Source organism: Bos javanicus, chromosome 16 (assembly GCF_032452875.1).
Source record: "Bos javanicus breed banteng chromosome 16, ARS-OSU_banteng_1.0, whole genome shotgun sequence".
Classification (NCBI taxonomy): Eukaryota; Metazoa; Chordata; class Mammalia; order Artiodactyla; family Bovidae; genus Bos; species Bos javanicus.
The window spans coordinates 64,104,654-64,248,832 of record NC_083883.1 but is presented as its reverse complement, the minus strand read 5'-3'; the positions used below and the strand labels follow the sequence as shown (position 1 = coordinate 64,248,832).

The 144,179-nt window shown below is 43.9% G+C and overlaps 2 protein-coding genes and 1 long non-coding RNA gene across 7 annotated transcripts; all 3 read left to right on the top strand.

Annotated features, from left to right (window-relative positions):
* The first annotated feature begins 25,233 nt into the window (after positions 1–25,233).
* On the top strand, positions 25,234–27,432 carry TEDDM1 (transmembrane epididymal protein 1). The gene has a single exon (XM_061383402.1). The coding sequence runs from the start codon at positions 25,969–25,971 to the stop codon at positions 26,869–26,871; it is 903 nt and encodes a 300-aa protein (XP_061239386.1). The 5' UTR covers positions 25,234–25,968; the 3' UTR covers positions 26,872–27,432.
* A 6,500-nt stretch (positions 27,433–33,932) lies between these two features.
* On the top strand, positions 33,933–44,752 carry GLUL (glutamate-ammonia ligase). Of its 3 annotated transcripts, XM_061383399.1 has the most exons (8): positions 33,966–34,086; positions 35,151–35,267; positions 36,772–36,950; positions 38,248–38,409; positions 41,213–41,359; positions 41,764–41,891; positions 42,090–42,289; positions 42,804–44,752. In XM_061383399.1, exons 3-8 carry the CDS (start codon positions 36,785–36,787, stop codon positions 43,120–43,122), a joined length of 1,122 nt encoding a protein of 373 aa, XP_061239383.1. In that variant the 5' UTR covers positions 33,966–34,086; positions 35,151–35,267; positions 36,772–36,784; the 3' UTR covers positions 43,123–44,752. The 3 variants fall into 3 exon arrangements, with proteins under 3 accessions (XP_061239382.1, XP_061239383.1, XP_061239384.1); XM_061383398.1 differs by lacking the exon at positions 35,151–35,267 and having other exon boundaries at positions 33,933–34,086; XM_061383400.1 differs by lacking the exon at positions 35,151–35,267 and having other exon boundaries at positions 33,966–35,096.
* Positions 44,753–62,063: 17,311 nt separating this feature from the next.
* Positions 62,064–103,719, top strand: LOC133228067 (uncharacterized). Of its 3 annotated transcripts, none has more exons than XR_009730047.1 (6): positions 62,064–62,703; positions 91,364–91,518; positions 92,865–93,777; positions 96,510–96,612; positions 96,852–97,043; positions 102,461–103,719. It is a non-coding gene; the product is annotated as an uncharacterized LOC133228067 (long non-coding RNA). The 3 variants fall into 3 exon arrangements; XR_009730046.1 differs by lacking the exon at positions 62,064–62,703 and adding an exon at positions 90,314–90,979; XR_009730048.1 differs by lacking the exons at positions 62,064–62,703; positions 102,461–103,719 and adding exons at positions 90,314–90,979; positions 99,382–99,487.
* The last annotated feature ends 40,460 nt before the right edge of the window (positions 103,720–144,179 follow it).

Genomic DNA, 144,179 nt, shown 5'->3' with positions numbered 1-144,179 from the left:
TACTTTGGTCACCTGATGTGAAGAGCTGACTCATTTGAAAAGACCCTGATACTGGGAAAGATTGAAGGTGGGAGGAGAAGGGGATGACAGAGGAGGAGATGGTTGGATGGCATCACTGACTCAATGAACATGAGTTTGAGTAAACTCTGGGAGTTGGTGATTGACAGGGAGGCCTGGTGTGCTGCAGTCCATGGGGTTGCAAAGAGTTGGACACGACTGAGCGACTGAACTGAACCAGGTTTCTGAAGGATTCACTAGCTCACATCACTTCTTTTACATCTCTGCTCAAATGTCACCATTATCACATAAGTCTTCACTAATTACCCTAATTAAAACAACCACCTCTCACAGGCCTGGTGAATCCTGTTCCCTTTCTCTGCTTTATTTCTCTCTCTAGACTTTACCAGCATTCAATATATACATACATTGCTTGCTTATCTTTTATTATCTATCTCCTCCCATTAAAATGTAATTATGTGTTGAATGAGTGAATCAATGCAATCTTCAAAACACACCACTATAATTGCAGAAGTAGAATTTGAAATAGTTGCTAGAACTGAACTACTCATACCATGTGTGGAGGGAGAGGATAAAATGCCATGAAACAACTAACAAATAAAACCTGAAACCAGGAAGCCTCGGGTTAGATCCTAGTTATATCGTCAACTAGTCCTGAACTACTGGGTAAGAGAATAACATTGACCAACAGTTATTTCATTTGTTAAACAAGTACATTCCCTGCCTATCCCACGGGTTCTAGTAAGATATCCCCAAAAGCTCTGCAAACCATAAAGAATTTGTTTTCTGGTTTTTATCTTTAAAATATACCACATTTTTCATTTATTCCCACTGACACAGTTACAGCCTTAATGATCTTGACCTCCAAGCATTCCTGTGCTTTCTTGTATACCTGTCTTGTCTCAAGCAGTCCTGTGTGTATTAAATGCCTTTGCTTCACCTGTGCCACTTGCCCTGGTTCAGATCCCCTACTACAAAAGCTCCAGATTGTAAGAGAATCTCCTTCCCATTTCCCTACATGACACTGGAATATCACTGTCAGGCTTTTCAGGGTGTGCATGTTATTAAAGGTGTTACTGTTCCCTAGCAGCTCCCAGGTTACAGGTATTGGGCCAATTCACCTTTGCGACTTCCACAGCTCCTAACACAGCATGGTGATAGCACAGTCTCTAGTTGGCTGAGTGAGCTCAACATGTCAGGGAGCAAGCTAGAAGGACTTTATACTTTCTCACTGATATTCTCTGCAAAGAAATCCCCACTTTCCAATCTCTCACCAGTCTTAACTTCTTACGTGGGTTACAGCTGCGTGATGGGCAAAAGGCAGCAGTGTGACTCCAAATCTTCCCTTTGAAAGTCTTGCATAGAGGTCCCTGCACCTCCCCTTGGAAGGACAATGGGATTTCCCAACATGGTTGTATTACTGGCCTTTGAAGTCTCTGTTGAAGCTTACAGAGGCAAAAGTGTGAGCTACAGCTAAGATCTTATTTCAAGTGTTTGTTGAATTGAATACCAAAAATGGAAAATGACACGACAGAGCTCCAAATGAGGTCTATTGCTCTTGAGACAAGTCCAGATGACCAACTCTGCTAGGAACACAACGGCTGATGGATTCTTAAGCTCCTTTCTGGAAAAGTCTTTAACAAGAAGACTGGGGAAACAGTGAAGAGAATGTCTTTGAAAGAAGTGATGATGTAGATGTGATGATACACTTGGAAAAGATACTCATGATATCCTGGAGTTTGTAACAAGATGGGAACAGTTCAAACCTGGACACGAGGGTCCTTTGATGAAAGGAGGGAACTGCCTTTGCTGGGGACTGCCTGTGGCAATCCTACACCTCCTTATTTAAAATCAGTATATACCTGCAGATCCCTCCCTCTCTTGCCCTCAAAATCCCATGTCCCAGTAGAAATTCCTGGGAATCTGTTTTTCACCAGCTTAGGGCCTGGAATGAAGGGGAGAAACAGAAATAGGCATGAGGGACACAAATTACCATTATTCAAGCATATACAATGATTTACACACTTGCCTATTACAGGCCATTTAATCTATTTTTTAAAACAATATTTATTGACTTATTTAGCTACACTGGGACTTAGTTGTAGCATGTGGGATCTTTAGTTGTAGCATGTGGGACCTAATTCCCCTGCATTGGGAGCACAGAGTCTTAGCCACTGGACTACCAGGGAATTCCCACAAGCCCTCTAATCTTTACAGTTATTTTGAGAAATATACAGAACTAGCCCCATGGGGAAACTGAGGTCAAATTATTCAGATTTCCCCATGAAAACATAGCTAGAAGAAACAGGGTAGGTACAACTTGGCGTTCCCAGAACACTCCCTGGACTGCCCTGTCAGTGCTCATCCTGTGCACGCCACCGGGAAGACCACTGCTCATTCCTACTGGTCCAGACCCCACTAGTCTTAAAAGGATAGCTCCCATCTAACAACCTGCTCACAGCAGTTCTTGGTTCCTTCCAAAGTGGAAATAGTTGCTTCTTCCTCAATCAGATGGAACTTTGTACCTCTTTTCTGGCATGTCACAATCCCCCTGTAACATGGCCATTTGTGTACATCTTATTTCCTCTGCTAGAACAAAAGAATCCTTGTGGGCTGTGACAGTGTCTTATTCACCTTGGTACTACTTACAACATGTAGTAAAAGCATTAGAGCAAATTTCTTGCTCGTAGTAGGTTTTCAACACATGTTTGTTGAATGAGGAACACAGAGGCATTGCAAAAGGTGAAATCTCAGGTGTGCTGGTACCAGAACTCCTTGTATTCAGCTCAAATGAACAAGATCTGAGGGTTCGCTGTCATCAAAAGCAAACGCTGGCCCATTTCCAGAGGGCATCTACCCCTTCCTGGCTTCTGCTTCAAAGTTTCCCCTAAGTCCCAGTCGCAGCCCTCTTGATCTTTCCGTGTTTGCTCATTAATGTTAATTTGGGACATGAAAAGATCCAGGACTGAATATTTCATTCAGGCTAGGTCTTCTTCATCCAGCAACTGCAGACAAAACGTACAGAGAGGGCAGAGGTTATCAGGATGAGGCCAGTGCATGTAGCATTTGTTTAAACCCTGGCCCCTCTGTTCATGGATATACATCTTCAGTCAGCTTTGGGATGCTAAGAAGATCAGGAGAAGCAGATTATATCTCTTCATAGAGATGCCATGAGTCTTCAAGAAGTTCCACAGCTCTCCTTCAGGGAGGGAGTCAGAAAATACCAATTTGTGTGAAAATAGCTTTGTTTTGAGTCCTGGCTGCTGCTGCTAAGCTGCTAAGTCACTTCAATCATGTCCGACTCTGTGTGACCCCATAGACGGCAGCCCACCAGGCTCCCCCATCCCTGGGATTCTCCAGGCAAGAACACTGGAGTGGGCTGCTGTTTCCTTCTCCAAAGGCTATGGACTAAGACCACTCTTAAGAATATCCGTTATTGGGACTTACCTGGCGGTCCAGCAGTTAAGACTCCCAGCTTCCATTGCAGGGGGTACAGGTTTGATCCCTATCCAGGGAACTAAGATCCCACATGCTGCATAGTGAGGCTAAAAATATATATATATCATTTATCATTATCTGAGTTCTTACTATATGCTAAGTATTGTGCTGAATGTTTTCACATGGATTACCTCTTTTAATCCTCACAGTAATCCTCAGGGAGATACTATAATTGACATTATTTCGTATGATGAAAGCTAGAGAAGTTAACTTACTGGACTGATATAACTACTGGACAACAGAGAAGGTAACAAAGCTGAGATTCCAGCCATGGCAGAGCAGGCCCAGGGTCTGGACTACTAACCACCTAATCTTATTGTTTCTTAGGATGTCTCAAAATGTTTTCTTAGCAGACAAAAAAGATACTAACCAATAACGGCTACCTTAGATGCTACTGCTCTGAATGAAGTACCGGTGGGGTAAGGCCCTGGTTTTTATTAAATTCGATATATAAAAATTCATTTATTTGAGGAATGAAAGAACAGAAGTTGTCACATAAACAATTAGTGCCATGAGAAAGCAAGGACAACTCTGCCTATCTGACATGCCTGTATGTCAATCATGTCCAGGTTCCAAGATTCAGCAGGATGGTTTGCAAAGTTTTACAGAGCTGGAGCCAGAGGGGTGAGCAAGGTTAGAGAATGTAGAAGCACAGTAAAGTGTTGCCAATAACAACACTTATTGTTAATAAATGTGTTTAATAACAACAAATAGTGTTGTTCTAATAAATGTAAGTTACTCAGTCCTATGGAAATCTTCTTAAAGGAGGAACAGAAGCTAGGACGAAAATAAGAAATAACACAAACATAAGATAAAATTCTAAAAATAAGTCCAATTACATCAGTGATCACAATAAATGTATCTTAAATTCCTCTGTCAAAGTAACAGATTTTCAGAACATGTTAAAATACAAAGTCAAGCAATATGGTGATTACAAGACATATGCTTAAAAAACTGGGCACAAAGGTTGAAAACATAGGCATTAAAGTAGATTAGAAAAATAATCAAAGAAAGTAGATGTTATAATACTAACATCAGACAAAATAAAACTAAAGATGAAAATCACTAACAATTAAAAGGGACAAATATATTTTCTCTTTTCTATTCAATTCACAAAGAAGATAAAATAATTATCAATTTTAATGTATGAATATTAACACTGTGGCATCTGTATGCATAAAATAAAAACTGAAAGAAATAAAAAGAAAAATGAACAAATCTGGAGTCATAGTCAAAGAATAGTCAAAGAATACAACATGCTCATCTCAGAAATCATCATATATATATCATATAAAAATTCACAGGAATATAGAATATTTCAATACTTCCCGTGGAACATTTATGAAGGAAAAACAACATATTTTTAAGAAGCAGAATAACATCAACATAAAAAAGATAACAAAAGAAAAAAGAAACAATTTCTTTGGAAATTAAAATATGGTCTTCTAGATAACTTTTAGGTTCAAGAAAAAATATAATTAAATTAAAATGTAAATGAAAAATTATCCAGAAGTGAAAGACAATGAAAGCACTCCATGATTCAAAGCCCATGGGATGCAACCAGAATGGATTCAGATAAAGAAGGAAGTCTTGAGAATTCCCTGGCAGTCCAGTGATTAGGGCTCAGTGCTTTCACTGTTGAGGACCTGGGTTCAATCCCTGGCTGGGGAACTAAGATCCCACAACCCGTGCAGTGTGGCCAAAAAGAAAAAAAAAGTCTCTTTGACATTTTCTGAGCTTTCAGTCTCTTTACACTAGAGCTGCACCATGTCCACTATCCAATCTGACTAGTTGGATTTAGACTCATTACAATTAAAAATTCAGTTTCCAAGGTTCCTTGGTGGCTCAGTTGTAAAGAATCTGCCTGCCAATGCAGGAGATATGGGTTCAATCCCTGATCCAGGAAGACCTTACATGCCATAGAGCAACTCGGCCCATGTGCCACAACTATTGAGCCTGTACTCTAGAGCCTGGAACCGCAACTACTGAGCCCATGTGCCACAACTACGGAAGCCCATGTGCTCTAGAGCCCGTGCTCCAAAACAAGGGAGACCACCACAGTGAGATGCCCATGCACGCCAACTAGAGAGTAGCCCCTGCTGCTAAGTCACTTCAGTCACGTCCAACTCTGTGCGACCCCATAGACGGCAGCCCACCAGACTCCCCTGTCCCTGGGATTCTCCAGGCAAGAACACTGGAGTGGGTTGCCATTTCCTTCTCCAATGCATGAAAGTGAAAAGTGAAAGTGAAGTCGCTCAGTCCTATCTTAGACTCTTAGAGACTCCATGGACTGCAGCCTACCAGGCTCCTCCATCCATGGGATTTTCCAGGCAAGAGTACTAGAGTGGGGTGCCATTACCTTCTCCCCAGATCACCGCAACTAGACAAAAGCCCACACAGCAACGAAGACCCAGAACAGCCAAAAAGAAATAAAAAATTAATTTAAAATTTTAAAAATTCAGTTCCCTAGTTGTACTGGCCACATTTCAAGTACTCAATAGCCATAAGTGGCTAGAAGTTATCATACTGGACAGCACAGATTATGGAAAATTCCCATCTTAACAGAATGTTCTACTGGGCACTACTTCTTTAGAGTTTGCCAGGGCAGTTCCAATATACCAACTTAGCTTGACTATAGGCCACCATTGGCCCAGGTTTCAACTGGCCAACCCGGCCAACTATTTATACCATTCCCAGATGCTCAAGGCACATATTGAGCCTAGAATCTCAGGAAGGTAAACACATATTGATAAATGTGGCCCTATCGACTCTTCAGTTTCACTTTACATGTCAAACACCTTTAGAATTCATCCACGTTCACATTTCCCACACTCTGGCCAGGGCTGATTGGTGAGCTTTTATGATTCTTTTGGTGTCTTGATTTCCTCTCTCACCCCAGACCAGGTCTTGTACATTCTTGCCTGGCCTGTATTAGGATCTATTCTTGTTATGGACACAAAGGTAGTAAGAGTGGTGGGAGTAGGTCCTACGAAGACTGGCATCCATTGATGATGGATCCCTCCTGGATATAGCCATTGAAAGTTATCTGTGCAGGGGAAGACCTTTTCTCTCAGGTGGGAATAGGTCTTTCCTCCATCAGAAAGAGAGGTCCTATGGAATTTGGGAGTTCAAATTTCTCAGCTTCACTTATTTCCCCCATCCCAAATCTCAGGGTCCCATTCCTTCCCCCATAGGTGAGCTAATCTTATCATTAGAGACTGGTGGTGCTCAGTCACTCAGTCATGTCTGACTCTTTGTGGCCCCATGGACTGTAGCCCACCAGGCTCCTCTGTCCATGGATACTCCTCTGTCCATGGATTCTTTTCCAGGCAAGAATACTGGAGTAGGTTGCCATTTCCTACTCCAGGGGATCTTCCTGATCTGGGGGGTCAAACCTGGGTCTCCTGTATTGGCAGGTAGATTCTTTATACTGAGCCACCTGGGGAAACCCCCAGAGACTGGTAGGCCAGGCATTTAATTGGCCCTGCTCTTCTATGACCCAGCCAGTACAGCACTGGGTTCTTAGCCATATTGGCCCTGCAACGATAAAAAATGAAGAATTCTTCTAAAGTTGGTATAAAGACTTTTGAAAGAACTTGACACTAAAACCTTCCCCGAGCTTCTGATAGTTTTCTAAGACTACTGACCAGTGACTCTGACTAACCTTGACCTTTCCCCAGGAACACTCCTGTCATGTCAATGAACTATTCTAACCTGCACTCTATGCATCACTCAGCATAACATTGTCTAAGTAATGTATAAGTTGTGTATTTCCTGTGCATGTCTGAGTGTACTATATTTTTAACTATATCGGAAGCTTTCTGAGGTCAAGATTTAGTAAATTCATATTTACTGAATTTCTGAAGGCATTGTGGCTCATTCAGGTATTTCATGCCAGACAAATGGCAGTGGCTGTGCTTGGGGCCCCTTGAGAACATGGGGTGGGGGCTGGGGGAGGCAGGTCTGAGGCTGAATCTCACCATGGAACAGCCAGACCATGAAGGACTTCCGTGGGCTCCTGTGGTCAACCTGAATTTTCCTCATGAAACTTCTTCCAGGTACTCAGTGTCCACAGACCCTGGAGCTGTCTGCCAGCTCTGCTAATAATTCACTACCTCTGACTTCCTTCTTGGCTACTCGTGGGCCCTGTCTGGTTTGGGGTGGGCGATTCCTATCTTCAAAGTCTTGATCAGGATGTCTGTGTTTTAATGAACATCATGCAGCTTTGGTGCCTGGCCAAGGTGGGGGCCTGAGAAACCTGGACGGGACCTGAAGTGGGGCTCCTTGTCCTCATACGTGCCACTTTCAACCTCACATTGCTGCTGGGTCAGTGTAACTGGTTCTCTCTCATCCTCTGGCCACTGACACAGTTTCCAGAAATGGCCAAGAGGTGGAGATAAATATGGTGGTCAGGAGATGAGTGGTATCTGCTTGTCCCTCAATGTCCACTATGTCACTTAGACCTACAGCTCTGATGTGCTGGAGATCTCATTATGAGTGATCTAAAAAAGGGTTTTTTTGACATCTGCCATCCCAACTAGGTAGAATGGGACTACTCAGAAAAGTACACTGGCTCTTTGCTAATAAATACTTGGTGGAGCAATGGCCTTTGCTGCACAGAAGGCCACTTCTGCTCCAAGCAGCTCAACTCCCTAGAGCAAAGGCAAGAACCAAAGAGGGTACCGGAGATTTCTCCCCCCTTTTTCGCTCATCACAGTGTCACGTGCATGTCACTGTACCCCCTCTGCCCTGAGAGTTCAGCTCTTCGAAGTTGTCTGAGTGTTTTGATCATGAGCTAAAAAGGAAAAATTGTGGGGTGACAAAATCACTCCCTTCTAGGCTACAACTGCATGTTTCCCTCCCTCTTTCTCTCTCTTTCCCTCCCTTTTCTCTTCCATTTCCATCCCTACACTTCCCTTCCCTGCATCCTTCCTCCCTTCCTTAAATAACACAGAGGACAAAGGTCTTTCCTTTTTCTAAAGAGAAACTAAAGCTCTGGTATTTAGGAGGAAAATAAGACTGGATTCCTGATTTACTTCCAGTCATTTCCGCCCCCACCCACCAATTCACCATACTGCCTTCTTAAAAGCTAGTATTCTATAGTAAAATATAAATTAACAGTGGCTATCATTAGGTTTGGAATTGCTTATTTTTTCTCTCATCTTTGCTTATTGATTTTTTTACAATTTTCCTATAAAGACTACATATAAGTTTTGCATTAGTTCAGGTAAACTAGCTGCTATAACAAACAATGTGAAAATTTTCCATTTCTTAATCAAAAAAAGGTTTATTCCTTGACCACATATAGTCTAAAATGAGTATTCCTGAACAATGTACAGGCTTGCTAAAAGGAGTATCCCAGGAAACCTGTTCCTTTCATCGTGTGGCTCCTCCAACCTCAACACCATAAGACTTTCAAATAAGCTGTGATATTCTGTATAAATCCAGAGGAAAGGAAAATAGCATGGAAGAGTATGTGAAAAAGGATTTTATGGATGTGACCAGAAAGTAATATATGTCATTTCCATTCAAACTCCACTGGCCCAACTGCAAGGCTGCATCCACCTTTAAGACAGGTGGAAAATGTAGTTTATCAGCAAAGAAAACGGAAATGAATGTGGTGAATTGTTAGCCAATGTATGCCACACTTGCATAAGAAAAAGAAAACAGTTTGAAGTTAAAATGGAACAAGGCAGGCAAGCACTTCGTAAAGCAATCTTAAACTCTCCCGCAGCATTTTCACACTCACTATCCCCTACAAGACGACTCTTACCTTGAACACAATTCTATGTGATTTCACACTCAAATCACACTCAAAGTGGGATTTGTGTGTGAATTTCTTAACTCTCCCTCAGTTAAGAAATGACCTTCATCCTCAAGGGCATGGACAGATTGGATTCTCTGATATTAAAGAGATGCAGGAAAGGGAGAAGCTGAAAGATAAGACTGAAGGCTCTCAGGCAGTGCTGTGACCTGGGTGTAAAATCTCCTCTCCACTAGGAGTGCTATCGGATATGAGTGCTGCCTCTCTGCGCACAGCATTGCTTACACAGTAAGGAGAGAGAATCGATTATGCAGAAGACTGTTTGATGTCACCATCATTCACATTGAATGATGGACTTCTCCTCTCAGAGCACCTACCCCTCCCAGAGAAACTCCTATTCCACGTACCTCTTACAACAAACCTAGAAACTTTGGTGTGCCCAGGGCATGCCTCACATTCCCTGTACCTTGATCTTCACTATCCCCCTTATAAGAAGATTCTTACCTCGAACACAATTCTACAAATGCAGATGAATTCACCTAGTGCCGAGAACTCTTTCTACCTATATATGTATAAGACACACAGCAGATGAGAATAAGGTTGATGAGCTAATTCATATTAAATATAAGTTGTTCAATGAATCTACTTGTCTCAACACATTTGCATGTTAATAAGAAATAACTCATATCCAAAATTAATCTCAAAAGGTAGTTTTTCTATTCATCTATTGTCCAGTGGAGATTTAGGGGCAAGTGAAGGGCTTTTTTGGTGGTCCCGTAAATCTGTCTTTTACAGAAAAATGAAGAGGCTGGACAGATACTCAATATGTATAATGTGAGCACACTCCCAAATGTTTATAAAGTTTTATGCTTTCAATATGATCAGAGAATAAGTAAGGGATCTTAAATGATGTGCAAATGTTTTAGTATAACCCAGGGCTTTTCTGGATAGTCTCTGTGTTCATGTACCTGTCCACTGCTCCTCTAAGTACTGGACAGCAGCAGAAGAAAGCAAGCCATGAGAGAGAAAGACAAGCACAACCAGAAACATCTCAAAGACCCAAACAGACCTCATGAGAGCATATATTCTCACAGGTGCATACTGGGAAATATTCAGCTTCTTCCTTTGGCAGAAGTCAATTAGTTCTCAGTGTACGAGAGTGGAATGGAACAGTGAGAACCAGCTCACTAAAAGTATAGACTCCTGTCAAGAACTTTCCATTCTGTCAGGGAGCAGTGACCAGAAGGAGATGATAAAAGTAGGTAGAAGTTAGTTAGCTATATATATATATCCCAAAACTTGAAGATCACTCAAGCAAGAGGGCAGAAGGAGAGGGCATCAGAGGATGAGTTGGCTGGATGGCATCACTGATGCAATGGACATGACCTTGGGCAAACTTCAGGGGATGGTGAGGGACAGGGAGGCCTGGTGTGCTGCAGTCCATGGGGTTGCAAAGAGTTGGACACAACCGGGTGACTGAACAACAAGAGCAAGAGAGAGGAGAGTAGACAGCCTGAGTTTTGCTCTTCTCTCCTTTGTTACAGATACATTGTGCTTTGTCCTATGTCTCTGGTGAGGCAGTTTTGCCTCAACAACTAAAAGGAATTATCATATAATGTAGGTAGAAATATGAATTGGTCCACATTTTCTTAAAGTCACTTTGACAGACATTTGGTGTGCCAGAATTTAAAATGCATTGATCTTTCAAGCAAACAATTCCACTTCCTGCTACCTGCAGTGGACATTTGTCATGTGAACCTAACAACATCTTTGAAATAGCCTCCTAACATTTTGATTATTTCCATTTTTTCAGGACTGCCTTCCTGATAGATATCTGCTTTTAACCCCTCACCTCCTTTGTAGTCAGCTAGGGTCCAGGTTTTAGAAAAGCCAGTGGAACCAGAGATCAAATTGCCAACATCCATTGGATCATCAAAAAAGCAAGAGAGTTCCAGAAAAAACATCTATTTCTGCTTTATTGACTATGCCAAAGCCTTTGACTGTGTGTATTACAATAAACTGTGGAAAATTCTGAAAGAGATGGGAATACCAGACCACCTAACCTGCCTCTTGAGAAATCTGTATGCAGGTCAAGAAGCAACAGTTAGAACTGGACATGGCACAACAGACTGGTTCCAAATAGGAAAAAGAGTATGTCAAGGCTGTATATTGTCACCCTGCTTATTTAACTTATATGCAGACTACATCATGAGAAATGCTGGGCTGGATGAAGCACAAGCTGAAATCCAGATTGACAGGAGAAATATCAATAACTTCAGATATGCAGATGACACCACTGTTATGGCAGAAAGTGAAGAACTAAAGAGCCTCTTAATGAAAGTGAAAGAGGAGAGTGAAAAAGATGACTTAAAACTCAATTTAAAACTCAAAATTCAGAAAACTAAGATCACGGCATCTGGTCCCATTGCTTCATGGCAAATAGATGGGGAAACAGTGGCAGACTTTACTGTTTTGAGCTCCAAAATCACTGCAGATGATGACTGCATCCATGGAATTAAAAGACACTTACTCCTTGGAAGGAAAGTTATGACCAACCTACACAGCATATTAAAAAGCAAAGACATTGCCAAGAAAAGTCCATCTAGTCAAGGCTATGGTTTTCCAGTAGTCATGTATGGATGTGAGAGTTGGACTCTCACATATAAAGAAAGCTGAGCACCAAAGAATTGATGCTTTTGAACTGTGGTGTTGGAGAAGACTCTTGAGAGTCCCTTGGACTGCAAGGAGATCCAACCAGTCAATCCTAAAGGAGATCAGTCCTGAGTGTTCATTGGAAGGACTGATGTTGAAGCTGAAACTCCAGTGCTTTGGCCACCTGAAGCAAAGAGTTGACTCATTTGAAAAGACCCTGATGCTGGGAAAGATTGAGGCGGGAGGCGAAGGGGATGACAATGGATGAGATGGTTGGATGGCATCACCGACTCAATGGACATGAGTTTGAGTAAACTATGGGAGTTGGTGATAGACAGGGAGGCCTGGCGTGCTGCAGTCCATGGGGTTACAAAGAGTCAGACACGACTGAGTGACTGAACCGACCTGAACTGAGGGTCCAGGTATATGACCAATTAGACACACCCACTTAATACTTCAACTCAGAATTGAGCAATGTAAGGAAACTGAATCCATATGAGGTCTCTGTTCGGTAACAAGAGTACTGGCAAAGATGGAAACCTCTGTCCATCACCAAACTGATTTGCCCTGTAGTTCTGAGGTCAGTGCCAGAAGCAACAACTTAAGCCTGTCTAACAGTGAAATTCTGGGCATTAGTCCTTCAAACTTAACCTGGAGTCTTTTTCCAGCCTTCCTAATGATTCTATAATGAATTCCTTTCCTTTAAACTAGCCAGAATGGATTCTTGTTGTCTGTAGCTAAGAACTCTGATACAGTGTATATTCTAGAAATACTCACACATCTACACAAAAAGCATGTACAAGAACAGGTACTGAAGCACTGTGTCCATAGATAACTTTAAATAATAAATGTTGACCAATAGAGGGATGGGTAAATAAATTATGGGGTACAATGTAGAAGTTAAAAGGAATAGGGGAGACCTGTGTCCTGACATGAAAAGATCTCCAAGATGAAGTGAAAAAAGTTAAATGCAAGAAATACATGGCATATGATGCAGGTTTTGGAGACAGATGTATTCTTGTTAACTTCAGAAAGTCTTAAAAGTTCTTACAGCTGTCAAGAATGGTTAGGACCATAGGGTAGTCAAGAGAAAAAACATATTGATAGGTGTGACTTGCTTAACATATATACACTACAGCTGATTTTATCTCCATTTGAATAATGAACCAATTGGATTTTAACCTATAATTAGTGTGACTATATAATTTATCACTCAACCTTGGACGCTTGAGGAGAAAAAATACAAAACTAATTTTTCCACTGAAACAACAGGTAAAAATCAAACTACTCCAGACAAATCAGAATCTATGGTTAGTCTGCTGCTGCTGCTAAGTCGCTTCAGTCATGTCCGACTCTGTGTGAACCCAGAGACGACAGCCCACCAGGCTCCCCCGTCCCTGGGATTCTCCAGGCAAGAACACTGGAGTGGGCTGCCGTTTCCTTCTCCAATGCATGAAAGTGAAAAAAGAGGTGTGCCATATACTTTTAATTTGCCCCTTCAAATTCATTTTTCTCCTCTATCCTGCTTCCTCTCCCAGGAGACTGGCTTTGTATATTACACATCACTGAGCTCACTTATCCTCTGGCTTTTGGCCAATGACTAGCCCCAGTAGGAGGATGGAAATAAGAGTGAGATTGGGGTATTATTCTCCTAGCTTCTACCTCTGGGGTCACTTCAGGGTGGCCGTACCCCTCCACCACAACACAATCAGTATTAGTTTCCTAAGCTGCCATAACAAGTGACCACACACTTGGTGGCTTAAAACAACATGAATTTATGCTCTCACAGTTATGGTTGCCAGAAGTCCAACATCAAGGTGCAGTCAGCGCTGCTCCTGTCTGGAGGCTCTCAGAGAACGTCTGTCCCATGCTTCTGTCCTAACTTCTGATGGCTGCTGGAAATCCTTGGTGTTCCTTAGCTTATAGATACATCACTCCACTGTCTGCCTCCACCTTCACGTTGCTCCTCTGTGTGCCTCTGTGTTTCAAACCTCCCTCTGCCTTTCTCTTATAAGCTCATCTGTCATTGGTTTAGAACACACTCTAAATCTAGGATAATCTTACCTCAAGATCTTTAATTATGTCTGCAAACAGCCCTTTGCCAAATAAGGTCACGTTCACAGGTTCTGGGGTTAAAACTTGAAAATATCTTCTTGGAGGCCATCATTCAACCCATGATGCTGTCCTTGCACACACCGAGGAACTTCTCTCATTTCATGTCCCTTGGGCCCGAGAGGTTGTAATAGCTCCAGTGGTTACTCAGCTATCCTTTTTGGGCTTCCCTGGTGGCTCAGATGGTAAAGAATCTGCCTGCAATGCCAGAGATAGGAATTTGATCCCTGGGTTGGGAAGATCCCCTGGAGAAGGGAATGGCTACCCACTCCAGTATTCTTGCCTGGGGAATTCCATGGACAGAGGAAACCAGTGAGCTACAGTCCGTGGGGTCGCAAAGAGTCAGACATGACTGATCCGACTTTCACTTCACTTCACATACCCTATCCACATCTATAAGAGAAGTACCTTTATTGAATCTTCCTTTGGGATTTTCCTGGTGATCCACTAGTTAAGAGGCTGTGCTTCCACTGCAGTGGGTGCAGGTTCCATCCCTACTCAGGGAGCTAAGATCCCTCAGGCCACACAATTCAGAAAAAATAAAAATTAAAGCCTTCCTTGAACTATCCCTGCTTGGGTTGCCATCTATTTCCTGCTGGCACTCTATCTGAAACACCAGTGAAGTAATTGCACTGGAGGCCAAAAGCCTTAAACAGAATTTACTCCCAGATATTTGAAACAATGAAAAGAGAAACATTTTTACAAATGAATTTCACAAAAGTAAACATACAATGCAGGAGATTAATTTTGTAATCTTGCAGGTAACACATTAAGCGGGTCATCCAAATTCAATCAAGACCAAAGGATTAATTAATTCAATGAAAAAATCCTAAACGAGTTGCTATATTCCAGGTACTAAAAGGCTCAGATGGTAAAGTACCTGCCTGCAATGCAGGAGACTCAAGTTCAGTTGCTGGGTCGAGAAAATTCCCTGGTTGGACACGATTGAGTGACTAACACTACTACTACTATGAAGGTATTAGCAATATAATAATATAATAATGAGAATGACACAAAGATATGCAATTATATTGCAACTTATAATAATGAACAAAAAGTAGGATTGGATGGTGTGGTAAGCAGAATTCTAGATGGCTCCCAAGATTCCTGCCCCAGGTATACATGTTCTGTATAATCTCCTCCCCTTGAGTGTGAGTGGGACTACAGAATATAATGGAATATCACTTCCATTATACTAATCAGTTGAATTGTAAGTTACTGAAAAGGAAGAGTGTCCTGAATAGGTCTGACTTAGTCAGGTGAGGTCATTACAAGGTGAATCATCAAGGAGATACACTCCTGTTGGCCTGGACAAAAGCAAGCTGTGAACTTCCAATGAGGGTCACATGGCAAGGAAGTGTGGGCAAACCTTTAGCCACTTACAGCCAGCAAGATAGAACAGCAAGAAGCTGAATTCTGCCAACAGCCAGTGAGCTTGCAAGAGGATCCTGAGCCAGCTAACACCTTAATTTCAGCTTGATGAGATTTTGAGCAAAGGACTCAACTAACCCATATTAGATTCCTGACCCATGGAAAATGTGAGATAATAAATTCATGTTGGTTAAACTCCTAATTATACGCTAATTTGTGGCACAGCAATAAAAAACTAATTACTGGTAGCATTAGTTTCAGGTAAAGTGAGTTTTTGCTTGTTTGTTTTAAAAATATTTATTTATTTGCCTGTGCTGGGTTGGCACTGGGGATCTTCGATCTTCATTGTAGTATGCAACAAACAAACTCTTAATTGTGGGACCTAGTTTCCTGCATACATGCATGTTAAGCCACTTCAATCATGTCTGACTCTTGGCGACTCTAAGCCCACAAGGCTCCTCTGTCCATGGGATTCTCCAGGTATGACTACTGGAGTGGGTTGCTATGCCCTCCTCCAGGGGATCTTCCTGACCCAGGGATTGAACCTAGGTCTCTTACATCTCTTGCATTGGCAGGGGGGTCCTTTACCACTAGCACCACTGGGGAAGCCCCTAGTTCCCTGACCATGAATCCAGGCCCCCTGCATTGGCAGCACAGAGTCTCAGTCATTGGACCACCAGGGAAGTCCTTGGGGTGAAGGTTTATCCAACACTGGTCAATGATGAGAAACACTGTACTTCATTAAGATGTGTGGCCCTATTATTGGAAGATTGTGTCCAAAATGAAGCAAAGGGCATAATGAGAATGAGAAGCTTTGGGACCATCAAGTTCTTGTGCTCTCTATCCATAGTTCCAAGGCAACTTTGAGAATTCACTTTCCTGGCCTCAGAAACTGTGGCATGGACAGGGTACATGAGAATTCTAGACTTCGGGATACTGAAGGCCAGGAGGGAGTTGGGTGGGAGCAACCAACTTCACCCTTCAGGTAGTCTGCACATCAAAGTTGATGGCCAAGAGATACATTTATATCAACTCCCAGTGGGCCTGTTGGAGGCTTGGTAGACAATGTAGATTAATTGATTTAAAACAGATAAACCCTTAAATCACATCAGCTTACCACTACAGAAGGTTATTTCTCCCACACTCATAAAACTAAATGCCAGCATTTCTAGTTAGTAGATCAACTTCCCAGATGGCATTAGAGGTAAAGAACCCATCTGCCAATGCAGGAGATAAGAGACCTGGGTTCGAGTCCTGGGTTGGAAAGATCCCCTGGAAGGAAATACAACCCACTTCAGTATTCCTGCCTGGAGAGCCCCATGGACAGAGGACCCTGGCGGGCTACCGTCCATGGGGTCACAAAGAGTCGGACACGACTGAGTGACTAAGCACACAGTAGCACAGGCAGCCTTTCACCTAGCCTCTCAGAAGTAAGACTCTTCCTATCTTGTGACTCTGTCCTTCTCTAGTGCCTCACAATCTTCTGTATTCAGCCAGCAGATATGGAAAAAGAAAGGATGAAAAATAGGAGAGAGGTTTCTATGTGCCATGTCTTGAAGCGGTGTATATCAATTTCATACACATCCCACTGGCCCGGACTCAGTCACAGAATTGTCGAATAACATGGTCCCTGGCTGGGTGGCAACTTCCCCAGCAACACCCTATATTGTGGGAGGAGAACAAGAATATTCAGTGGTGAGACAGACGCATCTCTCACAGGGAATTTTGAAGTTTACAGTGGGGTTCCCAAATTGCAGAATTAAGAATCCTTCACAAGATAGCACAAAGGTTAACTCTTAATTTGGGGATGCATATTCTGGGGTGGAAAAGGATTGATCTATGGAGGAACAGACTCAGGGTCCTTGAGTTCTGTCCTCAGCCATAGGTGAGAGTTAATACCATAGTCGTAAAGGAAGAAATAGGTATAACAGAGATAACGTAAGTACGTGGTCCCACCTTGCCAAAAGTTTTCAGAAAAAAAAAGCAGCTGTTGAAATGTGATCACCCTGAAATCTATTATCAGTGCAGTTCAGTTCAGTTCAGTTGCTCAGTCGTGTCTGACTCTTTGCGACCCCATGAATCGCAGCACACCAGGCCTCCCTGTCCATCACCAACTCCCGGAGTTCACCCAGACTCACATCCATCGAGTCAGTGATGCCATCCAGCCATCTCATCCTCTGTCGTCCTCTTCTCCTCCTGCCCTCAATCCCTCCCAGCATCAGAGTCTTTTCCAATGAGTCAACTCTTCGCGTGAGGTGGCCAAAGTACTGGAGTTTCAGCTTTAGCATCATTCCTTCCAAAGAAATCCCAGGGCTGATCTCCTTCAGAATGGACTGGTTGGATCTCCTTGCAGTCCAAGGGACTCTCAAGAGTCTTCTCCGACACCACAGTTCAAAAGCATCAATTCTTTGGCACTCAGCCTTCTTCACAGTCCAACTCTCACATCCATACATGACTACTGGAAAAACCATAGCCTTGACTAGACGAACCTTTGTTGGCAAAGTAATGTTTCTGCTTTTGAATATGCTATCTAGGTTGGTCATAACTTTCCTTCCAAGGAGTAAGCGTCTTTTAATTTCATGGCTGCAGTCACCATCTGCAGTGATTTTGGAGCCCAAAAAATAAAGTCTGACACTGTTTCCACTGTTTCCCCATCTATTTCCCATGAAGTGATGGGACCGGATGCCATGATCTTCATTTTCTGAATGTTGAGCTTTAAGCCACCTTTTTCACTCTCCACTTTCACTTTCATCAAGAGGCTTTTTAGTTCCTCTTCACTTTCTGCCATAAGGGTGGTGTCATCTGCATATCTGAGGTTATTGATATCTCCCCCGGCAATGTTGATTCCAGCTTGTGCTTCTTCCAGTCCAGCGTTTCTCATGATGTACTCTGCATAAAAGTCAAATAAGTTACAGCCTTGATGTATTCCTTTTCCTATTTGGAACCAGTCTGTTATTCCATGTTCAGTTCTAACTGTTGCTTCCTGACCTGCATACAAATTGTCTGGGGAGGCCTTACAAATAGCTGTGAAAAGAAGAGAAGCGAAAAGCAAAGGAGAAAAGGAAAGATACAAGCATCTGAATGCAGAGTCCAAAGAATAGCAAGAAGAGATAAGAAAGCCTTCTTCAGCGATCAATGCAAAGAAATAGAGGAAAACAACAGAATGAGAAAGACTAGAGATCTCTTCAAGAAAATTAGAGATACCAAGGGAACATTTCATGCAAAGATGAGCTCGATAAAGGACAGAAATGGTATGGACCTAACAGAAGCAGAAGATATTAAGAAGAGATGGCAAGAATACACAGAAGAATTGTACAAAAATGATGTTCATGACCCAGATAATCATGATGGTGTGATCACTGACCTAGAGCCAGACATCCTGGAATGTGAAGTCAAGTGGGCCTTAGAAAGCATCACTACGAACAAAGCTAGTGGAGGTGATGGAATTCCAGTTGAGCTCTTTCAAATCCTAAAAGATGATGCTGTGAAAGTGCTGCACTCAATATGCCAGCAAATTTGGAAAACTCAGCAGTGGCCACAGGACTGGAAAAGGTCAGTTTTCATCCCAATCCCAAAGAAAGGCAATGACAAAGAATGCTCAAACTACCACACAATTGCACTCATCTCACATGCTAGTAAAGTAATGCTCAAAATTCTTCAACCAGGCTTCAGCAATATGTGAACTGTGAACTTCCTGATGTTCAAGCTGGTTTTAGAAAAGGCAGAAGAACCAGAGATCAAATTGCCAACATCTGCTGGATCATGGAAAAAGCAAGAGAGTTCCAGAAATCTATTATACCAACTGTGAAACCTAAGCCATGGTTATGCAATGAGGTATAAAGCTCCTATTATAGGAAATTTCAAAGACGAGAATTATGAATTGGTGTGCCAGGATAAATAAACCAAATATGTCCTTTCAAACTAAGAAATAAGAATGTTGTTTCCATCTCTCATGGCTTTGTTTTGGTAAGTTAGTGACAAACCCCAAGGCTTAGTAATGCTTATTTGAAATTAAGATGAAAATCTGGCACATAAACAGATGGGCTCTGACCTTATTCTGATTTCCACAGACCCACTCCCGGTGTGGTTTTGTTCAAGGCCCCACCTCTGGCTTGCTCTCCTCCTGCGGTGGGTTTCTGCCTAGCAGCAAGGTGAGTTGTAGTCATTTTTTGATGCTGATGATAATGATAGTGCCCCTTGCAAACAGAAAGTAAACCAGAAGATGTTCAGCACCATACTAAAATCCTACGACCATTGAGTTTATAGTGTAGCTGTCTAGATACCATTTCTGAACAAACTTCTACCCCCACCAGGAACTGTTCTTTTCACTAAAACTTTAAAATTCACTCAACTTGTCATTCTATACTGTCTGAATCTACATAATACAATATGGTGGGCACCAACCACGTGTAGCTATTGAGCATGTAACACAGCTTGTCTGAAATGAAATGTGCTGTTATGTGTAAAATATAACATGAGTTTGTACACTTAGTATGAGATATGGAATCAAATACTTCATTTATTAAAAATAATTTTTATAACTTTTATATTACATGTTGAAATGATATTGTGGACATATTGAGTTAAATATATCTTACTAAAACTAATTTCATCTTTTTAATGTTGCTGTTAGAAGATTTTTTTTACTTCTAAATTTTTTATGGAAGTATAGTTGATTTACAAAGTTGTGTCAGTTTCTGGTGTATAGTAAAGTGCTTCAGTTATATATATATATCATATAATGTATATGCATTATATGTGTTACATAATATGTATGTCTTTTTTCATGTTCTTTCCCATTATGGTGTATTATAGGATATTGAATCTAGTTCCAGGAGTTATGTGGGAATTTGTTGTTTATCTGTTTTATATATGGCAGTGTGTATCTGCTAATCCCAAACTCCTAATTTATCCCTCTTCCACCCCTTCTCCCCTTTGGTAGCCATAAGTTTGTTTTCCATGTCTCTGAGTCTGTTTCTGCTTTGTAAATAAGTTCATTTTTATCATATTTCAGATTCCATTTATAAAGGGTATCATATGGTATTTGTTTTACCAACTTACTTCACTTAGTATGATAGTCTTGAGTTAAATCCATGTTGCTGCAAATGGCAATAATTCTTCTTTATGGCTGAGTAGTATTCCATTGTATATATATATCACATCTTCTTTATCCATTCATCTATCAATGGACATTTAAGTGGCTTCCATATCTTGACTATTGTAAATAGTGCTGCTATGAACACTGGGTTACAAGTATGCTTTCAAATTATAGCTCTCTCCAAATATATGCCCAGGAGTGGGGTTGCTGGATCATATGGCAACTCTATTTTTAGCTTTTAAAAGAGCCTCTGTACTCCAGCTGCACAAATTTACATTCCCACCAACAGTGTAGGAGGGTTGCCTTTTCTCCACACCCTCTCCAGCATTTGTTAAGTGTAGACTTTTTAATAATGGTCATTCTGATTGGTGTGAGGTGAAATCTTGTAATTCTGATTGCATTCCTCTAATAATTAGTGATGTTGAGCATCTTTTCATATGCCTACTGGTTATTTGTATGTCTTCTTTTGGAGAAATGCCCTTTTTAAAAAAAAAAAATAGACTGTTTAATTCTTTTGTTACTGACTTGTATGAGCTGTTTGTATATTCTGAAAAACTAAGCCCTTGTTGGTCATATTATTTGCAAATATTTTCCCCCAGTCCATAGGTTGTCTTTTTGCTTTGTTTATGGTTTCCTTTGCTGTGCAAAAGCTTTTAAGTTTAATTAGGTCTCATTCGTTTATTTTTGGTTTTATTTCTATTGCTGTGGGAGACCTAAGAAAACATTACTAATAATATTTGGCCTATGTTCTCTTCTAGGAGTTTTATTGTGTCATGTCTTATATTTGAGTCTTTAAGCCATTTTATTTTTGTGTATGGTGTGAGGGAGTGTTCTAACTTCATAGATTTACATGCAGTTGTCCAGACTTTCCCAGCTTGCTAAGAGACTGTCTTTTCTCCATTGTATATTATTGCTTCCTTTGTGGAAGGTTAATTGATCATGGGTGTTTTGGGCCGTCTATCTTGTCCATTAACCCATACGTCTGTTTTTCTGCCAAGACCACAGTGTTTTGGTTATTATAGCTTTGTAGTCTTGTCTGAAGTCTGGGAGGGTTATGCCTCCAGGTTTGTTCTTTTTCCTCAGGATTTCTTCGGTAATTCTGGGTCTTTTGTGGTTTGATATAAATTTTAGGATTATTTGTTCTAGTTCTGTGAAAAAAGTCATGGGTAATTTGATAAAGATCACATTAAATATGTAGATTAATTTACACAGTATGGCCATTTTAACAATATGAATTCTTCCAAGAGCATGGGACATTTTTCCATTTTTTGGTATCATCTTCAGTTTCCTTTGGAGAAGGCAACAGAAACCCACTCCAGTACTCTTGCCTAGAAAATCCCATGGATGGAGGAACCTGGTAGGCTGCAGTCCATGGGGCTGCTAAGTCAGGCACGACTGAGCGATTTCACTTTCACTTTCACTTTCATGCATTGGAGAAGGAAATGGCAACCCATTCCAGTGTTCTTGCCTGGAGAATCCAGGGACAGAGGAGCCTAGTGGGCTGCCGTCTATGGGGTCACACAGAGTTGGACGTGACTGAAGTGACTTAGCAGCAGCAGCAGTTTCCTTTATCAATGTTTTATATTTCTCAGCATATAGGTCTTTCACCTCCTTGGTCAGGTTTATTTCTAAGTTTTTTTGAAGTGATTTTAAAAGGGATTTTTTTTTTATTCTCCCTTTCTGATATTTCATTGTTAGTGCAAAGAAATGCAACAGATTTCTGCATGTTAATCTTTATCCTATACTGTTACCTTGCTGAATTCATTTATCAGTTCTAGTAATTTTGGAGTCTTTATGGTTTTCTATTTATAGTATCATGTCATCTGCATATAGTGACAATTTTGCCTATTCCCTTCTACTTTGCGTAACTTTTCTTTTTCTTACCTGATTACTGTGACTAGGACCTCCAACACTATGTTAAATAGAAGTGGTGAGAGTGGGCATCTTTATTTTGTTCTAGATTTTAGCAGAAAAGCTTTCAGCTTTTCACTGTTGAGTAATATGTAAGCTGTGGGTTTGTCATAAATACCTTATATTATGTTGAGATATGTTCCCTTCTGTACCCACTTTGGTAAGAGTTTATCATCAATGTGTTGAATTTTATCAAATGCTTTAGAAAATTTAAAATTACCTATGTGACATTTGATTATTATAGAACCAAGGTAGTCTAAATACTTCCCTAATGTTTTGTTTGAGAGTATGTGTGTGTGTGTGTGTAGAGATGTGTGCCTTCAAATGGTAAGCCCTTTGAGGATAACTAACATCATATACTTTTTTATATGCCTGCTGTACTCAGTAGAATCCACAGCAGTTAGTAAATTCATATTTACTGAATTTCTGAAGGCATTCTGGCTTATTCTGGTATTTCATGCCAGACAAATGGCAGTGGCTGTGCCTAGGGGCCTTCAATTACATGGGGTGGTGGCTGGGGGGCGCAGATCTAAGGGAAGTCTCACCATGGAGCAACCTGGCTGAGAAGGACTTCTATGGGTTCCTGTGGTCAACCTGAGTTTTCCTCATGAAACTCTCTTCAGACACTCAGTGTCCACAGATCCTGGAACTGTCTGCCAGCTCTGCTAATCATTCACTACCTTTGGCTTCCTTCTCGGCTACTCATTGGCAGTGTCTGGTTTGGGGTGGGCGATTCTTATCTTCAAAGTCTTGATCAGGATGTTCATGTTGTAATGAACAACATGGAGATTTGGTGCCTGAGCAACCCGGATGGGACCTGAAGTGGGGCTTCTTGTCCTCATATGTGCCACTTTCAACCTCACATTGCTATTGGGTCAGTGCTGCTGTTTTCTCTCCTCCTCTGGCCTCTGGCTCACAGTTGCCAGGAACAACTGTCAAGGAGAGTGATGGAGCTGGAGGAAGCTCTGCTGCTCCCAACTCACTAGGATCACAGCCTCAAAGTAGTAGAAGCAACAGTAAGAATGAGCAAATGTGGCTCCCCTTGAGGCCTACAGACCACGTACTTCCTGTCCCAGCCCTGCTGATATGCAGAAGAGCAATACATCTTGTGCTTCTCCCAGATCAAATCCCAAAACCCAAGACAATCCCTGGGGTTCTTGCCTCCTGACTTGCTTCAGAAGTGTCACTCAGATTTTCCCCTTGAATCTCCTTCTTCTGATCATTGAGCCCTATGGTGCTCTCACAGGGTTTAGATAATTCACCAATAGGGAAACGGAGACAGGAGACAAATATTCTCCCTTCTGTGCAACAATATTCATGGCATTTATTTTCACTTTAATAGAAGGTTAAGTTCAACACAATTTTTCTTTTCAGGTGAAAGGTATGACAGGCAGCAAGTCAAAGGAGAACTCAGATTTCTGACTTCCAGTTTATGGATTTTTCACTTCTTCATGCTGCCTTCTTAGAACGGTGTTTCCATATCTCAAAGAAAACAGTTGTCACTTCCAGATTATGGAATTACAGATGACTTGTAGTGCTTTTTGTGAATGTGTATTACCTCATTTTTCTACAATGACTACACATTGAATAAAAAATACCTAATGTTAAAAATTTAAAAGACCAAACTCCCTCAGAAAGCTGAATTAAGCTCTTCCTAATTTACTTTCACACTCAAATCCCTAGCCCCACCAAATCTCTCAATAGCAAGAAGAAATCTGAATTGCTGTCATCCTCAAGGGCAGAAAGATTTAACTTTTTTTCTGGTATTGATTAGACTTGAGAATGTACAGATAGTTGGGTAGGAGTGAGGTCTCAGAGACAGTGCTGTGAGCTGCATGTAAATTCTCCTCCTCTTCACTAGGGGCACTGTCAGCATCCAGGTGCCGCCTTTCTGCCCCACAGCATTGTTTGTACCTTAAAGAAGGATGGTTATGCAGACTGTGAGGTCAGTACTGTTCATGTTGAGGGGTGAACTTCCTCTTCCCTCAGCATAATTATCACCCCCAGAGAAACTCCTATTGCTTGTACCTCCTACAATAAACCCAAAGCCATCGTAGGCGTCACATTCCCTGTACTTTGTTCTTCATCATTCTCTCTTCCTTATACTCAGCTGGCTGTTACCCAATACCTAGGACTCTGTCTTCTGAGATGCATTAGACACTAGAGGAGTCATAGATAAATGAAACTGATGGGCTAATCCATGTTAAAATCCGAATGGCCAACATCAGCTCACTGGAGTCACTCCTCTCGACAGAACCAGCACTTTAGGGATTACACCTTAATTCCTTGTATCAGTTAGAGATGGATCATGGGAATATGAATTTCTCAAGGACATTAGACTTTACACATTTGGAGTGAAGAAGTCTATGGAAGGCTTTTGGCTCTCTTCTGTGTGGTGGGCTGGCAGTCCTTTCATCCCTGTGTGGCAACAGTCAGGAAGAAGTATATTACCAAAAAAAAACCTGGGAAAGAGCAAGGACAAATTGCAGCCTGTGAAGACAGGCTATAGCTTGTCTTCCTCTTGTCACCTCACAGTTCAGTGGCAGGTGGCTTGCAGAAGCTTGTGTCCTTTACACAAAGAGAAGCTGAGGGAGCGATAGGCCTGGCTGCCCATACCAAGGTGAGCAGACCAATAACTGAATGTGTGAGCTGTAGGGGCACCTGGTACCCTACACCTTCAGAGTTTATTAGGTTGCTGCTTTACTTTCATCTTCAGATTCTTATGTAAACTTCTCTTGCAGTCAACTCAATCTCAAACCATATAGGAAAGGTAACTCTGGGAAACATGGCTCAGGCTTAGTCAGGTTGACATAGTACAAAATCCTCCAGTCCCTAAAATCAGTATAAAAAGGTAGCTTTTCAGATCCATTTACTGGCTATTAGAGATGCTGATGTGGGGAGATAAATGTGGGAATGTAAAGAGATAAGGGGTGGAGAGGAAGTGAGCTTTCTTGGTGATCCTCAGAGCAAGTCTATAAAAGATCAATAGAAAACCCAGATAGGTGCGAAATATGATCATGTATCCAAATGTTTTTAAATATATGTGTCCAGAAAGAAAACCCTGTGATTGGGCCAGAGTTATGTCTGAGGGGTGCCGAAGGACACCCAAGGATTTGTAAGTGCTCAGGCTTCCTCTCGAGACCATGGCAACCCCTAATCCCATTCCATCCTCCTCTCTCCTCTGAGTGCTGGGTAGGCAGTCCCAGGGGGAGGAAGCCATGGGAGAAAGGGACAAGTATAACGAGAAGCACCCCAAGGGCCCTAGAGGGGGCCCCCTAAAGGCACATTCACCAGCTTTCTTCTTTGGCAGAAGCCAGTTAGTTCCCAGTGTTCTAGAATGGAATGGAACAATGAGGCTTTATGCCACTAAAGCGGTAGGCTTGTTTCAAGAGGCATTTCCTCTCTGTGGGGGAGCAGTGGGTGGGGCAAAACGATAAAAGTTGGTGGAAGGCAACTCTATCCAAAGTCCAGACCTTGAGGTGGCCCTAGAAGGACGTGCCTGTGTTTTACTCTTCTCACTTTCATTAGATCGATTTGTGACTCAATGGGAACCTTTATCGGTCACGTGTATCCAGGGTTGTTCCTACTCGCATATGGACTGTATCGAGCGGTAGTGGTCTCCAAAGCTGTGATATTCAGCGACTCTTTCCCGGATCCTTCTTTGCCTCCCAAGAATAAGGGGAGATGGGCCAGGCTGTGGAAAATGTCCCACAGAGGTTTGCTGAAGATGCTGGCCGGCTTTGGCTTGATGGCGTATGAGATCAGCTGTGTTGAGAGAGGATTGACGCTGATGAACAGGGACCTGCCACCAAGATTCATGTACGCCAAACAGTGGCAGCACCTCACCATGTTCATCCTCCTCACCCTCAACGGCTGTATAGACATCATGAGCAAAAACTTGCTGCCCCAACGCTGTGTGCCCCTAGAGAAAGGGATCTTGGTGCTGACCTTTTATGTGCTCCTGCTGCTGTTGGTGTCGCATGTCCAGGACTCCGTGGGGGTGGAGATGCATGTTCACTCTCTGCTCATCTTGGTGGTGTTGCTGCTGATGCTGGTGTTCACCGCCAAGCTGTGGGCTCCCGACACGTTTCAACTCGCTGTGATCGAGACCTTTCTGTTTCAGATGATGGGTTCCTGGCTGGTACAGGCGGGCTTCATTCTGTACAAACCAGTCTCTGGCTACCCGTGGGAGGATGATAACATTAGTGACATCATGTTTGTTACCACCTTCTTCTGCTGGCATGTGATGATCAATGCTTTGTGCCTGCTGGGAATCTATGGAGTGTCTTCCTTTTGGCATCGTTGCTACCATCCTAGCTGGAAGCTGACGGGGTCCAGAGAAGCTCCAGGTTACATATACTCCAGGAGACCCCTCTACCAATTGCTACAGGAAATGGAGCAGTCAGAGAAAGATGACCAGGCTCTGCTTTCAAAGAGTTCACCCTGAGACAGGGCCTGGAACGCCTGGCTCACCGTCAACCCCATCTACCCCCTTGTGGGTTCTCCCAGACATGCACTGTGCCCTTTGGTCCCTGGTGAAGACATAGTGGCCATGAAGGAAAGCCACTGGTCTCCATCTGCCAGCGCACCTCCTGTCCCTGAACATCTAATCATTGAGGAGACGAGAAGGGGAAACTGATAAGATTGATGGGGTTGGGGATGGGAGTAAGAGGAAGTGTGCAAGGAGAGTGCAAGGAGAGTCATAGGGGGAGAGAATGCAATAGAAGGGGGGGCCATTGAGAGGAGAGTCTGTTATTCACCACCAGATGTTTCTCCAGGCACAAGTGACTGCCTGCCTTTTACCTGATGGAATATTGATTTCTCACAGCTCAAAACTAGAATCATTCAAGTCTCATCCTGACAAAGAAAGTGGGTACTTCTACATGCTTAGCAAAGTGGCACCACCATGTGGAAGTAAGATACACAGAATTTATAATTTATATTGGTTGAAATGACACTTTTGCCAACTCTACTCTCCCCCACCCCCAACCTCAACACTTTGTAATGACTGGCTTCATTTCAAATTCAAATTAATAAAGTAAAACTTTATTAATGCTTTGCTATGGTGACATTTCAAATTTGCAGGCTTAAAATTTTTATAGAATTCAAATGTTCAATCTGTCTCCAACTTCCTCCTTTAGTACTCGTATTCCAGTCACCATCACTACCATGGTGCATATAATTTACTAGATCCTGTCCCCCTTGGGTTGTGGCAAATTTCACTGTCTTGCATCTCACAGAAAGCCATTCCACAATCACATCTTTGCCATGTTCTTTGGTACCCAGCAAAAAAGCCACCTTCATCCCAATCCCACTGAGCACCTCCAAGGAGGCCTTCTCCAAAAATTCCTACTGACTCCCTTGTTCTGGAACTCCTAAGCACTTACGTTATACCTGCCTTGTTAATTTGCTCACACGGCTGACACTTTGCTTTGCTCTGTTTCTGCAATCATTTTCCCTGGGTAGGTTTTTCCTCACCACCTTGAGTGTAATCTCCTAAGAGGTAAGGACTTTGTCATAGCCAAGTTACATAACTTCCTATGTATGCACCAAATATGTACCATAGGTGATGCTTAATAAAGGCTTATTTGCTTCCAGAATTTCCACATTCCTGTTCCTTCAAAATGTGTTACTGGACAGACCCAAGGTTCTGGGAACCTCTGCAACACACCAACCATCCTAAAGCCTGAGTCACCTCCTTAGCAATGGGCCCACTTTCTTCCTCATTCTTGGGATAAGGAAATCCACTAAGCTGTTTCTGAAATGTTTACTCTGTTATTATTTTTTTAATCCTCCCATGTGTTTCTATAAGGAACCTCTAGAAAGCTGAGACTCAGCAGGTTGAGTTGCCCAAGTCTTGTAATTGGTACAAGGCAAAACAGGAATTCAAGTGCAGGTGTGTCTGACTGAAGCCAGTGACTGTGTCCTCTGGGCCACGACGACTTTGCCCATGGCAATGGAAAAGGGAGTGACCCTCAAAATGAAATTGTTGAGGGACTTGCCTGGTGGCCCAGTGGTAAACAATATGCTTTGCAATGCAGGGGACACAGGTTTGATCCCTATTTGAGGAACTAAGATCCTACATGCCTTGGAGCAACTAAGCCTGCATGCTGAAGCCCGTGTGCTCCGCAGCCTGTGTGCCACAACTAGAGAGCCCGCATGCTGCAACTAAAGAGCCTGTGGTGTCAGCAATGAAAGATCTGCATGAGGCAATGAAGATCCCGCATGCTGCAACTAAGACCCTTCGCAGTCAGATAAACTGTTGAAAGGAAATAAAGGAAGAAAGTCAGCCAGAAAGCCCAGCTGGAGCAAGAGGCATAATACAAATACTCTATAGACCCCCCAAAGAGTACGTCTGTCACTTTCTGTCCATGACCACCCCCAAGTCTCCCCTGGGAGTGGAAGTCTGGCAGGCTCTCAACCTCTAGTTAGGCCTTAAACGTCTGGGCTCAGATCCGAGTGAGAGCTGATAATAAGAATTGTTTGTGACCAAGTTTTCTGATCCTTGCTATTTCTGCTTAACTCTTGGTTCCTAGACTCTTTTCAATTACCTTTTGTGGGGGAACTCCTTTTCTCTTTACCTCTCATACACACTGATGGGAGATGATGAAAAAGCACAGATTCTGCCGGTGGCCTGTTTCTAGTCACTTGAGGTCAAATTTTATAATGATAAACAAACCAAGTAATCAGTTGATATCCCCAACATATTATCTCTTAAATATCCAGTGTAGATAATAAACTTGAATGTTATTAATTTACTATATAGTATTTGAGACGTAACAGAGAAGCCTTGAAGGCCAGCTAAGACTTCCCAAACACTTCTAAGGTTATGTGGAGAAATTTGCAATTCTCACAAAATTCCACCAGAGGGCACTACATCCGCATCACCCCAAGCCAAGCCTCTCACTCTCCAACCCAGTAAACAAGTCTCCCAAGTACCGGTTCAAACGAACTGGGGGGAGGGGAAAGGAGGTCAGGAAAAATACAGAACCAAGTATCCAGAAAACATACCCAAGGGCTGTTTGTTTCCTGTTAAAATTTGGCATGCGAATGTGAAATAAACGGACTCAAATCAACTAATGGGATGGGGTGAGGGAGGAAAGGCTGTGGACCCAGCTGAGGACATCTTTGAGAAGAACATCAACTAAAGGACATACTCTGATCCAAGTTGTTTTTGACCATAATGCTAATTTCCTAAACTTTTAAATAAGCTTCAATAATGTTCCAATTAATCTAGAGAACAAAGATAAATCCATACAAATCTCAATACATTGAGAACAGGAACAACACTTATCTGTGAAAATCCCAGATTCACAAAACCATGAAACAGGTTATTAAACACACAAAATTATCTCCAAAGATTCCTTTTAAAAAGAACCTGTCATACAGCAATTCCCCCACTTCACCCCCCACCCTGGAATATACTGAATGTCTACTATGTGAGGCACACAGGGGAAGCCACAATGAAGGACTCAGAGGTAACCCGGTTGGTTCCTGCACTGTGGATACAGTAGGGATTTCAGAGATTAGAGGTGGTGCCCAGGAATGCATCAGCCCAGCCTGAGAAGGCTGAAGGAAGGGAAACAGAAAAAGGCTCTCAAGGGAGCTATACCTTGGAAGCATGTAAGGCTGTGAAATACTGCACTAAGGTGATTCGAGCAGGAGGCTGCAAATGAGCAAGGCCTCAGCTTTCTCACCGTTAAGCTAAAATGATGTAAAGATTAATTCTAGGATGGCATGGCTGTAGTTTTCTCGGTAGGACTTCTTTTACCATGTCATTAGTAAGATGAACTTACTTCCTCCCAATTCTCCAAGCAGTTTCCTTTTAGAAGTAAGATTTGGGGTAAGGCTCAAGACCTAAACCTTCAAGTGTAATGTGTAGGCTGGGAAACTAAGCGTTCTTTACATTTGAATGGTTTCAAGGGGCCTTCAACAAAACTCAATTCAGACTAAACAAAAATAGCTAAGACTTGAACTTATCATTTCCTAACCTGAGCTTAAGAGTATATAACGATCAGAAAGGATATAAAGAACAGTTCCTCTGGGTTCAGTATTTGATAATACCGAATTGAGGTGAAACCTGGTCTTTCCTTCTTTACTTATGTAGCTTCAAGTCTGAAAGCTCGGTTGATTGCAGCTTCTCCCCCAAATTTGCTTTAAGAGTAATGACATCAGCTTCCAAGGCTGTTTCTTTTCCTTTTATTTTTATTTTGCTTTTAGATTTTACAATGGTCTATTCTTTTGGAAAGAACTGGTGTTGGTTTATTAAAAAGAGAAAAAGTTTATAATGCTGGGTTGGGTTTCCAGGGTGTTCCTCAAGCCTGAGTCTCAGCAGTCTCTTCAGCATGAGTTAAGGTTTTGTTCACTGCCTACTGAAATCATCCAAATGTTAGAAAAACTCCATTTCCCAAACTACATGTTCTGCTTAAAGATTTGAGTATGTTTGAGCCTTACCCCAAATCTTGTCTCTGAGTGCAAGGCCACCAACTACACAGGCCCTAGGAAGACACGCTCAGGTCACTAGATTAAGGGTTTACGATCTGCAAAGTGAGACTGGGTCCTTTAAAAGAGAAAGAAATTGAGAGAAGAACTCATAGGTAAAGTCCACCCCAAACAAGGCCTTTATTTCAAGCAGCAGAACACTGAAGAAGTCCTTTTTTTCAGTCCCCAGCCATTTCTGCAGATTTGGAACCAAATTTTGACCTGTGATGTTTCTCTCCCACTCTACCCACCCCTTGGACATAGCTACTCTAAAAGAAAAAAGCCTGACTTCAAAGCCCATGAAACAGAATCCCCTGTCTGCTTTGATATTGAGTGTACCAGGAGACAGAAGAGTCCACGGTTCAAATGCTCTAATGCTTTTTAGGGAGCAGGAGGAGACTGGGGGTGGCTGGCAATTTAGGGAAGGAGAAAGAGAACAAAGGGCAGCAGACACAGCAAAGTCGAACTGGATGAAACAGGCCATTCTCCTTATAACTTCTCTAAAAGTCCAGTCTGGGTTTCTGGGGGCAAACCAGTTAGTTGAAGCTCTTTTCTTCTGCTTTTTCTTCCTTCATACTCTTTTAAGCTTCCTTGAATAGTTCTTGAACTCATTTGGGCCCTAATTCAGTTTGGTTAAGTAAGTAGGGGGCTGACTAAGGAGGACAAGGCCTCTTGTTCTGCCTGAAAAACTCAGTGGTCATGTATTACCTTGCTAACCCTCACAAAGTATGCCCCCGGTCACATGAATGGATCAAAGCAAATCCATTTCCACTCTTGGAAAAGCAGCTCAAAGCACGTGTTCTCTTGATGGTGCCGCTGTCAGTTCTGTGTAGTCAACAAACATCAGTTATTGACCAGTTATTGACCCCCCTGGACACTCCTGGGGGACACACAGATGAATAAGGAAGGTTTAGACACCAGCCAGGGCAGCAGGCTGACTCACATACTAGAAGCTTTAAGAACTGAGCTTTTCTATTTTCTATTCCGTGTGCCATCCCTACCTCTGGTGCTGGCGGTGACCAGTACAATAGAAGGCTCTGGCTCACTTCTGGCAGCCTGGCAACTGAAAATTAACGTTTTTTAAAACAAGGACATGGCCTTTCCCCTCCCAACACCCCCTCCTCAACCATTTAAACTCAAGACTTCACAGAAATAAATGGAATGAAGACAGCCCACTTTGTTATCAGATCTAAACCCACTCTCATAAAACTGATGGTGGCGCATTAGTCAGAGTTAGAAGGTTGTACTTCATGGGTTACGGCAGGGAAAGAAATAATTGAATCCCTTCAGATTATCTTGGCCTACAATAATTAAAATTATTGCTTTCTAGCATTGCTGTGTGTGCCATCACAATTAATCCTTACAATATACAAGGTAGCTGTTATGCCTAATTTGTAGGCAAGGAAACTGAGGCTTCAGAAGTCAAGCCCAGATTTGAACCTACATTGCCTGACCTGAAGCCCAGCCTTTCGTCATCATTTGAAGGATCACAAGTTTAAGTGCAAGTGTAAGGACGGAATACCTTACACTTGCAAGGCGACTTACCTGGTCCAGAATGTCACCTGTCTGAAACACACCAAAAGCCTCTGTTTGAGATGAATCTTGAGTCTGTCATCTTAAAGCACCGCAGTGTTAGCCACACTCTCACAGGGGAGGGATGTGGACCAAAGAAGCCAAGTTATGTGTGTGGTCACAAACAACATTTCTTTTCCATATTTGTGGTACAAAAAATAACCAGAAGAGCAAACTTCTTCCCTTCCTCTTCCAAAGAAACATGATTTCTTAGTTTTCAAACAGAAAATCTCATTACTGGGGCTCTTGAAAGGTGCGATAAAGGCTAGACACCATCAGGAGGATTCAGGCAATAAAAACAGTATGATTAAATCTTATCACTGGTAGCAATGAAGACATTATATTTATGTGTGTTGTATACATATATATATATATAATTGTATATCTGTTGACAAACATCCCTTTCAAGACTTTGTTCACACACGCATTTTCTCAACTATCCTAATAAAGCTCTGAGGAGAGAAGAGGAAGGGGTACTGATTCTCGTTTTCCAGACTTCAAAGATGTTCAATAAACTACATGAAAAGCAACACCAGACAGAACTTAAATTTTTGACGTACCCAAGGTTTCAAAGGGGGAGATGCCAAGACCTCAATCCCCTGTCAGCTGCCCTTCTTGGGAAACAGTTCGCACAGAGGATTTCAAATCTGTTGCGCGGCTCTAAAGGTCCTCTCTTGAACCGCTTTATTTGATTTGCAGATGAGGGAACTTGGGTCCAGAGAGGATGCAGAGTTGCCTCAGGTGTGGCAGAGGCCGGCTCTGGGTCTCCGCCCGCCGGGATCCTCTCTACGCAACGAGACAAAACACAGCGCGTGCACCACGAACGGGAGATGGAAGACTTCAGGTCACATCCCCAAACCCGCCGAGGAGGCCGCCAAGGGGGCTCTTTCCGGCCTACCTCCGGCAGCCCCCTGTCTGCGCCGCCCCGTCCGAGGCCGGCCCAGGCACCGGGAAGCCCGGGGCTACTGCAGCCCGCACACCGCCGAACTCCCTCACAAGCAGGACCTGAGGGCCGGGCAAGGGAGTGGGGATTCTCTAACAACGAAAGGCAAAAGCTGGTGCCTGTGGGTTGGAATTTCCTCTGGGCCGTGCAGTGGGACCTGGGAAAAGAACCCTCCCTCAGAATATCTGACCTGGGGGCGCCGGGGGGGCGAGCACGCGGGGACCGCCCGGGGCCAGGCGGGCGGGGGCGCGGCAGCCCGCCCGGTGGGGTCCTTCCCGGCAGGCCCCGGGCCCTCCGCCCGCCGCCGGCTCGCCCTGCCTCGCGCCCCTCCCCCATGTCCCCTCCCCCACCGCCCTTTCCCTTTCTTTCTTTCCCGGGTCCGCTCGCCCCCACCCGGCGGCGCCCGCTCGGCGGCTCGCCCAATGGCCGCGGTGCCGGGACGGTGCATCAGCTGATCCGCCCGGGCTCCGGGCCTCTGGGAACCAATCAGGGCGCCGGGGGCGGCCCCGGCCGCCGATAAAGCGTGCTGGGCGGCGGGCCGCCCTGCAGAGCTGAGAATGGGAGAAGAGCAGGCTGTCTAGGCAGCACCTCCCCGTCCTCTTCGCCTCTCTTCTCCTCACCTCGCTCTCGCCGCCTGCTCGCCCTGCCGCTTTGCTCGGCGCCCAAGTAAGCACCTGGCCGGCCCGGGGAGGAGGGCGCGGGGAGGTGGGGGGTGGGGGGGGGTCTCGGGAGTGTGCCGCGCCGGCCTCGCCGCCTCCCGAGCCGCCGCTCCCTGACCGATCGTCTCGGCCCCTTTCCACCTCCTGGCTCTACTCTGCGTCCCGGCCTGGAGGGAGGTGGGACCGGGGGTTCCCGCTTGCTTTCGCTGCCCGCGGCTCCGGGCGGGTCTGGGTCGGCGATGGTGGGGCGCCAGGCTTCGCGGAGGGCGGGGAGTTGTTTTGATCTTTCTTCAGCTGCTGGCGGCCCGAAGCGCCGCCCCTGGAGGTCGCTGGGCAGGACGAGCCGAGGAGCCCGCTCGCTGCCCGGGCCCGGCGCCCCCCGCTTGGCCGTGTGGCGTGCGTGGTGGATGGAGCGGTCCCCTTGCGGGAGCCTCGCCCTCTTTCTCCGCGTTTGCGGGCTTCGGGGCACGGTTAGCTGCCTACGCCGAGGCTAGGCGCCGGGAGAGTCGGTGGTGCGGCCCGCTCCCGCCGCGGGGTGTACCCCTGTGACTGAACAATGGGGAGCCCGGGAGCGCGGCGTGGCCGGCGGGCGCGGCGGGTGGAGAGGGCTGGCTGGCCGGACAGGGGCAGCAGCGGCGCGCTGTCCCTCCGGCGGACTCCCCAGCTCCCCACCCCCTCCCCGCCCCGGCCTTGGAGGGGTATGGCCCCCTCGGCGACGCCCTGAGATCCAGTCGGGGGCCCAAGGGGAGGGGCGCCGACTTCTGGGACATTTCAGTGGGAAAGGGCTGCTCTCAAAGTGGATTTTCCCAACTACCCTGGGGGCGGGAAGCGGGGATGCTCCCCCGGCCGCAAATCCGCGAAGAAGAACACGAACGAAGATGAAGACGACCTGGAATCTCGGTCCTCGGGGTCCCCCTCCAACTGCTTCGGCTTCGTCGCCTACTCGGTGAACGCCGGAGAGAAACCGCGAGTCAAGATCAAGTCGACTCAGGAGCCTTCGTATTCCTGCTCCACCCGGTGCGATTCCGACCGCACTCCGACTCCCTCTCCCTCTCCGTCTCCCTCGCCCAGAAAGCTCCGGTGCGTGGACCAGCGAGAGCCCGAGACCCACGAGAGGCGCGAACGCCACTCCAAAAGGAGAAGGGCCAAGGAGGGCATCATCGATACCTTTGATCTTACGTGGCTGGGGTGAGTGAGGAGCAGGGATCCAGGACCCTGCTCCCACCGCAGCTGCAAGAAACCGCTAAGGACCGCAGAATCCCAGCCCTCCATCCCCCCCACCACGTAAAATCTCGGCATCTCGGCGGCACTAGTTGATAGAGCAGGCGGCTGTTGGCATCCAACCTGTCACGGAACCGAGTTGGCATCACCGAAAAGAGCAGGCCGCGAGGCTTAAGGGAGAAAGTGTGACTTGAAATTGGAGGTGGTAACCGGTGGGAGAGGAAAGAAAGCCAGAGACGGGGTTATAGCTGGGAGCTGAAAGGGTCTGGGATTTCTCCTACTGGCTTTTAAAGGCAGGATGGGCGATGGGCATAAGGAGTGGGATTTGGATTTGACTGACCAAGTCTAGAGGGAGTCGGCAAAGATTGTCTGCTAACACAACTTGACAGACAGCTTCTCTTCCCGGAGGGGAAGGGTGAGGCTGTTGCAGGGAGAAGCAGTTGTTTTCAGCTGGGCAAACATGGACGGTTGCCCATAGAAACTTTGCCACTGTACTTCACAAAGTTGCCCAAGTCATTGGAGGAGAACAATATGTTCCTTCTCCAGCCACCCTGGGCGATCAATGGGGGAGGGAGGAGGTAGAACGTTTCCTTTTTGTGTTGGGGTTTGGTTTTGTGGCTTCAGTGTCTCTTCTTTGAGAGGTTTTGCGGTGGTGGCTCGCAGATTTTAGCATGCCTCAGCTTTTGAAACCCCAGATCTTTTTGATTTAGAAGTGGGAATTTCTTAATTAACTTAAAGTTCTCTGGTGGAATCTGGTCACTCAAACTTAAGTCTACTCTTTGAAATGAGAACTTTGCCTCAAACTGATGGAAGTCATGCCAGTGTGTGTCTTAAAATCTAGGTTGGATCAAATGTACCAAAGTACACATTAGTCGTTAGGAAGCCACCAGCTCTTAAATCTTATAGCTAGCCCCGGTTTCATCCTTCCAGCTAAATGGGGATGGGGTGGGTTGTTTATTTGGAAGGGTGGAGGAATCTTCAAAAGAACTTTTTATCGAGGCATCCTCTGGGGTGTAAGGAAAAGGGAAAACTTAACCAAGAGATCTAGCAACCAAGCCTTTCTGTGGCCGGATTTTACTTGGAGACAGATGTCTGTTCTGCAGACTGTTTCTGAACTTTCGTATTTTGTTTTGGGTTCACCACCCCCCACCCCCCTGCCCCCCAGTATCTTAGTATGAAAAATGAAACAATTCCTCTACCTCTGACATACTGCAAAAATAGAACTTAGTGCTCAAAAGTTTAGATTCTGGCTTGAGGAAGCGAATAAGGAGACTTTTGTTCAGTATAAAACTTTAATCTCCCTGAAAGCAAGTTAAATAAATGTACTGTACTTTTGAGTGTGTGACTTCCAAAGGGAGGGGCCGCCACTCCCACTGTGACTTCTTGATTTAATTGTCCTTATTGCGTTATTCCTGCAGAGGATCTGTTTGGAGTTGGTGTTCTTATTTTATTTTTTTCTCTCTCTCTTCAGAACACCTTCCACCATGGCCACCTCGGCGAGCTCCCACTTGAACAAAGGCATCAAGCAGGTGTACATGGCCCTACCTCAGGGTGATAAAGTCCAAGCTATGTACATCTGGATCGACGGTACTGGAGAAGGACTGCGCTGCAAGACCCGAACCTTGGATTCTGAACCCAAGTGTATAGAAGGTGAGAGGCTGGGCAGAATTGGGGGTGGGTGGCAGCCTGAGACCAAGCCACTAGATCTGGCCTCTTTATTCTGATGTAAAGCTTTTCTAAGGCAGGACTTTACAGACTTTATTCAGTCAACATTAAGCTCCTACACTGCCTCCAAGCATTAACAATGGACCCCTTTATTTAAATTGAGTCTTGCATATCGAAAGAAAAAAGATGAAGTCTGGGGGAGGGGGATTGGGAACTTTGTTGACTTGGGCATCCCATCTCAGGCTGATCTAAGGTACCCCCAGGAACCCAGTTTGAAAACCAAAGCTCTAACCTGACTATTCCATCTGCTATATAAACTCTTTTGAATGTCATTTAGGTTCTAGATGTAAAGCAAACACCCTAAAAGTGGTATCTAAGTAGAGCTAGCCATCATTTGTTTTTCACTGATGCACTTTTAGAATTCTTAAACTGGCTGATTGCTTATCCTACAGAAGCTATTATATGAATTGGGATGACTTTTGTCTTTTTTAATTCTTTGGTCTAGAACAAACCATAGCTGCCCTCCTTCTGGAAAGGGACTGAGGTCCATCATCTTTTACCTGATTTAGGATAGCTTACTCTTCTGATAATGCTCACATTTGAGTGAATGAATGAATGGCTATAATACAATACATATAGCATGTACTTGCTATGTGGCAGGTATTGCACAGGCCCTGGAAATATAAGATAAGAGTCTAGTCTCTGCTTTCAGAGAACTCATAGTCAACTGGAGAGAGATGAAGGAACTCGCCTTTAAAACATAGTGTGGATAAGTTACGTGGGAGCACCCTTGAATAAGTCATCCTGCTAGTGTCTGTTTATCTGTTAAAATAAGGACACCACATGAACTGGGACTGTCCATTACACAGTGTGGGGTGGGGGTGGGAAGTGAAAGAAATAAGCAACACAGATGGCCTATCAGAGAGTATTTCTCCTGTATTTCAACTCTTTAAATGATGACTGACTGACTAGAAATGTCCACTTTGTCTCCTGGGTGTCCAGTAGACTTATTTACAGAGGAAACATTATTCTTAGGTTGTTTCTGTGATTGGCACTTCTTTTAAGAAAGTGATACAATGGTCTTACTTGGAACACAGAGAGAAAGGACTGTAGGGCAACCTGCAAACATCAGGGTTTGCCTGTTATTAGCAGCAGTCATGCATCACTGACTTTCTGGACAAGACAGTGTAGATCCTTAGAAAAAGGTAAGTGAGAGGCTGTACTCCTCCCTGAAAAGTTCTTGTGCTTGCAACTTTAGTTTCCCCCTCTCTTTTTATCACAGAGTTGCCCGAGTGGAATTTTGATGGCTCTAGTACTTTTCAGTCTGAAGGCTCCAACAGTGACATGTATCTTGTCCCCGCTGCCATGTTTCGGGACCCTTTCCGCAAGGACCCCAACAAGCTGGTGTTCTGTGAAGTCTTCAAGTACAACCGAAAGCCTGCAGGTTTGTATAGGATAGACTTAATCCTAATCCATGAATTGTAAAGTTGTGGGGGGAGGATATTCCAAAATTGGTATTGGGAAGACGAGCTTATCCCAGAACTGTTAGAAGTTAGAACTAACTTCTAACTAGAAATCTGAAGGACTGGACATGCATCTCCCCATCCTGAACTTCCTTGTTGAGAGAGGTTGTGTGGTCCGTCCTCCCATTGTTGGCTGCAGAAAACCACACTGGATTCTTGTAAATCTTTGCTGGAGGAGTGCCCCATGTCACAGTCCTCCTGCCTGTAGATTTTAAGAACTTGGATTCTAAAGTTAGAATGCTGGGTTTGAGTTTTACTTGTCACTTCCCCCATTTTAAAATGGGGGGAAATAGAGGGAGGGTGCTATAAGTATACTTACAGCTATAGGGAGTATAGCTGTATGATTCTGGGTTCGATCCTTGGGTCGGGAAGATCCCCTGGAGAAGGAAAAGGCAACCCACTCCAGTATTCTTGCCTGGAAAATCCCTGTGGACAGAGGACCCTGGCAGGCTATTAGTCCATGGGGTTGCAGAGACTCGGACATGACTGAGCGATTAAGCACAGCACATAGCTGATTCACGTTGTTGTACAGCAGAAACCAACACAACACTGTAAAGCAGTTATCCTCCAATTAAAAAATAAATTAAAAAAAATGGAGCAACTAATAAAATCCGTCTCATAAAATTGTTTACAGAGGATTGAGTTATGTGCAAATGATTGAGAAGAATTTTATGTCAAATACCGGTTGCCTTTTTGTTCCACAGAGCTTGTCTTCTTTCTCTGTCTACTGACTAAAACAAGAGCATCTTGGTTCACTGATAACGTATGTTTGCCGTGAGGTTTGCTGTAACTGCACCTTTGGCTTTTTCTGGCAGACCTGTTTGTCCCAGTTTTCTGCCATTCACTTTTTTAAACTCCGCTGGAGTCTCACTTCCATGAAGTCTTGCCATACTTGGCCAGTGAGACTTTTTGGCAAGTCCTTTCTTAGTGACTCTGAGCCTTACTTGTCTTTGTTTTAAAGTGAAAAGTGAAAGTCGCTCAGTTGTGTCCAACTCTTTGTGACCCCATGTCTATACAGTCCAAGGAATTCTCTAGGCCAGAATACTGGATTGGGTAGCCTTTCCCTTCTCCAGGTGATCTTCCCAACCCAGGGATGGAACCCAGGTCTCCCGCATTGCAGGTGGATTCTTTACCATTTGAGCCACAAGGGAAGCCCCCCAAAAACTCTGTCTTAGGAGGCATTAAATTGTGGTGAAAGACCTGAGTTCTGAAGTCAAGACAGGCAGGGTTTCCTGATTCTGCCTGCCCCGGCAGTTTACCTGCCATCTCTGAGCCTCATTTTCTCACTTGTAAAAAGGGAGACTTATAATACCCATCTTAGGGTTATTAGGAAGATGCAGCTGGCTCTGCAACCCTGTGGACTGCAGCACACCAGGCTTCCCTGTCCTTCACTGTCTCCTGGAGTTTGGTCAAACTCATGTCCATTGAGTCAGTGATGCCATCCAACCATTTCATCCTCTGTCATCCCCTTCTCCTCCTGCCCTCAATCTTTTCCAGCATCAAGGTCTTTTCCAATGATTCAACTCCTTACATCAGGTGGCCAAAGTATTGGAGCTTCAGCTTCAGCATCAGTCCTTCCAGTGAACATTCAGGGTTGATTTCCTTTAGGATTGACTAGCTTGATCTCCTTGCAGTTCAAGGGACTTTCAAGAGTTCTCCAGCACCACAATTTGAAAGCATTGATTCTTTGGTGTTCAGACTTCTTAATGGTCCAACTCCCACATCTATACATGACTACTGGAAAAACCATAGCTTTGACCAGATAAACTTTTGTCAGAAAAGTGGTATCTCTGCTTTCTAATACACTGTCTAGGTTTGTCACAGCTTTCCTTCCAAGGAGCAAGCATCTTTTAATTTCATGGCTGCAGTCACCATCCACAGTGATTTTGGAGCCCAAGAAAATAAAGTCTGTCACTGTTTGTACTTTTTCCCCTTCTGTTTGCCACGAAGTGATGGGACCAAATGCCATGATCTGAATTTTTTTAATGTTGAGTTTTAAGCCTACTTTTCCCACTCTCCTCCTTTACCCTCATCAAGAGGCTCTTTAGTTCCTCTTTGCTTTCTGCCATTAGAGTGGTATCATTTGCATATCACAGAGGTCTGAAAATGGTTCCTGGGACATAGTGAAACAGCCAATAATAATCTGTAAAGATCTGTTACAGCATAGCAGTTTTTCCTGGTTGAGCTTGTCGCCTTTTTTGGTTGGTTGGGTTTTTTTGGCATGAGCCAGTACTATAGAACTTAGCACTTTGTATCTTCTCACTGGGAATGTAAGGCTGTTTGACAGACTAGACAAATGATTCTCTCAATAAAAATTGTAGATTTGGCTGTAAATGCTTTAGAAACCAGGAATAGGTCTAACAGCTAGAAGAAGTTCTTCTGTGAATAGAGGGTTCAAGTGCCTGACATTTGGTACTTGGGAAGGGGCCAGCTTGCAGATAAGGTGAACCCTTGGCTGTGTCCTGTGGGTCCTCTCCCATGTGACTTTGTTATGACCCAGTTTAGTTATAAATAAAGCCTTTTGAGAGTCTCCCTACAGATACATAATCGTAGCTTCTCTTATCATCCCCTCTCACACTGACCGGGGTACCGAAAGGTTGACCCTGGGTCAGTTCAGTAAATAACATCTCAGGTACCTGGAATCTGAGGACCACTTCCCATCAACACGGGGATTCAGTGCATTTGTCCATATGTCTCTAATAGCGTGTCCACTCTTTCTCCTAGAGACCAATTTAAGGCACACCTGTAAACGGATAATGGACATGGTGAGCAACCAGCACCCCTGGTTTGGAATGGAGCAGGAATATACCCTCATGGGCACTGATGGGCACCCCTTTGGTTGGCCTTCCAATGGCTTTCCTGGGCCCCAAGGTAAGTCTCCATGGTGAGAGGTGAATCTTGCTTTTCCCCAAGTGCTTAATTGCCAAGAGAAGTCTCTCTGGAGATGGGAGTGAATCCTTGTAGATCAAAAAGCTAGGAGGCTATCCCCAAGACTGGCTGAAATAATAGTGTAGAGAGTTAGCCCTTGTGTTACCTAAATCCAAATAATGGATGTTGAGATGTTAACATTGCACGGAAACCATGGGCTCTAGTCGGTGTCAACCCAGAGGAGCCCACTGCACACCACTCATCTGCCTCCCAGTAAAGGCAGGGATGGTGATTCCAGGAGAAGGTGTGAGAACTTTCTGACTTCTGACTTTGGGCCATGCATCTCACTTAGATAGGAATTTTCTTGACATCCTGCCTCCTGATCTTCCATCTTGATGCCTCTCCAGGTCCCTACTACTGTGGTGTGGGAGCGGACAAGGCCTACGGCAGGGATATTGTGGAGGCTCACTACAGGGCCTGCTTGTACGCCGGCATCAAGATCGGGGGCACGAACGCCGAGGTCATGCCTGCACAGGTAAAGGTCTCTAGCCCACCACCTGCCCCACCTAGAGGCATGCGGGGGCTTTTGCTAGGAAGGGCTATTGTGGTGCCCACTCCTTAACCCAAAGCCCTCAAGGTGGCTTGGAGTAGAGATGAGCAGGAAGCAAGTGTCGGCTTCTGGGTTGGGGTGAGCAGCTGGTTTTGCCAAGGCCCATCTTCTCGTTCTCTCTAGTGGGAATTCCAGATAGGACCCTGTGAAGGAATCGACATGGGCGATCATCTCTGGGTGGCCCGTTTCATCTTGCATCGTGTGTGTGAAGACTTCGGAGTGATCGCCACCTTTGATCCTAAGCCCATTCCTGGAAACTGGAATGGTGCTGGCTGCCACACCAACTTTAGCACCAAGGCCATGCGAGAGGAGAATGGTCTGAAGTGAGTGCCGCCTCCAGCCGGGGCCATTTCACTCTCTCTGCAAGAATACCTGCCAGGGGTTTGATATATTGGGGATGAGTAAGCTGCCTTCCCAGTTGGGGCCTTTAGCTCTTGGTTCAAAAACTGTCTTCTGATCCTGTCATTTTGTTCCTATTTGGAAAGTTCCCCCAAAATACTCTTCAAGTAGGATTCAAGGATGGTGATGGGGAAAGTTGACACAGATGAATGCTTTTGAAAATCTTTAGTAAGAACTAAATTAATAACAATACAAGCATCTGAATGAGCTTAATGCCTGTGGATGGGAGAGAGTTTCACTGGGACGTCTGCTGCCTGCTCAGCACTAAGAGACACAGGTTGTAAGGCAGGGTGCTGCCTTTGTGGAGAATTTCTTTTCCTGGGGCCTGGAAAACAGTCTTTGGTAGGTGAGTCACTCCATTCTTAGATCCACACCTGCTCCTTGAAGGGCAGGTTTCCTGATGGCAGGCCAGACCCTCATCTTGCCTGTTTCTTCCAGGTACATTGAGGAGGCCATTGAGAAGCTAAGCAAGCGCCACCAGTACCACATCCGAGCCTACGATCCCAAGGGGGGCCTGGACAACGCCCGGCGCCTAACTGGGTTCCACGAAACCTCCAACATCAACGACTTCTCTGCCGGCGTGGCCAACCGTGGTGCTAGCATCCGCATCCCCCGGACTGTTGGCCAGGAGAAGAAGGGCTACTTCGAAGACCGTCGCCCATCTGCCAACTGTGACCCCTTCGCCGTGACCGAAGCCCTCATCCGCACATGTCTTCTGAACGAAACCGGCGACGAGCCCTTCCAGTACAAGAACTAAGTGGACTAGACTTGCAGCCCTCGAAACCCCTCTTAATTCTACATCTTACTCCCACTCTCGCCCCTCTCAATGTTATAATAGCTATAACTCAAAGGGTGGAATATCAAGGTCTTTTTTTTTTTTTTTAATTCCTCACACCCAGTTAATATCTCTTGCTTTCTTTGGTCAGGATTGAAGGGGTCAAGTTCTTAATCACTTCACGACCACCTACCTACCCCTGCCCTTTTCTTTTTCCTATCACCGAAGCTTTCTAGTGCATTAGTTGGGAGAGGGGCGGGGGAACATAACCACTGCTTCCATTTAATCAGGTGTGTTTGTCCAATAGGCATAGCTCTCCGGACAGAGAGCCCAGTCGTTGTGAAGGGATGGGGAGGACTTTTTCTGAGTGGTTACTGAGTCAGGGACAGGGGTGCTGGATTCTATGGTTAGGTTAGGATTTCCCTTCTTGGTGGGAAGTTCCATTACTTACAAGGTTGTAACCAACTTTCTATCAAAAATGAAAATTAGGGGGGAAGGAAGGGTGGGAAGTCAGGTAGGAAAATGCCCTAGATCTCCTGGTGTGGTGCTTCCCTTGCCTGGGGCTCAATGCCCTAACAGGCTCCGCATAAATGGATGGATGGCCCTACCTTAAAGAAAAAGTTCTCATTATGTGGTCCTCCATTTATAACACAAAGCAGAGTAGTATTTTTATATTTAAATGTAAAAACAAAAAAATTATATATATGGGTGTGCAGATAAATGTGTGTTTTCTCTTTAGGGAGAAAAAGCCATTCTGGTTACGGGGAACCCAAATTTGAGACTAAGTAGTCTGGTTAGAAATAAGGATCTCCTTTTGAGTGGGCGTGGGGATGGGAGAGGCTGTGCTGGAAGAGTTGGCTGTTTGGGGCTGATATTCCCTCACGACCACTTGAGGGCTTCTCTCTGCCCTGCTTGCCCTTCTGGGAGGCTGACGTTGGTTGGTTAACAGGTGGAAGCCCATGATAGCAGTAGCCATCACCTGAGCCCCAGGTTTAAAAGACACACATGTACTTGTACACACAGGGGTTTGGAAATATGAGTTGGCTGGTCAACTTGAGCATGTTACTGACAAGGGGGTATTGGGGTTATTTTCCGGTGGGACTAGCATGTCACTAAAGCAGGCCTTTTGATAATATTAAAAAAAAAAAGATTTTTTTTTTTAAAGCAAAACAGAATTTTAGATTTTAATCATATTTGTTAGGGTTTCTAAGTCTTTGTTTTACAGAATTGCTTGTTTGCTTCAGCTGTCTCCTCCCCATCTCTGCTCTGGAGGAGATGGGACAAGTCTGGAGTCCAAACAGTTGTAATTTTGTATCTTGGTGTCTGTTCTCTGAGTGTGAAATATTCCCTTCCTTTGTTAAGATTCCTGAGGAGTTACTATTTTTTTTTTCTTTTATAATAAAAACAAACCCCACCTTTGTCCTTACATTTTCCTTAGTGTTTCTGGCTGTTTTGTGTTGGTCGCGGAAAGTGGGCAGTGGTTTTTTTCTTACCATGACAATTTCTAATTGCCATGTACAGTATGTTCAGAGTTAGACAACTCTTCATTGTAAACAAACTGTGTTAACTGCCCAGAGCAGCTCTTATAAATGTTAGGTTGATTTATAAGATCGCTTCTGACTTCTGTGGTTCTTTTAAGTCCCTATGTGCCACTTCATTTCCCTTTTTCTACCAAAAAGGGAGTTTTTTTTTTTTTTAAAGAGGCAAAGTAAGTTCAGGTATACCTGTTTTTGGAATTAAAGAATCTTTCCTGAGGCTTATTGTCAACGAACCCCATCCTGTGCTTTGGAATCTGGAGTGTTTGGGTTAAGGCCTATCCAGGCCCTAAAAGTTTGCAGTAGTGTACAAACCCCTGTGCTCCAGAACTTGCCTTTGGCCTATCACACTATCAGGTTTTGAACACTGGCTTGATTTTATTGCAGCCTAGTCTGTTTGCAACTTGTCTCACTGCCCCTACTCCATTTCATCTTCTGCCCAGCTGCCAGTGGTTCATCTAAATAGCAAATATTGACCACGTTGCTACGCTGGTTAAAACCTTCCAAGGCTGACCTAGCTCTGAGGGTGAACCAGCCCCAGATACGCCTTGATACGCTTTTCCTTGCACTAGTGAGCTGTTCACGAAGCCCCCAAAGGCTCTGGAGACACCTGTATGCCTCTGCTCTTTGTCCCTTTCCCTGGAAATTCTTCAACTTCCTGAGTTTATTTCCATATCAAGCTGGGTAGAAGCTCCATCTTCTGTGGTGCACACACCTCCAGCAAAAACACTCATCCAACAGTTTCACTTTGTAAGGTGCCAGGTACCGTAGGCAATAGTAAGTAATTACCTTTTAAAAAGATGGTATCCTCTATCAGTTTGGAGGTAGTTGTAGCCTGCTAACAGCAGATTTAGACATAAGTTTTCTTCGGGCAAGTGTGTATCACTCTAGTCTTACATAATCCTGCTGCTGCTGCTGCTGCTAAGTCGCTTAAGTCGTGTCCGACTCTGTGTGACCCCATAGACGGCAGCCCACCAGGCTCCCCGTCCCTGGGATTCTCCAGGCAAGAACACTGGAGTGGGTCGCCATTGCCTTCTCCAATGCATGAAAGTGAAAAGTGAAAGTGAAGTTGCTCAGTCATGTCCAACTCTTAGCGACCCCGTGGACTGCAGCCTACCAGGCTCCTCCATCCATGGGATTCTCCAGGCAAGAGTACTGGAGTGGGTTGTCATTGCCTAGACACTTTTTTTTTTTTCTTGTTTTGGAAGGTTCGCTCAGTCGTGTCCGACTCTGCAACCCCATGGACTATACAGTCCATGGAATTCTCCAGGCCAGAATACTGGAGTGGGTAGCCTTTCCCTTCTCCAGGGGATCTTCTCAACCCAGGGATTGAACCCAGGTCTCCTGCACTGCAGGTGGATTCTTTACCAGCCAAGCCACAAGGGAAGCCTAAGAATACTGGAGTGGGTAGCCTATCCCTTCAGTGGATCTTCCCGATCCAGGAATTGAGCCAGGGTCTCCTGCATTGCAGGTGGATTCTTAACCAACTGAGCTATGAAGGAAGCCTTTGAAAGGTTAGGTCCTGACCTAATTTTCAAAGTAGGATGATCTTTACCTATTTGTTTGCTGGGTGTGGTCCCAGTCGGCACCATGCTGCAGCATGATTATTAAGAGTGCCCTCTTGCTTGGCATTTTCCAGGTTTTGCTGATAAATTATTTCAACTGAAATTCTGTTTCCCTCTCCCCAGCCAAAGTCAGTTTCCCTTCCCTGGGTCACCCCCCAACATACACACACCCCACTGTTCTTGGGAGCAGTGGGAGGGTTGGCATATTCTGTACAGTGCAAGCACTACATTGAGTAAATAAGCCAAGCATGCTGTTTTTGTGCTCACTGTAACCAATTCTCAAAAGGACAGAAAAGGAATTCTAAATTAACGTCGTCAGGATCTAGGTGGAAACAACCAGTATATTTCCTTCTCCACCCTCTTAGGTAGAGTTAGCTTTGGCCTACACGTCACAGTGCAATCCCTTTGTATTTCTAAGGTGTTTTCTTATAGCTCATTTAGCAGACACTAGGTTACTTGATAACTTTATCAGTGATAGATTAAATGGAGACTGATGGTCAAGCCTTCAAGCCTTAAAGAGACAGGCCAGTATTCACAAAAGGATGAGTTCCCTTGATTTCATCCTGTCGGTGATTGGATAGGAGCTGAATGACAACACAAGCTAACAGAAGAATTATTATCATTTAGTCACTAAGTTGTGTCCAACTCTTATGAACCCATGGACTGCAGCCCGCCAGGCTCCTCTGTCCAAGGGAGTTCCCAGGCAAGAATACTGGAGTGGTTGCCATTTCCTTCTCCGGGGGATCTTCCCGACCCAGGGATCATATCCACATCTCCTGCATTGATAGAATTCTTTACCACTGAGCCACCTGGGAAGCCTGTAAGGAGCTAATAGAGGATTCCAAGGAGTTCCTTGGATGGTTACTGTTGGGATCATTTAACAAGCCATATCTGTGCTACTGGGTAGGATGGTAGTGCTGTGCTAAGTTGCTTCAGTTGTGTCCAACTCTGTGACCCTATGGACTGCCAGGCTCCTCTGTCCATGGAATTCTTCAGGAAAGAAAACCGGAGGGGATTGCCATTCTCTTCTCCAGGGGATCTTCCTGACCCAGGGAATCGAACTGGCGTCTCTTACGTCCAACCTGCATTGGCAGGCGGGTTCTTTTCCACTAGTGCCACCTGGGAATACCTAGTGGGTAAAAGAACTTCCTAAACAAATACTTGGTGCCAGGGTTTCAAAAATCTCACCAAAGTCTTCACTGAGGTTAATTTCATCTACTCCTTGGCCCTTACACCAACAGAAGTGCAAAGTTTGAAAAGTAACTTGCTATCCCAAAGAAAGCCTGAAACTCACACAGCTTTTGTGACTGTAAACTTGAAAAAACAGGCAAGGATCCTGTTTTTCTTTCTCAGGACTGTATCCTTACCTGTCATGTTGTCTGCAGGACTTGTCTAATGAATTATTTTTTAAGTATCAGTTTTGGGAGCTCTAAGCCCATAGCTCTATTGGGTGGTGTTAAACCCATACAGTCTTGGTGGCTTGGCTATGTTTTAACTCTGATCATGGCACTAAGATGAAGTTCTGTTTTATTGAATTTTTAATGACTACTGGCTTGGTTAATTCTGGCTGGAATCAGTCTGCCAAGAGCCTCATGTTGTTTTATGAGTCATGGCAATTCATCATATCATTCCAAAGGCTTCAGGTAAATTGCTACTATAATAATCTGACTTGACTAGAGCCCTATCATTTTATAGCCTTTAGCTCAGTCACCAGCCACTCATTAAAAAAGAAAAAGTCAACTTGATTTTGTAATAGATATACACACATATACAAAATATAGACATATACCATATTGAGACATATACATATATGTACACATTAGATACACAATAGAAGCATCCTACACAAACCTTTTGCAAAAACTATAGCACCTTACAAAGGAGACAGGAATTTATGAATATCTCTTCCAGAAGTAGTATACATTCAAGTGGGTTCACTGGTCTGAGAAGCTGTCACCAGGGAGTCAAGACATACATGCTATAATCATTCTCAAAGCACAGTTCTACTGCCAACCCTTTCTAATTCTACACTCTGCTGTGCTTAACGGACAGGAGGTTCTTGGGCACTGTCAACTAATTGATTATCTGTAATTCACTGCCTGGAGCCCCTCTGATATGAAGCGGGTAGCGTCCTACCTAGTCCCATGTTACAGAGGAAGTGTCTGTGTCGTTCCTATTGTCACTTGATGACTTGCTTTTGGGGGGTCTTGGACCTCAGCAAGCTGTCCTTTTTCTCATGGATTTCAGATTAAGTTACTTGCATCGTCTTGAGGTTGTCGCTGTCTCAGCTTCCTCTCAGCTCACCTTATGGCGTCAGCAGATCTGCAGACTTAACTCCGGTGGGTGCACACTCATCAAATCTAAACTCTGGGGCTTCCCTAGCAGTCCACTGGTTAAGACTCTGTGCTTCCAATGCAAGGGGCATGGGTCTGATCCCTGGACAAAGAACTAAGATCCCACAAGTCAAATGGTGCTGCAAAAAAAAAAAAAAAAAAACTAAAATCTTCATGGCAGCCTTTCTACATTTGCCTTTTTCAATGAAAGTACAGAATAACTCCTCCTTTGTCACTATTATTCTGCTCTATTGACATTAAATGGGGAGGTATTCACGATACCTCCAAACTTTATGGGGACCAAATAGGCACTATTTTTTTGGTGTTTTGGTGGAAACAGGAATGAGGGGGTCAAGTGAATAGAAATTCTTCCTCTTCTTCATTCCCCTCCCTCTTACAGCTGAGTGTCACTGGCATCATGAGACTGGTATGAGACTTCTGGTATGGGCCTATTGCTATGTATACTATGATTATCTTGTATGATCCTCATGATTTTTTGAGCTATTCTGATAACTACTCAAATAATTCTATATAATAAAGTACAGCATCATATTGGGAGAAGGAAGGAAAGAGGATACGGGACAGCGAGAGGGCGGTGAGGGTAGGGGAGAAAAGAACGCTTGTCTGGTCTCTGGAAAGGAATTTGCGATATATTAGGAGCTGAATTGAGAGGCAGTATAGTAGGAGAATCCACTTCCCCAGGGCTTTCTTTACAAGTGAGGATCATAGAATGAATGTATGATCTGGTGGTCCCATGGTTAAGAATCCACCTTGCAGTGCGGGGGATACAGGTTTGATCCCTAGTCCAGGAAGATCCCACGTGCCTGGGAGCAACTAAGCCCATGCACTGCAAGCACTGAAGCCCGTGTGCTCTGGAGCCTTCACACTGCAACTAGACAGAGTCTGTGTGCCGCAACGAAAGATCCATAACAAGATCCTGTGTGCCACGACTAAGACTTGATGCAGGCAAATTAATACATTTTTTTAAAAATTAAAAAGTGAATGTACTGGGTTCTTCCTCCCCAAACAGCCTATCTCCAGACTCATTCCTAGGTAGGCTTAGGAATCAGAAACTCCCACCCTATTAACATCTTTACATAAGTGCATTCTGGCCTAGTCTACTTAGGGCACAAGCCTTTGGTAAATGTTTGTTGAAATAACAGAAAGGTCATTGCCAGTGTCAGTCAGTAGCTAAAAGAAGTGGGGTGGAGGGTGACTGTGGGGGTGGGAGGGCATTAAGCTTAGATGTTAATAATTTGTGTATGAGCTTCCTCACTCATGCAGTTAACCCCTAATTACCTGGTCCAGAAATATTCTCCTCTCCCTGATTCCAAAGGCAGGCCTTCAAAGATGATCATCGGTATCCTGGAAGCAGCTAAGGGTTGCAGGCTCCTCCCTTCCCTAAGAAGGGAACAGTTGGGAACATCAGATCAGATCAGATCAAATCAGTCACTCAGTCGTGTCCAACTCTTTGTGACCCCATGAATCGCAGCACGCCAGGCCTCCCTGTCCATCACCAACTCCCGGAGTTCACCCAGACTCATGTCCATCAAGTCAGTGATGCCATCCAGCCATCTCATCCTCTGTCATCCCCTTCTCCTCTTGCCCCAATCCCTCCCAGCATCAGAGTCTTTTCCAATGAGTCTACTCTTCGCATGAGGTGGCCAAAGTACTGGAGTTTCAGCCTTAGCATCATTCCTTCCAAAGAAATCCCAGGGCTGATCTCCTTCAGAATGGACTGGTTGGATCTCCTTGCAGTCCAAAGGACTCTCCAGAGTCTTCTCCAACACCACAGTTTAAAAGCATTAATTCCATCACCTCCACTAGCTTTGTTCGTAGTTGGGAACATACCTAGACTCAGTTCAGTCACTCAGTCGTGTCCAACTCTCTGCGACCCCATGGACTGCAGCACACCAGGCCTCCCTGTCTATCACCAACTCCCGGAGTTTATCCAAACTCATGTCCATCGAGTCAGTGATGCCATCCAGCCATCTCATCCTCTGTTGTCCCCTTCTCCTCCCACCTTCAATCATTCCCAGCATCAAGATCTTTGCAAATAAGTCAGCTCTTCGCATCAGGTGGCCAAAGTATTGGAGTTTCAGCTTCAACATCAGTCCTTCCAATGAACACTTAGGACTGATCTCCTTTAGGATGGACTGGTTGGATCTCCTTGCAGTCCAAGGGACTCTCAAGAGTCTTCTCCAACACCACAGTTTAAAAGCATCAATTCTTTGGCACTCAGCTTTCTTTATAGTCCAACTCTCACATCCATACATGACTACTGGAAAAACCATAGCCTTGACTAGATGGACCTTTGTTGGCAAAGTAATGTCTCTGCTTTTTAATATGCTGTCCAGGTTGGTCATAACTTTGCTTCCAAGGAGTAAGCGTCTTTTAATTTCATGGCTACAGTCACCATCTGCTGTGATTTTGGAGCCCAAAAAAATAAAGTCTGCCACTATTTCCACTGTTTCCCCATCTATTTGGCATGAAGTGATGGGATCGGATGCCATGATCTTAGTTTTCTGAATGTTGAGCTTTAAGCCAACTTTTTCACTCTCCTCTCTCACTTTCATCAAAAGGCTTTTTAGTTCTTCTTCACTTTCTGCCATAAGGGTGGTGTCATTTGCATATCTGAGGTTATTGATATTTCTCCTGGCAATCTTGATTCCAGCTTATGCTTCATCCAGCCCAGTGTTTCTCATGATGTACTCTGCATAGAAGTAAGCAGGGTGACAATATACAGCTTTGACGTACTCCTTTTCCTATTTGGAACCAGTCTGTTGTTCCATGTCCAGTTCTAACTATTGTTTCCTGACCTGCATACAGATTTCTCAAGAGGCAGGTCAGGTGGTCTGTTATTCCCATCTCTTTCAGAATTTCCCACAATTTATTGTGATCCACAGAGTCAAAGGCTTTGGCATAGTCAATAAAGCAGAAATAGATGTTTTTCTGGAACTTTCTTGCTTTTTCGATCATCTAATGGATGTTGGCAATTTGATCTCTAGACTATCTGGCATTAAATGATTCATTTGTACATAAATTGGCACCATCCTAATAGAATCGGCCTGAGATAAGCTATGCACAACCCTGAAATTCCTTTTGGATTTCTCACTTTGTGCAGTAAACCATGTCCAACAATGAAATGAAGCAGTTAAGGGCTGAATTTGCTTTCTTGGGAGACAAGTGATTTCAACTGACAGTTATTTGTTTGTGATCAACGTTCAAAGCTGAATTAAAAAAGTTAGGGATGTTGGAGAAGTCTGAAAGAAATGAACAAGTCATACCTTGACATAGCATTTCTTTGGGGGGGAGATATATGACAATGTTTTAGTATGAGTAATAATAGGAATATTTAACCTATTTAAAACTCATTTCTTCTAGGTTCAAAAATTTCTCTCTGTTTGAAGACTCTGGCTTATGGGTAGGAGTCTTAAAGCAGATGACAATCTTCCCCAGGGAGATCAGCCCAGTACTCTCCACCCCTGAGGGACTCTCCACTTTGAAAGCATTGACGTGTATTACCCATCACTGTCTCAATAGCTTCCCAGGTGGCTAAGTGGTACAGAATCCACCTGCCAAGCAGGGGATGCATGGGTTTGATCCCTGGGTCGGGAAGATCTCCTGGAAAAGGAAATGTCAACCCACTCCAGTATTCTTGCCTGGGAAATCCCATGGACAGAGGAGCCTGGCGGGCTGCAGTCCATGGGGTTGCAAAGAATAGGACATGACTTAGTGACTAAACAACAAGAAGTTTCCTGGGGTCAGAAATCTGGGAGTGACTTAGCTGGGTGGTTCTGCCTCAGAGTTTCTTGGGAGGCTAAGTCAAGCTGTCAGGGCTGCAGTATGTGAAGATCTGACTGCGCTGTAGGATCTGCTCCCAAACTCAGTCACATGACTGGGCAGGAGGCTGCAGTTCCTTCTCACATGGGCCTCTCCACAGTGCCACTCATGACATGTTGTTCTTCACAGTGAGTAAAGCAAAAAAGAAAGTGAAAGAGAGAGGGAGATGGGAGACATACTCTTTCTATAACCTGATCTTAGAAGTGACATTCCATCACTTTTGCCATGCTCTGTATGCCAGAAGTGAATCACTACAATTGTTCCACACTTGGGACTTCCCCGGTGGTCCAGTGGCTTGGATGCCCAATGCAGGGGACCCAAGTTGGAGCCCTGGTTGGGAAACTGGATCCCACCTTCCACAGCTAAGGATTCTGTATGTAGCACCTGAGACCTGGCACAGCCAAATAAATATATAAAATAAAACATAAAATAAATTTGGTCCACACTTAGAAGGAAAAGCTCCGCCTCTTGAGGGGAGGAGTATCAGAGACTTTGTGGGCAAATCCTTAAATATATCAGGATGGGCAGCTTTGGCCCTGAGACAATAGTAAGTATTACCTGGGGAGCAAGTGTTTTATTTATGGTGTTTTGTTTCCTTCCTTTGATTCCTGTTTTTAATTATTCCCACTTGTCTGTCACAGAGTGGAGTCAGGGATTTCCCATTCAGTGTCTGCACTCAATTGGGCGTGAAGGGTGATATGGTCACTTCCTTCCCTTTCTCCATCCCCAACAGCACACAGGTACTCTGGGAGCCATACAGGGAACCCGGAGCAGGCAGGTTAGAAGATAGAAGCAACATTTCCAGGGACCAAAAAGCCCCAGAGTGTGTATGTGCATATAAAATGAATTCCCAGACTGGGCTCCTATAGGCTTTCTAAAGCCAAGTGCAACCCCTGCATTCATATTAGCTCCACTACAAGTCCAAATCTTCATGCTCCTCTGTGAGAGGTTTCCTTCCTGTCAAAGATGCCCTTGATGGTCATTGTAATCCATATTTCACCTGGGTTAAAATGTTTGGAGAAGATATATACACAATAAGATGGGTTCCCACTAAACCTAGTTCCTGTCTAATCCTAAAAATTGATATTATAGATCATCCCTTCTCCCGATCGATACTTAGGGGAAAAAAAGCAAATCCTAAGCAGAACAAATACAGACTGGGAACCCCCCAAAAACCTCTATGTTCTTACCACAGCATTTCCAGGAGAGACCCCTGTGGTGTTGCATTAATATTTCTGCCTGAATAATCAAGATCTGGGAGCCAGGGACATCTCCCAGGGGATAAGGTTAACGTCAGTCGCTTCTGGGAGCTTGAAACTATTGATATGGTCCTGCTGTTTGTCTACACAACTATTGAGAAACCAATAAATGCTTCTAGGGGCTACTAAGCTAGTGTGGATTGTGCAGTTTTCAGTAGAAATTATTCCAGACGTGACTTATTCTGGAGGTGGTGACAGAGCATGGAAAGAATGGAAGGTTCTCATCTCAGATCTCACATGTATCTAATCACTGAGTCTCTCTTTGCCACCACTCACTCCACCCCCACTGTCCCTGGTCTCTGACCTGTTCTTCTCTGCCTTTAAACAGACTGGAAAGCTCCAAGACCTGACTGAGTTCATCTCAAGAGACAGATGTCTGGTGCCCTCAGAACATGTCAGCCCTTTTCTACTTAAGTGAAAGTGAAAGTCGCTCAGTTGCGTCCTACTCTTTGTGACCCCAGGGACTGTACAGTCCATGGAATTCTCCAGGTCAGAATACTGGAGTGGGTAGCCTTTCCCTTCTCCAGGGGATCTTCCTGACCCAGGGATCAAACCCAGGTGTCCCACATTACAGGCGGATTCTTTACTAGCTGAGCCACAAGGGAAGCCCAGGAATACTGGAGTGGGTAGCCTATCCCTTCTCCAGCTGATCTTCCTGACCCAGGAATCAAACTGGGGTCTCCTGCTTTGCAGGCAGATTCTTGTAGGAGACCCCGGGTCGATTTCTGGGTCGGGAAGATACCATGGAGAAAGGAAAGACTCCAGTATTCTTGCCTGGAGTATTCCATGGACAGTCCATGGGGTTGCCAAGAGTCAGGCATGACTCAGCGACTTTCACTTCCCTCTCTATAGTGATTTCTGCTTATCCTCCTGGCAAAGAGTCCAAGAAAGCTCAGAAGCACTGAGCACCGGCTGTTTTCCTTCCATTTGAGTTTCACCCAGCACAGCGTGGCAGGCAGCAGGGTTATTTTGCTTTCATGAGCCATATTATGTAACTAAAATTTTGAACAGCAACGCTGAGCTAACTGAGACATCACAACAGAAGGGTAAGGGAAGAGCAATCAAAAACATGGAGAGATGAGACCTCCCCAGTGGTCCAGTGGTTAAGACTCCACACTCCCAAAGAAGGGTGCAGACATTCAACCCCTGGTTGGGGAATCAGGGTCCTGCTTGGTGCCAAAGAAAAGAGAAGAAGAAGTGGAGCAAGAATATAGAAAGAGGGCAAGAAGGAAGGAGGGGAAAAGTGGGAGAAAAAATGGAGGGTCAAGTGGAGGTGATGTTGTTTAGTCGCTAAGTCTTGTCCAACGTGGAGATAGGGAGACTATTTATTTCTCTTGCTTGTTCATATATTCTTGGTCTCCAGAGATGAGATATGCTACCTACAAAGTTCTCTTTCCCTCCTTTGAGCTGGGTTGGAGGCTTCCTTCGGGTCACCATTTTTGGAGGAGCCTGCTGAGTGCCAGCTGCCTGCAGGCATCACCCAGGACCCACTGGTGTCCTAGGAGGCTGCAGCTGCGTGGTGTAGCACAGTGTTCTCAGTGGCATACAAACCAGCATGGCACTGCCTCCATTCACTCGGCCTCCAACACAATTCCACGCTGACCTCATGGGTCAGGGGCTGGTGAGTGGGAAAGCCCCAGAGGTCTCTAGAGACCCGAGGCCTTCTCTTCTGCCATATTTCAGAAAATTAGAGCCCAGTCTTACCTACTTCCTCACCCACTTGCAGGAACTTGAGTAGTCATCAGGGACAGGTGCCAAAGACAGGGGGAAGGGTTCTGAGTTTGTACCCACAAAGTGTCACTTGGTTTCATTTACTTCAGTCGAATGAAAGCTGAAGCCAAAAGCAGTGGTACTGAAGCAGGGATGACCCCTCTATGTCCCAGGCCAGATGTTGCACTGACCTTTGGTATCAAAGATGTTGGTGCAGGAATGTGAATCCTAGAATATCTGAACTTGGAAGTCAGCCTAGGGCAGTCACCTAAACTTTCTTTGGGTTATTCCTCTCTTGGACACTCTGGTTAAAACATACAAACAGAAGGAGTTATGGACAGTTACGGATACCCTTCTCAAATATGCTTTATTTATCATTTCAGTGTGTTCAAAGTCTTCCTGAAGCCCAACCAGGGAATCAGGTTTAAAAATTCCTTCCCAACAGGTCGTTTTGTGCAGAATTCCAAGTTCAGGAACTGTTTTTAGAGCATCCATTAAAGGCGATCATGCAATTTATGCTCAAGCTCTATAAGGCAGGGAGGTCATTCTATCATAAGAAAGCCCTTTCTGTTTATGAAATGCTTTATGCTTTTCTTCATGATGAGGAAAAATTTGCTTCTTTGCAGTTGTTGTTATCTTTTCTTTTCTCTTTTCATCTTTATCCTCATTCCGCCCTCTGAAATTACACAGGACTCATGTCTACATTGAGTCATTTCTTTTTCACATTGAGCATTCCCAGTTACTTTTGTTCTATAATGACTTCTAGATCTTTCCCCAGCCTGTTCTGATTCCTCTAGATATTTTCTGGATCATTGATCCATTTCTAAAAGGTTGATTCCCTAGGACAATTCTAATAGGTGTAATTTTACAGTAGGTGCCTGCTTCTTCCTTCTTCTAGACATTAAACTTCTAATTAATGTAAGAAAAATTTTGCTGACTTTTTGAAAGTCTTATCACACCTGTTACTTTGCAGTCTATTAAAACCCTTGACAGGAGGAATGCATTGCTCTTAAACCAACATATACTGTGCTCCTGATTTTCAGGTTAGGTCTTCATAAGAATATAACATTTATCCTAAGTCAGAGAAATAGAAATATCATATGATATCGCTTACATAAAGGAATCTAAAAAATGATATAAATGAACTTTTACAAAACATAAACAGACTCTCAGACTTAGAGGACAAACTTATGGTTAACAAAGGGGAAAGACAGGTGTAGGAAGGATAAATTGGGAATTTAGGATTCACATGTACACACTGCTATATTTAAAGTAGATAACCAACAAGGACCAACTGTATAGCACAGGGACTCTGCTCAGTATTATGTAATGGCCTGAATGGAAGAAAATCTGGAAAAGAATAGATACATGTATATGAATAAATGAATCACTTTGTTATACACAGGAAACTGGCACAACATTGTAAATCAAGTATAATCCAATAGAAAATAAACTGTTAATAAATAAATAAATACAATAGATAATCAATAAGGACCCATGTACAGCACAGGGAACTCTGCTCAACATTGTATAATAACCTAACTGAGAAAAGAACTTCTATATGTATATGTATAACTGAATCATTCTATTGTATGGCTGAAACTAACACAACATTAAAATGAACTATAATCCAATATAAAATAAATTTTTTTTAAAGTTTATCCTTGTTACAAATCACCTTATTGATTTTGGTACAAATTTTTCAAGTCACTGTTACCTTTTTGAATTCATCTTGTTTCTCCTTTCTGAGTCACTAGCAAATTATATAACTGTGTTACTATAAATTCTTCAATCAAATAAATGACAAAAAACAGAATGGAGGCAGATATAAGTAGAATATTTCGCTGTAAAACTATGAAAAATCTTCCTTTCAGGTTGGAATCAATTCATCAATTAACACTGAATATTCATTGTTTCACCAGATACCAATCCATTTAACCTTCATTTATCCAGTTTACATTATTTTCGATTTGTTTAGTTTACTCACAAGAGACTTTTTTCTTACTGGAATCGAGACAAATTTTGTTCTTATCTACTAGTTTAATGACACTATTTTAAAAAAGAAGAAGAAAATAAAGGAAGGAAGAAAGAAAGAAAGAAAAGAAAAGTGGCCAGGTTGCCATGACTTGTTCTTAGTCTATTTGTTGTGATCAGACCTTTTGTTTCTAATTACCACATGATAATTTGCTTTCATGACTTTTCTAAAATTTTGTTGGCATTAAAAAGCTTACCAGTCTCAAGAAATTGTTTAATTCTTAGAAAGGTAGTCTCCCCAGACTGAAACAGGAAGAAATAGAAAATATGAATAGACCAGACACAAGCACTGAAATTGAAACTGTGATTTAAAAACTCCCAACAAACTAAAGTCCAGGACCTGATGACCTCACAGGCGAATTCTATCAAACATTTAGCGAAGAGTTAACACCTATCGTTCTGAAACTATTCCAAAAAATTGCAGAGGAAGGAAAACTTCCAAACTCAGTCTATAAGACTATCCTCACTCTGATAGCAAAACCAGACAAAGATACCACAAAAAAAATTACAGGCCAATATCACTGATGAACATAGATGCAAAAATCCTCAACAAAATACTAGCAATCCAAATCTAACAACACATTAAAAAATCATATACCATGATTAAGCCTTTGACTGTATGAATCCTAACAAACCATGAAAAATTCTTAAATAGATGGAGTAGCAGACCACCTTACCTGTCTCCTGAGAAACCTGTATGTGGGTCAAGAAGCAACATTTAAAATCAGACATGGAACAATGGACTGGCTCCAAATTGGGAAAGGAGTACAACAAGGTTATATATTGCCACCATGCTTATTTAACTTATATGCTGAGTACACCATGTGAAATGCCAGACTGGAATCAAGATTGTCATGAAAAATATCCAACAATCTCAGATATGCAGATAATATCACTCTAATGGCAGAAAGTGATGAGGAATTAAAGAGCCTCTTGATGAGGGTGAAAGAGGAGAATGAAAAAGCTGGCTTAAAACTCAACATTCAAAAAACTAATATCATGGCATCTGGCTCCATCACTTCTTGGTAAATAGAAGAGGAAAGAGTGGAAGCAGTGACAAATTTTATTTTCTTAGGCTCCAAAATCATTGCGGACAGAGACTATAGTCATGAAATTAAAAGATGCTTGCTTCTTGGGAAAAAACCTATGATAAACCTAGACAGCATATTAAAAGTCAGAGATATCACTTTGCCTACAAAGGTCTATATAGCCAAAGCTATGGTCTTTCCAGTAGTCATGTATGGATGTGAGAGCTGCACCATAGGACGGCTGAGAACTGAAGAACTGATGCTTTTGAATTGTGGTGCTAGAGAAGACTCCTGAGCATCCCTTGAGCTGCAAGATCAAACCTGCTGCTGCTGCTGCTGCTAAGTCGCTTCAGTCGTGTCCGACTCTGTGTGACCCCAGAGACGGCAGCCCACCAGGCTCCACCGTCCCTGGGATTCTCCAGGCAAGAACACTGGAGTGGGTTGCCATTTCCTTCTCCAATGCAGGAAAGTGAAAAGTGAAAGTGAATTTGCTCAGTCGTGTCCGACTCCTAGCGACCCCATGGACTGCAGCCCACCAGGCTCCTCCGTCCATGGGATTTTCCAGGCAAGAGTACTGGAGTGGGGTGCCATTGCCTTCTCCAAGATCAAACCTAGAGGAAATCAATCCCGAACATTCACTGGAAGGACTGATGCTGAAGCTGAAGCTCCAATAATTTAGCCACCTGATGCAAAGAGCTGGCTCATTGGAAAAGATCCTGATGCTGGGAAAGACTAAAGGAAAAGGAAGAGATGGTTAGATAGCATCACTGACCCAATGGACATAAATTTTCACAAACTCCAAGAGAGAGTGGAAGACAGAGCGACCTGGTGTGCTGCAGTCCATGAGGCTGCAAAGAGTCAGATCCATCTTAGTGACTGAACAACAACAACATGATCAAGTGGGATTCATCCCAGGGATGCAAGGAGTTTTCAATATCCACTGATCAACAAATGTGATACACCACATCAACAAATTGAAGAGTAAAAATGATATGATCATCTCAGTAGATGCAGTAAAAGCTTTTGGCATAATTCAGTATCAGTTTATGATAAAAACTCTCCAGAAAGTGGGCATAGAGGGAACTTACCTCAATATAATAAAGGCCATATATGACAAACCTACAGCTAACATCCTACTCAATGGTGAAAAGCTGAAAGCATTTCCTGTAAGATCAGGAGCAAGACAAGATGTCCACTCTTGCCACATTTATTCAACATAGTTTTGGAAGTCCTAGCTATAGCGACCAGAGAAGAAAAAGAAGTAAAGGGAATTCTTGGAAAAGAAGTTAAACTGTCACTGTTTGTAGATGACATGATACTATATACAGAAAGATTCTAAAGATCTACCAGAAAACTACTAGAGCTCATCAATGAAAATGGTAAAGTTGCAAGTTACAAAGTTAATATACAGAAACTTGTTGCATTTCTCTACACTAACAATGAAAGATCAGAAAGAGAAATTCAAGAAACAATTCCATTTCCATCACATCAAAAAGAATAAAATACCTATGAATAAACTTACCTAAAAAGACAAAAGACCTGTACTCCAAAAACTATAAGATGATGATGAAATAAATCAAAGAAGACACAAACAAATGGAAAGATATACCATGTTTGTGGACTGGAAGAATCAATATTATCAAAATGCTATACCATCCAAGACAATCTACAGATTTAATGCAGTCCCTAAAAATTACCAATGGCATTTTTTCATAGAACTAGAACAAAAAAAAAACACCTCAAAATTTTTATGGAGATACAAAAGACCCTGAATAGCCAAATCAACTCTGAGAAAGCAAAACAGAGCTCGAAGAATCAGGTTCCCTGACTTCAGACTATACTACAAAGTTACAGTCATCAAAACAGTATGGTACTTACTCAAAAATAGAAATCTAGATCAATGGAACAGGATAGAAAACCCAGAAATAAACCCATGTACCTATGGTGAATTAAGCTATGAAAAGGAGGCAAGACTACACAATGTTGGAAAGACAGTCTCTTCAACAAATGGTGCTGGGAAAACTAGACAGGTACATGTGAAAAAAAAAGAAACTAGATTATTCTTTAACACAGTACAGAAAAATAAGCTCAAAATGGATTAAAGACCTAAATGTGAAACCAGACACTATAAAACTCCTAAAGGAAAACAAAGGCAGAATATTCTCTGACATAAATCACAGCAATATCTTTTTTTAAAAAAAATCTGTCTCCTAGAATAATGGAAATAAAAGCAAAAATAAACAAATGGGACCTACTTAAACTCAAAATCTTTTGCACACCAAAGGAAACAATATACAAAATGAAAAGACAACCCCAGGTTGGGAGAAAATATTTGCAAATGATGCAATGGACAAGGGATTAGTCTCCAAAATTTATTAATACAAACAGCTCATGATGCTTAACAGCATCAAAGCAAACAACCACTCAAAAAATGGGCAGAAGACCTAAATAGACATTTCTTTGAATACATTCAGATGGCCAATAGGCACATGAAAAGATGTTCAACATTGCTAATTATTAGAGAAATGCAAATCAAAACTACAATGAGATACTACCTCATACCAGTCAGAATGGCTATTATCAAAAAATCCACAAACAATAAATGCTAGAAAGGGTGGGGAGAGAAAGGAACCTTCCTACACCACTGGTTGGAATGTAAATTGGTACAGTTCTATGGAGAACATATGAAGGTTCCTTCAAAAACTAAAAATAGAGCTACCACATGACCCTAAAAGCCCACTCATGGGTATATATCTGGAGGAAAACATGATCTGAAAGGATACATGCACCCCAATGTTCATTCCAGCACTGTTTACAACAGTCAAAACATGGAAGTAACCTAAATGTCCATCAACAGAGAAATGGATAAAGAAGATGTGATACATACACACAATGGAATAGTACTCAGCCGTTAAAAATGAAAAATGCCATTTGCAGCATATGGATGAACCTAGAGATTGTCTTATTGAATGAAATTAGTCAGACAGAGAAGGAGAAATATCATATAACATCCCCTATATGTGGAATCTAAAAAGAAATGTGACAATTGAACTTACAAAACAAAAAGAGACTCAGAGTTAGAGAATGAACTTATTTATGGTTGTCTGTACACACTGCTATGTCTAAAATGAATAACCCACCAGGACCTACTGTACAGCACATGACACTCTGCCCAGTGTTATGTGGCAGCCTGGATGGGAGGGGAGTAGGGGAAAATGAATACATGTATATGTACGATTGAGTCCCTTCACTGTTCACCTGAAACTGTCACACAACATTGTTAATCGGCTATACTCCAATATAAAATGAAAAGTTTTTTTTAAAAAAAGGATTTGGGGAAAAAAAAAATGTAGCCCTCCCAGTACAGCCTCTGCCCCATTGCTTCACCTTCCCTCTTTAATTGCAGCCTAAATTTCGCATTACTCAGTCCTTTGCTTCACTTTATGGCTTGGCACACGTGTAATTCTAAACAATAGAGTGTTTGATTTCTAAATTAACTTGTTCATCACCTCTCTTCCCACTTAACTCTGAGAAGAGGAATTGTGTGGTTTCTGGTCTCTGGTCTGTTCTAGCCTCAAGCATGGCCTTTAGCACATAGCAGGGACTTAGATGTTTACAGATTTTATGTCTATTCTTATAAAAAAAATGCTTACCAGTCTCTTTGTTGTACGGCAGAAACCAACACAGCATTGTAAAGCAATTATCCTCCGACTGAGAATAAATTTAAAAGAAAAAAAGCTTACCAGTCTCACTACTAAAATTTGTGTTTTAAAAACTTAGGGCAGCAATCAGCCAGTGTACAGTATCCTGGCTTCTATCGTGCTCAGGTTACTGAGAGTGGTTCCAAGAGCACTTTAGCAGGTAGTCCTCCCCTGCCCCGCCCCCAGCTGGCCCCACTTGGCAGGTGGTTAGCTGGGATTTTTGCCTCAGGGGAAGGTTGGGTTGCTGGCTGGAAACTGAAGCCGGGTGGAAATCTGAAGCTACTGGAAGCCTAGCAGTCCTCAAGTGAAAGCTCAAACACTTTAAATCTTACAGGGAACGGGCTCCCCAAGAAAGGGAACGTCTGAAAAGATTTAAAGGAAGTACTCTTCAAGACAGAAGAGACATGGATATTGTTTTAGGGCCCAGGAAGGAGACAGGATTCACCTGAAGAGGCTGGGCCAGAGCAGTGAGCCGGCCATGTGCTTCCAGGGACTGCAAGCATTGACATCACCTGCAGCAGCTGCTTGCCGCTTTTTCCTTCTGTTGGGCACCAGGTAATTCTTCTGAATTTCTTTCCAGCTCTGGGCAGGCCAGGGACCCAGCAACCCAGGCTCGAAGTGCACCAAGAGCACCACTTAGAGGAGGCGAGGAGGGCAGCTTTTGAGTTGTCAGTGCAGTCAGACGACTCACCCTGGAGATGCGTTTGCAGAGCAAGGACACCTTTTACTTAGCTTGTAAATCTATTTGGAGTGGCTGAGTAGGGATTCTGATGGGGAGTATGAGGTTGCTGAAGCTACCAGTGCACCTCAGTATCACTACTATTGGCTTCAGATTTCATTTAATTAAAGCAGATGAAGTAAAATAGCATTTTATGTGTGTAAATTCAGAGTTCTCTACCCTATCTTTGGCATCTCCTGACATCTATCCAAGTTCCTAGTAGATACTCAATAAGTGTTGAATGAGTGGATGAATTCTTAATAGAGCTGAGTTACTCATTTATATTCTTTTATCTTTTAGGCATGTGCTTTAAAAAAAAGTATAAACAAAAGTCTCTATAATAAAAGACTGTGTGCAAAGTTTTTGTATTTTTTTTTTAATTCTCCTCCTGGCATCAGTAATTACTGCATACTAGGTGCTGTTTTCTGTTTGTTTTGTTTTTTTGTTTGTTTTTATTAGAACAGTTATTTTATAATGCTGTGTTAGTTTTTGCTGTACAACAATGTGAATCAGCTCTATGTATACATATATCCCCGCCCTCTTGAGCCTCGCTCTGCTAGGTGCTGTGGATCCATTTAGCTCCACAAGAATCCTCTGAGCTACAGTTACTATTGTTATTTCCATTTTACAGACAAAGCTGAGGCACATAAAGATTAAGCCACTTGCCAAAGGCCACACGTGAGTAAAGGCATAGTTGGGATCTGATCCCAGGCAGTCCAGTTCCACAGGTTCCTGGAACTCTGTGGTCTGTCATCCTTAAAAATGGCAATGGCAGTGATAACTGTCCTGAGCCTACCACTGCTGCTTCGGGGACATAGTAAATGAAAGTGCTTTGTAACTCGCGCAACGTGACACTGTCGTACGTTAATTTTAGTTACTTACAAGTGTAACAGAGCCCTTTCTCTTGTTTTAACTTTTTGTGATGTGGCCAGTTTTATTTTGCGTCCTTGGCTCCTACTCCTTTGTCTTTATGTTTCAGAAACGGAACGTTTCTAACTCAGGTTAAGTTTGACTTCTCGGTTCCTCGGCGTGTTCCTCTGAAACCGCTCCTAACTCGAAATGGCGTAAATCAAAGACGCGATCACCTCGCTACACGTCTTGCTAATGGGGACACAAAGTAAACTGAGATAAAGCACAAGTGCTCACAGACACAGTTCAAAATTATGGCGGCTTGTGGACGGAAGGGATGGTTAAGAGAGTTTGGGTTAGACATGTACACATTGCTATATTTAAAATGGATAACCATGACTTCCCTGGTGGTCCAGTGGTTAAGAATCTGCCTGCCAATGCAGGGGACATGGGTTTGATGCCTGGTATGGGAAGATTTCACATGCTGCAGAGCAGCTAAGCCTATGAGCCACAACTCCTGAAGCCTGTGCACTCTAGAGCCTGTGCTCTGCAACGAGAAGCCCACAAACCGCAACTAGAGTGTAGCCCCCGCAGCAAGACACCCAATGCAGCCAAAAATAAATGAATAAAAAATAAATTAAAAAATGTAAATACATAACCAACAAGGACATACTGTTAGCACAGGGTAATCTGCTCAATGTTATGTGGTAGCCTAGATGGGAGGGGAGTCTGGGGGAGAATGGATTCATGTATATGTATGGCTGGGTCATGGTGCTGTGGACCTGAAACTATCACAGCATGTTCCAATATAAAATAAAAAGTTTAAACAAAAATAAAACAGACAAAAGGGATAGAGTGGCTTGATGCTGAGATGAGGAGTGTGGCTCCCTGGGAAGGAGCCTGGCATTGCCACTCTGCTTGGGTGTGGGGGGTACGTGCTGTTTCTACCAAGTCTCCTGCAAAACAAACACTGAACGCTACTCTCAATTTTTGACTTTTTTTGTAAAAGCAAAAATCCTCTTTGGATTTGTTACCAAAACAAGTACTAGGTCTTTAGGTCTTTCCTGAAATCAAAGGCAAACAAATAGAGGAAAACAACAGAATGGGAAAGACTAGGGATCTCTTCAAGAAAATCAGAGATACCAAAGGAACATTTCAGGCAAAGATGGGCTCGATAAAGGACAGAAATGGTATGGACCTAGCAGAAGCATAAGATATTAAGAAGAGGTGGCAAGAATACACAGAAGAACTGTACAAAAAAGATCTTCACGACCCAGATAATCACGATGGTGTGATCACTGACCTAGAGCCAGACATCCTGGAATGTGAAGTCAAGTGGGCCTTAGAAAGCATCACTACGAACAAAGCTAATGGAGGTGATGGAATTCCAGTTGAGCTATTCCAAATCCTGAAAGATGATGCTGTGAAAGTGCTGCACTCAATATGCCAGCAAATTTGGAAAACTCAGCAGTGGCCACAGGACTGGAAAAGGCCAGTTTTCATCCCAATCCCAAAGAAAGGCAATGCTAAAGAATGCTCAAACTACCGCACGATTGTACTCATCTCACACGCTAGTAAAGTAATGCTCAAAATTCTCCAAGCCAGGCTTCAGCAATACGTGAACCGTGAACTTCTTGATGTTCAACCTGGTTTTAGAAAAGGCAGAGGAACCAGAGATCAAATTGCCAACATCCACTGGATCATGGAAAAAGGAAGAGAGTTCCAGAAAAGCATCTATTTCTGCTTTATTGACTATGCCAAAGCCTTTGACTGTGTGGATCACAATAAACTGTGGAAAATTCTTCAAGAGATGGGAATACCAGACCACCTGACCTGCCTCTTGAGAAATTTGTATGCAGGTCAGGAAGCAACAGTTAGAACTGGACATGGAACAACAGACTGGTTCCAAATAGGAAAAGGAGTACGTCAAGGCTGTATATTGTCACCCTGCTTATTTAATGTATATGCAGAGTACATCATGAGAAACGCTGGACTGGAAGAAACACAAGCTGGAATCAAGATTGCCAGGAGAAATATCAATAACCTCAGATATGCAGATGACACCACCCTTATGGCAGAAAGTGAAGAGGAACTCAAAAGCCTCTTGATGAAAGTGAAAGAGGAGAGTGAAAAAGTTGGCTTAAAGCTCAACATTCAGAAAACGAAGATCACGGCATCCGGTGCCATCACTTCGTGGGAAATAGATGGGGAAACAGTGGAAACAGTGTCAGACTTTATTTTTTGGGGCTCCAAAATACAGATGGTGACTGTAGCCATGAAATTAAAAGATGCTTACTTCTTGGAAGGAAAGTTATGACCAACCTAGATAGCATATTCAAAAGCAGAGACATTACTTTGCCAACAAAGGTTCGTCTAGTCAAGGCTATGGTTTTTCCTGTGGTCATGTATGGATGTGAGAGTTGGACTGTGAAGAAGGCTGAGTGCCAAAGAATTGATGCTTTTGAACTGTGGTGTTGGAGAAGACTCTCGAGAGTCCTTTGGACTGCAAGCAGATCCAACCAGTCCATTCTGAAGGAGATCAGCCCTGGGATTTCTTTGGAAGGAATGATGCTAAAGCTGAAACTCCAGTACTTTGGCCACCTCATGTGAAGAATTGACTCATTGGAAAAGACTCTGATGCTGGGAGGGATTGGGGGCAAGAGGAGAAGGGGACGACAGAGGATGAGATGGCTGGATGGCATCACTGACTTGATGGACCTGAGTCTGAGTGAACTCCGGGAGTTGGTGATGGGCAGGGAGGCCTGGCGTGCTGTGATTCATGGGGTCACAAAGAGTCGGACACGACTGAGCGATTGATCTGATCTGATCTGATCTGATAAAGGAACCTAGAATAAGGTGAACTTCTGAAAAGTGGGGGATACCTGTATGTCAAATCCATTTGACATAATTTCATTATCACTTTCCTTTTGTGATACGAAAAGACTAAGTGTAACGATAATTATTCTATTCTTTAAAAAAATTTTATATATGTATGTGTATATGTATTTGTGCTGATTCTTCATTGCTACGCACGGGCTTCTCACCGCAGTGGCTTCTCTTGTCGCAGAACACGGGTTCTGGGTGTCTGGGCTTCAGTAGCTGTGCACATGCAATCCTTCTGGACCAAGGATCAAAGCCATGTCCCCTGCATTGGCAAGCATGACTCTCAACACTGGACTTACCAGGGAAGTCCAGATTGTATCATATTCTGAAAGAACTGCCACAAGAGCTAACATGACCAGATGAATGAAGAAGAAAAACAACCATCTTGAACTTTCCACTATGATTCTCAGTTTCCTGGGCTCTTCACACCTAAGTACATACTAGCAACCTAAGAGGCAACCTATTTCGCCTTCGTGCTTAATTGCTCAGTTGTGTCTGACTCTTTGCATGTCTGACTCCGTGTCTCAGTCGTGTCTGACTCATGGACTGTAGCCCACCACATTCCTCTGTCCATGGGGTTCTCCAGGCAAGAATACCGGAGTGGGTGGCCATTTCCTTCTCCGGGGGATCTTCCTGACCCAAGGCTTGAACCCGGTCTCCTGCACTGCAGGTGGCTTCTCTACCATCTGAGCTACCAGGGAAGCCATAGAGTTAGTGCATTCCTTGACCATAGAATTTTTGCTTTCAAAATGCAATGGACTTATTTGTATGCTGTTTGTTTTTAACTGGTAGGGATATATTAGACTAAACTAGTAATAAGCTTCAGAGAAGGCAATGGCACCCCACTCCAGTATTCTTGCTGGAAAATCCCATGGACGGAGGAGCCTGGTGGGCTGCGGTCCATGGGGTCGCTAAAAGTCGGACACGACTGAGCGAATTCACTTTCACTTTTCACTTTCCTGCATTGGAGAAGGAAATGGTAACCCACTGCAGCGTTCTTGCCTGGAGAATCCCAGGGACGGGGGAGCCTGGTGAGCTGCCATCTATGGGGTCACACAGAGTCGGACATGACTGAAGTGACTTAGCAGCAGCAGTAATAAGCTTTCACTTCCCCTCCACCTTTTCTTCAAACATCATGTTTCTTCAAACAATCATGTATATAAAAGATGGTCCTCTACAATTCCAAACTAACCGAAGAGTTCTGTGTTCCCAGCACTATCTTCTTTTTACAACTTCGCTAATAGGGCAAATTAGAAACTTGCAGAATCAGGGATGCCCACCTCTAGAGGAGGGAGAGAGCGAGTACATATTTTTAAGAACCATCCCAAGGACTTCCCTGGTGGTCCAGTGGCTAACACACTGCACTCTCAGTGCAGGAAGCCCGGGTTCTATCCCTGGTCAGGGAACTAGATCCCACATGCTGCAACTAAAGATCCCACCTGCCACAACTAAGACTCGGCACAGCCGAAAAAAAAGAACCATCCCATACAATTCTGGAAACACCTCTTAGCTTCAGAGTGTGGGCCAACTCCTGTTCTGGACTCAAAGGATCTCGCTCACTCTCCATCTGGCATCAATTTACATAAGTTCATCAAGAGTAATTCCCTATACTTGTAAAGTGGGACTCATAACACCCCAAGCTGCCCAAGGAGCCTGTTGCTACAAAGCCTAGTCTCCTCACTCAGGAATTAGGAATATTCTGGACTGCATTTTGAATGGACCACCCAATACTAATTCCATCAAGTCCCCATCCCTCTTTTTCCCAATCCAGCCAGAGCTCCAAACCTCAGCCTTTATCACAGGGTCTCTCATATCCCTGTATTCCACATATCCCCTAACGTGGACCAATTTATTCCTCCCTTCCCCACAACTGACCTCTCCACTGTGCTCTCTAGAACTCCTGGCTTGTAATCAGCAGACTTTCTTTTTTTTTTTTTTAATTTTTTATTGGAGTATAGCTGCTTTACAATGTTGTGTTAGTTTCTGCTGTTCAGCAAAATGAATCAGTTATATATAAATACACACACATATCCATTTTTTTTTTTAGATTTCCTTCCCATTTAGGTCACCACAGATCATTGAGCAGACTTTCCTGTGCTATACAGTAGCTTCTGATTAAGTTTATTTAGCCCCGCTGAGCATGTGGGATCTATCTAGTTCCCTGACCAGGGATTGAACCTATGTCCCCTGCACTGGGAGCATCGTGTCTTAGCCACTGGACCACATGGGAAGTCCCCTGGACCAAGTGAAAAAGCAAGGGGGTGCATACAAAAAGCAGACGCACGAAAAACACACACACTTCCAAATACGTTTATATGCTTATATTCATAGACTATTCCCGATAAAATTTACAAGTACTGATAGTGACTTACTTGAGACAGGGATAAGAGAGAATTGTTTGTGGTTGTTTTTCTCTACAGTTTGGAGTTTACAAAAAAAGCATGCATTTATCATCTTTTCCGGGGGAAAAAAGTGCCTACATTTTTTAAGCACATGGGTCTAAGTCTTCAGCACTGAGTCAGTGAAGGAGCAATGTCTGATCTTCTTGCCTTTGGGCAAGTCATTTAATCCTGCTGAGATTTTCCATCACCTACAACATGGTTACAATGATATACAGCCCTCAGGATTAAGTAAGGTCACTCTGTGGATGTGCCAAAGCACATGCGTAGGGAACACAGCCGGTATCAAACGAATGCTCGGTAGCCTCCGTTTCTGTTCCTGCAACCATAGGTAGCGCCCTGGGTACATCATCTATTGCGGCTTGGGTTTCCTTTCTTATGCCAGGAAAGTTGCTGTGAGTGCCACAGCTATTTAAATCAACTGACCTTTCCAGTTAAGGTTCTGGACAACCTCTATCTTAGGCTGGAGATGACTAAAGCTGCTGATGACGGAGGCAACTGGTGGTGTATTGGGAGGTGTGGCAGGGGTGGGGCTGAGCCTTCCTCGGAACCTATGACCTACTGGCTCTCACGGTCTACAAATTTCTCTTGTTAGATATGCCTGCCAGCCGTACACTGTAATCTCTGAGAAGACAGAAATAGCAGGGCTCATGGTTCCAACTCCCATTCTTTGGGAATGGGACTTGGGCCTGAAGTTTTTTTCTACCTTTGCCAGAATTTTAATTCCCTTTATTGCCTCGGCTGCCTCAAGCCTTCTCCTGAGGGTGATGGAGCTTTGTCGAAGCAGTAGGGTTGGGCTGGCAGGCTTTCCAGAGGACACGAACTAGAGAAACATGTAAGAACACTGTCTCCTTAAGAAGCACCATCAGGCTATCACTGTCTCACCTGGTTCATTCAAGCCACGTGACCTCACTAAGGAAAGTCATGTGCTTTAAGCACCTCCTACCCAATTTCCATCAGCTCCACGTATTCCTGTCTTCATCATATAATCTAAACAAAAGCAATGAGCTTGCTGACTGCAGATAGTAAAATCACTCCACACACACAGCTGTTATAAAACTCTTCCTTGAATTAAGCTAAACTTGCTCAGAGTTCAACAGCTGCCATGGTTTCCACAAAGTTTTACGCAAATACCTTTATAGTATGAGAAGCAGCTTATACAGAGCTCCATTAGACCCTCAGGGCTTTCATTTATAAAAAGGTGTTACAAAGGGTTAATTTTATATGTCAACTAGGCTGGCCCATGGTGCCCATCCATGGTTTCTGTTTCTGTGAAGGCATTTTTGTGTTATATCTTTTTCTTTTTAAAAACCTTGGCTGTACTGGATCTTCACTGGGGTGCGAGGGCTTTCTCAGAGGATGGGCTCTAGAGCTCTAGGGCTCAGTAGTTGCAACTCACAGGCTTAGTTGCCCCGAGGCATGTGGGATCTTAGTGTCCTGACCAGGGATAGAACCCACATCCTCTGCATTGCAGGCCAGATTTTTAATCACTGGACCACCAAGGAAGTCCCTCTGTGAAGGTGTTTTTGGATGAGGTTGACATTTAAACTGATGGACTTTGAGAATTTCCTGGCAGTCCAGTGAATGGGACTCTGTGTGGCCACTTCAAGGGACACAGGTTCCATTCCTGGTTGGGGAACTAAGATCCTACAGGTCTTGGGGCATGGCCAAATAAAATAAAATAAATTGATGGACTTTGAGAAACAATGTGGATGGGCCTCATCTAATCTGTTGCAGAACTTAATGAAAAAAAGAGTGACTTTCCCTGAGCAAGAAGGGATTCTATTGTGACTCAAACTGCAACTCTTCTGTGAATCTCTACCTCTTTTGTACGTGCCAAGCCTCTGCAATTGCATGAGCCAACTCCTTAAAATAAACCTCTGTCTCTCCCTCTCTTTCCCTATCTCTTTCTCTCTCTATCTCACCTCATATATATATTTATTTATAGACAAGCATATATATATTTACAAATTTTGTCCTAGGAGAAAATAGAACCTAATTAATTTTTACCAGCATCTTTACCAAGGTCAAAAAAAAAAAAAGCACACATTGAAAAAAACTAGAAAAAATATGTTAAATGTTAAAATTAAATACTAGAACTATGGTTGATTTTCCTACATTTAAAAATGTTTAGTAAGGTGAGAATGTATTACATTATGATGAAAATGTTTAAAATTAATTTCTTAATAGGGAACTTTATATTATGAAATGGTAGAGCTTTTAAGTAAAACAAAACAAAAACAGTGTGTTTGCTATGCAAATATAGCTTCAAGTCAACTAGCCCAGGGCTCTCTTTCAACCGGATGCTGCCACTAAGACCCTCTAGGAATCCAGCTCAGAGAGTGGTGCTGCCCATCTCCCCAGATTCAGATGTGACCAACAGTCTATGAAGGCCAACTTCATGCAAAGCTTGATCTGGGTGCACTTGCTCTCAGCGCACATTCATCTGATTCTCACAACTCCTCTACGTGTGCTCAGTGGCTTCAGTTGCATCTGACTCTTTGTGACCCCATGGACTGTAGCCCGTCAGCCTCCTCTGTCCATGGGATTATCCTGGCAAGAATACTGGAGTGGGTTGCCACTTCCTCCTCTAGGTGACAGGTACACTATTCTCAATTAGCAGATGAAGAGACTGAGGTTCCAAGAAATGATGTGATTTGCTTAAGAGGCAGAGCCAGGATTTGAAACCTAATTTCCTAACTCCAGTCCCTATCATGGTTCCCTTTGCTGAAATCCCAGAAGATGTGAGAGAGGGTAATACCCAGAGTCTGGTTCATTCTACATAAGCTTTTGTATTGGAGCAGGTATCACATGAAAAACAAATGCTTATGGTCAAACTTTTGTGTATCAGTTCCAGGACTTGAGCCACCGCCCATTTTTTGGCCTTTTATAGTTGGCCTCGGAACTGTCACGGCACTGCTGGCTGTGCCATTTAGCTTGTTGTTGTTCAGTCGCTAAGTGCTGTCTGACTCTGTGCAGCCCCATGGACTATAGCATGCCAGGCTTCCCTGCCCTTCACTACCTCCCAGAGTTTGCTCATATTCATGTCCATTGAGTTGGTGATGCTATCTAACCATCTCATCCTCTGCTGCCCTTTTCTCCTTTTGCCTTCAATACTTCCCAGCATCAGGGTCTTTTCCAAAGAGTTGGCTCTTCAAATCAGGTGGCCAAAGTATTGGAGCTTCAGCTTTAGCATCAGTCCTTCCAGTGAATATTCAGGGTTGATTTCCTTTAGGATTGACTGGTTTGATCACCTTGCAGTTCAAGGGACTCTCAAGAGTCTTCTCCAGCACAACAACTCAAAAACATCAATTCTTTGGCACTCAGCCTTCTTGATGGTCCAACTCTCACATCTATACATGACTACTGGAAAAAACTATAGCTTTGATTAGTAAGCCCTTTGTTGGCAAAGTGATGTCTTTGCTTTTTAATAGCTGTCTAGGTTTGTCATAGCTTTTCTTTGAAGGAGCAAGCTTCTTATAATTTTATGGCTGCAGTCACCACCTGCAGTGATTTTGGAGCCCAAGAAAATAAAGTCTGTCACTGCTTCTACTTTCTCCCCTTCTATTTGCCAGGAAGTTATGGGGCGATCTTGAATGTTGAGTTTTAAGTTTTAGTTTGTATGTGTATAACAATGAACATATAATGAGGCTGAAGGTCCACTGGAAGTTGAACCTTGTGCCATCTTGGACTCAGTTTTTTATCATGTCCTATGGTTCTGTCATTGTTTTAAAGGTTGTGCCCTGCACGCTTCCCTCCTATATCATGGAAATCCCATCAGGGGAGATTTGGCTTATCTGAAAGGACAAAGATTGCCTTGGAGAACATAATCCATTTCCAGGGTGTGTGCCATTCTTTTCCCTTCTCCTAAGTTCTTTTTGGGAACTCCTGAAATGTCCCCATCTTTTGCCTGCTTTTGAAACAAGTGTTCAGGGAGCTGCCCAGGCAGGTTCAAACAAACAGCTGCCAAAGCCCCAGCCCTTCCCCTGCCACACTTGCTGCTGCTGTGTGTAGAGTGGGATCTATGGCCGTAAACACTGGAGTCAAGTTGCAGACACGCAGCTTTCTAGCAGACTGTCCTTCTGTGTTTTTGGTTAGGGGGATTTGAAGCCCCATGCATGCCCCCTCCCTCCATTCCATGTTTCTCTGAGTCTTTGAGGGCTGTGGCTCCGTCCGATTCCCGGTGTGTCTGGCACATGCTCTGGACCTGGTGGTCCCAAGGGACCTTGGAGTCCAGGAGCAATTCCTTTACATTTTCAAAGCCAGACTTGGCTAAGGCCTTTCTGGCATCTCTATTCTTTCCCCAAAGTGAACCTCTCTAGAGTCCTGTGTGATTGTTAGATCACATTTGTCAGCAAGGACCCTGACTGTGGCCTTAACCGAAAGGTTTATTTTTCTCAGACAAGAAGAAGTCAGAGGTGAGACTTCCATGCTTCTCCAGTGGCTAAGACTCTGCACTCCCAATGCCAGGAGGCCCAGGTTTGATCCTTGGTCAGGGAACCAGATCCCACATGTCACAACTAAGACCCAACACAGCCAAATAAATAAGTAAAAAAAAAAATTTTTTTTAAGAGAAAAAGAGAACATTCAAGTTAACAAAGAAATATGTCTCTTTAAAAAAAATTTAAAAAGGAAGAAGTCAGAGGTAACTGCCCAGGCTGTGCAGCAGTGCTAGGATATAATCAAGGTACCAAACTGCTCAGAAGATGTTTTTGCTCCATGATCCTTAGTATGTGGCTCTTCTCGTAGTCTAAAGATAGCTTTTGCATCTCTTAGCATTACTGAGAAAGGATGCTGCCTTCTCTTTTTTGCTTTTAAGTATGGGGCTTCCCAGGTGGTGCTAATGGTAAAGAACCCGCCTGCCAATGAAGGAGACGTAAGAGATGCAGGTTCGATCCCTGGGTCAGTAAGATCCCCTGGAGTAGGAAAATGGAAACCCATTCCAGTACTCTTGCCTGGAGAATCCCATGGACAGAGGAGCCAGGTGGGCGATGGTCCATAGGGTTGCAAAGAGTCAGACATGACTGAAGCAACTTAGCACACACATGAAAGCAATTATTTTAATTAAATGAATGATCCATAAACTCACTGGCCTTGTAAAAATTTAGAACATTACAGAGAAGGCTAAAGGCATCCTTTCACCATTTCTTTTCCCAGTCCCTGGAAGTGAACATTGTTATCACTTTTTTCTTTTCCTTCAGAACTTTTCCTGCATATTTCATACATTTATATATGCCCATGGAAAATATAAAGCTTTTTAAAAATTTCATTTGTATTGTATGGATGGTCCTTCAACCTTTTTCTTCCCTTTCCAATTCAACTGTATATTTTGGCAATTTATTCTTTTATTACATGTAGCTTTCTCAAGGTGTCTTCTACTTTCTATTTCTAAACTGCTTCCTGATATTTCCTAATATGAATATATTACTCTAGCTTCTTTAGCCAGTCAATCCCCTATTAATTGAGACATAGGTCATTTCTAATTTAGGATACTGAAGAAACATGATCCACAGATCATTCTTATATACATGCCTCTTTTGTATATATAGATACCATAAAATGAAATTTCTGGGTTTTAGGAGGCAGGCAATTTAAATCTTTACACGTATTACCAGGTAACCCTCTCCTCCCATGCAGAGATAACCATATCGAAGAATGTGGTTTGTTCATCTTTAACTCCATTCTACCTTTAGGTCTAGCACAATCTAAGCTCAGTAAATGCCTGCTGAATTGCACACTCCACCAAGATTTTATATAGAGATGACCCAGTCATTTGCTATTTCTAAGGCCTCCCGTAGACTGGTTTTTGTTCTAAAAGTTCATCCTGTTGAGTCTAATGTTCTCTCTCTGTCTCTCTGTGAGATCTTAGTTCCCCAGCCAGGGATCGAACCCGTGACCTTGCCAGAAAAAGCATGAAGTCCTAACCATTGGACCACCAGGGAATTACCCTCTCTCTCTTTATCCTTATACTTTGGTTCTTTTCTATTTTGAAGATCCAGGGAGGACAAACCTAATTCCAGTTTCATGTGATCTGTGCAACTTATATCAGACTGATGATTGCTGCTCTACCCCCATTTCCATGCCCATTTAAAATTTTTCAGGGTTTTTGTGAAGATAAATGAGATAATCTTTGTGAAAGTAGTCTGAGTTCTTTTCAAGGGTAGAATGTAATATGGCAACAACATGTCCCCAGTTTTTGAGGACAGGATTCATTTCTATCTTATGAACTCTTATTTCATACCATTTAAGGTTTTCTTTCTTTTTTTTCTTTCACTAGTGTATTTTTATTTGTAAAAAAAAAAAAAAAACTAGCACAAGAAATCATTTTAATCTCACATGGGATGAGCAAAATTTGTTTTTTTTTTTTTTATAAGATATTGTACATGTTTTAATGCCATTCTCCCAAATCATCCCACCCTCCCTCTCCCACAGAGTCCAAAAGACTGTTCTATACATCTGTGTCTCTTTTGCTGTCTCGCATACAGGGTTGTCATTACCATCTTTCTAAATTCCATATATATGCATTAGTATACTGTATTGGTGTTTTTCTTTCTGGCTTACTTCACTTTGTATAATAGGCTCCAGTTTCATCCACCTCATTAGAACTGATTCAAATGTATTCTTTTTAATGGCTGAGTAATACTCCATTGTGTATATGTACCACAGCTTTCTTATCCATTCATCTGCTGATGGACATCTAGGTTGCTTCCATGTCCTCGCTATTATAAACAGGGCTGCGATGAACATTGGGGTACATGTGTCTCTTTCAATTCTGGTTTCCTCGGTGTATATGCCCAGCAGTGGGATTGCTGGGTCATAAGGCAGTTCTATTTCCAGTTTTTTAAGGAATCTCCACACTGTTCTCCATAGTGGCTCTACTAGTTTGCATTCCCACCAACAGTGTAAGAGGGTTCCCTTTTCTCCACATCCTCTCCAGCATTTATTGCTTGTAGACTTTTGGATCACAGCCATTCTGACTGGCAGGAAATGGTACCTCATAGTGGTTTTGATTTGCATTTCTCTGATAATGAGTGATGTTGAGCATCTTTTCATGTGTTTTTTAGCCATCTGTATGTCTTCTTTGGAGAAATGTCTATTTAGTTCTTTGGCCCATTTTTTTGATTGGGTCGTTTATTTTTCTGGAATTGAGCTGCAGGAGTTAAAGCAACTTATTTTTCATTTGTTCAGATCTTTTTATATGGCAATTATACATATTTTAATACCTGCTCTATTTTCCAGAATGTAGAATGTAGAATGTAATATGGCAACAACATGTCCCCAGTTTTTGAGGACAGGATTCATTTCTATCTTATGAACTCTTATTTCATACCATTTAAGGTTTTAAATGTGTAGTATTTTCATAGGGCTCAAAAATTTACAAAAGGTATACACTGAAAAGTCTTGTTCCCATTCTTATTCCCCATCCTTTTAGTTCCTGACTCCTCTTTCCAGGTCCCCACATAACAACTTTAATTCATTTTTGGGTAGCATTCCATAACTTCCTTATTTAAACACTTACAGATACTTAAATAAATTTTTGTGTTTCCTCACTCTGCCCCCCACCCCTATTCCTCACTTCTTTCTATTCACATTATATCTTTCTTTAAATTAATTTTTATTGGAGTATAGTTGCTTTACCATGTTGCATTAGTTTCTGCTGTATAGCAAAGTGAATCAGCTATATGTATACATATATTCCCTCTTTTTGGATTTCCTTCCCATTTAGGTCCCTGCTCACATTATATCTTGATATTTCTAAATGAAAACACATAGTGCTTCCCATAATTACTTTTGACTTTTTCTATTAATAGAAACTTAAAACAGCATATGGAAAATTTAATCTTTCAAATAACCTCCATCAAGCCTCAACAATTATTGCTAACTTGTCAATTTTTAAACCTATTCTTCTTTTAAAATTTTTGTTATAGAATCTTAAAGCATATCATATTTCTATATTCATCTTTCTTATTTTTAATGGATATACAAATACTCTGATATAAAGACATGTACCATAATTTATTTTAGCAGTCCTTCATCAACATATGTTTCCACAGTATAATTCTTTTTAATAAATGGAATTATATCCATAAATGTATATATGTGTATGTGTGTGTGCATGCTCAGTCGCTCAGTTGTGTCTGACTCTTTGCAACCCCATGGACTATAGCCTGCCAGGCTCCTCTGTCTATGGAATTTTCCAGGTAAGAATACTGGAGCGGGTTGCCATTTCCTACTTCAGGGGATCTTCTTGACCTGGAGATCAAACCCGAGTCTCCTGCCTCTCTTGCACTGGCAGGCAGATTCTTTACCACTGAGCTACCTGGGAAGCCTGTGTGTGTGTATGTGTACACACAGATACAGATAAACACAAACATACACATGTAGTATACTATTTTTTATCATTTAAAATTTTCACATAAACAAATTCACTACTTAGAAAAGGAAAATATCTACCAAACCATGGTTTCAATTTGGAGTTAATAAAATGGAATCACTGCAGAACCTGAACAGCAGCTGTGGAGCTTCTGATCTGCTCTTCTCAAAATGCTGTAGAATCTTTGATATTAAGTACCTGCCCATATTAACACTCTTCTCACAATTTCATCATTAAGAAAGCTATGGATTTTCTGAATTTTATCTTCTCTTTTTTCTCTGCAAAGCCTTTCTCAACTTACCCAGACTTTGTCCAGTTTCTCAACCCCAGCACTACTGACATATCAGACTGGATCCACCCCCTGCCTTTTTTTTTTTTTTTTTGCTTTGGGGGACTGTTCTGTGCACGGCAGGATGTTTAGCATCATCCCTGGTCTCTGCCCACTAGATGCCAGTGACACTTCCCACCCCCCTCCATTCTGACAATCAAAAATGTTCCCAGACATTGCCAAATGTCCTCGGGGGAGCAATTTCCTATTGCTTCAGACTTACAGCAAACGGAGGAGAACTGGACAAGATGGCCAGCAGTAGACATGGAAACACTTCATGCTCTACTAGCTGATATCCAAATACGAACAAGCAAACTGAATTATGCTTGTTTCATTTTCCATTCAGAGCCAATTACTTGTTTATTTAATAAAAAGTTCTAACTTACTAGTTTAAACAAGGCTTGAGAATCTTAGTAGAAGCAGAAGGCTAATGAATGAATCTGCTAATTCCCCTTTCAAGCCAATGACCTTGGTTAATATTTCTTAGCAGTGACAGGTCTTAAGTACTGTTTATTTTTTTACCTCTGAAAAGTCATATTTTGTGTATTTATTTTGTGATTTAATGCTGTGTTTTCTATTAAGTGTCTCAAAGTGAATTCAATGGAGTTGAGACATTTTTCATAGGTGACTTGAATTTATATCCAAATCTTGATTAATTTCCACACCAAAAGTTCTGTGTTTCGGTCTAGGTTGGCTCTCAAAGTGCGTTTTCAGTTTTAGAATTGGAAATTGATCTCAGATGAGAAAATGCAAGAGGAGTATGCAGTCTCCTTTATCTTTCTTTTTGAGAAACAACTTGTCTTCTTTACAGAGGGAAGAATGGAGCCAAACTTTGCCAACCTAGACTAAACATGCTGTTAGGTGCTTAGAAACCTAGCTCTCCAGGGTTTGTTCACGTTCCTACTCTTCTATGAGATTCTGCACTGGCTAAGCCAGAATGGTCTGTCTCATTCTCTTTGCTCTGACAGTGTTTTAAAACTCTGCCTAGGACTTTCCTGGTGGTACAGTGGATAGGAATCCATCTGCCAAGCCAGGGGACATGGGTTCAATCCCTGGTCTGGAAAGATCCCACATGCCACAGAGCAACCAGACCTGAGAGCCACAACTACTGAAGCCCGCGTGCCTAGAATTTGTACTCTGAAACAAGAGAAGCCGCCCCAATGGGAAGCTTGCTCACTGCAACTAGAGAAAGCCGGTGCACACCAACAAGGACCCAGTGCAGCCAAAAAAAAAGAACCCTGAACCCTGCCTGACAACATGGTGAGGTGTGGACACATGTTCCCTCTTTTTTTTTTTTAAATGAAACTGTGTGACTTTATTTATTTACTTACTTAGTGTTTGGCAGTGCTTCAAGCGGAGAAGGCAATGGCACCCCACTCCCCCATAGATGGAGGAGCCTGGTAGGCTGCAGTTCATGGGGTTGCTACGAGTCAGACACGACTGAGCGACTTCACTTTCATGCATTGGAGAAGGAAATGGCAACCCATTCCAGTATTCTTGCCTGGAGAATCCCAGGGATTGGGGAGCCTGGTGGGCTGCCGTCTATGGGGTCCCACAGAGTCGGACATGACTGAAGCGACTTAGCAGCAGCAGCAGTGCTTCAAGATTAGTAGTATCTCAGTTCCCCAATCAGAGACTGAACCTGGGTCACAGCAGTGAATGCACTGAATCTGAATTACTAGATCACCAGGGAACTCTCCACATGGCCCCTCTCTTATTTATTTTTAAGAGTTTATGAATTTTGTATCAACACACACCTGAAGAATATGAGTGGGAATGGATCTTAAAGATGAAAGCAATTAAAAACTGCAAGAGGCCAGATAGAACAATATGGTACATGGCCCCTCCTCCATTTGACTGTGAGCAGCTTAAGGGCATGAACTCATTCATTTCTATCCCTGAAATCTCCAGTATCCATTATCTTACATGGCATGGGACCCTGCCAGGCTTCTCTGTCCATTTTTTCCAGGCAAGAATACTGGAGCAGGCTGCCAGTTCCTACTCCAGGGGCTCTTTCCAACCCAGGGACTGAACTCACGTCTCTTGCATTTCCTGCATTGGCAGGCAGATTCCTTACCATGGTGCCATCTGGGAAGCATCTGAGTCTCTTATCTGCCATGAATTTTACACATAATCTTATCTGATATTTACTTTGCAAAGTGTATTCTTATACCCATTTTTCAGATGAATTAGAAAGCTGAAGTTCAAAGAGGCTGAGAAACTTACTCAAGGTTACCAAACTCAGAAGCGGGCATGCTAGAATACAGACTCAGAGGTCTGATTTCTACATATTTGTTCTTTCCATGTATCATTTCACTATGTGATGGAGGAGAATCTCTCGGGAAGCTCCTATGTGGAGTAAAAGCTTTAGTCAAACATTCTTATTTTTTTCTCCACAGGACATTCAAAACCTTGGTAGTGTCTTAGATTTCTCCTTTACAGGAGAGAGTCCTTTCTGTTAGAATTGGAAGGACATGTGTCTCCTGCCTAGAGAAGAAGTTTGTTCATAGTAAGACAGAGATCCATTGGAAGGGTCATCTGGGGTGGTAAGAACCCTCTGGCATGTTCCAGCCTCATTTCCTCCCTGGCACTGCACAAGGAGGGTACGAGTGGTTTTGGACGAGTGCCTCTGAGACAAAGCCTGTGGAAAAAGCTGGGGTGGGGAAGACCTTGAGAACATCAAAGCCCTAATGAGGCCTTTCCATGCCTGGTGTTCAGTGACTTCTCGACCAATTCTTTTTGTAGTTTTTTCCTACTTCTTTGCTCCTGGTCTATCTCGCATAGGGTAACTATGTAACACTGTCCAAACTAAGACAATTTTGAAAGGAGAACAATATTAATAATAACTCTAGGATAACAGAATCTCCTGGGGAAACCAGTATGCAGAGTTTCTCTCTTTTTTGGCCATGCCTCACGACTTGTGGGATCTTAGTTTTCCCAACCAGGAACCAACCTGGGTCCCCTGCATTGGAAGGCAGATTCTCAACCACTGGACCACGAGGGAAGTCCCCCTGGTCTCTCTGTTTTAGTAGTCTTATTTCCGTAACATTTCAGAAACCTTTCAGAGGTCAATGGGCTTGACATCCTTGAACACAGGGAACATATGTGTACAGGTGAGATAGGACATATCGTAAGGCAGAAAAAATTATGGGCCCTTTTCCAATCTGCATGACCTTGGATAAGCCACTCAGCCTCACTGAACTCAGTTTCCTCATGTACATAACAGCAAATGGTATTCCTCTCAGGGCAGCTTATATGGAATAAGTAAGAATATCACAGGTACTAAGTCTGCATACTAATCTCTTTCTCAGCTGGGCTGGGGACCCTTGTGGCTGTTGGGGTGGTGGTGGGAACCACTAAATATTTGGTTGCAAGGTCAGAAGATCTCTAGAAACGCTGAGAGATGATCTGAGTTTCAGGTTCCTGTGATCTGAGGATTCTTGGCCCACTATAAGTTAATGAAAGTGGGGCCCATTCATTTTTATTGGTTAAAGAATATCCATCTACCAGTTGGCAATAAGAAGGGGAAAAAAGAAGAGAGAAAAAAGCACTTCAAAACATACTTCCTGTACTGCCCTGCAAACGGGCAGAGAAGGGCTTGTGGGAGGATCTGACATGAACCCACCCATGACAATGTGGAGAGAGGATGAGACGTCATCTTGGTTGCTGTGTTCACAGGTTCCATGTAAATAGGAACCGAATAAATATGAAGTGAAGGAAAGAGCTGAGATGCTAAGCTTAAGGCTGGAAATAACCTCAATTTTGGCCTTTTACCTGTTTTCTTGGCCCTGGCAATAGGCTTGCAATCTCCTGACTGGACAATGATCCCTTAGGCATCCAAGCTCAGTGAGCATTTCCCAAGACTAATTAGTGTTTAGGAGAGACTTTTCCTGTTAAGACAGCCTCTGCCTTAGGCTTCCTTGTTCTGAGAGGAGGTCAGTACCTGCTTGCCTGAGACCTACTAGCTTTGATTAGAAGGTAAGACTGTTGAGCTGATGCTTTCTTGGTCGGTACTGACTTCATTAGTTGTGCTGGAACAGCCATAAGATAGGCCAGTGATAGGCCTTGTCTATACCCTGAGACTAAGCTGAGAACACCCTGTAAATAATGGTCACGAATTCCATCCAGAGAGACAAGGACACAACTGACTCTAGTTACTGGGTTTCTGAACAGCACACAGCTGGGCCTGGGCTGGCTCATCTTCCCTACCTTTGCGCTCCTTCTCGAGGCCTGGGGCTGTCTCTCTGTTTTCAGGAGCCCTCCAGGCTCCTCTGCTCTTTCAGGGCAATGAGCGGCAGATGTGCTCAACTGCTAGAAGGCACATGGCTGGGGTGCTATTTCTGGCTTGGGCTGAACTCAGAAGTCCTAGAAAGAATGTTTGTGACACTACTCTTCTGAGAATTCATAATGCTCTGCCTGGCTGTTCCTGATAGTCATTCAGACAATAGGCTTGTGGACCATGGCATCCACAGCGGGGCCAGGGAGGAAGGGTGATGGAAGTGGTGACACAAAGCAGCTCTCTAGTGGCTGGTTCAGAGCAAACCACATCCTTGGCTGCTTCATTTATTTATTCATTTGTGCATTTATTTATTTTTTACTTATTTTTGGCCATGCCATGTGGCATGTGGGATCTTGGTTCCCCAAACAGGGATTGAACCCACGCAATGTGCAGTGGAAGCACAGATTTTTAATTTTTTTTTTTAAGCAGGAGAAGGAATGATTATTACTAGCAGCAAGTAAGGAAAACATGTTTCCAAAGTAGAGTCTCCTTAACAGCAAAATTGGGCAAATTTTAAGCTGAAGGTATATGCATATTCATGAGGGGGCTTGAACAGAGAAGAATTCAGCAGAGAATTGGGGCAAAGGTTGACAGAGTCCAAGCTTTAGTTGACTGAAGTCGGGAGGGTCAACATCATCATTCCATCCTCCACCTGGTGGGGGCCTTAGTTCTTGGTCTCAGGACTTAATGAAGCTCACGTTCTTGATGTCTCATTGCAGAAAGGATTCAGCAAGACAAAGTAATAGACAGGAAGTGGAGTTATTTAGAGAGAAACACACTTCACAGACCGTGGGCCATCTCAGAAGGTGAGAGCGACCAGAAGCGCAGATTCTTAACCACAGGGCCACTGGGAAAGTCCTGTGAATTCACTAAACAGCTGCACCTGGGAACTTCATGCACATAAGAGAACAAATTCGACTTAACATTCCTGCTTTCGTGGATTTTATATTCTAGCAAGGGGGATACAGATAATAAATAATAAGCATATTAAATAAAGTGTTTAATGTTAGAAGATGTTAAATGCAATGAAAAAAGAAACGAGCAGAGCAAAGGAGACCAGGAGTGCCAGCGGGGAGGATACAGTGTTAGACAGGGAGGTCATTCTAGATGTCATTGAGAGAGAGATTTCGAAGACTTGAAGGAAGTGGTTAACTCAGCTCTTTTCTGAGGGAAGAGTGATCAAGGCAGAGGTAACTTCTAGAGGAAAGGTGCAAAATGGGAAGATGTCTGGCCTGTTCAAGGAGCTGCAAGGAAGCCAGAGTAGCTGGAGGGGAAAGAGCTAAGAAGAAGGCTTCAGGGAAGTGAGGAGTGTGGGGGAGGCGCTGAAACAACAGGGCCTTGTATGCTGCTGTGAAGACCTTGGCTTCCACCTTAAATGAGATTGGAAGTCACTTTCAGGATTTTTGAGAAGTGGCATATCTGACATTCAACAGGATCATTTTGGAAAGATGGCGGCAGCAGTGGAGGCGTACTTTTGGGACATTTCTGAATCTCCCTGTAACAACAGACGGAGAAACGAGAATGAAAACTAAAAACCCTGGGACAACATTTAGCTCAAAATTAGGTGACAAAGTGTCTTCACAAAAAAGACATGGACAGAAACACATCAGCAAAAGCCATAAGACCTGCATGGTATCAGCTTCTCTGTGTCATGGTATCAAACATGCAAATTTGAGATCATTCTGCAGGCAGGTGACTGTGGGGCCTGAGGTCAGGTCCTGGGGCTGGAGCACACCAGTCCCTCTGAACTTTTGAAACTGCCCATTGCAGGCTCCTTTCCTGGACACAGTGCTATTGAGGAGAAATTGCTGGGGGTGTATTCAAAATACAACAAAATAGGACAAAAGAGATGCATAAAGAAGCAAAAAGTCATGAAGATGACAAATATTTGAGAGAACGTGACAAATATGTTAGATTGGCAAAAATATATAAATTATATCTTATATAATTTATATATATTAATATATAATTATATATAATTATTAGTATTATATTTTAATTAATGGGAGTCCTGAAGAAGAAAACCAAAGCAAGGAAACAAAAACTAAACACTGTAACTTAAGAAAATTTGCCTAAATTTCAAAAAGAAAAAGGAAAGAGATTTTAAACTATATATTGGAAGAGCATATAAAGTGCTGGAGAACAAACATGTATTAGTAAAACTTTTAGATTGTAAAGGAAGTGAAATGAGCATGTTACTTATAAGAGAAAGAAAATTTGTTTATCATCAGACTTTGTCACAGCAATACTTTATGCCAGGATCAAATGGAGTACCATTTTTAAGTTACTCAAGGAAAGATGAACTGAGGACTTTATTTAAGGTTGGGACTTCTTTAAGAAAAAAAAAATGTATTTATATGGATGCTTTGGGTCTTAGTTGTAGCACATGGGATCTTTACTTGCAGCATCCAGGTTTTTTTTTTTTTTTAGTTGCAGCAATGTGAACTCTTAGTTGTGGCCTGTGGGATAGAACCCCAGCCCACTGCTTTGGGAGCATGGTGTCTTAACTACTGGACTGCCAGGGAAGTCCTGAACTGAGGATTTTAAATCCAGCAAAATTTACCTTTAAAGCAGAAACGGCCCTGACAAATTTATCAACAAGCAAGAGCTCAAGGAATATTGTTCCATGAGCCCTTTGTAAAGAATGTTGTGAAAAATGTGCTTCGGACAAGCTGAACAATTTAGGAATAATTAGTACAAAGACTATTGTGAAAGTCGCTCAGTCATGTCTGACTCTTTGCGACCACATGTACTATAGTCCATGGAATTCTCCAGGCCAGAATACTGGAGTGGGAAGTTGTTCCCTTCTCCAGGAGGTCTTCCCAAGCCAGGGATCGAACCCAGGTCTCCTGCATCGCAGGCAGATTCTTTACCAGCTGAACCACCAGGGAAGTCCATGAGGACTGTTGGTGAATATTAAATACATGGCTCCTTGTAGAATTAGATTAAATGAGAGTTAGCAGTAGGGCATTGGAGAAGGCAATGGCACCCCACTCCAGTACTCTTGCATGGAAAATCCCATGGACGGAGGAGCTTGGTGGGCTGCCGTCTATGGGGTTGCAACAGAGTCGGACACGACTGAAGCGGTTTAGCAGCAGCAGCAGCAGCAGCATTAAGGCATAGCGTATGTAATAACAGCAATATGCTCTGACAATGTAAATTTAGTATAGCCATTAACAGATAAAGAACAGGAATGGCATAAACAAAAGCGATCTGAAGGGCTGGGGTGGAAAAAATATTCTTACAAAGGAAAATATGTCCTTTCGACCAGTTCTCAGGAATGCCTCCTGCCCTAGCCAGTCTATTTTCATCTACAAAGGCTCCTGACTGAAAGGAGCTTTGCAGTGAAGTTCAAACAGCCACCCACTCGCATTTTTCTAGCCCACAGGCTGTTTCCCTGCCCAAAAAACACCATCCCATGTCACTGCAGGCCTATCTGTGGCGCTAACAATATCCTGCAGACAAGACGGTTCAGGAGTTCACATTTTTATGAAGTTCCTCTTTTGCCACCTGTGTTCTTTTTGGACTGGCTTAACATTCCCCAGCCCTGGAGAACAGGCTGCAAGGGAATCGAGCCGGACTGACTGAAAGCTGGAGGCCCTTGTTCTTGTTGTTCTCTTTAATCTGGGTCTGTAATCCCCAGGAATCCGGCCGTGGCATACGCCTTCTCACGGTTTCCTGGGTCCTCAGCGACTTCCTGGCACCGATAGACTCGGGGTCCCCAGGAGTACCACCTCCCAGCCCTCCCGCTGCCCTCCGCCTTGCCTTTCTTTCTTTCCTGCCTGGAGCTTGAGCCTGATGTGCAAACACACACAATCCGTCTCTTATGTAAGTTTCCTGGTCCCTGAGCTGGGTGACTCAGCACGGGGTGGTGCCTCGCACTTTCCCAGCCTGGGGCAGCACGCTAGCAAGCTGTCATGGAACACAGAACTGCCGATGGGGCCCAGCCCAGCAGCCTTCCCCAGTGTGTCTGCTGAGCCCGTGAAATCCGTGGGAACCACCTGAGGGCTTAGCGCACCGACCCATGGGGGTGGAATTCTCCATCTCCCTGCCCACTCCCTGTTTCTTCCTCTCTCACCTTTGGCACGGGAGCTTTACATTTGGTTCTCCTCTGCCCGGAGGCTGCCACTTTTTGGGTCCCAGCTAAGCGCTGAATGTTTGTGTCCCTCCAAAATTCGTATGGTGAAACCCTAACCTCCCCCACCCCTAGTGGGTTGGTGTTAGGAGGTGTGCCTTTGAGAGGTGATTGGTTTGCTTACTTATTTACCTGCTGCACTGGGTCTTCCTTGTGGTGTGAGGACTCTTTGGTCGGGCAGGCAGGCTTTCTCTAATTGTGGGGCACAGGGGCTGGCCTAGTTGTTGCGTGCATGATTGTCTTGTGGAACACTGGCTCTGGAGAACACAGACTCAGTAGCTGCAACATGCGGGCTTCTCTACTTGCAGTGCGTGGGCTTAGTCGCTCCATGGTATGTGAGATCTTGAAATTCCCTGGTAGCTCAGTTGGTAAAGAATCTGCCTGCAGAAGTAGAATCTTTGCTCCCGAGCAGGGATGGAACCCATATTCCCCGCATGGGAAGGTGGATTCCAGGGAAGTCCTGAGAGGTGGTTGGTTTAGATGAGGTATCAACGGTTGAGAATCCCCCTCTCTCTGCTGTGTAAGGACACAGAAAGCAGGTGGCCATCTGAGAACCAGGAAGAGGGTCCTAACCAGAACCCCAGCAGGCTGACACCCTGATCTTGGACTTCTAGCCTCCAGAACTGTGAGATTAATTTCTGTTTCATCCACAGAGTGTCTGTGGTATTTTGTTATAGCAGCCCAGCAGCCTGAGCCGTCAGTCCCACAGACCTGAGTGAGCCCCCATGTCTGGGTTCTACCAAAGCTCTCAGGCAGGCAGCAAATTGGTGTGGGAGGACACACCCTTGGTGTGGCTTGCTGGGACCCAGACTCACTCTCACTCTCTCCTCTGTCCCCAAGCACAAAGGAAGTCTACTGAGAACACTGGGCATAGAGAGGACAGACTTCAGCTGGTTCTGTTAGCGGAAGCACACTGACTGAAACCGCCCACCCTGGCCAGGCACCACAGAAACCATTTACATGAGTTGTTTTACGACAGGAGGTCCTGGTAAGGAACACAGAACTAATAAGCCACCACCAACCAGAAGAGTTCGGGAAAGGTCAAAAGGAGACACCACATGTCCGACCACCTCCCAGAACCCTTCTCTCTGGCATCCATCTTGGCTGAACAAGGAGTACACCACCAGGAAGGACTCTGCGTCAGAATGATTGGCTAAAGGCAATCAGAAACTAATCCCATCACCATGAAACCCGAGACTGCAAGCCAGGTGGCAGAAACTTCTCCTGGGTTCCCTTAACCTCCTGTTCTCCACCCGGGTGCCCTTTCCCAATAAAATCTCTTGCTTTGTCAGCACATGTGTCTCCTCAGACAATTCATTTCCGAGTGCTGGACAAGAGCCCAGTTTCAGGCCCTGGAAGGGGTCCCCCTTCCTGCAACAGCTCTGTTCTTGGGTCTGGTTCTCTCTCATTTCCCTCTTCTGCAGGCATGTTATTGAGTTTCCTTTCCTTTCCAGGACAGGGACAGGTGCTGGCATCCTGCTGATTGCTGGACAGAGACCTCAGATTCTAGTACAGGTCTTGTCACTAATCAGGTGCTCACAGTTAAGGAGCTTGCTTTTTCCCTTTGTGCCCCAGGCATGCATCTGAGCAACACCTGCCTTAGAACTGTTACTCGGTCATTAATAAAAGCTGTGTGCTGGCTCCTCCAGGGTTGCAATATGGTGCTTAACCAGACAGCTTCGATTGCTGCCCTTCTGGAGCCTGCATTCCAGAGTGAGGAGGCGACAGAAGAAATAGGTAAATAAGACAATTACTGATTGTGACAACTGCTCTGAGGGAGATTCAGAGGATGAGGAAACAGCCCCTGGGAGGATGTGATATTTATTTCAAAGCCTCCACCTTCAAACTGAGAAGGGGCCAGCCCTGCAACCTGGGAAGAGCATTCCAGGCAGATCTCTGAGCTAATAAAAGTAAAAATGCTCTACGAACTATATAGTGCAATGCAGTCATCAAGTTTAATAGGAGTTAAATTGTCTTCAGCCTCTGTGGCTTTGCCGCGCACTCCTTGATCAGAGCCTGGAGCGGGCTTTACTGGACAGTGTCTGGAAGGCGGCGTAAGGACAATGAAGTCCCAGGGTGTGGTGGGAAGAAGGGTGGTGAGTTCTGCTCTCTCTGAGGACGTGATGATCCAGCCTCTCTAGGCAGACCCATTTCCTCCCAGTGTTTTGGGTCTTTGTCACCATGCTTGCAACATGCAGCTGGCATTTATAGGAGCATCTGTTGAGAGATGGGACTCTCCCCTCCTCTGAACAGGAACTCAGGCTTGGGAAGGCCCCCTCTCCCAGCCTGTTCATGTGTGGGTCCATGTTCCCTGCTATCCATTTGGTTGTTATTTTGCTGTCTGGCTAGATCCTTTTGGGGAGCCAGTGGGGCTCCAAGCATGCCTCGACTGTGAACTGATGCAGTTTACCTCAGTAAAGAGGGGCCGCTCAGGGGCCGGAATGTTTCCACATGTCTTCTTGGACAAATATCCAGGGGCCTGTGGAGCGGTCATGCAGTGTATCCTCCTTAGCAAACTCCAGCAGCCAAGTTCTCCAGTTGACCGAGTGAGCAGCCTCAGCTCAAGGGACGTGGGAGGGCCGCTGCTTCACGTCCCCTCAGAGCTAGGGACGCTGGACAGAGAGCCACAATGCCGGAGTCCCTGCCTGTTAAGCCTGCAGCCCACTCTATTTTATGTTCCTTCCTTTGGTGCTAACATTCTCTAGCTATGTGACTTTACGAAGATGGTAGTTTTCAAACTTCAACGGGCATCAGAAATCTCTGAGAGTTTGTGGAAGCACAGCTCCTTGAACTTGCTGAATCAGTAGCTCTTTGAGTTAGGGGTGCAGGAGTTTTTGTTTTTAACAGGCATTGAAGAGTGATTCTGACTGCATGTAAACCGCAGCTGGGGAAACCTGGCTGTTTAAAGTCATGATTTAGGTCACACCTCCCTTAAAGGACTGAAGGTTCCTCAGGGAGCCCTGAAGCCAGGCTGCCAGGCAGAGTTCCTGGAGGCACCATGAGAAAAAATGCCTCCTCCAAGGTGGCCTGAAGCTTCCCAGAGTGTGGGGCCCAGGGCGTGTGCTCAGTAATGCTGACTGTACGGATGAAGACTTGAGACTTGGAGAGATGGAAAGGGCAGTTGGGGGTGGGCTGTTAATTACATTTGTGCTGCCAGAATGCAAGTTCTAGAAAAGTAGGGGCTTATTCTTAATTATTCCCAGGACCTGATCCATAAAATGCTAAATGAATTAATGACACCACCCACTTCTCTCTCCCTTGGGAAAGACAGAATATCTGAAAGCCCAGTGAAATAGACCTACCGTGTCTGACAAAATTCCCTAATTCCTCAAATATCTGATTTAAATGGACTCAAACAGGGTCAACGTTGTGTGATTAAAAAATAAATCAGGACATCAAGGTATTTTTTGATGCCCAGTGACAGGCAAACACATCAACGGGGTGTAGCAAAGTGAGCCATGCAGTTTCTATTGTAATGAGGAGGGTGGGATAAGTGATTTCCCTTTCTTCCCCTTAAATATCAGGCCCAGAGCAGTTAACCCATCAGGAAAAGTTACTAAATAACAAACTTCATTATAAGCAAAGATAAAACAAATTAAACTCATATTGGAAAACCATTTTAGACCCACCAGGTGGGCAAATATACAGTCTGACAATAGTGAGTGTTGGCCAGGAGGTGGTAGAAAAAAACTCTAGTTGGCTGCAAGGGGTCAAGCACTTAGGAGAAAGAAATGGACAACCTCAAGCAAAGTTGCAAATGTGCCTGCCTGTTTCATCACTCAGCATTCCCACTTCTAGGGAGTTACTCAATTCTTTTCTGTGCCCAAATGTCTCTTTATCTCTTTTGTCACTGTGCAATCGAAGAATTGATGCTTTTGAACTGTGGTGTTGGAGAAGACTCTTGAGAGTCCTTTGGACTGCAAGGAGATCCAAGCAGTCCATTCTGAAGGAGATCAGCCCTGGGATTTCTTTGGAAGGAATGATGCTAAAGCTGAAACTCCAGTACTTTGGCCACCTCATGCGAAGAGTTGACTCATTGGGAAAGACTATGATGCTGGGAGGGATTGGGGGCAGGAGGAGAAGGGGACGACAGAGGATGAGATGGCTGGATGGCATCACTGATGTGATGTCTGAGTGAACTCTGGGAGTTGGTGATGGACAGGGAGGCCTGGTGTGCTGCGATTCATGGGGTTCCAAAGAGTCAGACACGACTGAGCGACTGAACTGAACTGAACTGAATCTAGAAATCACTTTTTAAGTGAGGAGAAAAACAGTTTCTTCTTCTATTTATACTCAGTAAAAGAGAAACCTGGAGCCAGGTTTCCTAACTCCAAAATGTTAATAAATGAGTAAAAGGAGTTCACATTTGCATCTCACCGAACACTCAGCTTGACGGGGCAAGGACGGTGGCCTCCCCTCTGCTCTCAGCTGTGTGTTATACCTGCAACCACCCACTCCCCTGAAATCTGGAGGGCCTGGGTCGCATCACAATCAGGCTGGACTCCTCTTGGCTCATGACTGTTACTGTGAGCTGTCCTTGGTGTGCATGCTCAGTTGTGACCTCTGCGACCCTGTGGTCTGTAGCCAGCCAGGCTGCTCCATCCGTGGGATTCTCCAGGCAAGAATACTGGACTGGGGTGCCATGTCCTCCTCCAGGGGATCTTCCCGACCCAGGGATTGAGCCCACATCCCTTGCATCTCCTGCATTGGCAGGTGGGTCCTTTACCACTAGTGCCACCTGGGAAGCCTGCGCTGTCCTTTAAGATGTGCTGTGCTTGAGAGGAGTTCAGCCCTGACCACTGGATATGCATTTATAGTTCTGACCATCACTTATGGTCAGAATCTCAATTCTACTTCTATTTCCTGGTGAGAACTCCTTAATCTATATTCAAGTTAGTGTACTTAGTTAAGGTATGTGGGCAGGGGCTTGGTCTGCATCCAAATAGATGCAGAAGAGAATGAACCCTGAAATCTCAACCCATCAGCAACATCGGTTATTACATATTATGTGTTCATCAGACAATATGTATGGTATTGAGTGGTTCTTTTCTTACTGTTATAAATGTGAAGCCCGTGTCTTTTGAAAGGCTGTTGAAAGTAAATGCATTGCCTGTCACCGTTATCCAAGACTTTGATTCCATATAATAAAAAGGGACTTAGGACAGAGCAGTGGTAACTTAACTTTCATGGGAAGATGAGGAAAGAACAGAGGGGAAGTTAATATGTCAAAGATACTCCATTCTTGCACAGGTTTCCACGTGCTGCTGATGCTGCTGGACCATAGTTTGAGACTACACACCCCCATCTGGACCCTATTAAAATGCATCTCTTGACCAGTCAAAGGAGGAGCCTGGGAGGGGGAGGAGAAGTCAAGACAAGTTGACCTCAAAGGTACCACGGAAAAGGTAAGGGGCTCCAAGACAATGGTCAGGTCTCTTTCTACTCAGAGAGCCTGGGTTTCAGAGATAAAAGTCTGCTTTTCCAATGAGGAAGCCACAGTGGATAAACAGATCTCTTTCCTTAGCTGCCAGAACAAGCACAGCTAGATAACAGTTTGTAGTCTCCCAAACTAAATATCCATCATACCTGTGACTTGCAGTAGCGATTTGTGTTCTAAATCAATTCTACCTTCAATGTTGAAAATCCCCAAGGATCTAAACCAGAGGTTAAAGCGGTGGGTGGGGGGGTGGGGGTGGGGGGGAGAGTTGGGGGGTGCGGGGAGGGGAATTCTCATTTTCCTCCAAAGTCAGCTTTTCCCAAAGTGTATTCTGAAGAATATTTGTTTGATCAAGTCACGCCGTGACAAAGCATTTCATAGTCAAATGAAACAGGATGCTGAAAGTCATATCCTCTTCTCAGAGATCCACAGGAACGTGTCTGAGAAGTCTTGTGGCCAAGAAATCAAGTTTAGATTTTTTTTTAATTGGAGTATAATTGCTTTCAGGAGAAAGGAATGGCTACCCACTCCAGTATTCTTGCCTGGAGAATCCCATGGACAGAGGAGAGCTTGGCGGGCTACAGTCCATGGGGTCGCAAAGAGCCAGACACGACTAAGCAAGTCATACATAATTGCTTTACAATATTGTGTTAGTTTCTGCTGTACAACAAAATGAATCAGCTATGTACATACATATACCCCCTTCCTCCTGAGCTTTCCTCCCACCCCACCTCCCCATTAATTTAAGGTTGTTAAGCTCAGTGTTTAGAAATAGGACCAAAGAACATTTGTGCTTATAACACAAGTGCTGTGGCACATATTTAGAGAAGCACTGCTTTTGAATACCTTCTTTCTTCAAAGGGAGGAATTTTGTTTTGTTTGTGATGGAAACTTCATGTAGGCATGCAAGAACAAGCTGATAAACACACAGACACACACAGAAACACCCTAGGCTGCCTCCAGCCTCAATCCCCAGATAGGCAGAAGAGGAAGCATCTGAAATGACCGTTTAGGTTCTCTTCCCCTCCAGATGTGAAGCTGGCCTGAGGTATGACAGTAATTGCTGCCTGGGTGGGATACAGGGGCTGCTCTTTTTATGGGGGGAGGGGGACTGCTGCTCTTTAATGAGGCAGTTAGGATGGGTGGAGGAGGAGGAAGCTCTGGGAATAGGTGATAGGCAGCCAGGAAAGCGCTGGCCTAGGGAACACCAAGTGGAATTTTCCTCTGGAAATCCTTTTGAACTAAGTGGATTTGACTGTTGCACCCCTGGTTGCCTAGATCCCATGGCTAAGTGATTTTGTCTTCATTTTCCAGTAATGATTAACACTGCTGCAGTCTGGGAACAGTTTATTCAACTGCGGTGACGGAAACAAGGAGAAAGCCCTTCCTCAAACCCCTCGGCAAAATCTGCTTTCCACTTCTGACTGATGGTGGGAAGAAGAAAGACGCTGCATTTGGAAGGACTGTCAGAATCAAATATGTCTGAAATCTTAAATGCTTCTCAGTGTCTGTTTTGTGATTTTTAAAATTTTGTTTACAAAAGCTTTTCTCTTTCCTCCCCCTCTCTCCTTCTCTCTCCTCCCTCCCTTCCTTCCTTCCTTTCAGTGAAAAGAGGAAAGGATAACAAAATATTGCTCATTTGGGAGAGGTAACAATAGAAAGCCAGCAAAAACTGCATCTGGATCCACCTTGCAATGCAGGGGATGTGGGTTCGATCCCTGATTGGGGACCTAAGATCCCTCATGCCACGGAGCACCTGAACCAGCATGCTGCAACCACGGAGACTGCATGCCACAACTAGAGTCTGTGCGCAGCAAGGAGTATCTCGAGGGCTGCAACTGAGATCTGACACAGCCAAATAAACAAATAAATAATTAAAAAGAGAGAAGAATCTGCACCTGGGAGTAAGGGGAGAGCTTCCCCTTCCATGACCGAGTGGAAGCCTAGAATGTCAAAATAAGAGGGACCTCAGGGATCGTCCTGACTCATCTTCTCAAAGAAGATGGACCCAAAGGTTGATCTCTCGCACAGGACTCTTCATCACAGCACTGCCGCTTTCTCTGCTCCAGGCTGGAAGCAGGCTGGGCAGAGCTTGTTAGGCAATGTCATGAGTTTTGCTGCAGCTCTCTCTGAAGCAGGGGCGATGTGACACGTTTGAACCTCTGAGCTAGAGCATCCTCTGGATCGTGCTGAGACTTGGTCAGCTTGGGCGGACAGGGTGGTTGAGGTAAGGAAGAGATGTGTTGTTGTTGTTGCTGCTGTTTAGTTGCTCAATCATGTCTGACTTTTGTGACCCCACAGTCTGTAGCCCAACAGGCTCCTCTGTCCATGGGATTTCCCAGGCAAGAATACTGGAGTAGGTTGCCATTTACTTCTCCAGGTGATCTTCCCAACCCAGGGATCAAATTCACGTCTCCTGCACTGGCAGATAGGTTCTTTACCACTGAGCCACCAGGGAAGCCAAGGCTGAGATAACCAGCCTGCAAAGAAAGGCTCCTTATCCTAAAAACCAAGGATATTGAAAACATGCTTGATGCACTTCTAAGTACTCAGCCAAAGTAAGTTTGCCAAAATCACAATGTTTAAGGCTTCTATGATGGAGTAAGAGGGACACAGAGCAAGATGTGGAATACACCAGGCTCAGGGAAACCCACCAGAACTCTTACATCATCTGAAACCCCTGTGTAACCCCATCTTTAATGAGGTGATGGCTGAGCTTAAATGCTGGGCCTCTCAGCCATGCTGTGAAAAGTAGTCTCCTACAAAGGATGATCACCATGTAATTTGAGCTCTCTAGCTAAAACAAACCCTACCTAGCTGAATCCTCCTTCAAGGGGAACTCTTCCTGTTCACAGTTTCATGTCATTCAGTGCTATGGAACCACTGGTACAGAACATGGCAGTGTTTGTTCTAGATACTTTATCCCTTATTTTTGTGACAGATGGATATTCTGTTATGTGAACTTTTTTATGGTTGGCAGTAGTATCAAGTATCAGTTATTTGTTAACCACATTCCTAAAGTTAATATGCAATGACAGAAATTGTTAATTATACCTGTGACTATGGTCATAAAAATCATTTTTAAGGCAGAATATAGAGATTAAGTGATGAAGAGGCAGGGATGATAAGAGCAAGGAAAGGGGAAGAGACAGTTTTGCAGGTGACAGAGGGTGGTGGGGGGGGGTCTCTAAAAATCTTGGCCAAGACCTAATCTAATCATGAATGTTGTTTTCTCTGAATCTGAAGTAATAATGTGATGTATGAGCAAGAACTAAAAAGCATGGGAAAAGTGCATTTCAAAGAGTAGGGGTATTAGCATGAGGTTTACAGCCTCAAAATGAATTCCTATGATGGAACTGACTCACACTGGATACAACACGACTTGACATGCTCCTCAGTTACAGCCACAAAGAAGGGGCCGTCAGGAAAGTCAGCTAAGATTGCTGAGGACATACAGGCCACCAAATGCTAGGGCTGGGAGGACTCCGGAGGTCATCTAGTCCCTTCTCCTGCCTTATAGTTCTCAGACAATGAGTCAGCTGGTGGAAGGCGGGCAAGAGTGGGGAAACTCCTGTCTCTGATTTTGTCCTAAATATCTCAGAAATGAGAATGATGTCTTGGCCACCACGATGCTATCGATCTGTTCTAGTATTTAAAGGAACATAGTGCATGGATAAGAGTGACTCATATTACTGAGGGTACATAATGTTGTATCTGGCACCATGCTGAGGATATGCAATGCATCCTACCCCATTCAGCACTCACACCAGCCCTAATAAGGCAGGTACTTTGTTATACAGATCAAGAGGTCAAAACATAGAAAGAGTGAATAACTTACTCTAGATCTAGCAAGTGGCCGAGCTAGAGCCCAGAACCAAGTTTGCCTGATTTTACCCTTCAAACTCTTAACAGTCCTATTCGACTCCCCATTGGCAAGGAAGTCTCACTGATATGAAATGATTCTTTTTATACACTGAAAAGTTGGTTTTGATTGATGGGTCAAAAGACACTTCCCTTACAAGTAATAAGAAGTTCATTATTAGGGTTGCCAGATTTAGCAAATAAAAACATAGAATGATACATTTGAATTTCTGATAGAGAATTTTTTAGTTTACATATTTTTAGTATAAGTGTGTCCCAAATATTACAATGGAACAGACTTCACACTAAAAGACTATTCTTTGTTTATTTGAAATTCAAATTTACTGGGCATCCTGTGTCTTATCTGGCCTCCATGTTCATAATGAACGAGAAAGTTGGTGAGTTTAGTCTCTCTGCGGGCCACTTCATGCTGCTCTCTTCCATGGCTGACCCCCTTCTACTGGGAACCTTTTCATCCAAGGCTGCTATAAAGCCCTTCAGTCCTATAGTCTCTTGGTATCTATGTTTTTATTGTTATTTAATTGCTAAGTAGGGTCCGACTCTTTTGTGACCCCATGGACTGCAGCCCACCAGGCTCCTCTGTTCATGGGATTCTCCAGGCAAGAATACTGGAGTGGGTTGCCATGCCCTCCTCCGGGGATCTTCCCAACCCAGGGATCAAATCTGTGTCTCCTACGTTGGGAGGTAGATTCTTTACCACTGAACCACCAGGGAAGCCCTGTCTATGTATATCATAGACTAATTTATTAATTTTTAAATGTTTTTATTAGTAAATGGTTACAGAAGAATATATGTAACCATTCTACTTAACAATCACTGAGTCAATGGTTATAAGGCCTGTTCAGTATTTTAAGATATGGCCAATTGTTTTCCAACATGATAGTATAACAATTACTCTTCCACACTGGCACACTAGTTCCCTGGGTTTATAACCTCACTGCACATGGGATATTGTCAAACTTTTGCCTTCGTAGTGGGTGTAAAGTGCCCTCTCACTGTGATTTCCATTTCCCTGATTTCTAATGAGGTTGAGCATCTTTTCACAAATTCATTGTCTCCTCCTCTTCTTGTTTTCAGAGTTTTGCACTCCAACTATGTGCTGGGGTCTAAAAGTCCACTGTTTTATGGAAGAGACTTGGAGACAGTAACTCAGGGGAAGATCAAACAGAGAAGACTCTAGGTACGGAGTGCACACTGGCCCTCTGTGAGCAGAACGAGGGGACTGTGCTTTGCACACGGCACTACCTACAGGCCTGGAAATACTGCTGTTGCTCCACCAGCACTTAGCTCCTCCCCACTGGCAGCCCAGTGTTGGAGAAAGTATTTCCAAGCCACACAGACCTGTTTCCTAGCTATGTGACAGAGAGTTGCTTTCTTCCTCTGAGTCTGTTTTCTTATCTATAAAAACATGCCTTGCAGGGTTATTCCAGGGTTAAACAAGACAGGAAGTGGAAAGGACCGCCAGGGAGGGCCTCAACCCATGATGCCTTCTACCAGGCTTCTTTAAGAACCAACCAGAAGAAAAACATCTCAAGACAACCAATATCCTGTTCCAAAGAATTAGAACAGATCACCAGGAATTTTGCACTTAAGATCTTATTTGTGGCAAAGGTAAGCCTAGGGTTCTTCTTAGAATCAAGAGATTGAGTGGATTTTGGAGACAATCTGACCTGATGACTCCTTTCCATGCATTACTGGGAGTAGATCATTGGAGAGCTGAGTGTCAGCCATTATTCCGAGGCGCCTTCAGAGGGAGATTCCACCCAGCTGCCCGACTCAGTGTCCCACAGTCTCTGTAGTTCAGAGTTCTTCCCAGTGTCTTACTTAAAACCTCTCCTGCTTCAGCATAAATTGTTCCGTCTTCTCAGAGTGAGGGAGCCCTGCCATGAGACAGATGGCTTGAACTACAAAGCAAGTCTGCTAGCTGCTTCACTGGCCTGACTCACAAGTTACTATTATGGAATAGGCTTCCCTGGTAGCTTAGTGGTGAAGAACCCGCCTGCCAGTGAGGGAGACACAGGTTCGATCCCTGGGTCAAGAAGATTCTCTGGGGAAGGAAATGGCAACCCCCTCCAGTATTCTTGCCTGGGAAATCCCATGGACAGAGTAGCCTGGTGGGCTACAGTCCATGGGGTGGCAGAGAGTCAGACATGACTTAGTGACTCTGCACGCTCCCATATTATGGAATGTTGGGCCTAGGCTGCACCACTTAATTCACATGAGAAAACCAAGGCCCAGAGAGGTCTGTCTACCTGGATATGATACTACAGCTAGTAAGGGGCAAGAGCTGGGTTTCAGCTCCAGTTTTCAGAGTCAAAAATTCAGGATTATTTTGTTCCCCATCACCGAGGGTCTGTTTTTATTGAGTGTATGTCCAGAGGTGACCCAGAATCCTTGGGTCATCTGAGGACCAAGTTCAGACATTGTACTCCAGGAGTCAGGAGACCCCAGTCCCAATCCTGGTCCTCTTCAGAACTGCTCCTCTGGAGAATGTAGTGACAAAAGAGCTTTTGTTTATGTGATCATTTGGAGGCTAGAATTCTGCACTGGAAGAGATATATATATATATGCGCCACGCCAAGTCACTCCATTCACGTCCGACTCTTTGCGACCGCATGAACTGTGGCCCACCAGGCTCCTCTGTCCGTGAGATTCTCCAAGCAAGATACTGGAGTGGATTTCCATGCCCTCCTCCAGAGGATCTTACCGACTCAGGGATCAAACCCTGGTCTCTTATGTCTCCTGCACTGGCAGATGGGTTCTTTACCATTAGAGCCACCTGGGAAGCACCCCCCCCACCCATATATATACAATTTTTTAAATGGAGAGTTACTGTAACTTTCATCCAACTTTAAAAAAGGAGTCCAGGACCTTAAAAAAAGCCAAGTAATGCATTCATTTATCACTCATTCAGCAAATGATTTTCAAGAGCCTACTGTGTGTGAGATACCCTACTAGGCCCAGAGAATATAGTAGAAGTACAATAAACGTGAGCCCCACCTCACGGCACCTGCATTCTAGTGAGAGGGGCAAATGATAAATAATAAGCAAATAATAACATGAAATACCATCAGATAGGTTCAGAACTACTGGTCCAGCTAGACTTTGCCTTCCTCTCTGGACTCAAATATGCAGTTTTCCTCTGCTAAGAAAGCCAAACCCCAGTGGAAACGGACTCAGTTTAACTTCTCAGTTGCAATTTGAAAGGATGTAGCAAAGTCCCTCGGAGAAGGCAGTGGCACCCTACTCCAGTACTCTTGCCTGGAGAATCCCATGGATGGAGGGCCTGGTAGGCTACAGTCCCTGGGGTCGCTAAGAGTTGGACACGACTGAGCGAATTCACTTTTACTTTTCACTTTCATGCATTGGAGAAGGAAATGGCAACCCACTCCAGTGTTCTTGCCTGGAGAATCCCAGGGACGGGGGAGCCTAGTGGGCTGCCGTCTATGGGGTCGCACAGAGTCGGACATGACTGAAGCGACTTAGCAGCAGCAGCAGCAGCAGTCAAGTCCCTAAGCCTCCTGACCCTGTTCCTCGTAAACAGGGTTGTCTTGTGCAGTCAGGCTGATTAGATTAACCCTTCATTCCTCTCTGCCCCCCAGGCAGGCAGCATAATTCCAGATCTCTAGAAATGAAAGGCAAGTCTGTTTGGCCAGGATCAGCAATGCACTTTCCCCTTGCAGAATCTCCCTGCTGATTACAACTGCTGCTTGTGCAACACCAAATGATCTGAAAGCCCCAGAAAGACAAACCACCAAGAAGCATGGGTGAATGTTTAAAATGTGTGGATTCTCATAATAAGGATATTGTTCAGAATTTTTATCTCAGATCAGCTTTTTGTGCAGCTGCTGAGTGGGTTTTTCATATGTGCACCTCTACGGTTTAATAATGCAAGTGAGCTGGACTTCCCTGGTGGTCCAGCGGTTAAGACTTTGGGTTTCCGCTGCAGGTGGCAGGGGTGCTATCCTGGTCGGGGAAATTCCTCGTGCTGTGCAGTGCAGACAAAAAGGAAAAAAAAAAAAGGCAAGTGTGTCGATTCCCACCCCACCCCCATCCCCTGCCCCGCCTCCATTTCCAATCCACGACAAACTCCGAATTGTTGCTATTTTTCATTTGGTGTTTCCCTAAATTCAGCTTTGGGGGGTGGCAGTAGCAAGAAGGAATGACCTGTTGAAAGTGACATAACTCTGCAGTCTGACTCTAGGACACCTGATTTCTGGGTTTCTGCTCTCCAGGCACTAGATTAGATCCAGGGGCCTTGCTGAGATTATACATGCATGCGCACACAATTATTATTGGAATGCTGTGCGGCTCCATTGATTAGAATGTTTACCTTACTAATTCTAGGGACAGCGTCACACCACCAACTGAAAGGCCAGTTCTGGTTTAAAGAAAAACAGACTCTGTCAATGAAACTGAAATGTGTGTTTGTTACAGTTTGAAAACACAAGTAAATGAAAATTTTAAAAGAGGTTGGGGAAGGTCATGGATATCCATCACTTGGAGGGTGAATAAGAAAAGATTAATGACGATGTATAATTCACGTTACCAGGTCAGGATGGGAAATCCTGCTGGTTGTCCAAAAAGGGTGAGAATTGGTTCGAACTCCATTGATGGCTTCTATCTTCCTTTAGCTTTCTTCCCATCTCCATCCTCCACTCCATGTCTCCCTGCCATCCATTCATATCTTGGATCTGGTGGGGAAGTGACAGTCTCTTTTCCTGAGAGTCTCTCTGGGGATGGGCCTCAAGTCATGGTATTACTAGCCTTGGAAATCACCCTCCTTAATCCTCTAGTGAAAGCATGAGAGAGTGTCAGAAAAGAAAATATACCTGAACTAGAGAGAAAGTCAGGCTTCCTGCCCAAGGAGCTACTGGTTATTTCTGGAGAACCAGGCCTAGGATTTATGCCCATTGCTAAGAAGGTGTCATGGAGCAGACTGAAATAATCATGTACTGTGTCCTCCCATCTCTTAAATCCATGCAGGACTGGTTCTTGGCCTGGGGTGTGGGTGTGTATGTGTCTGTGTATGTCTGTGTGTGTGCGTGTGTGTGTGTCTGTGTGTGTGCGTGTGCATGTGCGTGTGTGTGGTGGGATGGGGTGGGGTGGCGGGGAGAGCCTGAAAGGTTTGTGTGTGTGTGGACTATAGGGTGGTGGAGGGGGAGGCTGAAAGATAAACTGAACAGGGACTCTCTTTTTCATTGCTATTGTGACTCAGCCAATTCCAGGATTTAAGGTCAGGCTCATTATCCATTATGCCTCCAATTCATTTCTCCCGGGAAATGCCATCTGTTGGGGGTACTTATTTCTGGGCAGCACAAATGCTACTAGTTGGGTTTTGGTGTAGCTGCTGCTTGGCACGCCTCCTGCTAGTCTTGTCCCAGGTGGCAGGGAGCAAGGGTAGGGCTCAGGCATTTGCTGTCATCCAGTTCACCCTCTTTTTGCATGTTCTGCCTATTTTCTCAGCTTTCTGTAAACACCCCTCATCCCCTTGACCCCGCACATACACAGCAACACCCTCCCTTAGTTTTCAAGCCACAACACGATTTCAATGCTTCTGTGCTTCTGTGAATTCCGTATCAGGTTGTACTAAGGCTCAACTTTGCCTGGAGTAAATAAGGAAGTGCTGTTAGGAAATTCTTCCCTTAGGATTTTACTTATGTCTTAAGCTAGACCAGCACCTTTTGTTATTACAGCTGTTCCTCACAGCGGTGCCCACAGGCTTGCCTTTCTGACTCCCTATTGTGAATGCATTGTTGGTTGACATTCACCCCTAGAAGAAATCGCTACCTTTTCTCCAGTTGGTAGGATAAATTCACGTGCCGGTTTAGGCTGGTTCACCTGTTCTGTACTAAGTGACCTGAATGGGGCTGCCTTCTCAGCACCTCACTGGTCCCAATGCATAGACACACTCCACTCAGGAAGGCAGTCCTGACATGGGAACTCGGGAATTCCTGGACGATTTCGGGAGTGATGAGCACAGTTCGACAGAGAAGCAGGATGCATATGCTGGCTTGAAACTCTGGAGACAAGTTCCTGTTCAACACCCAGGGAAGCTGGTTTTCTGGCTGAAGTCTTATAGTTAGGAAATTCTGGGGATGTGGGTTACAGAGGGCAGAGCTAGGGATGTGAAGGGGAAGGAAGTCATGTGCTCCAGACAGTTAAAGGAGACATTCTTGATTTTTCTTTCCTTCTCACCGTTCATAACCAGTCTATTAGCAACTCAGGCAGTCCCACCTTCAAAGTTTGTCCTGAAGTCACTTCTCTCTGTTAACCCTCACTGCCATCACCCTAACTGAGCCTCTGCTGTCTCTCACTGAGTCAACCAGATTACCTCCTCCAACTAGTTTTTGTGAAGCTCTCTTGCTAATTTCTCAACTTTTAAAGAAAATTTTTTAAATTTTTGGCTGCACTGGGTAGCATGTGGGATCTTAGTTCCCTGACCAGAGACTGAATCTGTGCCCCCTGCATTGGAAGCGCAGAGTCTTAACCACTGGAGAGCCTGGGAAGTCCACTCTCACTAATTTCTAATTAATTCTCTATGTGCATTGCAGGCAGATTTTTTTTACTCACTGAGCCACCATGGCTGCTGCTAAGTCATGTAAGTCGTGTCCGACTCTGTGTGACCCTGGACTGTAGCCTGTCAGGCTTCTCTGTCCATGGGATTCTTCAGGCAAGAATACTGGAGTGGATTGCTGTGCCCTCCTCCAGGGGATCCTTCTGACCCAGGGACTGAACCTGGCAGCAGGTTCTTTACCACCAGTGCCACCTATACTAGGTTAAATAACATGTTATAAAAATAACATCTTATAAACATTAACATAGCTATTTTTTAAAATCTTTTTAATGTGGCATTCATGACTCACATTATATTTCTATTGGCCAGGACTAATTTGGATCACCAAAACACTCCTCAATGTGCATTAAATTCTTGTTTACTGATGGTTGTTTATTTGCTTCTAATCTGTCTTTGAAGTTTACCAAAGATAAGTCAAATGTTTTTCATTTCCTTGTTCCATCTGTTCCAGATTAGGAGAAAGCCAAAACAAAGCTCAACACTAACACCACCACCATCAACAGAAGAAATCTCCTGAGCCATGCAGGCCCCAGCAGCAAGCCAAGGAAGGCAAACTGGGATTGAGGGGCCAGAGGGTAACCCAGGATGGTGGCTAGATGGGGTGAGTGGCTTCAGCAGCCAGAGGTCTTCCCTTAGGCCTAGGAGGTGACACAAGCAATTCTCCCAGGATCACCTTGATGAAGCAATAAATAAAGGTAACAAGGCGGAAGGTCACTGAAACCTGGTCTCAGCCAGTCCCAGGACACTCTCTCCTACCATGTAAGCCAAGGGGCTGGCAGAGAAGTCTCCTCATTCATTCAGTTCAATTCAGTCACTCAGTTGTGTCCAACTCTTTGCAACCTCACGGACTGTAGCACACCAGGCTTTCCTGTCCTTCACCATCTACCAGTTTGCTCAGGCTCACGTCCATCGAGTTGGTGATGCCATCCAACCATGTCATCCTCTATCGTCCCCCTTTCCTCCTGCCTTCTATCTTTCCCAGCATTAGATCTTTCCCACTGAGTCAGTTCTTCGCATCAGATGGCCGAAGTATTGGAGCTTCAGCTTCAGCCTCAGTCCTTCCAATGAATATTCAGGACTGGTTTCCTTTAGGATTGACTGGTTTGACCTCCTTGCAGCCCAAGGGACTCTCAAGAGTCTTCTCCAACACCACAATTCAAAAGCATTGATTCTTCAGTGCTCAGCTTTCTTTATAGTCCAACTGTCACATCCATACATAACTATTGAAAAAACCATAGACTTGACTAGATGGACCTTTATTGCAAAGTAATGTCTCTGCCTTTTAATATGCTGTCTAGGTTGGCCATAGCTTTTTTTCCAAGGAGCAAGCGTCTTTTAATTTCATGTCTGCAGTCACCATCTGCAGTGATTTTGGAGCCCAAGAAAATAAAGTCTGTCACTGTTTCCATTGTTTCCCCATCTATTTGCCATGAAGTGAAGGGACCAGATGCCATGATCTTAGTTTTTTGAATGTTGAGTTTTAAGTCATCTTTTTTACTCTCCTCTTTCACTTTCATAAAGAGGCTCTTTAGTTCTTCTTCACTTTCTGCCATAAGGGTGGTGTCATCTGTGTATCTGAGGTTATTGATATTTCTCCCTGCAATCTTGATTCCAGCTTGTGCTTCATCCAGCCCAGCATTTTGCATGATGTACTCAGCATAAAAGTTCATTGGCCCAGCTCAAAAATATATCCTTCTGCTTGTATGGTGGGGGGGGAGTTGCAGAATTTAGAGAGTCACAGTGGCATGGTGGAAGGGAAATAACTATAGGGATAGCAAAAGCCCTAGTGATTTTTTCCAGCTCTCCTTTCAAGGGCTTCTGGAGACAAAAGGGATTAAAATTTCAAGCTAGGGAGGAGTAAAAACTCTTAGCTAACTGATTGGCTAGGTTTATCTGATTAATCCTGGGGTGTCTGTGTCACAATTCAATGCAACAACATTTACTGAAGTATGGCAAGCTAAAAAAGCTTTGAAGTCAGCAGCCAAGGGAACGGATGGGAGAAGGTGGGAAAGGATGAGATAGGGTCAGGAACTGCTTTGTTTTGGGAAGAAAAAAAGCTGAAAAAGGCCCCAGGCAAGGTGGAGTTAGACTAAAACAACTTTGTCTTTACTTTCTTTCAATTCCAGTTATTCATTCACTCCACAAATATTGAGTGCCTACTGTGTGTTAGGCCTTGGCCAGCACTATAATAGGACTTCTGGAGTTGTTGACTATTCTTGAAGAAATCACAAATACTACCTTAAGACCTTTAAGCAGGTAATAAAATGCTTTTTAGTTGCTCGGTCATGTCCAACTCTTTGCGACCCCGTGAAGAGCAGCACACCAGGCCTCCCTGTCCATCACCAACTCCTGGAGTCCACCCAAACCCATGTCCATTGAGTCGGTGATGCCATCCAACCATCTCATCCTCTGTCATCCCCTTCTTCTCCTGCCCTCAATCTTTCCCAGCATCAGGGTCTTTTCAAATGAGCCAGATCTTGGCATCAGGTGGTCAAAGTATTGGAGTTTTAGCTTCAGCATCAGTCCTACTGTTATAGGTAGAATAGGGAAAAGGAGTCCAAAATGGCGGTGGCTAAAAGACAAGGAAGGTCCGAGGACCAGAGTGAAGACTTCAGGCAGAACAAACAGAACAAACCGCACTCCTGGCTAAGCCCAATTTGCATAGGGCAGGCCCAGGTGGAGGAAAAAAACATATAAAAGGAGGAGCCAAAGCGTTTTCTCACGGACTCTCTCTCCCACGTGCGTGCGCTCTTTTCTCTCTCTCTCTTTCTCTCTCTCTCTCTCACTCTCCTGCTATCTTCTAAATAAAATAGAGCTGTAACACTGATTTGCCTAAGAGCTGTAGCACGGTTTGTCCAAGACCCGAGAGCTGTGACCCGCCGAGGGCTTTAATGTCTGTAGCTCCAAATCTTTGTTGTGACGAGACAAAGAACCGAGGAACATACACTCGCGTGACACTACCAATGAATATTCAGGACTGATTTCCTTTAGGATGGACTGGTTGGATCTCTTTGCAGTCCAAGGGACTCTCAAGAGTCTTCTCCAACACCACAGTTCAAAAGCATCAATTCTTCTGTGTTCAGCTTTCTTTATAGTCCAACTCTCACATCCATACATGAACACAGGAAAAACCATAGCCTTGACTGGATGGACCTTTGTGGACAAAGTAATGTCTCTGCTTTTCAATATGCTGTCTAGGTTGGTCATAACTTTCCTTCCAAGGAGTAAGTGTCTTTTAATTTTATGGCTGCAATCACCATCTGCAGTGATTTTGGAGCCCAGAAAAATAGTCAGCCACTGTTTCCACTGTTTCCCCATCTATTTGCCACTGCCTTTGCTGACACACAAACCCTTCCTGGTGAGGGTTCTGCCCACTTCCTTTAGCTCTGTTTCCACCTGTGACTCAGTCACACCGCAAGTCTGCTGTCCCATACTTCTGTATCTTCCCAGGTGCTGTAATTGTTCCTGAATGCTTTTCCCTCGCCTACTTTCCTAACCCTACACCTACCCTTCAGGATGGTGCACATATCATTTCTTCTTTGAAGCCTTGCCTGACTTCCCCCAGCTTGTTTAACTGCTCCTCTTTTGTGTTCCCAGTGTACTTTACAATGCATGCATTTGTTATTACTGCCTCCTAATTGTGTTAGATTCAACTCCTAGCCTGGCTTCTTCCTAACCACTTACTTGACCTTATGCAAGTTATTTAATGCTTTGATACTTCAGTTTACTCATCTATAAAAGGGAACAAAAAGTGACATTTCTCATAAATGTGCTCTGAAGATTTAAGATATTTAAAACATGAAAATGTATTATAACATGTTAAATATATTATACATCAGAGTATTTGATTTATGTTAAATATATGATTTGGAGAAGGAAATGGCAATCCACTCTAGTATTCTTGCCTGGAGAATCTCATGGACAGAAGAGCCTGGCGGGCTACAGTCCACAGGGTCGCAAGAGTCAGACACGACCTAGCAACTAAACCACCACCACCAAATATATGATTATATATATCAAAACATATATTAAAATTCTTTGTATAGTGTAAGCACTAAATAAATGTCACTGTTATTCTAGCTGTTATTATTGTTCATCCATACTAGACTATAAGTGACTTGAGGGCAAAGATGTGTTTAATATCTAGTATACAGCTTAGCATCTGGTAGGTGTTCAGGGGATATTTGGGTTTTGTATCTTTCTCCTGTTTTCAGTGTTGCGTCTGTCAGTTCAGGTTCTCAATTCAATATTTTTTTTTAATTGAGTAAGATGAGAAGAAAAAGGAGGAAAAAGATATTTGCATTTATTTATAGAGATTTCCTAACTCTGGCTGTAGTCCAGCCCCTAGGGACTGCAGAGATGTTATTTCTGTAGATAAGAGAACTTCGGCGCCTACCCTAGTCTTTCTCCCCATCCACCTCCCTCCTTGCAGAGATGCCTTACTGCTTTTACTGACTTCTCTGCCCATTCCTGGCACTCTGAAGATTTTCAAAGAATGTGGTGATAGTGGTGGTGGTATGGGGAGAAAGGGAGTTTGTATGCAGTTTGGGGAAAACAATACCAGGAGAGATGAAAAAGGTGAGATTGCACATGTTTCTTAAAGGCCCAAAGGCTTGGAGTGCTTTATCTGAACTTGAGCTTTTTCTGAATCTGACCCTGTAAGGCAGAGGGGCAATCATTCTTTTCCATGTTTTTGCTGAGCATCTTTAAGTCCTGAAAATAGGGAGATCATTCACCAGATAAGGGCTCAGGGTAGGCAGGGAACTGGACCAGATGAAGTAATCATTGTGATCAGATTTTTAAAACCAATATAATAGTATAAACTATGGCACAAAAGAATTCTTTACATTCTGATGTGATTTTTTTATGTAAAAGATCGTGAAAAGATATAAAATAATGAGACTGCACTGAATGAACAGCCTTTATTAAACACTATAATTATACAAAAGAAAAAGTACAGTCAAAAATATTTTAATGTTTGTAACATTTCACAATTGTTGTTCAGTTGCTCAGTCATGTCCGACTCTGCGACCCCATGGACTGCAGCACACCAGGCTTCCCTGTCCTTCACCATTTCCTGGAGTTTGCTCAAATTTTTGTCCACTGAGTCGGTGACACCATCCAGCCATCTCATCCTCTGTTATCCCCTTCTCCTCCTGCCTTCAGTCTTTCCCAGCATCAGGGTCTTTTCCAATGAGTTGGCTCTTTATATCAGGTGGTCAAAGTATTTGAGCTTCAGCATCAGTCCTTCCAATGAATATTCAGGGTTGATTTCCCATAGGATTGACTGGTTTGATCTCCTTGCAGTCCAAGGGATTCTCAAGAGTCTTCTTCAGCACCACAGTTCAAAGGCATCAATTCTTCCGTGCTCAGCCTTTTTTATTGTCCAACTCTCACATCCATACATGACTCTGGATATTTCACAATAAAGGTTTAATTCATGTCTTTTGCTCACTTTTGCATTGAGGCATGTGTTTTTTTTCTAACTGATTGCCAAGAGTTCTTTAAGAATTGTGGCTATGATTGAAAATATATTTTCTCATTCAGTAACTTGCTTTTCCATGCTTTTAATGATGTCCTTTGATGAACAGAATATTTAAATTTTAAGGGAGTCTGCATTATCACTCTTTTCCTTTAGGGATGATCTTCTATGTTTCCTATTTGAGAAGTCTTTGCCTGTCTCAAGGTCATGACAAATTATATGTCTTATTCTAGAAGTTGTATATAAATGAGAGTGTCCATATGGCTATAAGCATGTGAAAAGATGCTTGACATCACTATTCACCAGGGAAATACAGTTCTTTGTCCTGATGGATACCTAATACTCTAGGAGGAAAGACTGACTTGAAGCAAGCTTTGGGATGGAGATGCTAGGAAAGGGACATACAGTCTGAAGTAGGAAGTCTAACCTAGTCTTGGGGATTGCAAAGAGCCTCATGAAGCACCTTCAGACTCTAGAGAAGCTGGTGCTCATTGCAACTATGGAGGCTGTGCCCTCTAGAGCCTGCTCACCACAAGAGAAGCCAGCTTGCTGCAACTAGAGAAGGCCTCCATGCAGCAACAAAGACCCAGTGCAGCCAAAATATATTTTAAAAATTAAAAATAAATAAAAGAGAGTCAAAATAGAAAAGGGACAACTGTCTCCTTTTGGTAAGATCTGTGGATAAGAAGTAGAGCTGGAACTAGATAGCAGCTCTCCAGGGGCCTAGTCTCTTACTACCCTATATTCTATGCTCTTTTTTTTGGTCTCAGACTAAAGTGAAAAGGGGGCCTTGGTTTAGAAGTGAAATTTAAGAGAAGAGCTACCCCCCTTTCCTGGAACCATGGCAAAAGCTGGAGAAAAAGGAGGGCTGATGGCTTGCATGGACTCATGGCTGAGTCCTTTACAAGAACCTATCTTTGTAAGGGATGCCCTCACAACAAGACTTTTTAATCCTTTTCATTGATTTTACCTAGAAATATTTTTGAGGCAAAAGCCAAAATCCCTCAAATAATGGGTTTCCACAAGGCCCACCAGGAATTCTGTGAAAGGATAAATGCCACCTAGGAGAGTTATAAAAGTCACTTGGTCCTTTCCCAGAACACAGTGCCCAGGATTAGTAAATTGGAAAGCAGAGAGGTTTTCCAGGACAGACAATTGTTTTTTGAGATGGAAGAAAAAAGAAGAGTTCTAAAACGATCACTTCTTGAAAGTCCACTGTATACTCCTTGCCCTCATTTCTCCAGATTCACTCTCAGCCCCCGGGAATTTGCCTTCTGTACTACTACTCTATGGAAACTGCCCCTGTCCAGCTCATCAATGACTACCTTTGTTTTTGGCAAACCCAGCAGCTTCTTTTTGGTGCTCATCCAAAACCAAGAATCTGTCCTGAAAAATACCTCTGCTTTTAAAATTACCAATCCTGGGCACTGAGCTACGGAAACAGACAGACTGATGTTCACAACTCTCTGTGGTGACACTCAGTGTTTCACAGAATTCCAAGCGCGTCTTGTGGGAACTGGGGACCCATTATATGAGGATTGTTTGCTCTGTTCATTTTCGTTCTATTGACCTTCCTCTCCTCTACAAGAGAAACTTTCAGAGTTCTCTTCTCCATGGCTTTGGTGATGTTCCGCATTCCAGGTGCTCCTTTTATTTTCCCATGTCTAATTGGCTTCTCTTGCTTTGCATCCCATTAAACACTGAAAAATTCTTGAAGAGATGGGAATACCAGACCACCTGACCTGCCTCTTGAGAAATCTGTAGGCAGGTCAGGAAGCAACAGTTAGAACTGGACATGGAACAACAGACTGGTTCCAAATAGGAAAAGGAGTACATCAAGGCTGTATATTGTCACCCTGCTTATTTAACTTCTATGCAGAGTACATCATGAGAAAACACTAGGCTGGATGAAGAACAAGCTGGAATCAAGATTGCTGGGAGAAATATCAATAACCTCAGATATGCAGATGACACCACCCTTATGATAGAAAGTGAAGAAGTAAACAGCCTCTGGATCAAAGTGAAAGAGGAGAGTGAAAAAGTTGGCTTAAAACTCAACATTCAGAAAGCTAAGGTCATGGCATCTGGTCCCATCACTTCATGGCAAACAGATGGGGAAAGAGTGGAAACAGTGACAGACTTTATTTTCTTGGGCTCCAAAATCACTGCAGACAGTGATTGCAGCCATGAAGTTAAAAGACGCTTGCTCCTTGGAAGAAAAGTTATGACCAACCTAGACAGCATATTAAAAAGCAGAGACATTACTTTCCCAACAAAGGTCCGTCTAGTCAAGGCTATGGTTTTTCCAGTAGTCATAGTGCCGAAGCGTTGGTGCTTTTGAAGTGTGGTGTTGGAGAAGATTCTTGAGAGTTGCTTGGACTGCAAGGAGATCCAACCAATCCATCCTAATGGATTCAGGAAATCAGTCCTGAATATTCACTGAAGGACTGATGCTGAAGCTGAAACTCCAATACTTTGGCCACCTCATGCGAAGAACTGACTCGTTTGAAAAGACCTTGATGCCAGGAAAGATTGAAGGTGGGAGGAGAAAGGGATGACAGAGGATGAGATGGTTGGATGGCATCACCAACTCAATGGACATGGGTTTGAGTAGGCTCCAGGAATTGGCGATGGACAGGGAGGCCTGGTGTGCTGCAGTCCATGGGGTCACACAGTCAGACACAACTGAGCAACTGAACTGAACCAAAACACTAGTACTCTCCAGGGTTCTAACTAATTTTTTCTTTCCCTTTCATATTTGCTGAATAATGTCCTCTACCCCCATGCATCATAGACTGATGATTTTTTTTCCTTTGGCCACATTGAAAAGAATGTGGGATCTAGTTCCCTAAATTAGGGATCGAATCCACAACTCCTGCATTGGAAGTGTGGAGTCTTAACCACTGGACCTCCAGGGAAGTGCCATTGACTGATAACTCTTAAACACCTATTTCTAAGCCCCTACATCTTCCGGGCTCTCAGCTTATAGTGTCAGTGATTGCCTACTGGACATTTCTTCACCTGGATGACCCAAAACTGTGCCATCTTCTACAAGTTAATCATGCCCAAGGATTGACACAACAGACTGGTTCCAAATAGGAAAAGGAGTACATTAAGGCTATATATTGTCACCCTGCTTATTTAACTTATATGCAGAGTACATCATGAGAAACGCTGGGCTAGAAGAAGCACAAGCTGGAATCAAGATTGCCAGGACAAATATCAATAACCTCAGATATGCAGATGACACCACCCTTATGGCAGAAAGTGAAGAGGAACTAAAAAGCCTCTTGATGAAAGTGAAAGTGGAGAGTGAAAAAGTTGGCTTAAAGCTCAACATTCAGAAAACGAAGATCATGGCATCTGGTCCCTTCACTTCATGGTAAATAGATGGGGAAACAGTGGAAACAGTGTCAGACTTTATTTTGGGGGGCTCTCAAATCACTGCAGATGGTGACTGCAGCCATGAAATTAAAAGACGCTTACTCCTTGGAAGGAAAGTTATGACCAACCTAGTGGCTAAGTCACATCAGTCGTGTCTGACTCTGTGTGACCCCATAGACGGCAGCCCACCAGGTTCCCCCGTCCCTGGGATTCTCCAGGCAAGAACACTGGAGTGGGTTGCCATTTCCTTCTCCAATGCATGAAAGTGAAAAGTGAAAAGTGAAAGGGAAGTCGCTCAGTCGTGTCTGACTCTTGGCGACCCCATGGACTGCAGCCTACCAGGCTCCTCCGTCCATGGGATTTGCCAGGCAAGAGTACTGGAGTGGGATGCCATCGCCAACCTAGATAGCATTATTAAAAAGCAGAAACATTACTTGGCCAACAAAGGTCCATCTAGTCAAGGCTATGGTTTTTCCAGCATTCATGAATGGATGTGAGAGTTGGACTGTGAAGAAAGCTGAGTGCCAAAGAATTGATGCTTTTGAACTGTGGTGTTGGAGAAGACTCTTGAGAGTCCCTTGGACTGCAAGGAGATCCAACCAGTCCATTCTAAAGGAGAGCAGCCCTGGGTGTTCATTGGAAGGACTGATGCTAAAGCTGAAACTCCAATACTTTGGCCACCTCACGTCAAGAGTTGACTCATTGGAAAAGACTCTGATGCTGGGAGGGATTGGGGGGCAGGAGGAGAAGGGGATGACAGAGGATGAGATGGCTGGATGGCATCACTGACTCGATGGACATGAGTTTGAGAAAACTCCAGGAGTTGGTGATGGACAGGGAAGCCTGGCATGCTACGATTCATGGGGTCACAAAGAGTTGGACACAAGTGAGCGACTGAACTGAACTGAAGGATTACCTTCAGCCCAAGTAGAACTGCTATTTCTCCAGCATTTTCTGCTTCAGTTAATGGCACTAATATCTAAGTACCACTCCAGAAGCCCTGGATTCATTCTTTAACTCTTTTCTCTCCTTTACCTAAGAACTCAACATGTCATCAAGTCCTGTTACCTCTATATCCAAGATTTCTCTTCCTGACACACTTCTGTATCACCCAGGACTTACTTTTAACCCAAGACTTACTCTATGCCAGCGCATAGCTCTCTGTTGCTATCAGTAATCACTTTTAATGCACAAATCTATGATCTTGCGCCCCTCTTTTAGGTCTATGAAGTCTCTGAAGGCTACCCATGTAGAATAAAAGTGTTACCCCCTGACTAGGGTACATAGGCTCACCCATACACTAGTGCCAGCTCATTTCCCCTGCGTCACCCCTCTGCTTGAACATGCCCTGGGTACCCTATCTCTACTTTTGCCCTTACTGTTCTACTGTACTTTCACGACGTCACCCTCTCTTCATATCTAACAAACTCTTCTCCGCTCTTCTACGCTGTCACCTCCCTGTGACTGTTCCTCCAGCTTCTTGTCAATATCCCAATAAACTAAGTCATTTTCTTTGCTCCCTCAGTACTTTGTACATGCCTCAATTATAGCAGCTTTTGCACTGTTTTAGAACTGTTTGCCTTACTGTTTCTCTCTTCCTCTCTCAGGGATCTTTCTTTACTCACACTCTAATCCCCAAAGTGCCTGGCATATAGCAAGCACTCAATAATGTATTCGTTTTAAGGCTTTTTCTCTTTTACTTTTGGTTTCTGACTTCTTTCCAGTAAACTGATTAAAGGTATAGGCAAAGCCCAACTCATATTTTCCCAGCTGAGCTAGTGTTCACAGACACAGCAGCCCTGAGAAATAGTAAGAGTGAAAGATCAAGGGCTGGGAGAACAAAGAACACATTGAATCTTTTCAGTAGGGCTGACTGGGGCTGCACCACCCCCAAGTGCTTGCTCAGAAAATAACAGTAATGCTTTATTGCCAAGTCCTGTCTTACACTTTTCAATGTGTAGGCCAGCTGGTGTCAACAACAACATGGTGAATGAGCCAATGGTGTGCGTGGACTCTGCTGGTGGGCATGTTTGTGGTGACAAAGGGCAAAGTATTATCTCTGGTAATAGGTGGGAAGCACGGCTGGAATCGGGCTACTGATCCTCTAATTCGGGGTTGGCCGTTTTTTTTTGCAAGGGTCAGAAAGTATTATAGTCTCTATAATCTATAGACTATAGTCTCTATAGAGACTATATAATATTATAGTCTCTATAATCTCTATAGACTATAGTCTCTATAGTCTATAGAAAAAGCAGCTATAGAAGATATAGAGCAAATGACTGTGGTTGTGTTCCAGAAGGGGCTTCGTATTCCAGAAAAAGCTTTACTCATGGGCACTATAATGTGAGTTTCATATACTTTTCACCTGTTGTAAAATATTCTTCTTCTTGATTTTTTCCCAATCATTAAAAAAAAAAACAAAAAACAACCAACTATCCAGTAGTTAAGAATTCGCCATCCAATGCAGGGGACAAGGGTTCAATCCCTGATTGGGGAACTAAGATCCTACATGCCATGGGGCAACTAAGTTGGCTAAGTATTGAAACCCATGCGCTCTAGAGACCGTGCTCTGCAACAAGAGAAGCCATTGCATGGGAACAAGAAGCCCTTGTGTCGCAACTAGAGATGCCCTTGTGTTGCTAGGAAGACCCAGCAGTCAAAATTTAAAAATAAAAAAAAAAGGAAAAACAGTCTTAGCTCTCAGGCCAAACAAAAGTAGGTGTCAGGTTGGATGTGGCCCACAGGCCACAGTGTGCTACCCTTTTTCTGGTGCCGAGTCTATTGCTAACTACCCGGAATAGCTTTACTGGGGGCAAAGCCACATGGAGAGTGCTGACCGGATGACACGACCATAGCAGTCTCACCGAGTGCTGGGTTCTATGCTTCAGTGCAACACGTATGCTCTCATTATTTCTTACAACAACCCCGTGAGGGAGGAACTAGGATCATCCCTGCTTTACAGATGCTCAACCTGGTCACCCAGCTTGCCATGGTCAGAATTAGGCTTTTCAAGTTCTGTCTGGTTCTGTGGTGCATATCCTGACCACTGTGTCAGACTGTCTCCTGTGGCAAATTCTCAGTGTCGTGGAGATCATAAGTGATGGCTTATGTTTTTCAAGAACACAGATTTTTTAAATATATATACAAAAAAGAAGTCAGGTTTCCAAACGAAAAAAACTGGGGGCAATGAGGTCTGAAGGACAGATGTGGGCATATCTGGATGTGGGAAGATTGGCTCCAAATCCCCCAAGACTTAGTGATTTTTCTGAACTTGTTATCCAGTTCTTCCCCCAGAAGTTTGGAGGAATGCAGAAGTCATCTCACTCTCCAGAGGGACCCTCCCATCATTGCCTCCCATGAGTCCCCACTAACCTCCCCAAAACACACACACAGACACACACAGACACACGTGAGCATCTTAGGTGTGCATGTTAAACTACTGTCAAGCAATCTATTTGGCACTGGGATGTAAAGAACAGATGTCAACCTACGGCTGCTGCTTCCAGTGGGCCTTGCCAGGTGAGTGCAAAGGTGGGCCTCGCCCAGCAGTGCCTGCTCTTTCCTGCCCTCTGCTTCCATAGTTTCTCTTTCTTGGACACCCACCCACTGGGAAGCCAACATGGAGGGCCACTCAAGGGTGGGCCACAGTGACAGCATAATGGGGCGGGGTGGCGTGGAGCTGGATGCCCTCAGCTGCCCTCGCCACACTTCTGTAAAGTCCACTCGCAGCTTTTCTCCTCTGCATCCAGCCCCACCCACCACTTCCTCCCTGAGCTCACAAGCTACTTCCCTCTGCAAGCACTGGGTGACTCTCACCCCCACAGCAGGAATTGCAGGTCCTGGAGAGACAAGCTCACGAGGTCAGGTGGGGATGGAGTTAAGTTGGGGGTAGGGGTGGGAGCTAGAGCTTGGGTAAGGGAGATAAGAGAAGCACAAAAGGGGATTTAAGAGAGGTGACAGTGAGTGGAGGGGGTTGGAGCCAGAGGAGGAGGTGGCGTGTCCTGGAGCTCAGATGAACCTTGCTCCTGCCTCTGGTTTTTTCCAGGCCTTCTCTTCCCATCCACCCATAGAAATCCTCGGAAACCTGCCTGCTCCTGAACAGGGTGGTTTCAATTCTTTGGTAGAAATCCCCTACTTGGTTCCTTTGTCTCATTCCTCTCCTATATCTGATCTCCTCCCTCTTCCATTCTGCTGGCAAATCTTTTTGGAGCAAGCTGGGGGTGGGGGGAGGAGGGGGTGGGGTGGGGGGCCGGGTGTGCTGGGGGTTAGGGCACAGCAATGGAGCCTTAGGTGGCCGCTTGGCCTACCTCTGAACTCGGTTCCCTGTGTGCTGAACTACCCTCTTCGTGTGGTTTCACTCACCCTCTGCCCTCAGATAAGGCTGAGGGCCTTTGCTGGATGCTGTGCTGGACAACAGGAAGGTGGGCTGAGCTGTGAGGTAGGAAGATCTGAAGTCTCTGGACTCAGATCACTCAGCTTTCAGTGAGGCTTGGTGATGAAGCTGCGTCAAGGCAAGGCGATCTACATTTGAAAAACAAATTTTAAAATGTATTCATCCCACCCACCATTACAGAGTCATATTTGTTCATGGTAAAAACAAAAAACAAAAAACTCGGACAGTACAGAACCCTACAGAAAAAAAAGGAAGCAAAAGCACCCGTAATTCACAACCCTGGGAAAACTTCCAGCATTTGATCTTTTTCTGTCTACTCCTTGCTCAGTGTGTATCTCTGTCTCGATCTCTACCTATAACAAGTAATATCTACCACTTGAAAGCCTGCTTTTTTTTTCTATTGGCATTCTTTTTTGAGTATTTCCCCATTTAAAATTCTTTTCAAGCAATGACTGACATGTAATGAATACATATTTGCCTTCCAATACTAGACAATGTTCATATGTAGGAAATCATTTTGAATTATTATTGAGGACATTACCATCCCCACTCAATACTACACACACACACACACACACACACACACACACACACACACATCTGTCTGAGAGTTTATCAGGAAGCCAGGAGGACCAAATACTCCTCACTACAGGGGCAGGCTCTCCAAATGGGATCTGTGGGCCTGGGGTGGGGTGGAAGCCAGGGGTGGGGAAGTGGAGGTGGGGAAGGGGTGGAAGGTAGGCATGCACTGCAGGGGGATTGTTTACAGCTGTGCATTCCTTATCTTGAAAGCTCCACCCCTTGACCAGAGAACATCTGGGCTGGAGTGTGCTGGGACCAGGGCTCAGAACTATGTGGGTGTATGTTGTGAGGCTCAGGCAAGAAAAGTGATTCAGCATGAACTGTGCCAAAATAAAACCAGACCAGACAAGGGAGTTCTATCTGTCTTCCTGGGAGTGTTGACATTCTCCACATTGTGGTTTATTTTCCTGCTTCTGTGGCCTGCCTTTAATCTGGAGATGGTGGCCAGCACAGCCCAAAGTCTCCCAGCACGGCCAATGTGTCCAGTCCCCTAGCACATAGTTCTCAGGAATATTTTGGATTTGGGGGGAGTGAGCATTGAGTAGGAGAATGGGGGTATAAGTGGGAATTATGGCCAACAGTAGCTGTGAACCTATCTGCAAGAAACCTGACACAGTCAGCCGGTGAGAGTTCCTGAGGAAGGGTTCTCAGGGCCACGTTTCTCAGCGTGGAGTATCAGCAGCGGCTCTAGGGTCAGTGTGGAGGGTCAGCAGGATTCTACCCTACTAGCAGTTGGAAAGAAGTGAGAGGAAAAATGAGAGTAAAGGTGAAGGAATAGCAACAGAGCTTGATCACCAAGAAGCCAACTATCATGCTTGGGCATCCGAAAAACAAGGGAGCCCAATATTTAATGTGTCGTAAGGAATATTCATGTATTGACTGGAGGGAAGGTGGACAAGGGGAAGGTGATTAAGGCCTTAATAGTCTCCAGTTATTAGGGCTTCAACGGGTCCTTGGAGAAGGCAATGGCACCCCACTCCAGTACTCTTGCCTGGAAAATCCCATGGACGGAGGAGCCTGGTAGGCTGCAGTCCATGGGGTCACTAAGAGTTGGACATGACTGAGAGACTTCACTTTCACTTTTCACTTTCATGCATTGGAGAAGGAAATGGTGACCCACTCCAGTGTTCTTGCCTGGAGAATCCCAGGGACAGCGGAGCCTGGTGAGCTGCCGTCTATGGGGTCGTACAGAGTCGGACACGACTGAAGTGACTTAGCAGCAGCAATGGGTCCTAATGGACAGAAAGGAGATGGGAAAGGAGGAAAAAGAGAAGATCGGAGGATATAAGAAGAGAAAGTAAGAATGGTTTCCATCTATGAATATGTATAAAGTGTCAGCCATAGTGCAGACTTTTTGCTAGAAACTAGGAAGATGTAATGAAAAGTTTCAAGCTGTGAAACTGTTGAACAGCACACCACAGAAAATGTGTTCCTAAACCTCTGCCGAGTGATTGCTTCCAAAGACCTTCGTTGTTTGGTTTACCCAGGTGGCCTGAGGCTGGGTCATATGGAGTCAGAGGTTGTGTACAGATTTCTGGGCTGCAGATACCATGCTGGTCATATTCACTGGGTTGGCTCCCTAATCAGAATTCCTTTATGGCACCTGCACTTCAGGAGGAAACCCAATTTCCATCTTTAGGTGGAATATGCTCTAGAACCTTGGGGAAGGGCTGCGACTCTATAAGGAAGATCAAACAAACGTCATATGTCTTCATTTAAAAGGGGTCTGATATGTTCACCACTCATTCTTTCATTTGTTCATTTTTCAAGCCTAAGGGTTACACCTTATTCCTAAAGGTGAGGTTAAAAAGAATATATAGAGCCATTTATTTTCCATAGTACTTTAAAACACTGAGAAAACTGCCATGACAGCCTCTCCCTGTGGCATTAACTATCTTGAAAACAAGTTGGACCTTAGAACAGATTTAGAAGGGAGGGAGGACCATCCCTGAATTGCTGAACACTGGGGACTGTATAGCCTCAAAGTGAAAGCCCTCAAGGTTGAGAGTTGGGGACAGGCTGGGAAATCTGCTTGGAACTTCTTTAAAAAAAAATTACTATTTTTATTTTTTTATTTGGCCACACCAGGTCTTAGTTGTGGCACACAAGACCTTTAGTTGCAGCACGTGGGATCGAGTTCCCTGACCAGGGATTGAACCCTGGCTTCCCGTACTGGGAGCTTGGAGTCTTAGCCACTGGACCACAAGGGAAGCCCCCGCTTGGAGCTTCTTATTCTTGGCTCTGATTGGTATCCAGTGGCTCATTATCCGGGCAGAATCATTGAAGGTACAGGTGATGCCACTGAATCCATGCTCAGAACCAACAACCACCTTTACTATCAAAGACTCTTAGGAGACCCGGCTGCTTTCATGCAAGGCCCGAGTTACAGAGATGAAGAGGATGCATTCTGTGCCCTTGGGTTAGAGCTTAAGAGAAGACTCAGGAAGGTAAACAACTGATTGGAATTTGAAGCAGAATAAAGTGAGTTACACACTGTGGAAGAGGCAGTGGGTTGTGGGGGTTCAGATGTAAAGGCATTTAATTTTATTGTCATGCACGATTATAGAAAACTTTACAGAGACAATATTCATTTCAGGTGGACCTTTAGGATAAGCAAGATTTGACAAGTAGAAAAGATGGGAGGACGTTTTCCAGGTTAAGGGAGTTACAAGGAAATATGCAAGCCTGCAATGGGTTCCAGGAAAAGCAACTCTGGGGAGGTAGCTTGAAGGGAGGGGGAAATGCGTGGAGCCATGGAGTGAAAAGTCATGGGCAGAGCACCCAAGACCCACCCAAGAACGCCAGCAACCTTCCCTTGGATGTTGGGGGGACGCAGGGCAGGACCACTGGAAGAGCATGGTATTCTAAGTCAGGCACACCACGGTTTGCTCTCAGCTCTAACTACTTTAATCCTGACCGACACGAAACAAGCTATCTCAAAACTCTGATCATTTTCCTAATGTATAAATTGAAGATGACACTCTTTCCTCTCAGACTGACGGGAAGTTTAAATATGTTCAGAAAGTGCCAAACAGGCGCAGATGATAGACCCTCATTAAATGTATCCCCTTCGTTTACTTCCTCGGGTGGAATAAATTAGGAAGTATAAGCTGTGCATCAAAAAGCGATAATGTCATTCATTTTACAAATTATCGACCACCTACTATGTGTTAGGTCCTGTGCTGGGTGATGCAGGGTATCCGAGATGCAAGCTCTCAAAGGGAGAATAATACAGCTAGGGGAGATGATACACAAAGAGTCAAAAGTTAGGGACTTCCTTGGCTGCCCCGTGGTTAAGAATGCGGCTACCAACACAGGGGACACAGATTTGATCCCTGGTCCAGGAAGATTCCACACGTGGTGGGGCAACTAAGCCTTGGGCCATAACTACTGAAGCCCCACGCTCTAGAGCCCATGCTCCGAAACAAGAGAAGCCATCCCAGTGGGAAGCCCATGCATTGCACCTAGAGAGTAGACCCCACTCACCGCAACTAGAGAAAGCCCATGTACAGTAACAAAGACACAGAGCAGCAACCCCCCCAAAAAGTCAAAGAATAGGTAATAGTCTGAGTTAACTAACTCAGAGTCATCCTAAGCTGTCTGGAGAGCTGGACAAGCATCCAGATAGTGAACACTGAGAGTGAAATACAGGTGGACAAAGGGCAGGGTGAGGTCACTGAGGGCTGGGGGGCTGGGTGGCTGGAGTGATGTCAAGGAAGAGAAGAAATGTGAGCCAGACCTCAAACACGGTTAGTATTTGGAAAAACAGAGGGAAGGAAGACTTGTGCTAAGGGGTGAAAAACCACCCATGGTGCAGTCAGGCTGGACGGTAAAAGAGGGGTCCTGGGAGGTAAGGCTGACAGGCAGGTGGAGGCCAGATTGTAAAGCTCTGGAGGTCAGGCTAGGGACTTCAATATCCATTACAGACAATGTCTTTTTATCGTGTGCTTGAGGCCACACTGTCTGATCTGCCCGCCAGATGCATTCTGATGTGTCCCCAGCCACACTTTGAATTTTTTATGCCACTTATTCTCTAGTATTTATATATTGCTTTATCTTATTTTTTCTGTTGGATACATGTATTACACTGCACCCTAAGCAAGACTGTCAGTTTCACAGGACAGGTCACACAAGGATGTCCTAACTTGGTATGACTCAGTACAGCTTAAGCTGAGTCTAAGGGGATACCCATGGAAAAGCTGAGGTCATACCGTGGTGACGATCTGGAGGAAATGCCAGTTGCTGCACAGATACCATAATCAGCACATTTGTTGTCTCTTCAATGTTGATCTTAATGTTCTTGCTCCTGCGTTGATGGTTTGGTCCTCCAGTTTGAGCAGTGTTTCCATGGACCATATTTAATGTACTCCCCATCCATTAATACAGAATCCTCAAATACAAGGGGACAATTTTCTGATGAAGGGTCTTAGGTCTTCCAGGTTCTTTTGTGTTTTTGCCTGGTTGAGCTCCCTGACTTTCCTAGTAAAAACCAACCAATCATTTAACAAGAGAACTTCCAAATGTCCCTAACTCTCTTACCCTCTAGAAACCCTTGTCCTTTGAGATTCCCAGCTGCCCCAGTCTCAGCTTATTCCCAAGGAGGAGATCAACCAGGAACCTTGGGAATTGGATAACCCAGGGCGGAACACAGAACTCCAGAGCAAACATGAACTGCCCTGCTGTTTGCTTTGGTTTAAAGAGTTACTGGGCATAGTATACTAACCTTTTGTTTTGCAGGAGCTTTACTTTCCTGGTAAATAGCTGTTTTTTTAATAGCAATTTCTTCATGTGACCAGTTGAACAAAGTCTTAAAATAGAACTGACTCACTTATCTGTGGACCAGCCAAGATGGCAACGGTGACACCAGGGTCACTGGTCCCATCCTCTTGCCAGAACAATGGCCAATCAGGAGTGCGTGGGTTCCTCATCTACGCAGGGCACAGCTGTTCCTTCATCTCATTACCTCCTGAAGACGTAGTCTTCCATAGCCCTGATCATCACCAAGTGGTAGAGTCCTCAGATGAGTGTTTGGCGCCCCAGACACTACTAGAGACCCTTACCATGATGCATGCTCATGAATTTCTCTGGAGTAGACTACTTTGGTTCTACAGACACTTCTTAAACTTGGTTTTCCACGAAACAAGGGCAGCTAAACTGGAGTGTGGGTGGATACGAGACCGGAAAGAGGCCATTCTAGTTGTTCCTGTAAGGAGCAAGGACAAAATCTCCCTTTCCCAGCTGGAGCTCGTTTATGCCATTGGGAGGTTGGAGTGGGCAGCGGTGGGGGCAGGTCTGCAGCTGGTTGGTTGAGTGGGTCAAAGCCTAGCACCCAAGGCCCAACAGATAGTGACTAACCTCAGCCCACTTTTTCTTTCTTCCTTTCCTTATACGTATTTTCACTGGACAAACACTAGCTCTTTGTGAACACCCGCGAGTCACATACACACATGTGCCCTGCGCCAGTTCTCTCCTCTGGTCTATGCTTTCTATGTTTGCACTGTGTTTTCCCCCTAACAAGTCCTTCCCTCTTCACTGTATCTATTCAAATCTTTCCCATCCTTTAAGATCCAACGCAAACCTACTCAATGTGATCCATGAGCTTTATTTTGGACCCTTGAAAACGAGGTGTCTAACACTATGGCCTTGGGATACATTTCTCTTCCATTTAGTGGCTGACCAAGGGAGTCTGGGGACTTCCCTGATAGCTCAGTAGGTAAAGAATCTGCCTGAAATGCAGGAGACCATGGTTCAAGTCCTAGGTCGGGAAGATCTGCTGGAGAAGGGATAGGCTACTCACTTCAGTATTCTTTGGTTTCCCTAGTGGCTCAGCTGGTAAAAACTCTGCCTGCAATGTGGGAGACCTGGGTTTGATCCCTGGGTTGGGAAATCCCCTGGAGAAGGAAATAGCAACCCACTCCAGTACTCTGGCCTGGAAAACCCCATGGACGGAGGAGCCTGGTAGGCTGCAGTCCATGGGGTCCCAAAAAGTCGGACACGACTGAGCAACTTCACTCACTCACAAGGAAGTTTGAGTCTAGCCTCTTTGTTGTTTAGTTAGAAGAGCTAGTGTTTGTCCAGTGAAAATACATATAAGCATTAAATGAGCATCTGCTCAGTACACTTCTCTCTGCTGGATCCTGGTAATGGAACCTGAGGTTTCTGCTTCTGGAGAAGAGAGCCAAGAAGCCTAGTTGTTTTCTCAGCCCTAATGGGAAGTGACCATGATAGCTAAGAGCAGTAGCCACAGGCTGTTCAGAGCAAGAAGAAAAACAGGGAAGGAGTTCCAAGGGGTCAGAAGCAGGAATGAAGGACTTCAGCTTCCAAGAGCACAAACTGGTTGGTTCTCAAACTGGGTGGCCTGAGGTGACTCAGATGACCAATTATGCAGGTGACACAGCAGTCAACAGAACCAGATGAGATCTCCAAGTGAGGCGAGTCAGCCCCAAATCTTTCTGGGAAGCAGTCAAACCTTCAGCAGTCATGGAACCAAGTCAGCAGAAGTTCCTGAGAAGAGTTAAATTTATCTAAGTTGCTGGAGGTGCTTGCGGGCATGAACTTCAGGGAAAGAAATACAAATGAGGAACTACTTATATGCCAGAAAGAGAGACCAGAAAAGATGGTACCCATGGCTGGTGAGTCACAGCAGCAAAATAGGGAAATCTCATCAATGCTGACAAGTAGCAGCAGCTTGAAAGTGAAGTGAAGTCGCTCAGTCGTGTCCGACTCTCTGCGACCCCGTGGACTATAGCCCACCAGGCTCCTCCATCTGTGGCATTCTCCAGGCAAGAATATTGGAGTGGGTTGCTATTTCCTTCTCCAGGGGATCTTCCTGACCCAGGGATTGAACCCAGGCCTCCCGCATTGCAGGTAGCTGCTTTAACCTTTGAGCCACGTGGGAAGCCCTAGCTGTGTGAATTACAGTGTGTGTGGGGTGGGGATGGGAGAGATTCTCTTTAATTGAGGCACTTGAGCCATCCTGGGAATTTAAAGATGATGGAAAACAAGGCCTCTTATCACACTTCCACTACCTCTAATGATAGACAGAAATGCAATGCTTTCTCAAAGAACAGAGTGAACAGCTGAGAGTTTCCAAAGCATGTTGGCTCACATCCAATGACTGATGCATGCAGTGCTCAGGATGCAATAGGTTGTTGACATGACGGTAACATCCTGAGATTGTTGACTATCTGGAAAATGTGTCTAAATTGCAAGGAATTGAAGGGAAGCCAAGATTATTAAGAGTTATCTTGCCCAATCAAGGGTAGCTTTCAAGGGGAAATGAACAGAAGGATGTAGGAGGTAAAGAAGCACTGGTTGAGTACCCACTGGTTCAGTTCAGTTCAGTGTCTTTCTGAAGACTTTCTACTATCTCACTAGATCCTTTGAGGTAAGTGCCATTCCCATTTTCAGATGAAAAAACCAAGACCCATGGACTTTACATAAATCTCACAAGGCCACATTGATCCATTATTAAAGTCAGGGTTAAAACTTAGGCTGCAAAGCTCTAAAACCTGGCTCTTTCTTCTCCACTGCAGTGTTTTCCAGCTCTCTCAATTCCCTTTGGGTATGAAGGCCCAGCAAGGGAGAGCCTCCAGGGAGGGCCTATGTAATTAGGACATGGGAGAGGAGATCTGGAACTTCTTGCTCATAAAATCTCCTGGATCTTGGCCTAATCAAAAACTAACAACCAATACCCCTTTTAGGCCAACTCAACACTTTCCTACTTAGAATCCCTATTTTTTTCTAAAATGACATTTCTCTGAGAAATACACTTAACTAGATGAAAGGTGCATGTCTAGGCCTTTTCCCCTTTGTTTTCAGCATATGATAACCTTTCTGGTCATGTCCAGTCTCCTTGGTCCTTGTCCTCATCACAGAGCAAGCACATGTTTATGCAACCTTTATACCACATGGCTCTGAGCAGCACATGCGCTGGTCTGGACCAGGCCCATCTGGACGAGGGGGGATGGCCTTCCACTGACCCTTCCAGGAAACACCTGTCCTCCCCAGGTTTCCCCGGGGCCCATGCTCGTGGCAGCAGTTCGAGGACCGGGGCAGAGTGGGCTGAAGCTTACTCCTCCACAGGAAGTCCAGAACTGGTTCCACGAACTTCTCCAGGTTCATGAATGTCTTTGTTCACTCTTAAATCCTCCCAAGTCCTTCCTTCTATCGTTTCAAGCCTTGGCTACACATACTTATGACACAAATTTAACACTCAGGAGAAAAACAAGCAACAAGTTAAGGCATGTAAGACACAAAAACCTACACTCAGAGATAGGCGGAGGCTCCAGGTACTCCTTGTTTACTCCTTTACTCTTTCTGTCCTCGGGCTGGTTGTTCCTTAGGATCCTGTCTTGGGCATCTTCTCTCTTCAGTGTTCTCATTCTCCCCAGGCAATCTCATTCTTCAGCGTGACAGTGATCGCCACCTAACTTGTCGATGACTCTGAAATCTCTCACCTCAAACCCCAGCATCCACCTGTCCACTAGCCACCTCTATCTGGAAACCACTCAGGACACAGTAAGTGCTCAATAAGTCATTGTTGAATGAATGGACCGCTTAAACCCTAAAAGCTGGCAGTTCAGGCACAGAGATAAGCTGCTGATTTGTTGGGGTTTTATAGCTCTCCTTTTATTGTTGTTGCTCTGTGAGGCAGTTTGGAGTGGCAGAAAGATCCCAAGTTTTAGAATTACAATCGTATTTGGATCCCGACCTTGCTCTACAATCTGTATCTATTTATCTATCTGAAGGCTACAAGTCAAACTCTGAGGTAGGCAGTATGGAGTCTCATAGAGGGTTCTGGATCTTGTTTTCAAACAAGTAAGCTGGGGAGCTTTGGACAATCTCTGCCTCTCTGAGTCTCCGGGGATAGCTGAGTTGGCTGATTTCTAAGTTCCTTTCTAACACTTAACTTTTCACTGTGAAGCATTCTAACACCTCGGGTAGAGTGTTTTTTTCTGACTAGCAACCTGACAGTTTTTACTCGAAAAGGATACTATAAATTTCAGCAACTTGGCATATTTCATTCTGTTTTTCTCTATATTTGCCTGGATATCTCAGAAAGAGGCTGGGAACCAGTTGTTGGCTTCAATACTGTTCAACATTCAGTGTTCTGTCATAGTAGCTGTACACGGAGCAGGCTTAAAGATGAAGGTAAAAATATCTCTTCCCACACAGACAGCTATTTTTGTCTAACTCATCCACTTTCCTTCTTCCCAAAACAAGGACTAGCAGGAGCAGCTGTTGCCTAAGCACACTGGGCAAGTGTTTGCATGGGGGACTGTGCATGAAGCTGTAACTCCAGGCTGGTAACTGTTCGATAAGACGCACAACTGATGCATCTAAGTGAGTCATTATCTTCCCAAGCACTCATCTTGGTAGGTGCACAGCTATTCTAAAACTGTCTTAGGGCTACTATTTATTTCCCATAGTAATTTAAAATTTAATCAAAGCAACATAGGCAGACCCTGAGTTGAAACAAGTCAAACATGCTAGATACTTATCAACCCAGCAGTCCAGTGGCCTCCTGACTACCTCCCCCACATCCGGCTCCCTAGAGGCAATTGCATTCGAGTCTTTCAGCTCTTTCTTATGATATGTACTTCTTAATTTTAATGTAGTACGCTAATTCTGCTGTCACTTGATTAATGATTTATTTTTAAAATTTTACAGTAAATGAGGTATTAGATCTCTCATACCCTCTTTTCTTTCTCTAGTGTGTCCAATTCTTCCAACAGAGAATTAAAAAAAAAAAACAATATTCAGGGTTTAGGTTATTATCATCACTGAAAGATTGTGCATGCCAAGCCTAAGGACTATGATTTCAACCTTTTGCTTTTTCAGGTAACTTATTATAGCCTACTTCCTCCTCCTCCTCTTCTTCCTCTTTCCTCCTTCTCCACTTCCTCTTCCTCTCCTCCTTCTTCAATTATATTTGTATCTATGGCTAAATTTCCCTACACCATTCAACATTCACTGTACATAAATTTCCATGTGGTTAAACCAGGTGTCGGTGGAGGAGGGAGATAATTCCGCATTCGTCTTTTTTTTTTTCCGCATTCGTCTTGAAGCCTGCCATGTGTCTAACTTCATTTTTTCCTGTCGCTCTTCCTCCAAGAGTCTCTGTCCTCCAGCTCCTCTTTGGGCTTGTTTCCAGGCTTACTGCAAAATTGACCACAAGGGAATTCCTTCATAGTCATTCCAAAAATTCCCTTCATCTTTCTCTTCTATTGCATCTCCTGTTTCCTGGATCCCATGCCTTCCTTTCTTAGTTTACACCCTCCTTTTGGTGGGGCACATTCACCAAGAATTCCTATGTATAGGAATTCTATAGGCAGTGCTTTGAAATCATGCTCATATGAAAATATCTATTCTGTGTTCACATTTAATTAAGACCTTTAGTTGGGAATAGTTGAAAATCATTTTCCTTCAAAAAAAAATTTTTTTTTTGTCTACTAGCTTTGTCTAGTGTGATGTTGAAAAGTTTATTGCTATTCTTATTTCCCATTTCTTTGTAACTTTTTTACATATAAGCTTTTCTTTATTCCTCTATTTCTTATAACATGTCTTTGATAATTTCTTCTCTATTATTTTTCCTTTTTTTTTCTTTCTGGAACTATAATTGTTCAGAAAAATAACTGCCTGGATTGATTCCCTAACTTAAAAAAAAAATCTTCTTATCCATCACTGTACACTTTTTACACTTTTTCTCTTACCTTTTGGAAGTTGGTTTTCCTTTTTTTTACATTTTCCAAGGAGTTTACTGTATCTTTAGTTCTCTAGCACTTTTTCTTATTTTCATGATTTTTTTTTTTTTGCTGTTGTTTTTGCATCTTAATCTTGTTTCATGGATATAAACTTTCCCTCACGTCTCTGAAGGCACTGATTATATATTCATGGTAATTTTCTGCTTTCTGCACTGCCTCTGCTTCTCCAAGTTGCTTTATTACTGTTGTTATCTTTATCTTTCATGTCGGAGGGCTTCCTTAAGCATCTGACTGTCTGCTCTTATTTAAGAGTGAGGTTTGTCAATTTGGTAGGCTACATTTTATGGTCATCAAGTGACAAGCAGGCTTCTTCACACACAGCTGGTCATATTCAGAATGCAGAAAATTCAGTGCAAAGGCCAGATCCTTGAAACAAGGGTCACTGAAGTAGCATGATTCAGTGCTTTTCCCTTTGATTTAGGGTGACTTTTCTTTCTTTCATTCTTAAACTTTAGAAATCATCAAAGGGATTAATAAGTGATTATCCTTTTGAGGTCGTTTCAAATGCTGTCCAAAACTTGAAACTGGATGCAAGGTTGGAACTGAGGCTCACTGAGCCTGAAGAGCACCCTCTCTGGGGGTGGGCACAAACAATGGAAAAGATTAAAAGAAAGGTGATTTGGATGTTACGACTACCCAGGGAACTGAGACTGAAGCAACTGTGCCAAGCAAGAGTGGACTATATAGATGTAAAATCCTAATGTTACATGACCTTTCTGTTTAACTCTCAAGTGAGCAGCACATTGCAATATCTCTACAGGATCATCGCTGTTGACCAGGAAGCTGTCTACAAGGAGACAGTCAAATGAGAATGGAGAAATTACAGATACCACTGTCTTCAATTAAAATTTCTTCTTCCTGCTCTGAAAATAAGTTTTCATATTTTAAAGGAAAAGTGCCAGATCTGTGCTCCCTCAGTTCCAGCTACGGCACGCCATGCACATGCACCAAGTCCATCCTGGAACCCAAGGGAAATGCTTTGCTCTCTTTCATCCAACCAATCATTTATTCATCAACCACCTATTTTTATCCTACATACCTGTCAAGACCAAATCTGAGAAGCTTTGCTTAATTATTTAATTCTACTTTTTTCTTCCTTTCCTGAATACCTGTAACACAGCTATTGGCCTCAGGCATTCTAGCATGTAGTGATTCAGGCATGACTTGGGTTGTCCTCAGGGGCAGTCACAAACACAAATGACTCCCAAGGGCTAGGCAGATAATGTAAATGAAGTCTTCTCCATGAGTCAGCTAATAAAGTGTCCTAAGCAAGGGAGGGAACTAGAGAATGGGTGTTCTCAGTAAGGGGCAGTCACACCTTCACTCCAGTCAACCACTGCCTGGCAGTAATGCAGGTTAAGGGTCATATATCTTCTCGTTTTTTGAGAGGAGCCAGATATCCAGCTTTGTATATGATCTTTTAAAATGATGGTTTGATATTACAAAAATACTACATAGGACAAATAGAATAGGTGCTTCACACTATAGGTTACAGCCTCTGACGTAGTTTTCTCTCCCCAGAAGGCGATGAGCTTCTTGAGCTCACTGTTTCTGAATCCCCCACAGCAGCTCATGTAACTAACATGTGTAATAAATGCCTGACAAACGACTGTCCAACTTTGCAGAATGCCACATTCAAGCCACGCAAAATCATTGCCTCAGCTGATGCTCTGTAGCCCATAGGTGATGAAAAGAAAAGTCTTCCCCTAAAATTCATTTATGTATTAAAGCTTCCCACTCTGCCCCTGAATCTGGTGGGTCTTGATGTATTTGTCTGACAGGTATAAATATGGTTTTAATATGTTCTCTGCCATCTTTTCAGAAAATTCTGTCTCAACCTCAACCTTCCATTTTTCTATTGCTACCACTAATAGGGTAAACCTCTTTTCTATCATTTCATTCGCTTCTCACACATCCTTCCACATATACCACTCCTTAGGAATCACCCTCAATGATAAGGCCAACAGTGACCTCTTTTTATTTTTATTGGAGTATAATTGCTTTACAATGTTGTATTACTTTCTGCTGTACAACAAAGTGAATCAACTTTATGTATACATATATCCTTTCCCTCTTGGACCTCCCTCCCACCGCCCCCCACCTACCCCACCCCTCTAGGTCATCACAGAGCACTGAGTTGAGCTCCCTGTGCTATACAGCAGGTTCCCGCTAGCTAGCTACTTTACACATGGTACTGTGTACATGTCAATCCTAACCTCCCACCGTCCCCTCTGTCTGTTCTCTATGTCTGCCTTGCTATTCCTGTCCTGCTAATAGGTTCATCAGCACCATTTCTCTAGATTCCACATATATGTATTAATATACATATTCATTTCCTTTTTACGGCTGAGTAACACCCCACTGTATATATGTATCACACACAATGGTACAGCATAGAAAGCTCAGAGATAAATCCACACACCTATGGTCACTAATTTATGACAAAGAGGGAAAGAATATACATGGAGAAAAGACAATCTCTTCAATAAGCGGTGCTGGGATAGCTACACATAAAAGAAAGAAATCAGAATACTATCTGACACTATACTCAAAAACAAACTTTAAATGGATTAAAGACATAAATGTAAGACCACACACTATGAAACTCAGAGAGGAAAACATACGAAAAACACTCTGACATAAATTATAACAACATCTTTTTTGACCCACCTCCCAGAGTAAGGAAAATAAACAAATGGGACCTAATTAAACAGGGACCTCTTTGATGTTACATGCAGTGATGCTAATCAGTGCTTTCATCCTCCTATCTGACTTGTATCAGGCTACAGCATTTGATGCTATTATTTCTTACTTCTTGAATCTATTTTGTTCCTTAGCCTTTTGAGGCTCTACTGCCTCCTGAATTTTCTTTCATCTTCCTAGATACTCCTCATCAGACTCCTTTTCCTGCACAATTCCTAAAATGCCAGTTTCTTGCAGGTTTTATTCCAGGCTCTCTTCCCTCTCTCTCCACACATTCACCCTGAATGACCTTACCCTCTCCCATGACTCTGCCCCAACCTCTGCCCCATGAGTGCTGATGACGCCCAGTTCTACCATCTCCGCTCCAGACTCATCTAATCAGCTGCCTTCTGGCAGTGTCTGTCTCCATTGATACTTCACACTCACAAGTCCAAGGCTGAGCTCATCAGCCCCACTCTGCTCCTGCTTCTCCTCTTCCTGCTTCACTGTTCTTTGTGAGAGGCGTGCCATCCACCTAGTGGCCCAAACATGAATTTCGCAACTCTCTCCCATGTTGGCTTGTCCAACAAGCATGAAAAGGTACGTGCTTGAAATACCAAGAAAACAGGGTGCCAAAGAATTATTTGGAAAGTGTTCAGTGCTTTTAAAAAAGTGTCAAGTAAGCCATTCTAGAATAAAACAAACTTCTTGAAATTCCTTACACTTACTTTAAAAACATTTTTTAATTAATTTTTATTGAAGTATAGTTGCTTCCGGTGGCTCGGTGGTAAAGAATCCACCGAGGAGGATTCTCCAGTGCAGGAGACAGATGTGGGTTCTATCCCTGGGTCAGGAAGCTCCCCTGGAGAAGGGAATAGCAACCCACTCCAGTATTCTTGCCTGGAGAATCCCATGGACGGAGGAGCCTGGTGGGCTACAGTCCATGGGGTCACAAAGAGTTGGACATGACTTAGTCACAAAATAACAACAGAACAGTTGCTTTACAATGTTGTGTTGCTTTACAATGCTGTATCAGCTTCTGCTGTACAACAAAGTCAATCAGCTATATGTATATGTATATCCCCTTCTTTTTTGAATTTCCTTTCCATTTAGGTCACCACAGAGCACTGAATAGGGTTCTCTGAGCTATATCAGTTATCATTAGTTATTTATTTTATGTTGCTGTTGTTTAGTTGCTAAGTCATGTCCAACTCCCATGGACCACAGCCTGCCAATCTCCTCCATTCATGAGATTTCTCAGGCAAGAATACTGGAGTGGGTTGCCATTTCCTTCTCTGGGGGATCTTCCTGACCTAGGGATCAAACCCACATCTCCTGCATTGGCAGGTGGATTCTTCACCACTGAGCCACCTGGGAAGCCCAGCTACTTTATACACAATATCAATAGTGTATATATGTCGATCCCAATCTCCCAATTTATCCCAACTTTCCTTCCCCTCTTCCTTGCTGTTGTTCAGTCACTAAGTTGTGTTCAACTCTTTGCGACCCTGTGGACTATAGCCCGCCAAGCTCTGTGATGGGATTTCCCAGGCAAGAATACTGGAGTGGGTAGTCATTTCCTTCTCCATCCCACTTCCTTACATCTACTTTATTTTGAATGATGTATACAGGAGGCTGGATGGGCATAACCTTTTCAGGGCTGAGAACCAGTACATTCTCACTATAACCATAGTCATCCTCAGCCATCCCCTCTCCTCAGCCATCCCTTCTCTACACCCAATTGGTTCCTAAGCCCTGTTGATTTCACCTCATTGACAACAGCTGAGCCAACTCTAATGGAATCTTGGGGTCTTTGCTGTCTGCTACCCAGATTCTTAGAGCAACCTCTTAACCAGATCTTCCTTCCCATCCATCCTTCACAGAGGAAATATCTGCTTCCTGTACATCACTCTCTTGTCAAAAATCTGTTCATTGCCATTTAGTAACTTCAAGGAAGTTCCAACTACTTAGCCTGGTCGTCACGGCCCTGCACACCTTTTTGCCCCATACTTGGCCTCCTCAATTCCATGCCCTCCTTCATCTCTAGGCTTGGCCCTCAATAGTCCATGTTTATTCCACCCCTGCACCCCACCACGTCCCTGAACCTGAGGAAATGGTCTACAAAAGAATGAAAAAAAAAAAAAATCAGAAGACTGTAAACCTCTAGTCTCCAGAAAAGAAATGGTTCAGGTCCCTCCACCTCTTAGAAGTTTCTAAAGGAGAAATGAGCAGACACAGAGATAGACCTCAGCTAGGAAATCATTTCCTTGGGATTGTCTTTTGGGCACAGCTTTTGCTCATCAAATGCATGTAGATGGGTTACTGGGGCTACACGTAGAAGAGGGTCATTGTCTTCTTTCTCTCAATGCCCTGCTCAGTGTGAGTATCTTCACGTCACCAGCCACGAGCCAGCCTCTCAGCTGATTGAACTCGTGTCTGCTGTAAACAGGGCCAGGCAGAACGCTCTGTGCGCCTCCGGCTGGGGCTCAGCCTCGGCTGGGGAGGATGGCATTACTCACTTGGAGCCCCATCCTTGCCTCCCCCCAACAACTGTTTGCCCATTTTCACCAGGGAACTAAAATGGGCATGGAGGGGGAGGTGGGAGAACACAGAGGAGCGGGGCTGTTTGTTCTCTTCTTGGTGTTAACAATACAACATCTGTTCCCCAGCCTGGCAGCTGGACCAAAGTGAAATGATGTGAGCATTTGTTGGCCTCTGGATCAGGGGGTGGAGTGGGAGAAGGCAGGAGGGAGGGTGCACTGAGGGCTGAAGCCTCCCTGAACAATAACAACGGCAACACTAATGAGAACATCTTCAATACTACTCGGCAGGCAGGTCAGTGGAACACACAGAGCTGAGTAACTTGTTCTGGCTGATCCACATAGTGTAACTAATGCACCTAAGAGTGATCTGTGTGCCTTTTAAAAAGAATCACCCAATTAAAAGGATAGGGTTTAGCTGGTGAATATCTGTTTTGGCTTGTGCACTCTGATAGAAAACATCTTTGTTAGTATCTAAGAGTGAGGCTGAAGGACGTGAGGCTAAAGGAGGTGAGGCTGAGAGAGGTGGAAAGTGAAGGAGAGTGAGAGCTGGAGGGAGAGAAGCAAGGGGGAACGAAGGACCCACAGCCTCCAGCCTTCTCTCCTCCCTGCCTCCTGCTCCTTCTAGTTCTCTGCTGCCGAATGCTGCTCAGGCAGTGGGCCACGTCTCTCTTCCCTCCACACTCGCACTTAGAGTTTTCATCCAGTCTAGTGACTATGGTCTTTGTAGAAAACGAAAGTCGCTCAGTCATGTTTGCCTCTTCGCAATGCTATGGGCTGTGGCCCACCAGGCTCCTCTGCCCATGGGATTCTCCAGTCAAAATGGAGAATCTACCTACTGCAGTGGGTAGCCATTCCCTTCTCCAGAGGATCTTCCCAACCCAGGGATCAAACCCAGGTTTCCAACACCACAGGCAGATTACTTACCATCTAAATACTGACCCATTCCCAATTTATACCTCTGGCAACAACATGTTTTCCAGCCTTTTATATCCGACTGCCTGCTTGTCACCTCCAACTGGATATCTAAGGCAGAGGTCCCCAACCTTTTTGGCACCGGAGATCAGCTTCCTGGAAGATAGTTTTTCCATGGAGCTTGGAGGATGATCTATGGGATGATTCAAGTGCTCCTATGAGAATCTAATGCCACCCCTAATCTTACAGGAGGCAGAGCTCAGGCGGTAATGCAAGTGCTGGGGAGCGGTTGTAAATACAGATGAAACTTATCTCACTTGCCTACCGCTCACCTCCAGCTGTGTCGTCAGTTCCTAACATGCCACAGGTTTGTGGCCTGGGTGTGGGGGACCCCTGACCTAAGGCATATCCAGCCAAGCATCCCGCAGTGAGATTCTGACAGCCTCCATCTCCCAAACTTTCTCTCCCACAGCCTATCTTCCTCTCTCAGTGAATGGCAACTTCACCCTTCCTTGACACTCCTCTTCCTCTCACAGCCCACAAAAAAATCTATTAGAAAAACCTGTTAACTTGACCTTCAAAATGGAACCCAGAACCCAATCACTTCTCCCCATTTCAACCACTGTCCCTGTGCTCTGAGTCATCATTAGCTCTTACCCAGATCATGACAACAGTCTTCTGACTGCTCCTCTTCTGCTTATGACGTCCCTTCCCAGTTCATCCAATCTATTCTCAATGCAGCAGTCAGAGTGCTCCTATTAAACTGTAGTTTAGATCGGGTCACTCTTCTCTCAAATTCCATCAGATCCTCTTCGCACTGGTAGAAGCCAAAGTTCCTACAGTAGCCTGCAAGTTTCTCTGTGACTTCTCATGCTTTTAACTCTGCCTGGAACATGCCAGGCACACTTCCAGGACTATTCCTGAACTGCTCGTCTCTCTGATCTTTGCTTATTTTATTATCTCATTTTTAGGCCTCTATCTCAGCATCTCCTAATCTCCTTTCTTAGTTTATTTTTCTCTGTAATACTTGCTTCATCTAACAAGTTATATCTCTACTTATTTATTTTGCTTGTTGCCTGTTCCCAATGATGATGCAAATGGTATGAGACTGTAAGACAGCTACCACACAGAACCACAATCAGTCCCCATTCCAGGTGTAACAAGGGTTTTGGTTTTGTTTAAAAGAAGAATAATGTTCTGTATTTAGTTTCTGGTTCATGATGATGTTCAACATTTTTGTTTTTGACTTTTTTTCTGTGTGGGGGTTCAGAATTAGAAAAATTCATGAGCAGACTGAACAGACACACAATAGTGAGAATGTGTAACTAATGCCTTCATCACAATCAGGATATGAAAATCAGTGTCTGCAAGATTCTTTTCATTGGGTTTTATCATTGTACTTTTTGTAGCCTTTTAGTATTTCTTTCTTCTTAAATTTCTGTCTCAACTTTATTGCAGTGTATAAGCTAATATGAACTGAAGAGGTATCAATATAATCTTGCAGTATTAAATCCATCTTCTTTTCCCTACATAGATCAGGAGAAATTGGAAAAGTGCTGTGCTCCCATGTTTGCTAGTAAAGGCAAAAATAAAACTTCTTGGTTCCATGTGAAAGTCTGACAGAACTCTGAGTTATAGATCTTATATCTTAAAAGCTCTTTTGACAGTGGCAGGAGGAAATACTTGAAAATGGCGGTAATAAAGTGGAGAGTCCTTAAAACTAGTGACAGTTTCAAATCAAATGAAATTAACAGTTAAGACTCAGGTAGGAGACCGTTTTGATGTTCCAGATTTATTCTGCTTCTGTTGTTTTAAAAAATCAGAAATCTTAGCATGGCTAAACGGCTTCTCTTTGTGTTCTTTAAAAGTATTTCTGGCATTTTGTGAAGAGAAAGTGTAAGTTCATTGCAACTAAGGGATGTCAAAGATTCATCTAAATTTGATTGCCAAATGACAGTCTGTCAAGTATTTGAAGACACGTGTTGTGTCTCACGGAGGTCTGCAGTTTTCTTGGGTAGATAAATTAGCCTCCTTCTACTATTTCTTATATGACAGGGCTGCCCCATTCTGGATATTTTGGTCTGGCTCTCATTCAGTGTGGTTGTCAATCTGGAAGTGTGATACCCAGAACTGGACTTCCCGCTTCAGATGTGGACTGACCTGAACATAAGAGACTGGTATTTCTACAGTCCCTCTTCGGAAATGTTTTACTTCTTTTCATCCTAACTGCATCAGCATTAGTTCATCACCCACATCACAGCACTGATTCACAATACCTTGTAGTCAACTCAAACCTCTAAAGTATCTGTTGTTATTTCTTTCTCTTGAACAAGGGTAACTTTAAAAACTTTTTATTTTGAAATAATGATTGATTTCAGGAAACTGCAAAGATAATACAGAGATCTCAAGTACCACTCTTCCAGTGTCTCCCAATGGTACTTCTTACTTAACTATAATATAATATCAAAACCAAGAAATGAAATTTGTGCAATGCATGGGCATAGTTCTTTGCCATTCTAACTTTTTTTGACTTAAAAAATCTGAGTTTGTTAAATAACAAACTCTGTACCTGCATGAGCTTCTTCAGATGCCATCCTCTTTCTTCTACACTGGAATAACTTATACTGTTAGAGTTGGATTTTTTTAGAGCTTCTCACTTATCTTCCCTCTTTAACATTTCTTAACACCTCTCCTGACAAAAAAAAAAAAAAAAAAAAACAAAGAACAAAACAATAGCAACAACAATAAAAACAAAACAAAAAAAAACAACAAAAAAAACCCCAACCCTCCTTTTTCAGCATCCTACATCAGCAAAATGGTACCACCTTTCACTCAATTACTCAAACTAAAATTCTTGGGAGACATTGTTCCTCCCCGCTTCGCGTGTATCCTATATCCAATTCATTAGCAAATCCTATCAATTTTATTTTAAGCATTTCTTTTTGTCCCCACTGTAGCCACATTGGTCTAAGCCACCATCACTCTGGCCTCCACTATGGCCTCCCAACTGACCTCTCAGTCCGATGCTTGCACCTGGAGTCTATTTTCCACGGAAAGCACACAGATCCCTTAAAGAACTAATCTGAGTCATTAACACTACTCTGCTCAACACTTCCATGCAAATTTGTAGAATTTTTCGCATTTATAAAAATGACTTTTGGGGGGCAGAAAATGGCAGCCAACTCTTATCTGAATCTATTGAGGATGGCATAATGGTCTTTGGTTGCAGCAAGTGAGATTGCAGTCAGAGAGAAAGGAGAACTGATAAACTATTCCTGGAGTAGTTTTATCAATTCTATCAGTAGAAGGGAGTACAGATAAAACTACTCCTGGTGAGTTCCCCTTCTTCCTTGCTCCGAGCTGACCTGATACTAATTAAGAGTCTGTGGAGATGGGGCTCTCTAGTGGTCCAGTAGTTAAGAATCCACCTGCCAATTCAGGCGACATGGGTTCAACCCCTGCTCCGGGAAGATCCCACATGATGCAGGGCAACTTAGCCTGTGTGACACGACTATTGAGCCTATGCTCTAGAGCCCATGAGCCACAACTACTGAGCCCACAGGCCACAAACACTGACGCCTAGAGCCTGTGCTCTGCAACAAGAGAAGCCACTGCAATGAGAAGCCCATGCCCCACACCTAGAGAGCAGCGCCCACTTATCATATGTAGAGAAAGCCCGTGTATACCAATGAAGAGCCGGTGCAGCCACGTATAAAGTGAAATAAAGAAATAAATCTTAAAAAAGAAGAGAGTCTGCGGAGATGCCTCGCAGTGACTGTTGTAAGGATGCTGCTCAGAATACACCTGTTATGCTGCTCTGTGTCCCTTTTATAAGGACCCTTCAGAAAAAGCTTTCCCCAGTTTTAGTATCAGCCTTCGTTCAATTATTCAGCCAATATTCACCGAGACTCCTCTCAACTGCTAGACTCTCTCTTAAGGGGTACAGCCTAGGTCTTGCGCTCATGACCTTTTGTAAGAGAGACACACAATAACTATGTTATCAAATAAATGAGTTAAATTTTTTTATGCGGTGATTAGGTGCTATGAGAAAAAACAAGCAGAGTGAAGCAATCTCACCATAGGCTTGTAGGGAAGAGGAATCGCTTTCAAGTCGGCAGTCAGAAACCACTTCTCCAAGGATGGGACTTTGAGCTGAGGTCCAAATGACAAGAACAAGTCAGACGTGTGAAGATCTGAGGAAAGAAGAAAAATGAAGCCAGAAATGACCTTGATGTTTTCAAGAAACAAAAAGGAGACCAGGTGGCTGACACGCGATGAGGAAACAGTCAGGGTGTGAGCTGTGAGACCAAAGGCCCAGAAGGACCTGTGCATTGAGCATGCTAGGGGAAGGGGAAGCTGCTGGAGTTGAGAAACATACCTGGGCTCTCTGCCATGCATATCTCTGGGCCCCATGAATAGATATGCTCACCTGCTTCCCCCTTTCTCATCTCCTGCTCAACAGTTCGGGGCCAGATTCACAACCTTTGCTAGGTGCCTGGGAGCTGCATTGTGTATTAACTTCATCCCTGGCACTATCTTGTGCCCAACTCTGTGTGTGCTTTTTCTTTTTAATACTTCTTACTGTAGCTAGCTTTGATTTATGTTCTCTTTCAAGTAAGTCACTTCCTGTTTTGTTTCAGATGAAGGCAGGTAGACAATGCGTACACTCGGGGACAAGGTGAACACACAGAAGCAATGGCAGAGGAATGGGGAGAGTGACATCTCCATCACGGAGTCTTCAGAATGGGATGGCATGGCTTTTTATCTATCCAGCTAAACTTAGAGGCTGGCTCCCCTGTCTTTGACTTTCTGCTTCTTGGGTTCTTGTGTGAGAAATGTGTTTGGAGAGGACTACTCTTTATTAGTGAGAGACTTTATTTTGGGGGGCTTCAAAATCACTGCACAGGGTGACGGCAGCCATGAAATTATAAGACACTTGCTCCTTGGAAGAAAAGTTATGACCAACCTGGACAGCATATTAAAAGCAGAGACAATACTTTATCAACAAAGGTCCGTCCAGTCAAAGCTATGGTTTTTCTAGCAGTCATGTATGAATGTGAGAGTTGGATATAAAGAAAGCTGAGCGCCGAAGAATTGATGCTTTTGAATTGTGGTGTTGGAGAAGACTCTTGAGAGTCCCTTGGACTGCAAGGAGGTCCAACCAGTCCATCCTAAAGGAAATCAGTCCTGAATATTCATTGGAAGGACTGATGCTGAACCTGAACTCCAATACTCTGTCCACCTGATGCAAAGAACTGACTCACTGGAAAAGACCCTGATACCAGGAAAGATTGAAGGCAGGAGGAGAAGTGGAGGATGACAGAGGATGAGATGGTTGGATGGCAGCACCAATGCAATGGACATTTGTTTAAGTAGGCTCCAGGAGTTGGTGATGGACAGGGAAGCCTAGTGTGCTGCAGTCCATGGGGTTGCAAAGAGTCGGACACAAGTGAGTGACCGAAATTAAGAGGTATAAGATGGGTCCAGATGAAAATGGGGAATGTATTCCAGATACCAGATACCTAAGAGACCACAGACCATTCAGAGATCCAAGGAAGTTAATCCCATAACTCTCTGGAATGAAGGGACAAAAAGGATTGGGAATGTCAGGTATTTCCCTCAAGAGTTATCTAGAATTCTGTAGACATCTCAGGGTGCTGTGATCTCCACAGGCTCTTGGCTCAGGGGTGATTCCAAGTGTAGCAGAGCCATCCCAGGTTGACCACTGACCCCTGGCCATCTCTAGCTCTTGGCTGAACCAGACTTGAGGCTTTGAGAATATACATAGGCCAGGGGTCTTGTCATGTTGTGGTAACTACCCTGTTCTTCCCTGTCAATCTATCATCTTAAAAAAAAAAAGGTAGGCACTCAGAGTGGCTGTGTGGTTGGGGTGAGGCAGGGGAGAGTCACTCACAGGTTCTCTGTAGGATAAGGGACAAGACAAGGACAAGACAAAGGCCTGAGATCATGCTACAGGCAATGAAATAGCACATCTCATTTGCTTTAAAATACCGCGTATGTGTATTAGTCACACGGTCAGACTCATTTGTGATCCCATGGACTGTAGCTCATCAGGTTCCTCATGAAACTCTCCACGCAAGAATATTGGAGTGGGTTGCTATTTCCTTCTCCAGGGGATCTTCCTGACTCAGGGATCAAACCAGAGCATCCCCTTCGGCTTCTGCATTGGCAGGCGGATTCTTTACCGCTGAACCACCTAGAAGACCTTACATGAGCTTACATGTAATTTTTTCAAGCCATCATCTCTTTTGCCTGTACTCTCCCCCCGCCCCATGAAAAAAAGGTATAGGGTACATTTCTTCATGATTTTGCTTTTTCACATTCCTCTTTAATCTGGCCTCTGCCACAACTGGCAGCAGAAGTGCTGATCTGTCATGAGAAGGTCTTTCTCAGGGAAGCGTGGCCGAGGCAGCAGCAGGAAGTACAGGAAATCTCATGAGACAGTCTGTTCTTGAACACTTGCCTGTCTTCTTCTGCAGACTTACGAGGTAAAGAGAAACGTCTGAGACGCAGGGGAGGTGGCGGGAGCAGAGGCCCAGTTCTTAACTGTTTGAGGTTCACCCACAACGGGCAAAATAACTGCAGGGCACAACTGTTAGACTCCAGTCAGGCCTGCGGCCATGGTGCTATATGTTGAGATACTTTTGTTTCTAACGGGTTCTAAGCACCCAGGGAGCCCAGCAGTTAGAAGCAGCAGTGAAAGGCTGCTGCTTTGTCTGCAGGCGCTATAATATGCTGGCTCATGGTAAGATGCTGCTAGGGTGGTCCTGGAGTGGTCATGTGAGAGGGGAGGCATGGTGGTCTGGTCTCATGAGGCAACGAGATAGCTGCTTCCAAGGGGAAGTCTGGGTCATAGATCAGAGCCAACTTCTTTGGAAGACTCAGGCTGGGGCCCTGTGACTGCTCTTGCACTTTTGGGCAATTCAGTTAACTGATCACACACAAATGTGAGCTCCGGGATGAAGACACTGGCCCCAAGCCCCAAACTTGTGAAAGTTTCATCACTTGTTATTAAGACAAAGGGAGAGAGAGAGTGAAAGAGTGAGAAAGGAAACAAGACAAGACAGAGAGAGAGAGAAAGAAGGAAAATAAAAAGAAAGCTTTCTCTGGCACATCTTTGGCAAGTGTTGCTTCCTGATACAGCAAGGTCCATTCTTAGAATGGGCTTCACTGCCAGGGTTAGATGAAAGCCAGTACAGGAGACTGGCCCCAGGCTGAATGCTCTGACCCAACCCAATCCACCCAGGCACATGCCCAACCTCCGCACCCTGTCTTTTGTTTTCCACCACATCTGATCCTCCAGTGCACACCTCAAGAGCTGGAAATTCTGGGGTGATTTGCCTCCACCGTATATATACCAAAACCACCAAGCCAGTCATAGCAGCTTCTTTAGAGACAACATCTAATGAACCCAGTGGATGACTTCTTCAAGCAAGTTGGCAGGTCAACCTAGTTTGGAGGAAGAAAGGGAAGCGGGTCAAAATATGGCCAGAGATCAGAGATGGACCCTGGATCAGCCATCACAAATCTAGGATTCTAAAACTCTCTCTCTGCTACTTCTCTTGCCTGAAGGGGAACTCCGCCCTAGGCTGAAAACGTGAAGAACAGAGCTGGGTATTGTCAGGGTCTGAGTGGATGGATTAGAGCCTGAAACAGGGTCTGCCAGTCAGGAGAACAGGGCTGAGGTCCGACCAGCGTGGTCCGGTGAAGATTATCATCTGACTTGTCCACTGGCCATGCTGATGAGGCCCCTGACCTGCTGTGGCCTGTCCTAATTTAAATGGAAGGCCTCTCAGGCAGTGCAGCAGTAAAGAATCTGCCTGCCAATGCGGAGACGCAAGAGGCACAGATTCGATCCCTGTGTTGGGAAGATCCCCTGGAGAAGGAAATGGCAACCTGCTCCAGTATTCTTGTCTGGGAAATCCTGGGGGAGGATTTCCGAGTAGCCTGGTGGGCTATAGTCCATGGGATGGCAAAGAGTTGGGCAGGACGGAGCACAAACATGATCGAATAACTGATTTAGAAAATGCAATTGATGATATATATGATCCAAACACTTAATTTGTCTTTCTAAGCTCAGATATGATTATTTATTTTAAAATGGATGTTCTCCTCCCAGTTCCCCACTGCCCATAGGTAACTTGGTGATTGAACTTCTGACCACAATTTTTAAATCTAAATACAATCAAGCTCTAAAGGTGAACATTTCTTTAATAGATGTATAATGCTGACAGTGAAATTAAAGGTGAGAGAGGCTGCTGAACTCCTGCTGGGCAGGGATGGAGGATACAGGGATTTTATCACTACCTCTCTCAGAGAAAAGACAAAATATCAGCTCTCCGTGCCACCACCCCACCACCCAAAACATAAAAACACACAAGAAACTTTGGTCACACAAACTGCTTCCAGGCTGACCAGATATTTTCTCAGTTCAGTTCAGTTTAGTTGCTCAGTTGTGTCCGACTCTTTGTGACTCCACGAATCACAACATGACAGGCCTCCCTGTCCATCACCAACTCCTGGAGTCTACCCAAACCCATGTCCATCAAGTCGGTGATGCCATCAAGCCATCTCATCCTCTGTCATCCCCTTCTCCTCCTGTCCCAAATCCCTCCCAGCATCAGGGTCTTTTCCAATGAGTTAACTCTTCGCATGAGGTGGCCAAAGTATTGGAGTTTCAGCTTCAGCATCAGTCCTTCCAATGAACACAGGACTGATCTCCTTTAGAATGCACTGGTTGGACCTCCTTGCAGTCCAAGGGACTCTCAAGAGTCTTCTCCAACACCACAGTTCAAAAGCATCAATTCTTTGGCACTCAGCTTTCTTCACAGTCCAACTCTCACATCCATACATGACCACAAGAAAAACCATAGCCTTGACTAGATGGACCTTTGTTGGCAAAGTAATGTCTCTGCTTTTTAATATGCTATCTAGGTTGGTCATAAATTTCCTTCCAAGGTGTAAATATCTTTTAATTTCATGGTTGCAATCATCATCTGCAGTGATTTTGGAGCCCCCAAAAATAAAGTCTGACACTGTTTCCACTGTTTCCCCATCTATTTCCCATGAAGTGATGGGACCAGATGCCATGATCTTCATTTTCTGAATGTTGAGCTTTAAGCCAACTTTTTCACTCTCCTCTTTCACTTTCATCAACAGGCTTTTGAGTTCCTCTTCACTTTCTGCCATAAGGGTGGTGTCATCTGCATATCTGAGGTTATTGATATTTCTCCCGGCAATGTTGATTCCAGCTTGTGCTTCTTCCAGCCCAGCGTTTCTCATGATGTACTCTGCATAGAAGTTAAATAAGCAGATGACAATATACAGCCTTGACGTACTCCTTTCCCTATTTGGAACCAGTCTGTTGTTCCATGTCCAGTTCTAACTGTTGCTTTCTGACCTGCATACAGGTTTCTCAAGAGGCAGGTCAGGTGGTCTGGTATTCCCATCTCTTTCAGAATTTTCCACCCAGTCAAAGGCTTTGGCATAGTCAATAAAGCAGAAATAGATGTTCTCTTGCTTTTTCCATGATCCAGCTGATGTAGGCAATTTGATCTCTGGTTCCTCTGCCTTTTCTAAAACCAGCTTGAACATCTGGAAGTTCATGGTTCACGTATTGCTGAAACCTGGCTTGGAGAATTTTGAGCATTACTTTACTAGTGTGTGAGATGAGTGCAATTGTGCGGTAGTATGAGCATTCTTTGGCATTGCCTTTCTTTGGGATTGGAATGAAAACTGACTTTTTCCAGTTGTGTGGCCACTTCTGAGTTTTTCAAATTTGCTGTCATATTGAGTGCAGCACTTTCACAGCATCACCTTTCAGGATTTGAAATAGTTTAACTGGAATTCCATCACCTCCACTAGCTTTGTTCGTAGTGATGCTTCCTAAGGCCCACTTGACTTCACATTCCAGGATGTCTGGCTCTAGGTGAGTGATCACACCATTGTGATTATCTGGGTCGTGAAGATCTTTTTTGTACAGTTCTTCTGTTTATTCTTGCCACCTCTTCTTAATATCTTCTGCTTCTCTTAGATCCATACCATTTCTGTCCTTTATTGAATCCATCTTTGCATGAAATTTTCCCTTGGTATCTCTAATTTTCTTGAAGAGATCCCTAGTCTTTCCCATTCTGTTGTTTCCCTCTATTTCTTTGCATTGATCACTGTGGAAGGCTTTCTTATCTCTACTTGCTATTCTTTGGAACTCTGCATTCAAATGGGAATATCTTTCCTTTTCTCCTTTGCTTTTCGCTTCTCTTGTTTTCACAGCTATTTGTAATGCCTCCCCAGACAGCCATTTTGCTTTTTTGCATTTCTTTTCCATGGGGATCATCTTGACCCCTGTCTCCTGTACAATGTCACAAACCTCCGTCCATAGTTCATCAGGCACTCTGTCTATCAGATCTAGTCCCTTAAATCTATTTCTCACTCCCACCATCTAATCATAAGGGATTTGATTTAGGTCATACCTGAATGGTCTAGTGGTTTTCCCTACTTTCTTTAATTTCAGTCTGAATTTGGCAATAAAGAGTTCATGATCTGAGTCACAGTCAGCTCCCGGTCTTTTTTTTTTTTTTTTTTTTATTGATTGTATAGAGTTTCCCCATCTTTGGCTGCAAGGAATATAATCAATCTGATTTCAGTGTTGACCATCTGGTGATGTCCATGTGTAGAGTCTTCTCTTGTGTTGTTGGAAGAGGGTGTTTGCTATGACCAGTGTGTTCTCTTGGCAAAACTCTATTAGCCTTTGCCCTGCTTCATTCCGTATTCCAAGGCCAAATTTGCCTGTTACTCCAGGTGTTTCTTGACTTCCTACTTTTGCATTCCAGTCCCTTATAATGAAAAGAACATCTTTTTTGGGTGTTAGTTCTAAAAGGTCTTGTAGGTCTTCATAGAACCGTTCAGCTTCAGCTTCTTCAGCATTGGGGTTGGGGCATAGACTTGTATTACTGTGATATTGAATGGTTTGCCTTGGAAATGAACAGAGATCATTCTGTCATTTTTGAGATGGCATCCAAGTACTGCATTTCAGACTCTCTTGTTGACCATGATGGCTACTCCATTTCTTCTAAGGGATTCCTGCCTAGATATAATGGTCACCTGAGTTAAAGTCACCCATTCCAGTCCATTTTAGTTTGCTGATTCCTAGAATGTCGACGCTCACTCTTGCCATCTCCTGTTTGATCACTTCCAATTTGCCTTGATTCATGGACCTGACATTCCAGGTTCCTATGCAATATTGCTCTTTACAGCATCGGACCTTGCTTCTATCACCGGTCACATCCACAGCTGGGTATTGTTTTTGGTTTGGCTCCATCCCTTCATTCTTTCTGGAGTTATTTCTCCACTGATCTCCAGTAGCATATTGGGTACCTGCTGACCTGGGAAGTTCCTCTTTCAGTATC

Bases quoted from the DNA above. Each gene is read 5' to 3' on its own strand.
- TEDDM1 (XM_061383402.1), top strand. From the start codon at position 25,969: ATGGGAACCTTTATCGGTCACGTGTATCCAGGGTTGTTCCTACTCGCA.
- GLUL (XM_061383398.1), top strand. From the start codon at position 36,785: ATGGCCACCTCGGCGAGCTCCCACTTGAACAAAGGCATCAAGCAGGTG. The intron at 38,410-41,212 runs GTTTGTATAGGA...TCTTTCTCCTAG, and splicing joins GTACAACCGAAAGCCTGCAG to AGACCAATTTAAGGCACACC. The intron at 41,892-42,089 runs GTAAAGGTCTCT...CGTTCTCTCTAG, and splicing joins CCGAGGTCATGCCTGCACAG to TGGGAATTCCAGATAGGACC.